We start from the raw sequence: 106,291 nt of genomic DNA, 5'->3' as shown, positions 1-106,291 counted from the left end.
AAAAGCATGGAACATAAAATACAGACAAAACAAAAATGGCATCTTTGTTTCCTTTATCTTTCCCCTCTCATCACACAAGTCACAGTTGCTGCAGCAAATTGTCTCCATATACGTGGAACAGTATGTGATGTTCTTGTATAAGTGGTGACTACTCATAGAGTCATAGAGATGTACAGCATGGAAACAGACCTTTCGGTCCAGCCCATCCATGCCGACCAGATATCCCAACCCAATCTAGTCCCACCTGCCAGCATCCGGCCCATATCCCTCCAAACCCTTCCTAATCATATACCAATCCAAATGCCTCTTTGTCTATTCACCCTATCCATATGCCTCATAATTTTGTAAACCTTTATAAGGTCACCCCTCAGCCTCCGATGCTCCAGGGAAAACAGCCTCAGCCTGTTCAGCCTCTCCCTATAGCTCAAATCCTCCAACCCTGGCAACATCCTTGTAAATCTTTTCTGAACCCTTTCAAGTTTCACAACATCTTTCTGATAGGAAGGAGACCAGAACTGCACGCAATATTCCAACAATGGCCTAACCAATGTCCTGTACAGCCACAACATAACCTTCCAACTCCTGTACTCAATACTCTGACCAATAAAGGAAAGCATACCAAACGCCTTCTTCACTATCCTATCTACCTGTGACTCCACTTTCAAGGAGCTATGAACCTGCACTCCAAGGTCTCTTTGTTCAGCAACTCCCTAGGACCTTACCATTTGCAGGGCTCAATTGTGCTGTGTTTTTAATAGTTTTTAAAAAAATTCTTGTTGTGAAAATTTGCAGGACACAAGTTTGCTGTGTTTTCGAACAGGTTTTTTAAAATTTCTTGTTGTGAACGCAAGTTTCTGACACTGTCATATTCAACTACAATGTTAACTCTAATACTGGTAAAAGTGTGAACTGTTTGTACAAGGTATTTTCAGAGAAATGGTTAAATAAATTATGCTGTTCATTATTCTTTTAAAGGGGGTACTAACAATCAAATTCACTCTCATCTGCTGTGCCATGCAGCTTGCTATAGTTTAAATTATTTTATTTAAACTCAGCATGGAATATTTTGCAAACTTCATGGACCAATATTGATTATTCCATAAAATCAAAATATGCAGACACTGGAAATTTGAAATATGGTAGTCTGGTGGAATCAGTGACTAAAAAGAATGAGAAAGTTTGGCAGCCTCTGTGGAAAGAAAGTGTTCCAGGTGATCAATGTGTATTTCCACCATTTATTGTTTTTTAAAAATTTTCAGTACTTGCAGCAATCTGTACTAGAGTCTCTGATGGGAATCTGTTTCTGAGTAAAGGTTGCTTCATTGTATCTCATTTAATAATGACCTAAATTCACCATGGAGCCGATGATTCAAATGTTCTCCTACCGCCACGATGTCCTCTCCTGCGCAGTCGTGGCAGAAACTAGTAAATGGAGCTGGGATTCATCCCTCAAAGTGGGTAAATCAACCAATATCAGTCTGGCATGCTTTATCAGTTAAATTGCACATAACAATTCCAAAGGTATCATTTTTGTAAAGAAATATACTTTACAAAAATGTATTTTGGATTAAAGATTTGCATAAATGTGAAATAAAGTAAATTAAACATCTGGATGAGCATATAAAATGCCAGGGCAAAGTATGCCATGCACCAAGTGCAGGCAAATGGGATTGGTGCGATTTGGTGTTTGTGGGTTGGCATAAACATGGCGGGCCGAAAGGCCTGCCTCTCAGCTCTATCAACTCAATCAAATCACATCCCGTAATGGCTGGATTGTAACAAAAATTACATATACTTCTGACTTTACTCTTCTCTCCCCGAAAAGTCTGTAGCTTATTTTTTCCCCCTGATGACAGCACCATTTCAATGAACAGAGTCAAAACCCACAGCATTTTGAACCGATGAATCATATTTGAGGAGCGTAATCGAGAAAAAGACAGAGGTGCAGTTCCTGGGCTCTCCGGAGGGTTTGGTTTCTCTTTAAATTTCGGTGAGAGGGAAGAGAGCAGATGCTGTCGCAACCAGGTAGTGGCAGCTCACAGGGAGCTGCAGACTCCCATTGACGTCAGGCTCTTTAAAGACAGGTCAGAACAACAGGGCAGTGTCGAGAGATGGAGTGAGTAAAGGAAAGATAGACAGACAGACAGAGAGAGAGAGAGAGAGAGCGAGGGGACGGAGTGAGTGTAAAGAAGAGAGAGGGGGACGGAGTGAGTGTGTAAAGGAGAGAGAGGACGGAGTGAGTGTGTAAAGGAGAGAGAGAGGACGGAGTGAGTGTGTAAAGGAGAGAGCGAGGGGACGGAGTGAGTGTGTAAAGGAGAGAGAGGACGGAGTGAGTGTACAAAGGAGAGAGAGGGGACGGAGTGGGTGTGTAAAGGGGGAGAGAGGGGGATGGAATGAGTGTGTAAAGGGGGATGGAATGAGTGTGTAAAGGAGAGAGAGAGAGAGAGAGGGGGACGGAGTGAGTGTATAAAGGAGAAAGAGGGGGACGGAGTGTGTGTGTAAAGGAGAGAGAGACGGAGTGAGTGTGTAAAGGGGAGAGGGGAGTAGGAGAGTGGGTGCAGTCCGGGGAGGCACTGACGGCCTGAGCATGTGGGCTGGTGCTGTCCCTGTTTAAACAGATTGACACTGAGCCAGGAGCAGCCTTGCCCGAGGACACGGTTTGAAGAGCGGACTGTCGCTGCCGGAATCTGGGACCGAGACGGAGACCGAGACGGTGTGTCAGAGCCTCCCCGGTACACACACACACACACCCGAGTGAGAGTGACTGCTCGGGCCGGGACCAGAGTTCCGGGGCCTCGCACAGTCGCCCGGGAAGTGGAGCAGCTAGTCCCCGTTGGGCAGGGGGCAGTGATCGCGGGGACGATGAGGCTGTGGGCTCCGGGCCTGTGTTTACCGCCGCTCCTGATCTTCCTGCTGCCGGTGTCGGCCCGCAGCGCCGAGTGGTACACGGCGTTCGTCAGCACCGCCTACCTGGACCCCATCAGCAACATGACCGTGTCCGGGAGCAGCGAGAGCGGCAGGTACTGGGGAGGAGGGGGGGCAGGTACTGGGGGGGGGGGGGGGGGGTCAGGTACTGGGGAGGAGGGGGGGCAGGTACTGGGGGGGGGGGGGGGGTCAGGTACTGGGGAGGAGGGGGGGCAGGTACTGGGGGGGGGGGGGGTCAGGTACTGGGGAGGGGTCATGTACAGGGGAGGAGGAGGGGAGTCAGGTACTGGGGGGGTCATGTACTGGAGAGGAGGAGGGGAGTCACGTACTGGGGGGGGGTCATGTACTGGAGAGGAGGGGGGTCAGGTACTGGGGGGGGTCATGTACTGGAGAGGAGGGGGGTCAGGTACTGGGGGGGGTCATGTACTGGAGAGGAGGGGGGTCAGGTACTGGGGGGGTCATGTACTGGAGAGGAGGGGGGTCAGGTACTGGGGGGGGTCATGTACTGGAGAGGAGGGGGGTCAGGTACTGGGGGGGGTCATGTACTGGAGAGGAGGGGGGTCAGGTACTGGGGGGGGTCATGTACTGGAGAGGAGGGGGGTCATGTACTGGAGAGGAGGGGGGTCAGGTACTGGGGGGGGGTCATGTACTGGAGAGGAGGGGGGTCAGGTACTGGGGGGGGGTCATGTACTGGAGAGGAGGGGGGTCAGGTACTGGGGGGGGGGTCATGTACTGGAGAGGAGGGGGGTCAGGTACTGGGGGGGGGTCATGTACTGGAGAGGAGGGGGGTCAGGTACTGGGGGGGGGTCATGTACTGGAGAGGAGGGGGGTCAGGTACTGGGGGGGGGTCATGTACTGGAGAGGAGGGGGGTCAGGTACTGGGGGGGGGGTCATGTACTGGAGAGGAGGGGGGTCAGGTACTGGGGGGGGGTCATGTACTGGAGAGGAGGGGGGTCAGGTACTGGGGGGGGGGTCATGTACTGGAGAGGAGGGGGGTCAGGTACTGGGGGGGGGTCATGTACTGGGGAGGAGGGGTGTCAGGTACTGGGGGGGTCATGTACTGGGGAGGTGGGGGGTCAGGTACTCGGGGGTGGAGGAAGGGGGGGGTCAGGTACTCGGGGGAGAAGGGAGGTGGGGTCAGGTACTGGAGGAAGGAGGAAGGGGGGGTCAGGAACTTGGGGGGGGGGGGAGGAGGAAGGGGGGGTCAGGAACTTGGGGGGGGGGGGGGGTCAGGAACTTGGGGGGGGGGGAGGAGGAAGGGGGGGTCAGGTACTTGGGGGGGGGGGGAGGAAGGGGGGGTCAGGTACTTGGGGGGGGGGGAGGAAGGGGGGGTCAGGTACTGAGGGAGGAGGAAGGGGGGGTCAGGTACTGAGGGAGGAGGAAGGGGGGGTCAGGTACTGAGGGAGGAGGAGGAAGGGGGGGGTCAGGTACTGAGGGAGGAGGAGGAAGGGGGGGGTCAGGTACTGGGGAGGAGGAGGAAGGGGGGGTCAGGTACTGGGGAGGAGGAGGAAGGGGGGTCAGGTACTGGGGGGGAGAAGGGAGGGGGTGTCAGGTATTGGGGGAAGGAGGAAGGGGGGGTCAGGTACTGTGGAGGAGGAGGAAGGGGGGTCAGGTACTGGGGGGGAGAAGGGAGGGGGTGTCAGGTACTGGGGGAAGGAGGAAGGGGAGTCAGGTACTCGGGGGGGGGGGGGGGGGGAGGAGGAGGAAGGGGGAGTCAGGTACTGGGGGAGGAGGAGGAAGGGGGAGTCAGGTACTGGGGGGGAGAAGGGAGGGGGGTCAGGTACTGGGGGGGAGAAGGGAGGGGGGTCAGGTACTGGGGGGGAGAAGGGAGGGGGGTCAGGTACTGGGGGGGAGAAGGGAGGGGGTGGAGGGACGGGGGCGTCGGGTACAGGGGGGGCGGAGGGACGGGAGGGGGGGTCAGGTACGGGGGGGCGGAGGGACGGGAGGGGGTGTCAGGTACTGGGGGGGAGGAGGGAGGGTGGTCAGGTACTGGGGGGTCATGTACTGTGGGGGGAGAAGGGAGTGGGGGGTCATGTACTGTGGGGGGAGAAGGGAGTGGGGGGTCATGTACTGTGGGGGGAGAAGGGAGTGGGGGGTCAGGTACTGTGGGGTTAGAAGGGAGTGGGGGGTCAGGTACTGTGGGGGGAGAAGGGAGTGGGGGGTCATGTACTGTGGGGGGAGAAGGGAGTGGGGGGTCATGTACTGTGGGGGGAGAAGGGAGTGGGGGGTCAGGTACTGTGGGGGGAGAAGGGAGTGGGGGGTCAGGTACTGTGGGGGGAGAAGGGAGTGGGGGGTCAGGTACTGTGGGGGAGAAGGGAGTGGGGGGTCAGGTACTGTGGGGGGAGAAGGGAGTGGGGGGTCAGGTACTGTGGGGGGAGAAGGGAGTGGGGGGTCAGGTACTGTGGGGGGAGAAGGGAGTGGGGGGTCAGGTACTGTGGGGTTAGAAGGGAGTGGGGGGTCAGGTACTGTGGGGTTAGAAGGGAGTGGGGGGTCAGGTACTGTGGGGTTAGAAGGGAGTGGGGGGTCAGGTACTGTGGGGGGAGAAGGGAGTGGGGGGTCAGGTACTGTGGGGGGAGAAGTGACTGGGGGGTCAGGTACTGGGGGGTCAGGTACTGGGGGGTCAGGTACTGTGGGGGGAGGAGGGAGTGGGGGGTCAGGTACTGGGGGGGTCAGGTACTGTGGGGGGAGAAGGGAGTGGGGGGTCAGGTACTGGGGGGAGAAGGGAGGGGGGGTCAGGTACTGTGGGGGGAGAAGGGAGGGGGGGTCAGGTACTGTGGGGGGAGAAGTGAGTGGGGGGTCAGGTACTGGGGGGTCAGGTACTGGGGGGTCAGGTACTGTGGGGGGAGGAGGGAGTGGGGGGTCAGGTACTGGGGGGGTCAGGTACTGGGGGGGGAGAAGGGAGGGGGGGGTCAGGTACTGGGGGGGGTCAGGTACTGGGGGGGGAGAAGGGAGGGGGGGGTCAGGTACTGTGGGGGGAGAAGGGAGGGGGGGTCAGGTACTGTGGGGGGAGAAGGGAGGGGGGGTCAGGTACTGGGGGGGGTCAGGTACTGGGGGGGGAGAAGGGAGGGGGGGGTCAGGTACTGTGGGGGGAGAAGGGAGGGGGGGGTCAGGTACTGTGGGGGGAGAAGGGAGGGGGGGGTCAGGTACTGTGGGGGGAGAAGGGGGGGGGTCAGGTACTGTGGGGGGAGAAGGGGGGGGTCAGGTACTGTGGGGGGAGAAGGGGGGGGGTCAGGTACTGGGGGGGAGAAGGGAGGGGGGGGTCAGGTACTGGGGGGGGAGAAGGGAGGGGGGGGTCAGGTACTGTGGGGGGAGAAGGGAGGGGGGGTCAGGTACTGTGGGGGGAGAAGGGAGGGGGGGTCAGGTACTGTGGGGGGAGAAGGGAGGGGGGGGTCAGGTACTGTGGGGGGAGAAGGGAGGGGGGGGTCAGGTACTGTGGGGGGAGAAGGGGGGGGGTCAGGTACTGTGGGGGGAGAAGGGGGGGGGTCAGGTACTGTGGGGGGAGAAGGGGGGGGTCAGGTACTGTGGGGGGAGAAGGGGGGGGTCAGGTACTGGGGGGGGAGAAGGGAGGGGGGGGTCAGGTACTGTGGGGGGAGAAGGGAGGTGGGGGGAGAAGGGAGGGGGGGGACAGGTACTGTGGGGGGAGAAGGGAGGGGGGGTCAGGTACTGTGGGGGGAGAAGGGGGGGGTCAGGTACTGTGGGGGGAGAAGGGGGGGGTCAGGTACTGTGGGGGGAGAAGGGGGGGGGTCAGGTACTGGGGGGGAGAAGGGAGGGGGGGGTCAGGTACTGGGGGGGGTCAGGTACTGGGGGGGGAGAAGGGAGGGGGGGGTCAGGTACTGGGGGGGAGAAGGGTGGGGGGGGTCAGGTACTGGGGGGGGTCAGGTACTGGGGGGGGAGAAGGGAGGGGGGGGTCAGGTACTGGGGGGGAGAAGGGTGGGGGGGGTCAGGTACTGGGGGGGGTCAGGTACTGGGGGGGGAGAAGGGAGGGGGGGGTCAGGTACTGGGGGGGGTCAGGTACTGGGGGGGGAGAAGGGAGGGGGGGGTCAGGTACTGGGGGGGAGAAGGGTGGGGGGGGTCAGGTACTGGGGGGGAGAAGGGAGGGGGGGGTCAGGTACTGGGGGGGAGAAGGGAGGGGGGGGTCAGGTACTGGGGGGGAGAAGGGAGGGGGGGGTCAGGTACTGGGGGGGAGAAGGGAGGGGGGGGTCAGGTACTGGGGGGGAGAAGGGAGGGGGGGGTCAGGTACTGGGGGGGAGAAGGGAGGGGGGGGTCAGGTACTGGGGGGGAGAAGGGAGGGGGGGGTCAGGTACTGGGGGGGAGAAGGGAGGGGGGGGTCAGGTACTGGGGGGGAGAAGGGAGGGGGGGGTCAGGTAGTGGGGGGGAGAAGGGAGGGGGGGGTCAGGTAGTGGGGGGGAGAAGGGAGGGGGGGGTCAGGTAGTGGGGGGGAGAAGGGAGGGGGGGTCAGGTAGTGGGGGGGAGAAGGGAGGGGGGGTCAGGTAGTGGGGGGGAGAAGGGAGGGGGGGTCAGGTAGTGGGGGGGAGAAGGGAGGGGGGGTCAGGTAGTGGGGGGGAGAAGGGAGGGGGGGTCAGGTAGTGGGGGGGAGAAGGGAGGGGGGGTCAGGTAGTGGGGGGGAGAAGGGAGGGGGGGTCAGGTAGTGGGGGGGGAGAAGGGAGGGGGGGTCAGGTAGTGGGGGGGAGAAGGGAGGGGGGGTCAGGTAGTGGGGGGGAGAAGGGAGGGGGGGTCAGGTAGTGGGGGGGAGAAGGGAGGGGGGGTCAGGTAGTGGGGGGGAGAAGGGAGGGGGGGTCAGGTAGTGGGGGGGAGAAGGGAGGGGGGGTCAGGTAGTGGGGGGGAGAAGGGAGGGGGGGTCAGGTAGTGGGGGGGAGAAGGGAGGGGGGGTCAGGTAGTGGGGGGGAGAAGGGAGGGGGGGTCAGGTAGTGGGGGGGAGAAGGGAGGGGGGGTCAGGTAGTGGGGGGGAGAAGGGAGGGGGGGTCAGGTAGTGGGGGGGAGAAGGGAGGGGGGGTCAGGTAGTGGGGGGGAGAAGGGAGGGGGGGTCAGGTACGGGGGGGTGGAGGGACGGGGGGGCTCAGGTACAGGGGGCTCAGGTACAGGGCGGCTCAGGTACAGGGGGGGTGGAGGGACGGGGGGGCTCAGGTACAGGGCGGCTCAGGTACAGGGGGGGTGGAGGGACGGGGGGGTCAGGTACAGGGGGGGTGGAGGGACGGGGGGTCAGGTACAGGGGGGGTGGAGGGACGGGGGGTCAGGTACTGGGGGGTGGAGGGATGGGGGGGTCAGGTACTGGGGGTCAGGTGCTGCGGGGGTGGCGGGAGGGGAGGTCAGGTACTGGGGGGAGGAGGGGGGGTCAGGTACTGGGGGGAGAAGGGAGGGGGGGGTCAGGTACTGGGGAGAGAAGGGAGGGGGGGTCAGGTACTGGGGGGAGAAGGGAGCGGGGGTCAGGTACTGGGGGGAGAAGGGAGCGGGGGTCAGGTACTGGGGGAGAAGGGAGCGGGGGTCAGGTACTGGGGGGTGGAGAGAGGGGGATTCAGGTACTGGGGGGGGTGGAGGGACGGGGGGTGTCAGGTACTGGGGGGGGTGGAGGGACGGGGGGTGTCAGGTACTGGGGGGGGTGGAGGGACAGGGGGTGTCAGGTACAGAGGGGGCTCAGGTACAGGGGGGGTGAAGGGACGGGGGGGGGCTCAGGTACAGGGGGGGTGGAGGGACGGGGGGGCTCAGGTACAGGGGTCTCAGGTACAGGGGGTGTGGAGGGACGGGGGGGCTCAGGTACAGGGGTCTCAGGTACAGGGGGGCTCAGGTACAGGGGGGGTGGAGGGACGGGGGTGCTCAGGTACAGGGGGGGTGGAGGGACGGGGGGGCTCAGGTACAGGGGGGGTGGAGGGACGAGGGGGCTCAGGTACAGGGGGGGTGGAGGGACGAGGGTGCTCAGGTACAGGGGGGGGTGGAGGGACGGGGGGGCTCAGGTACAGGGGGGGTGGAGGGACGGGGGGGGGGTCAGGTACAGGGGGGGTGGAGGGACGGGGGGGTCAGGTACAAGGGGGGGTGGAGGGACGGGGGGGGTCATGTACAAGGGGGGGTGGAGGGACGGGGGGGTCAGGTACAAGGGTGGAGGGAGGGGGGGGTCAGGTACAAGGGGGGTGGAGGGACGGGGGGGGTCAGGTACAAGGGGGGTGGAGGGACGGGGGGGGTCAGGTACAAGGGGGGGGTCAGGTACAAGGGGGGGGTCAGGTACAGGGGGGGAGTCAGGGACGGGGGGGTCAGGTACAGGGGGGTCAGGTACAGGGGGTCAGGTACAGAGGGGTGGAGGGAGGTGCGGGTCAGGTACTGGAGGGGAGGAGGGAGGGGCGGGTCAGGTACTGGGGGGGAGGAGGGAGGGCGGTCAGGTACTGGGGGGAGGAGGGGGGGTCAGGTACTGGGGGGTCAGGGACTGTGGGGGGGAGAAGGGAGTGGGGGGTCAGGTACTGTGGAGGGAGAAGGGAGGGGGGTCAGGTACTGGGGGGGAGAAGGGAGGGGGGGTCAGGTACTGGGGGGGAGAAGGGAGGGGGGGTCAGGTACTGGGGGGGAGAAGGGAGGGGGGGTCAGGTACTGGGGGGGAGAAGGGAGGAGGGGTCAGGTACTGGGAGGGAGAAGGGAGGGGGGGTCAGGTACTGGGGGGGAGAAGGGAGGGGGGGTCAGGTACTGGGGGGGAGAAGGGAGGGGGGTCAGGTACTGGGGGGGGAGAAGGGAGGGGGGGTCAGGTACTGGGGGGGGAGAAGGGAGGGGGGGTCAGGTACTGGGGGGGGAGAAGGGAGGGGGGGTCAGGTAGTGGGGGGGAGAAGGGAGAGGGGGGTCAGGTACTGGGGGGAGAAGGGAGGGGGGGTCAGGTACTGGGGGGAGAAGGGAGGGGGGGTCAGGTACTGGGGGGAGAAGGGAGGGGGGGTCAGGTACTGGGGGGAGAAGGGAGTGGGGGTCAGGTACTGGGGGGAGAAGGGAGTGGGGGTCAGGTACTGGGGGGAGAAGGGAGCGGGGGTCAGGTACTGGGGGGTGGAGAGAGGGGGATTCAGGTACTGGTGGGGGTGGAGGGACGGGTGGTGTCAGGTACTGGGGGGGGTGGAGGGACAGGGGGTGTCAGGTACAGAGGGGGCTCAGGTACAGGGGGGGGTGAAGGGACGGGGGGGGCTCAGGTACAGGGGGGCTCAGGTACAGGGGGGGTGGAGGGACGGGGGAGCTCAGGTACAGGGGTCTCAGGTACAGGGGGGGTGGAGGGACGGGGGGGCTCAGGTACAGGGGTCTCAGGTACAGGGGGGGTGGAGGGACGGGGGGGCTCAGGTACAGGGGGGGTGGAGGGACAGGGGGGCTCAGGTACAGGGGGGGTGGAGGGACGGGGGGGCTCAGGTACAGGGGGGGTGGAGGGACGGGGGGGCTCAGGTACAGGGGGGGTGGAGGGACGGGGGGGCTCAGGTACAGGGGGGGTGGAGGGACGGGGGGCTCAGGTACAGGGGGGGTGGAGGGACGAGGGGGCTCAGGTACAGGGGGGGTGGAGGGACGAGGGGGCTCAGGTACAGGGGGGGGTGGAGGGACGGGGGGGCTCAGGTACAGGGGGGGTGGAGGGACGGGGGGGTCAGGTACAGGGAGGGTGGAGGGACGGGGGGGGGTCAGGTACATGGGGGGTGGAGGGACGGGGAGTTCAGGTACTGGGGGGTGGAGGGACGGGGGGGTCAGGTACTGGGGGGGTGGAGGGAGGGGAGGTCAGGTACTGGGGGGAATAGAGGGGGTCAGGTACTGGGGGGGTCAGGTACACTGGGGGGAGAAGGGAGGGGGGTCAGGTACAGGGGGGGAGAAGAGGGGGGTCAGGTAAGGGGGGGAGAAGGGAGAGGCATCAGGTTCGGGGGGGGAGAAGGGAGGGGGGTCAGGTACGGGGGTGGTGGAGGGACGGGGGGTCAGGTACAGGGGGGTGAAGGGACAGGGGTGTCAGGTACAGGGGGGTGGAGGGACGGGGGTGTCAGGTACAGGGGGGTTGGAGGGACGGGGGTGTCAGGTACAGGGGGGGTGGAGGGACGAGGGGGCTCAGGTACAGGGGGGGTGGAGGGACGGGGGGTCAGGTACAGGGGGGTGGAGGGACGGGGGGTCAGGTACAGGGGGGTTGGAGGGACGGGGGGGTCAGGTACAGGGGGGGTGGAGGGACGGGGGGGTTAGGTACGGGGGGGTGGAGGGACGGGGGGGGTTAGGTACAGGGGGGTTGGAGGGACGGGGGGGTTAGGTACAGGGGGGGTGGAGGGACGGGGGGGGTTAGGTACAGGGGGGTTGGAGGGACGGGGGTGTCAGGTACAGGGGGGGTGGAGGGACGGGTGGGTCAGGTACAGGGAGGGTGGAGGGACGGGGGGGTCAGGTACAGGGAGGGTGGAGGGACGGGGGGGTCAGGTACAGGGAGGGTGGAGGGACGGGGGGGTCAGGTACATGGGGGGTGGAGGGACGGGGAGTTCAGGTACTGGGGGGTGGAGGGACGGGGGGTTCAGGTACTGGGGGGGGTGGAGGGAGGGCAGGTCAGGTACTGGGGGGAGGAGGGGGGGTCAGGTACTGGTGGGGTCAGGTACACTGGGGGGAGAAGGGAGGGGGGTCAGGTACAGGGGGGGGGAGAAGAGTGGGGTCAGGTAAGGGGGGGAGAAGGGAGAGGCATCAGGTTCGGGGGGGGAGAAGGGAGGGGGGTCAGGTACGGGGGTGGTGGAGGGACGGGGGGTCAGGTACGGGGGGCTGGAGGGACGAGGGGTCAGGTACAGGGGGGATGGGGGGTGGTCAGGTACTTGGGGGGGGTGGAGGGACGGGGGGTCAGGTACAGGGGGGGTGGAGGGACGGGGGGGTCAGGTACGGGGGGCTGGAGGGACGGGGGGGGTCAGGTACAGGGGGGATGGAGGGGGGGGGTCAGGTACTTGGGGGGGGTGGAGGATCGTGGGGGTCAGGTACAGGGGGCGTGGAGGGACGGGGGGTCAGGTACGGGGGGGTGGAGTGCCGGGGTGTCAGGTACAGGGGGGATGGAGGGACGGCGGGGTCAGGTACAGGGAGAGTGGAGGGACGGGGGGGGTCAGGTACAGGGAGAGTGGAGGGACGGGGGGGTCAGGTACAGGGAGGGTGGAGGGATGTGGGGTCAGGTACAGGGGGGTGGAGGGATGTGGGGTCAGGTACAGGGGGGTGGAGGGATGTGGGGTCAGGTACAGGGGGGTGGAGGGACGGGGAGTTCAGGTACTGGGGGGTGGAGGGACGGGGGGGTCAGGTACTGGGGGGGTGGAGGGAGGGGAGGTCAGGTACTGGGGGGAGGAGGGGGGGTCAGGTACTGAGGGGGGAGAAGGGAGGGGGGTCAGGTACATGGGTGGAGAAGAGGGGGGTCAGGTAAGGGGGAGGAGATGGGAGAGGCATCAGGTTCGTGGGGGGAGAAGGGAGGGGGGTCAGGTACGGGGGGCTGGAGGGACGGGGGGTCAGGTACAGGGGGGACGGGGGGAGGGTCAGGTACTTGGTGGGGTGGAGGGACGGGGGGCTCAGGTACAGGGGGGGTGGAGGGACGGGGGGGCTCAGGTACAGGGGGGGGTGGAGGGACGGGGGGCTCAGGTACAGGGGGGGTGGAGGGACGAGGGGGCTCAGGTACAGGGGGGGTGGAGGGACGAGGGGGCTCAGGTACAGGGGGGGTGGAGGGACGAGGGGGCTCAGGTACAGGGGGGGGTGGAGGGACGGGGGGGCTCAGGTACAGGGGGGGTGGAGGGACGGGGGGGTCAGGTACAGGGAGGGTGGAGGGACGGGGGGGGGTCAGGTACATGGGGGGTGGAGGGACGGGGAGTTCAGGTACTGGGGGGTGGAGGGACGGGGGGGTCAGGTACTGGGGGCGTGGAGGGAGGGGAGGTCAGGTACTGGGGGGAATAGAGGGGGTCAGGTACTGGGGGGGTCAGGTACACTGGGGGGAGAAGGGAGGGGGGTCAGGTACAGGGGGGGAGAAGAGGGGGGTCAGGTAAGGGGGGGAGAAGGGAGAGGCATCAGGTTCGGGGGGGGAGAAGGGAGGGGGGTCAGGTACGGGGGTGGTGGAGGGACGGGGGGTCAGGTACAGGGGGGTGAAGGGACAGGGGTGTCAGGTACAGGGGGGTGGAGGGACGGGGGTGTCAGGTACAGGGGGGTTGGAGGGACGGGGGTGTCAGGTACAGGGGGGTTGGAGGGACGAGGGGGCTCAGGTACAGGGTGGGTGGAGGGACGGGGGGTCAGGTACAGGGGGGTGGAGGGACGGGGGGTCAGGTACAGGGGGGTTGGAGGGACGGGGGGGTCAGGTACAGGGGGGGTGGAGGGACGGGGGGGTTAGGTACAGGGGGGGTGGAGGGACGGGGGGGGTTAGGTACAGGGGGGTTGGAGGGACGGGGGTGTCAGGTACAGGGGGGGTGGAGGGACGGGTGGGTCAGGTACAGGGAGGGTGGAGGGACGGGGGGGTCAGGTACAGGGAGGGTGGAGGGACGGGGGGGTCAGGTACAGGGAGGGTGGAGGGACGGGGGGGTCAGGTACATGGGGGGTGGAGGGACGGGGAGTTCAGGTACTGGGGGGTGGAGGGACGGGGGGTTCAGGTACTGGGGGGGGTGGAGGGAGGGCAGGTCAGGTACTGGGGGGAGGAGGGGGGGTCAGGTACTGGTGGGGTCAGGTACACTGGGGGGAGAAGGGAGGGGGGTCAGGTACAGGGGGGGGAGAAGAGTGGGGTCAGGTAAGGGGGGGAGAAGGGAGAGGCATCAGGTTCGGGGGGGAGAAGGGAGGGGGGTCAGGTACGGGGGTGGTGGAGGGACGGGGGGTCAGGTACGGGGGGCTGGAGGGACGAGGGGTCAGGTACAGGGGGGATGGGGGGTGGTCAGGTACTTGGGGGGGGTGGAGGGACGGGGGGTCAGGTACAGGGGGGGTGGAGGGACGGGGGGGTCAGGTACGGGGGGCTGGAGGGACGGGGGGGTCAGGTACAGGGGGGATGGAGGGGGGGGGGGGTCAGGTACTTGGGGGGGGTGGAGGATCGTGGGGGTCAGGTACAGGGGGCGTGGAGGGACGGGGGGTCAGGTACGGGGGGGTGGAGTGCCGGGGTGTCAGGTACAGGGGGGGTGGAGGGACGGCGGGGTCAGGTACAGGGGGGGTGGAGGGACGGGGGGGGTCAGGTACAGGGAGAGTGGAGGGACGGGGGGGTCAGGTACAGGGAGGGTGGAGGGATGTGGGGTCAGGTACAGGGGGGTGGAGGGATGTGGGGTCAGGTACAGGGGGGTGGAGGGATGTGGGGTCAGGTACAGGGGGGTGGAGGGACGGGGAGTTCAGGTACTGGGGGGTGGAGGGACGGGGGGGTCAGGTACTGGGGGGGTGGAGGGAGGGGAGGTCAGGTACTGGGGGGAGGAGGGGGGGTCAGGTACTGAGGGGGGAGAAGGGAGGGGGGTCAGGTACATGGGTGGAGAAGAGGGGGGTCAGGTAAGGGGGAGGAGATGGGAGAGGCATCAGGTTCGTGGGGGGAGAAGGGAGGGGGGTCAGGTACGGGGGGCTGGAGGGACGGGGGGTCAGGTACAGGGGGGACGGGGGGAGGGTCAGGTACTTGGTGGGGTGGAGGGACGGGGGGCTCAGGTACAGGGGGGGTGGAGGGACGGAGGGGGTCAGGTACAGGGGGGGTGGAGGGCCGGGGGGGGTCAGGTACAGGGGGGGTGGAGGGCCGGGGGGGGTCAGGTACAGGGGGGGTGGAGGGCCGGGGGGGGTCAGGTACAGGGGGGGTGGAGGGACGGGGGGGTCAGGTACAGGGGGGGTGGAGGGACGGGGGGGTCAGGTACAGGGGGGGTGGAGGGACGGGGGGGTCAGGTACAGGGGGGGTCAGGTACAGGGGGGGTGGAGGGACGGGGGGGTCAGGTACAGGGGGGGTCAGGTACAGGGGGGGTCAGGTACAGGGGGGGTGGAGGGACGGGGGGGTCAGGTACAGGGGGGGTGGAGGGACGGGGGGGTCAGGTACAGGGGGGGTGGAGGGACGGGGGGGGTCAGGTACAGGGAGGGTGGAGGGACGGGGGGGGTCAGGTACAGGGAGGGTGGAGGGACGGGGGGGGTCAGGTACAGTGAGGGTGGAGGGACGTGGGGTCAGGTACAGGGGTGGTGGAGGGACGGGGGGGTCAGGTACTGGGGGTGGAGGGAGGGGGGGTCAGGTACTGGGGGGAGGAGGGGGGTTCAGTTACTGGGGGGGGTCAGGTACTGTGGGGGGAGAAGGGAGGGGGGTCAGGTACAGGGGGGAGGGGGTCAGGTAAGGGGCGGGAGAAGGGAGAGGCATCAGGTTCGGTGGGGAGAAGGGAGGGGGGTCAGGTACAGGGGTGGTGGAGGGACAGGGGGTCAGGTACGGGGGGCTGGAGGGACGGGGGGGTCAGGTACAGGGAGGGTGGAGGGACGTGGGGTCAGGTACAGGGGGAGTGGAGGGACGGGGAGTTCAGGTACTGGGGGGTGGAGGGACGGGGAGTTCAGGTACTGGGGGGTGGAGGGACGGGGGGGTCAGGTACTGGGGGGTGGAGGGACGGGGGTGTCAGGTACTGGGGGGGTGGAGGGAGGGGAGGTCAGGTACTGGGGGGCGGAGGGGGGTTCAGGTACTGAGGTGGGTCAGGTACAGGGGGGGAGAAGAGAGGGGGTCAGGTAAGGGGGGGGAGAAGGGAGAGGCATCAGGTTCAGGGGGGAGAAGGGAGGGGGGTCAGGTACAAGGGTGGTGGAGGGACAGGGGGTCAGGTACGGGGGGCTGGAGGGACGGGGGGTCAGGTACTGGGGGGGTGGAGGGAGTGTGGTGGTCAGGTACTGGGGGGGTGGAGGGAGTGTGGTGGTCAGGTACTGGTGGGGTGGAGGGAGTGGGGGGTCAGGTACTGGGGGGAGGAGGGAGGGGGGGTCAGGTACTGGGGGGTGGAGGGAGGGGGTCAGGTACAGGGGGGGGACAAGGGGGGGAGAAGGGAGGGGGGTCAGGTACAGGGGGGGGGGGGGAGAAGGGAGGGGGGTCAGGTACAGGGGGGGGGGGAGAAGGGAGGGGGGTCAGGTACAGGGGGGGAGAAGGGAGGGGGGTCAGGTACAGGGGGGGTGGAGGGAGGGGAGGTCAGGTACTGGGGGGCGGAGGGGGGTTCAGGTACTGAGGTGGGTCAGGTACAGGGGGGGAGAAGAGAGGGGGTCAGGTAAGGGGGGGGAGAAGGGAGAGGCATCAGGTACAGGGGGGGAGAAGGGAGAGGCATCAGGTACAGGGGGGGAGAAGGGAGAGGCATCAGGTACAGGGGGGGAGAAGGGAGAGGCATCAGGTACAGGGGGGGAGAAGGGAGGGGGGTCAGGTACAGGGGGGGAGAAGGGAGGGGGGTCAGGTACAGGGGGGGGAGAAGGGAGGGGGGTCAGGTACAGGGGGGGGAGAAGGGAGGGGGGTCAGGTACAGGGGGGGGAGAAGGGAGGGGGGGTCAGGTACAGGGGGGGGAGAAGGGAGGGGGGGTCAGGTACAGGGGGGGGAGAAGGGAGGGGGGGTCAGGTACAGGGGGTGGGAGAAGGGAGGGGGGGTCAGGTACAGGGGGGGAGAAGGGAGGGGGGTCAGGTACAGGGGGGGGAGAAGGGAGGGGGGTCAGGTACAGGGGGGGGAGAAGGGAGGGGGGTCAGGTACAAGGGGGGGGAGAAGGGAGGGGGGTCAGGTACAAGGGGGGGGAGAAGGGAGGGGGGTCAGGTACAAGGGGGGGGAGAAGGGAGGGGGGTCAGGTACAGGGGGGGGTGAATGGAGGGGAGTCAGGTACAGGGGGGGGAGAAGGGAGGGGGGAGAAGGGAGGGGGGTCAGGTACAGGGGGGGGAGAAGGGAGGGGGGTCAGGTACAAGGGGGGGGAGAAGGGAGGGGGGGTCAGGTACAAGGGGGGGGAGAAGGGAGGGGGGTCAGGTACAAGGGGGGGGAGAAGGGAGGGGGGTCAGGTACAGGGGGGGGTGAATGGAGGGGAGTCAGGTACAGGGGGGGGAGAAGGGAGGGGGGAGAAGGGAGGGGGGTCAGGTACAGGGGGGGGAGAAGGGAGGGGGGTCAGGTACAGGGGGGGGAGAAGGGAGGGGCGTCAGGTACAGGGGGGGGGGAGAAGGGAGGGGGGTCAGGTACAGGGGGGGGAGAAGGGAGGGGCGTCAGGTACAGGGGGGGGAGAAGGGAGGGGGGGTCAGGTACAGGGGGGGGAGAAGGGAGGGGGGGTCAGGTACAGGGGGGGGGAGAAGGGAGGGGGGGTCAGGTACAGGGGGGGAGAAGGGAGGGGGGTCAGGTACAGGGGGGGGAGAAGGGAGGGGGGTCAGGTACAGGGGGGGGAGAAGGGAGGGGGGTCAGGTACAAGGGGGGGGAGAAGGGAGGGGGGTCAGGTACAAGGGGGGGGAGAAGGGAGGGGGGTCAGGTACAGGGGGGGGTGAATGGAGGGGAGTCAGGTACAGGGGGGGGAGAAGGGAGGGGGGAGAAGGGAGGGGGGTCAGGTACAGGGGGGGGAGAAGGGAGGGGGGTCAGGTACAAGGGGGGGGAGAAGGGAGGGGGGGTCAGGTACAAGGGGGGGGAGAAGGGAGGGGGGTCAGGTACAGGGGGGGGAGAAGGGAGGGGGGTCAGGTACTGTGGGGGGAGAAGGGAGGGGGGTCAGGTACAAGGGGGGGGAGAAGGGAGGGGGGTCAGGTACAAGGGGGGGGAGAAGGGAGGGGGGTCAGGTACAGGGGGGGGTGAATGGAGGGGAGTCAGGTACAGGGGGGGGAGAAGGGAGGGGGGAGAAGGGAGGGGGGTCAGGTACAGGGGGGGGAGAAGGGAGGGGGGTCAGGTACAGGGGGGGGAGAAGGGAGGGGCGTCAGGTACAGGGGGGGGGGAGAAGGGAGGGGGGTCAGGTACAGGGGGGGGAGAAGGGAGGGGCGTCAGGTACAGGGGGGGGGAGAAGGGAGGGCGGTCAGGTACAGGGGGGGGATAAGGGGGGGGAGAAGGGAGGGGGGTCAGGTACCGGGGGGGAGAAGGGAGGGGGGTCAGGTACAGGGGGGGGAGAAGGGAGGGGGGTCAGGTACAGGGGGGGAGAAGGGTGGGGGGTCAGGTACAGGGGGGGGAGAAGGGAGGGGGGTCAGGTACAGGGGGGGGAGAAGGGAGGGGGGTCAGGTACAGGGGGGGGAGAAGGGAGGGGGGTCAGGTACAGGGGGGGGAGAAGGGAGGGGGGTCAGGTACAGGGGGGGGAGAAGGGAGGGGGGTCAGGTACAGGGGGGGGAGAAGGGAGGGGGGTCAGGTACAGGGGGGGGAGAAGGGAGGGGGGTCAGGTACAGGGGGGGGAGAAGGGAGGGGGGTCAGGTACAGGGGGGGGAGAAGGGAGGGGGGTCAGGTACAGGGGGGGGAGAAGGGAGGGGGGTCAGGTACAGGGGGGGGAGAAGGGAAGGGGGTCAGGTACAGGGGGGGAGAAGGGAGGGGGGTCAGGTACAGGGGGGGGAGAAGGGAGGGGGGTCAGGTACAGGGGGGGGAGAAGGGAGGGGGGTCAGGTACAGGGGGGGGAGAAGGGAGGGGGGTCAGGTACAGGGGGGGGAGAAGGGAGGGGGGTCAGGTACATGGGGGGGGGAGAAGGGAGGGGGGTCAGGTACAGGGGGGGAGAAGGGAGGGGGGTCAGGTACAGGGGGGGGGAGAAGGGGGGGGAGAAGGGAGGGGGGTCAGGTACAGGGGGGGGAGAAGGGAGGGGGGTCAGGTACGGGGGGGAGAAGGGAGGGGGGTCAGGTACGGGGGGGGGTGAAGGGAGGGGGGTCAGGTACAGGGGGGGGAGAAGGGAGGGGGGTCAGGTACAGGGGGGGGAGAAGGGAGGGGGGTCAGGTACAGGGGGGGAGAAGGGAGGGGGGTCAGGTACAGGGGGGGGGAGAAGGGGGGGGAGAAGGGAGGGGGGTCAGGTACAGGGGGGGGAGAAGGGAGGGGGGTCAGGTACAGGGGGGGGAGAAGGGAGGGGGGTCAGGTACGGGGGGGGAGAAGGGAGGGGGGTCAGGTACGGGGGGGGAGAAGGGAGGGGGGTCAGGTACGGGGGGGGAGAAGGGAGGGGGGTCAGGTACAGGGGGGGGAGAAGGGAGGGGGGTCAGGTACAGGGGGGGGAGAAGGGAGGGGGGTCAGGTACGGGGGGGAGAAGGGAGGGGGGTCAGGTACGGGGGGGGGTGAAGGGAGGGGGGTCAGGTACAGGGGGGGGAGAAGGGAGGGGGGTCAGGTACAGGGGGGGGAGAAGGGAGGGGGGTCAGGTACAGGGGGGGAGAAGGGAGGGGGGTCAGGTACAGGGGGGGGGGAGAAGGGGGGGGAGAAGGGAGGGGGGTCAGGTACAGGGGGGGGAGAAGGGAGGGGGGTCAGGTACAGGGGGGGGAGAAGGGAGGGGGGTCAGGTACAGGGGGGGGAGAAGGGAGGGGGGTCAGGTACGGGGGGGGAGAAGGGGGGGGGGAGAAGGGAGGGGGGTCAGGTACGGGGGGGGAGAAGGGAGGGGGGTCAGGTACGGGGGGGGGAGAAGGGAGGGGGGTCAGGTACAGGGGGGGGAGAAGGGAGGGGGGTCAGGTACAGGGGGGGAGAAGGGAGGGGGGTCAGGTACAGGGGGGGGGGAGAAGGGGGGGGAGAAGGGGGGGGAGAAGGGAGGGGGGTCAGGTACAGGGGGGGGAGAAGGGAGGGGGGTCAGGTACAGGGGGGGGAGAAGGGAGGGGGGTCAGGTACAGGGGGGGGAGAAGGGAGGGGGGTCAGGTACAGGGGGGGAGGAGAAGGGGGGGGAGAAGGGAGGGGGGTCAGGTACAGGGGGGGGAGAAGGGAGGGGGGTCAGGTACAGGGGGGGGAGAAGGGAGGGGGGTCAGGTACAGGGGGGGGAGAAGGGAGGGGGGTCAGGTACAGGGGGGGGAGAAGGGAGGGGGGTCAGGTACAGGGGGGGGAGAAGGGAGGGGGGTCAGGTACATGGGGGGGGGAGAAGGGAGGGGGGTCAGGTACAGGGGGGGAGAAGGGAGGGGGGTCAGGTACAGGGGGGGGGAGAAGGGGGGGGAGAAGGGAGGGGGGTCAGGTACAGGGGGGGGAGAAGGGAGGGGGGTCAGGTACGGGGGGGGGGAGAAGGGAGGGGGGTCAGGTACGGGGGGGGGGTGAAGGGAGGGGGGTCAGGTACGGGGGGGGGTGAAGGGAGGGGGGTCAGGTACAGGGGGGGGGGTGAAGGGAGGGGGGTCAGGTACGGGGGGGGAGAAGGGAGGGGGGTCAGGTACAGGGGGGGGTGAAGGGAGGGGGGTCAGGTACAGGGGGGGGAGAAGGGAGGGGGGTCAGGTACAGGGGGGGAGAAGGGAGGGGGGTCAGGTACAGGGGGGGGGGTGAAGGGAGGGGGGTCAGGTACAGGGGGGGGAGAAGGGAGGGGGGTCAGGTACAGGGGGGGAGAAGGGAGGGGGGTCAGGTACAGGGGGGGGGGAGAAGGGGGGGGAGAAGGGAGGGGGGTCAGGTACAGGGGGGGGAGAAGGGAGGGGGGTCAGGTACAGGGGGGGGAGAAGGGAGGGGGGTCAGGTACGGGGGGGGGGAGAAGGGGGGGGGGAGAAGGGAGGGGGGTCAGGTACGGGGGGGGGAGAAGGGAGGGGGGTCAGGTACGGGGGGGGGAGAAGGGAGGGGGGTCAGGTACAGGGGGGGGAGAAGGGAGGGGGGTCAGGTACAGGGGGGGAGAAGGGAGGGGGGTCAGGTACAGGGGGGGGGAGAAGGGGGGGGAGAAGGGAGGGGGGTCAGGTACAGGGGGGGGAGAAGGGAGGGGGGTCAGGTACAGGGGGGGGAGAAGGGAGGGGGGTCAGGTACAGGGGGGGAGGAGAAGGGGGGGGAGAAGGGAGGGGGGTCAGGTACAGGGGGGGGAGAAGGGAGGGGGGTCAGGTACAGGGGGGGGAGAAGGGAGGGGGGTCAGGTACAGGGGGGGGGAGAAGGGAGGGGGGTCAGGTACGGGGGGGGGGAGAAGGGAGGGGGGTCAGGTACGGGGGGGGGAGAAGGGAGGGGGGAGAAGGGAGGGGGGTCAGGTACAGAGGGGGGAGAAGGGAGGGGGGTCAGGTACAGGGGGGGAGAAGGGAGAGGGGGAGAAGGGGGGGGAGAAGGGAGGGGGGTCAGGTACAGGGGGGGGGAGAAGGGGGGGAGAAGGGAGGGGGGTCAGGTACAGGGGGGGGGGAGAAGGGAGGGGGGTCAGTTACAGGGGGGGGAGAAGGGAGGTGGGTCAGGTACAAGGGGGGGGAGAAGGGAGGTGGGTCAGGTACAAGGGGGGGGAGAAGGGAGGGGGGTCAGGTACAAGGGGGGGGAGAAGGGAGGGGGGTCAGGTACAAGGGGGGGGAGAAGGGAGGGAGGTTAGGTACAGGGGGGGGAGAAGGGAGGGGGGTCAGGTACAGGGGGGGAGAAGGGAGAGGGGGAGAAGGGGGGGGAGAAGGGAGGGGGGTCAGGTACAGGGGGGGGGGGAGAAGGGGGGGAGAAGGGAGGGGGGTCAGGTACGGGGGGGGGAGAAGGGAGGGGGGTCAGTTACAGGGGGGGGGAGAAGGGAGGTGGGTCAGGTACAAGGGGGGGGAGAAGGGAGGGGGGTCAGGTACAAGGGGGGGAGAAGGGAGGGGGGTCAGGTACAAGGGGGGGGAGAAGGGAGGGGGGTCAGGTAGAAGGGGGGGGAGAAGGGAGGGAGGTCAGGTACAGCGGGGGGAGAAAGGAGGGGGGTCAGGTACAGGGGGGGGAGAAGGGAGGGGGGTCAGGTACAGGGGGGGGAGAAGGGAGGGGGGTCAGGTACAGGGGGGGGAGAAGGGAGGGGGGTCAGGTACGGGGGGGGAGAAGGGAGGGGGGTCAGGTACGGGGGGGGAGAAGGGAGGGGGGTCAGGTACAGGGGGGGGAGAAGGGAGGGGGGTCAGGTACAGGGGGGGGGAGAAGGGAGGGGGGTCAGGTACAGGGGGGGGAGAAGGGAGGGGGGCAGGTACAGGGGGGGGGAGAAGGGAGGGGGGAGAAGGGAGGGGGGTCAGGTACAGGGGGGGGAGAAGGGAGGGGGGTCAGGTACAGGGGGGGAGAAGGGAGAGGGGGAGAAGGGGGGGGAGAAGGGAGGGGGGTCAGGTACAGGGGGGGGGAGAAGGGGGGGAGAAGGGAGGGGGGTCAGGTACAGGGGGGGGAGAAGGGAGGGGGGTCAGGTACAGGGGGGGGGAGAAGGGAGGGGGGTCAGTTACAGGGGGGGGGGAGAAGGGAGGGGGGTCAGGTACAGGGGGGGGAGAAGGGAGGGGGGTCAGGTACAGGGGGGGGAGAAGGGAGGGGGGTCAGGTACAGGGGGGGGAGAAGGGGGGGGGGTCAGGTACATGGGGGGGGAGAAGGGAGGGGGGTCAGGTACAGGGGGGGAGAAGGGAGGGGGGTCAGGTACAGGGGGGGGGGAGAAGGGGGGGGAGAAGGGAGGGGGGTCAGGTACAGGGGGGGAGAAGGGAGGGGGGTCAGGTACAGGGGGGGGAGAAGGGAGGGGGGTCAGGTACGGGGGGGGGAGAAGGGAGGGGGGTCAGGTACAGGGGGGGGGTGAAGGGAGGGGGGTCAGGTACAGGGGGGGGTGAAGGGAGGGGGGTCAGGTACAGGGGGGGGAGAAGGGAGGGGGGTCAGGTACAGGGGGGGGAGAAGGGAGGGGGGTCAGGTACAGGGGGGGGAGAAGGGAGGGGGGTCAGGTACAGGGGGGGGAGAAGGGAGGGGGGTCAGGTACAGGGGGGGGAGAAGGGAGGGGAGTCAGGTACAGGGGGGGGAGAAGGGAGGGGGGTCAGGTACAGGAGGGGGAGAAGGGAGGGGGGTCAGGTACAGGGGGGGGGAGAAGGGAGGGGGGTCAGGTTCAGGGGGGGGAGAAGGGAGGGGGGTCAGGTACAGGGGGGGAGAAGGGAGGGGGGTCAGGTACAGGGGGGGGAGAAGGGAGGGGGGTCAGGTACAGGGGGGGAGAAGGGAGGGGGGTCAGGTACAGGGGGGGGAGAAGGGAGGGGGGTCAGGTACAGGGGGGGGAGAAGGGAGGGGGGTCAGGTACAGGGGGGGGGAGAAGGGAGGGGGGAGAAGGGAGGGGGGTCAGGTACAGGGGGGGGAAAAGGGAGGGGGGTCAGGTACAGGGGGGGGAGAAGGGAGAGGGGGAGAAGGGGGGGGAGAAGGGAGGGGGGTCAGGTACAGGGGGGGGGAGAAGGGGGGGAGAAGGGAGGGGGGTCAGGTACAGGGGGGGGGAGAAGGGAGGGGGGTCAGGTACAGGGGGGGGGAGAAGGGAGGGGGGTCAGGTACAGGGGGGGGGAGAAGGGAGGTGGGTCAGGTACAAGGGGGGGAGAAGGGAGGGGGGTCAGGTACGGGGGGGGGTGAATGGAGGGGGGTCAGGTACAGGGGGGGGAGAAGGGGGGGGGAGAAGGGAGGGGGGAGAAGGGAGGGGGGTCAGGTACAGGGGGGGAGAAGGGAGGGGGGTCAGGTACAGGGGGGGGGGAGAAGGGAGGGGGGTCAGGTACAGGAGGGGGAGAAGGGAGGGGGGTCAGGTACAGGGGGGGGAGAAGGGAGGGGGGTCAGGTTCAGGGGGGGGAGAAGGGGGGGGAGAAGGGAGGGGGGTCAGGTACAGGGGGGGGAGAAGGGAGGGGGGAGAAGGGAGGGGGGTCAGGTACAGGGGGGGGAGAAGGGAGGGGGGTCAGGTACAGGGGGGGAGAAGGGAGGGGGGTCAGGTACAGGGGGGGAGAAGGGAGGGGGGTCAGGTACGGGGTGGGGAGAAGGGAGGGGGGTCAGGTACGGGGGGGGGAGAAGGGAGGGGGGTCAGGTACGGGGGGGGGAGAAGGGAGGGGGGTCAGGTACGGGGGGGGGAGAAGGGAGGGGGGTCAGGTACGGGGGGGGGAGAAGGGAGGGGGGTCAGGTACGGGGGGGGGAGAAGGGAGGGGGGTCAGGTACGGGGGGGGGGAGAAGGGAGGGGGGTCAGGTACAGGGGGGGCGAGAAGGGAGGAGGGTCAGGTACAAGCGGGGGGAGAAGGGAGGGGGGTCAGGTACAAGGGGGGGGAGAAGGGAGGGGGGTCAGGTACAAGGGGGGGGAGAAGGGAGGGGGGTCAGGTACGGGGGGGTGAATGGAGGGGGGTCAGGTACAGGGGGGGGAGAAGGGGGGGGGAGAAGGGAGGGGGGAGAAGGGAGGGGGGTCAGGTACAGGGGGGGGGGGGAGAAGGGAGGGGGGTCAGGTACAGGAGGGGGAGAAGGGAGGGGGGTCAGGTACAGGGGGGGGAGAAGGGAGGGGGGTCAGGTTCAGGGGGGGGAGAAGGGGGGGGGAGAAGGGAGGGGGGTCAGGTACAGGGGGGGGAGAAGGGAGGGGGGAGAAGGGAGGGGCGTCAGGTACAGGGGGGGGAGAAGGGAGGGGGGTCAGGTACAGGGGGGGGAGAAGGGAGGGGGGTCAGGTACGGGGGGGGGGGGAGAAGGGAGGGGGGTCAGGTACAGGAGGGGGAGAAGGGAGGGGGGTCAGGTACAGGGGGGGGAGAAGGGAGGGGGGTCAGGTTCAGGGGGGGGAGAAGGGGGGGGGAGAAGGGAGGGGGGTCAGGTACAGGGTGGGGGAGAAGGGAGGGGGGAGAAGGGAGGGGCGTCAGGTACAGGGGGGGGAGAAGGGAGGGGGGTCAGGTACAGGGGGGGGGAAGGGAGGGGGGTCAGGTACAGGGGGGGGAGAAGGGAGGGGGGAGAAGGGAAGGGCGTCAGGTACAGGGGGGGGAGAAGGGAGGGGGGTCAGGTACAGGGGGGGGAGAAGGGAGGGGGGTCAGGTACAGGGGGGGGAGAAGGGAGGGGGGTCAGGTACAGGGGGGGGAGAAGGGAGGGGGGTCAGGTACAGGGGGGGGAGAAGGGAGGGGGGTCAGGTACAGGGGGGGGGAGAAGGGAGGGGGGTCAGGTACAGGGGGGGGAGAAGGGAGGAGGGTCAGGTACAGGGGGGGGAGAAGGGAGGAGGGTCAGGTACAGGGGGGGGGAGAAGGGAGGGGGGTCAGGTACAGGGGGGGGAGAAGGGAGGGGGTCAGGTACAGGGGGGGGAGAAGGGAGGGGGGTCAGGTACAGGGGGGGGGGTGAATGGAGGGGGGTCAGGTACAGGGGGGGGTGAATGGAGGGGGTCAGGTACGGGGGGGGAGAAGGGAGGGGGGAGAAGGGAGGGGGAGAAGGGAGGGGGGAGAAGGGAGGGGGGTCAGGTACAGGGGGGGGAGAAGGGAGGGGTGTCAGGTACAGGGGGGGGAGAAGGGAGGGGGGTCAGGTACAGGGGGGGGAGAAGGGAGGGGGGTCAGGTACAGGAGGGGGAGAAGGGAGGGGGGTCAGGTGCAGGAGGGGGAGAAGGGAGGGGGGTCAGGTACAGGAGGGGGAGAAGGGAGGGGGGTCAGGTACAGGGGGGGGAGAAGGGAGGGGGGTCAGGTACAGGGGGGGAGAAGGGAGGGGGGTCAGGTACAGGGGGGGAGAAGGCAGGGGGTCAGGTACAGGGGGGAAGAAGAGGGGGACAAGGGGGGGAGAAGGGAGGGGGGTCAGGTACAGGGGGGGAGAAGGGAGGGGGGTCAGGTACAGGGGGGGGTGAATGGAGGGGGTCAGGTACGGGGGGGGAGAAGGGGGGGGGAGAAGGGAGGGGGAGAAGGGAGGGGGGTCAGGTACAGGGGGGGAGAAGGGAGGGGGGTCAGGTACAGGGGGGGGAGAAGGGAGGGGGGTCAGGTACAGGAGGGGGAGAAGGGAGGGGGGTCAGGTGCAGGAGGGGGAGAAGGAGGGGGGTCAGGTGCAGGAGGGGGAGAAGGGAGGGGGGTCAGGTGCAGGAGGGGGAGAAGGGAGGGGGGTCAGGTACAGGAGGGGGAGAAGGGAGGGGGGTCAGGTACAGGGGGGGGAGAAGGGAGGGGGGTCAGGTACAGGGGGGGAGAAGGGAGGGGGGTCAGGTACAGGGGGGGGGAGAAGGCAGGGGGGTCAGGTACAGGGGGGAAGAAGAGGGGGACAAGGGGGGAGAAGGGAGGGGGGTCAGGTACAGGGGGGAGAAGGGAGGGGGGTCAGGTACAGGGGGGGAGAAGGGAGGGGGGTCAGGTACAGGGGGGGGAGAAGGGAGGGGGGTCAGGTACAGGGGGGGGAGAAGGGAGGGGGGTCAGGTACAGGGGGGGAGAAGGGAGGGGGGTCAGGTACAGGGGGGGGAGAAGGGAGGGGGGTCAGGTACAGGGGGGGAGAAGGGAGGGGGGTCAGGTACAGGGGGGGAGAAGGGAGGGGGGTCAGGTACAGGGTGGGGGGAGAAGGGAGGGGGGTCAGGTACAGGGTGGGGGGAGAAGGGAGGGGGGTCAGGTACAGGGTGGGGGGAGAAGGGAGGGGGGTCAGGTACAGGGGGGGGAGAAGGGAGGGGGGTCAGGTACAGGGGGGGGAGAAGGGAGGGGGGTCAGGTCCAGGGGGGGGAGAAGGGAGGGGGGTCAGGTACAGGGGGGGGAGAAGGGAGGGGGGTCAGGTACAGTGGAGGGGGGAGAAGGGGGGGGAGAAGGGAGGGGGGTCAGGTACAAGGGGGGGGAGAAGGGAGGGGGGTCAGGTACAGGGGGGGAGAAGGGGGGGAGAAGGGAGGGGGGTCAGGTACAAGGGGGGGGAGAAGGGAGGGGGGTCAGGTACAGGGGGGGGAGAAGGGGGGGGAGAAGGGAGGGGGGTCAGGTACAAGGGGGGGGAGAAGGGAGGGGGGTCAGGTACAAGGGGGGGGAGAAGGGAGGGGGGTCAGGTACAAGGGGGTGGAGAAGGGAGGGGGGTCAGGTACAAGGGGGGGGGAGAAGGGAGGGGGGTCAGGTACAAGGGGGGGGGAGAAGGGAGGGGGGTCAGGTACAAGGGGGGGGAGAAGGGAGGGGGGTCAGGTACAAGGGGGGGGAGAAGGGAGGGGGGTCAGGTACAAGGGGGGGGAGAAGGGAGGGGGGTCAGGTACAAGGGGGGGGGAGAAGGGAGGGGGGTCAGGTACAAGGGGGGGGGAGAAGGGAGGGGGGGTCAGGTACAAGGGGGGTGGAGGGAGTGGGGGGGTCAGGTACAAGGGGGGTGGAGGGAGTGGGGGGGGTCAGGTACAAGGGGGGTGGAGGGAGTGGGGGGGTCAGGTACAAGGGGGGTGGAGGGAGTGGGGGGGGGTCAGGTACAAGGGGGGTGGAGGGAGTGGGGGGGTCAGGTACAAGGGGGGTGGAGGGAGTGGGGGGGTCAGGTACAAGGGGGGTGGAGGGAGTGGGGGGGTCAGGTACAAGGGGGGTGGAGGGAGTGGGGGGGTCAGGTACTGGGGGGGTGGAGGGAGTGGGGGGGTCAGGTACTGGGGGGGTGGAGGGAGTGGGGGGGTCAGGTCCTGGGGGGGTGGAGGGAGTGGGGGGGTCAGGTACTGGGGGGGTGGAGGGTGTGGGGGGGTCAGGTACTGGGGGGGTGGAGGGTGTGGGGGGGTCAGGTACTGGGGGGGTGGAGGGTGTGGGGGGGGGTCAGGTACTGGGGGGGTGGAGGGTGTGGGGGGGGTCAGGTACTGGGGGGGTGGAGGGTGTGGGGGGGTCAGGTACTGGGGGGAGGAGGGAGGGGGGGTCAGGTACTGGGGGGGTGGAGGGTGTGGGGGGGTCAGGTACTGGGGGGAGGAGGGAGGGGGGGTCAGGTACTGGGGGGGTGGAGGGTGTGGGGGTGGTCAGGTACTGGGGGGGTGGAGGGTGTGGGGGGGTCAGGTACTGGGGGGGTGGAGGGTGTGGAGGGGTGGAGGGTGTGGGGGGGTCAGGTACTGGGGGGAGGAGGGAGGGGGGGTCAGGTACTGGGGGGGTGGAGGGTGTGGGGGGGTCAGGTACTGGGGGGGGAGAAGGGAGGGGGGTCAGGTACAGGCGGGGAGAAGAGGGGGACAAGGGGGGGAGAAGGGAGGGGGGTCAGTTACAGGGGGGAGAAGGGAGGGGTTCAGGTACGGAGGGGGGAGAAGGGAGGGGGATCAGGTACGGGGGGGGGACAAGCGAGGGGGGTCAGTTACGGGGGGGGAGAAGGGAGGGGTTCAGGTACGGGGGGGATGGGGGGGTCAGGTACGGGGGGGGAGAAGGGAGGGGGTCAGGTACAGGGGGGGGAGAAGGGACGGGGTCAGGTACAGGGGGGGAGAAGGGAGGGGGTTCAGGTACGGGGGGCGGGAGAAGGGAGGGGTCAGGTACTGGGGGGGTGGAGGGAGTGGGGGGGTCAGGTACTGGGGGGGTGGAGGGAGTGGGGGGGTCAGGTACTGGGGGGGTGGAGGGAGTGGGGGGGTCAGGTACTGGGGGGGTGGAGGGAGTGGGGGGGTCAGGTACTGGGGGGGTGGAGGGAGTGGGGGGGTCAGGTACTGGGGGGTTGGAGGGAGTGGGGGGGTCAGGTACTGGGGGGTTGGAGGGAGTGGGGGGGTCAGGTACTGGGGGTGTGGAGGGAGTGGGGTCAGGTACTGGGGGGGTGGAGGTAGTGGGGGGGTCAGGTACTGGGGGGGTGGAGGGAGTGGGGGGGTCAGGTACTGGGGGGGTGGAGGGTGTGGGGGGGTGGAGGGTGTGGGGGGGTCAGGTACTGGGGGGAGGAGGGAGGGGGGGTCAGGTACTGGGGGGGGTGGAGGGTGTGGGGGGGTCAGGTACTGGGGGGGGGAAAGGGGGGGAGAAGGGAGGGGGGTCAGGTACAGGCGGGGAGAAGAGGGGGACAAGGGGGGGAGAAGGGAGGGGGGTCAGTTACAGGGGGGAGAAGGGATGGGTTCAGGTACGGAGGGGGGAGAAGGGAGGGGGATCAGGTACGGGGGGGGACAAGCGAGGGGGGTCAGTTACGGGGGGGGAGAAGGGAGGGGTTCAGGTACGGGGGGGGAGAAGGGAGGGGGTCAGGTACAGGGGGGGAGAAGGGAGGGGGTCAGGTACAGGGGGGGAGAAGGGAGGGGGTCAGGTACAGGGGGGGAGAAGGGAGGGGGTTCAGGTACGGGGGACGGGAGAAGGGAGGGGTCAGGTACTGGGGGGGTGGAGGGAGTGGGGGGGTCAGGTACTGGGGGGGTGGAGGGAGTGGGGGGGTCAGGTACTGGGGGGGTGGAGGGAGTGGTGGGGTCAGGTACTGGGGGGGTGGAGGGAGTGGGGGGGTCAGGTACTGGGGGGGTGGAGGGAGTGGGGGGTCAGGTACTGGGGAGGTGGAGGGAGTGGGGGGGTGGAGGGAGTGGGGGGGTGGAGGGAGTGGGGGGGTGGAGGGTGTGGGGGGTGGAGGGAGTGGGGGGGTGGAGGGTGTGGGGGGGTCAGGTACTGGGGGGGTGGAGGGTGTGGGGGGGTCAGGTACTGGGGGGGTGGAGGGTGTGGGGGGGTCAGGTACTGGGGGGGTGGAGGGAGTGGGGGGGTCAGGTACTGGGGGGGTGGAGGGAGTGGGGGGTCAGGTACTGGGGAGGTGGAGGGAGTGGGGGGGTGAGGTACTGGGGGGGTGGAGGGAGTGGGGGGGTGGAGGGTGTGGGGGGGTCAGGTACTGGGGGGGTGGAGGGTGTGGGGGGGTCAGGTACTGGGGGGGTGGAGGGTGTGGGGGGGTCAGGTACTGGGGGGGTGGAGGGTGTGGGGGGGTCAGGTACTGGGGGGGTGGAGGGTGTGGGGGGGTCAGGTACTGGGGGGGTGGAGGGTGTGGGGGGGTCAGGTACTGGGGGGGTGGAGGGTGTGGGGGGGTCAGGTACTGGGGGGGTGGAGGGTGTGGGGGGGTCAGGTACTGGGGGGGTGGAGGATGTGGGGGGGTCAGGTACTGGGGGGGTGGAGGGTGTGGGGGGGTCAGGTACTGGGGGGGTGGAGGGTGTGGGGGGGTCAGGTACTGGGGGGGTGGAGGGTGTGGGGGGGTCAGGTACTGGGGGGGTGGAGGGTGTGGGGGGGTCAGGTACTGGGGGGGTGGAGGGTGTGGGGGGGTCAGGTACTGGGGGGGTGGAGGGTGTGGGGGGGTCAGGTACTGGGGGGGTGGAGGGTGTGGGGGGGTCAGGTACTGGGGGGGGTGGAGGGTGTGGGGGGGTCAGGTACTGGGGGGGTGGAGGGTGTGGGGGGGTCAGGTACTGGGGGGGTGGAGGGTGTGGGGGGGTCAGGTACTGGGGGGGTGGAGGGTGTGGGGGGGTCAGGTACTGGGGGGGTGGAGGGTGTGGGGGGGTCAGGTACTGGGGGGTGGAGGGTGTGGGGGGGTCAGGTACTGGGGGGGTGGAGGGTGTGGGGGGGTCAGGTACTGGGGGGGTGGAGGGTGTGGGGGGGTCAGGTACTGGGGGGGTGGAGGGTGTGGGGGGGTCAGGTACTGGGGGGGTGGAGGGTGTGGGGGGGTCAGGTACTGGGGGGGTGGAGGGTGTGGGGGGGTCAGGTACTGGGGGGGTGGAGGGTGTGGGGGGTTCAGGTACTGGGGGGGTGGAGGGTGTGGGGGGGTCAGGTACTGGGGGGAGGAGGGAGGGGGGGTCAGGTACTGGGGGGGTGGAGGGTGTGGGGGGTTCAGGTACTGGGGGGGTGGAGGGTGTGGGGGGGTCAGGTACTGGGGGGGGGAAAGGGGGGGAGAAGGGAGGGGGGTCAGGTACAGGCGGGGAGAAGAGGGGGACAAGGGGGGGAGAAGGGAGGGGGGTCAGTTACAGGGGGGAGAAGGGATGGGTTCAGGTACGGAGGGGGGAGAAGGGAGGGGGATCAGGTACGGGGGGGGACAAGCGAGGGGGGTCAGTTACGGGGGGGGAGAAGGGAGGGGTTCAGGTACGGGGGGGATAGGGGGGGTCAGGTACGGTGGGGGGAGAAGGGAGGGGGTCAGGTACAGGGGGGGAGAAGGGAGGGGGTCAGGTACAGGGGGGGAGAAGGGAGGGGGTTCAGGTACGGGGGGCGGGAGAAGGGAGGGGTTCAGGTACGGCGGGGGAGAAGGGAGGGGGTTCAGGTACGGGGGGCGGGAGAAGGGGGGGGGGTCAGGTACGGGGTGGGGAGAAGGGAGGGGTTCAGGTACGGCGGGGGAGAAGGGAGGGGGGTCAGGTACAGGGGGGGAGAAGGGAGGGGTGTCAGGTACAGGGGGGAGAAGGGAGGGGGTCAGGTACAGGGGGGAGAAGGGAGGGGGTCAGGTACAGGGGGAAGGGAGGGGGGTCAGGTACAGCGGGGAGAAGGGGGGGAGAAGGGAGGGGGGTCAGGTACTGTGGGGGGAGAAGGGAGGGGGGTCAGGTTCTGTGGGGGGGAGAAGGGAGGGGGGTCAGGTACTCTGGGGGGAGAAGGGAGGGGGGTCAGGTTCGGGGGGGGCAAGAAGGGAGAGGCGTCAGGTTCGGGGTGGAGAAGGGAGGGGGGTCAGGTACGGGGGGGTGGAGGGAGTGGAGGGGTCAGGCACTGGGGGGGGGTGGAGGGAGTGGGGGGGTCAGGTACTGGGGGGAGGAGGGTGGGGGGTCAGGTACTGGGGGGAGGAGGGAGGGGGGGGTCCGGTACTGGGGGGTGGAGGGAGTGGGGGGGTCCGGTACTGGGGGGTGGAGGGAGTGGGGGGGTCAGGTACTGGGGGGAGGAGGGAGGGGGGGTCAGGTACTGGGGGGAGGAGGGAGGGGGGGTCAGGTACTGGGGGGAGGAGGGAGGGGGGGTCAGGTACTGGGGGAGGAGGGAGGGGGGGTCAGGTACTGGGGGGGGAGGGAGGGCGGTCAGGTACTGGGGGGAGGAGGGAGGGCGGTCAGGTACTGGGGTGTCAGGTACTGGGGGAGAGGAGGGGGGGTCAGGTACTGGGGGTGTCAGGTACTGTGGGGGGAGAAGGGATGGGGGGTCAGGTACAGGGGGGGAGAAGAGAGGGGGGTTCAGGTAAGGGGGGGGAGAAGGGAGAGGCGTCAGGTACAAGGGGGGAGAAGCGGGGGAGAAGGGAGGGGGGTCAGGTACTGTGGGGGGAGAAGGGAGGGGGGTCAGGTACTGTGGGGGGAGAAGGGAGGGGGGTCAGGTTCTGTGGGGGGAGAAGGGAGGGGGGTCAGGTACTCTGGGGGGAGAAGGGAGAGGGGTCAGGTTTGGGTGGGGGGGAAGAAGGGAGAGGCGCCAGGTTCGGGGTGGAGAAGGGAGGGGGGTCAGGTACAGGGGGGGAGAAGGGAGAGGGGTCAGGTTTGGGTGGGGGGGAAGAAGGGAGAGGCGCCAGGTTCGGGGTGGAGAAGGGAGGGGGGTCAGGTACAGGGGGGGGGGGGGGGGAAGGGGGGGGTCAGGTACAGGGGGGGGGGGGGGGGGAAGGGGGGGGTCAGGTACAGGGGGGGGAGAAGGGTGGGGAGAAGGGAGGGGGGTCAGGTACAGGGGGGGGAGAAGGGAGCGGGGTCAGGTACAGGGGGGGGAGAAGGGAGGGGGGTCAGGTACAGGGGGGGGAGAAGGGAGGGGGGTCAGGTACAGGGGGGGGAGAGAAGGGAGGGGGGTCAGGTACGGGGGGGGGGAGAGAAGGGAGGGGGGTCAGGTACAGGGGGGGAGAAGGGGGGGAGAAGAGGGGGACAAGGGGGGGATAAGGAGGAGGGTCAGGTACAGGGGGGGGGAGAAGGGAGGGGGGTCAGGTACAGGGGGGGGATAGGGAGGGGGGTCAGGTACAGGGGGGGGATAGGGAGGGGGGTCAGGTACAGGGTGGGGGGGATAGGGAGGGGGGTCAGGTACAGGGTGGGGAGAAGGGAGGGGGGTCAGGTACAGGGGGGAGAAGGGAGGGGGGTCAGGTACAGGGGGGGGAGAAGGGAGGGGGGTCAGGTACGGGGGGGGGGAGAGAAGGGAGGGGGGTCAGGTACGGGGGGGGGAGAGAAGGGAGGGGGGTCAGGTACGGGAGGGGGGAGAGAAGGGAGGGGGGTCAGGTACGGGGGGGGGAGAAGGGGGGAGAAGAGGGGGACAAGGGGGAGATAAGGAGGGGGGTCAGGTACAGGGGGGGAGAAGGGAGGGGGGTCAGGTACGGGGGGGGGGGGAGAGAAGGGAGGGGGGTCAGGTACGGGGGGGGGGGGGAGAGAAGGGAGGGGGGTCAGGTACGGGGGGGGGGAGAGAAGGGAGGGGGGTCAGGTACGGGAGGGGGGAGAGAAGGGAGGGGGGGTCAGGTACGGGGGGGGGAGAAGGGGGGAGAAGAGGGGGACAAGGGGGGGATAAGGAGGGGGGTCAGGTACGGGGGGGGGAGAAGGGAGGGGGGTCAGGTACGGGGGGGGAGAGAAGGGAGGGGGGTCAGGTACGGGGGGGGGGGGAGAGAAGGGAGGGGGGCCAGGTACGGGGGGGGGAGAAGGGGGGGGAGAAGAGAGGGGACAAGGGGGGGATAAGGAGGGGGGTCAGGTACAAGGGGGGGATAAGGAGGGGGGTCAGGTACAGGGGGGGGATAAGGAGGGGGGTCAGGTACAGGGGGGGGATAAGGAGGGGGGTCAGGTACAGGGGGGGGGAGAAGGGAGGGGGGTCAGGTACAGGGGGGGGAGAAGGGAGGGGGGTCAGGTACAGGGGGGGGAGAAGGGAGGGGGGTCAGGTACAGGGGGGGGAGAAGGGAGGGGGGTCAGGTACAGGGGGGGGAGAAGGGAGGGGGGTCAGGTACGGGGGGGGAGAAGGGAGGGGGGTCAGGTACAGGGGGGGGAGAAGGGAGGGGGGTCAGGTACGGGGGGGGAGAAGGGAGGGGGGTCAGGTACAGGGGGGGGAGAAGAGAGGGGGGTCAGGTACGGGGGGGTGGGAGAGAAAGGAGGGGGGTCAGGTACGGGGGGGGGAGAAGGGAGGGGGGTCAGGTACGGGGGGGGGAGAAGGGAGGGGGGTCAGGTACGGGGGGGGGAGAGAAAGGAGGGGGGTCAGGTACGGGGGGGGGAGAAGGGAGGGGGGTCAGGTACGGGGGGGGGAGAAGGGAGGGGGGTCAGGTACAGGGGGGGGAGAAGGGAGGGGGGTCAGGTACAGGGGGGGGGAGAAGGGAGGGGGGTCAGGTACAGGGGGGGGAGAAGGGAGGGGGGTCAGGTACAGGGGGGGGAGAAGGGAGGGGGGTCAGGTACAGGGGGGGGAGAAGGGAGGGGGGTCAGGTACAGGGGGGGGAGAAGGGAGGGGGGTCAGGTACAGGGGGGGGAGAAGGGAGGGGGGTCAGGTACAGGGGGGGAGAAGGGAGGGGGGTCAGGTACAGGGGGGGAGAAGGGAGGGGGGGTCAGGTACGGGGGGGGGAGAGAAAGGAGGGGGGTCAGGTACGGGGGGGGGAGAAGGGGGGGAGAAGAGGGGGACAAGGGGGGGATAAGGAGGGGGGTCAGGTACAGGGGGGATAAGGGATGGGTTCAGGTACGGGGGGGTGAAGGGAGGGGGTCAGGTACAGGGGGGGAAAGGAGGGGAGAAGGGAGGGGGGTCAGGTACAGGGGGGGAGAAGGGGGGGACAAGTGGGGGAGAAGGAACGGGGGTCAGGTACAGGGGGGGAGAAGGGAGGGGGGTCAGGTACAGGGGGGGAGAAGGGAGGGGGGTCAGGTACAGGGGGGGAGAAGGGAGGGGGGTCAGGTACAGGGGGGGAGAAGGGAGGGGGGTCAGGTACAGGGGGGGAGAAGGGAGGGACAAGGGGGGGAGAAGGGAGGGGGGTCAGGTACGGCGGGGGAGAAGGTAGGGGGGGTCAGGTACAGGGGGGGTAGGGGGGGTCAGGTACGGGGGGGGAGAAGGGAGGGGGTTAGGTACGGGGGGGAGAAGGGAGGGGCTCAGGTACAGGGGGGGGAGAAGGGAGGGGCTCAGGTACGGGGTGGGGAGAAGGGAGGGGGGTCAGGTACGGGGTGGGGAGAAGGGAGGGGGGTCAGGTACGGGGGGGGGAGAAGGGAGGGGGGTCAGGTACAGGGCGGGGGAGAAGGGAGGGGGGTCAGGTACGGGGCGGGGGAGAAGGGAGGGGGGTCAGGTACGGGGGGGGGAGAAGGGAGGGGGATCAGGTGCAGGGCGGGGCGGAAGGGAGGGGGTCAAGTACGGGGCGGGGGAGAAGGGAGGGGTGTCAGGTACGGGGGGCGGAGAAGGGAGGGGGGTCAGGTACGGGGGGGGTGAGAAGGGAGGGGGGTCAGGTACGGGGGGGTGAGAAGGGTGGGACAAGGGGGGGGAGAAGGGGAGGGTGGTCAGGTACAGGGGGGAGGAGAAGGGAGGGGTTCAGGTACGGCGGGGGAGAAGGGAGGGGGGGGTCAGGTACAGGGGGGGTAGGGGGGGTCAGGTACGGGGGGGGAGAAGGGAGGGGGTCAGGTACAGGGGGGGGGAGAAGGGAGGGGCTCAGGTACGGGGGGGGAGAAGGGAGGGGCTCAGGTACGGTGGGGGAGAAGGGAGGGGGGTCAAGTACGGGGTGGGGAGAAGGGAGGGGGGTCAAGTACGGGGTGGGGAGAAGGGAGGGGTGTCAGGTACGGGGTGGGGAGAAGGGAGGGGTGTCAGGTATGGGGGAGGGAGAAGGGAGGGGGGTCAAGTACGGGGCGGGGGAGAAGGGAGGGGTGTCAGGTACGGGGGGGCGGAGAAGGGAGGGGGGTCAGGTACGGGGGGGGTGAGAAGGGAGGGGGGTCAGGTACGGGGGGGTGAGAAGGGTGGGACAAGGGGGGGGAGAAGGGAGGGTGGTCAGGTACAGGGGGGAGGAGAAGGGAGGGGTTCAGGTACGGCGGGGGAGAAGGGAGGGGGGGTCAGGTACAGGGGGGGTAGGGGGGGTCAGGTATGGGGGGGAGAAGGGAGGGGCTCAGGTACGGGGGGGGAGAAGGGAGGGGCTCAGGTACGGTGGGGGAGAAGGGAGGGGGGTCAAGTACGGGGTGGGGAGAAGGGAGGGGGGTCAAGTACGGGGTGGGGAGAAGGGAGGGGGGTCAGGTACGGGGTGGGGAGAAGGGAGGGGTGTCAGGTATGGGGGAGGGAGAAGGGAGGGGGGTCAGGTACAGGGCGGGGGAGAAGGGAGGGGGGTCAGGTACGGGGTAGGGAGAAGGGAGGGGTGTCAGGTACGGGGGGGAGAAGGGAGGGGATCAGGTACAGGGCGGGGGAGAAGGGAGGGGGGTCAGGTACGGGGTGGGGAGAAGGGAGGGGTGTCAGGTACGGGGGGGGGGGAGAAGGGAGGGGGGTCAGGTACAGGGGGGGAGAAGGGTGGGACAAGGGGGGGAGAAGGGAGGGGGGTCAGGTACAGGGGGGAGGAGAAGGGAGGGGTTCAGGTACGGCGGGGGAGAAGGGAGGGGGGGTCAGGTACAGGGGGGGAGAAGGGAGGGTCAGGTACGGGGGGGGAGAAGGGAGGGGGTCAGGTACGGGGGGGGAGAAGGGAGGGGGTCAGGTACGGGGGGGGAGAAGGGAGGGGCTCAGGTACGGGGGGGGAGAAGGGAGGGGCTCAGGTACGGTGGGGGAGAAGGGAGGGGGGTCAGGTACGGGGTGGGGAGAAGGGAGGGGGGTCAGGTACGGGGGGGGAGAAGGGAGGGGGATCAGGTACAGGGCGGGGGAGAAGGGAGGGGGGTCAGGTACGGGGCGGGGGAGAAGGGAGCGGGGTCAGGTACGGGGGGGGGAGAAGGGAGGGGGATCAGGTACGGGGCGGGGGAGAAGGGAGGGGGGTCAGGTACGGGGCGGGGGAGAAGGGAGGGGGTTCAGGTACAGGGCGGGGGAGAAGGGAGGGGGGTCAGGTACGGGGGGGTGAGAAGGGAGGGGGGTCAGGTACGGGGGGGTGAGAAGGGAGGGGGGTCAGGTACGGGGGGGTGAGAAGGGTGGGACAAGGGGGGGAGAAGGGAGGGTGGTCAGGTACAGGGGGGAGGAGAAGGGAGGGGTTCAGGTACGGCGGGGGAGAAGGGAGGGGGGGTCAGGTACAGGGGGGTAGGGGGGGTCAGGTACGGGGGGGGAGAAGGGAGGGGGTCAGGTACAGGGGGGGGAGAAGGGAGGGGCTCAGGTACGGTGGGGGAGAAGGGAGGGGGGTCAGGTACGGGGTGGGGAGAAGGGGAGGGGTGTCAGGTACGGGGTGGGGAGAAGGGAGGGGGGTCAGGTACGGGGTGGGGAGAAGGGGAGGGGTGTCAGGTACGGGGTGGGGAGAAGGGAGGGGGGTCAGGTACGGGGTGGGGAGAAGGGAGGGGTGTCAGGTATGGGGGAGGGAGAAGGGAGGGGGGTCAGGTACAGGGCGGGGGAGAAGGGAGGGGGGTCAGGTACGGGGTAGGGAGAAGGGAGGGGTGTCAGGTACGGGGGGGAGAAGGGAGGGGATCAGGTACAGGGCGGGGGAGAAGGGAGGGGTGTCAGGTACGGGGGGGAGAAGGGAGGGGATCAGGTACAGGGGCGGGGGAGAAGGGAGGGGGGTCAGGTACGGGGGGGGGGGAGAAGGGAGGGGGGTCAGGTACAGGGCGGGGGAGAAGGGAGGGGGGTCAGGTACGGGGGGGGGAGAAGGGAGGGGGGTCTGGTACAGGGCGGGGGAGAAGGGAGGGGGGTCTGGTACAGGGCGGGGGAGAAGGGAGGGGGGTCTGGTACAGGGCGGGGGAGAAGGGAGGGGGGTCTGGTACAGGGCGGGGGAGAAGGGAGGGGGGTCTGGTACAGGGCGGGGGAGAAGGGAGGGGGGTCTGGTACAGGGCGGGGGAGAAGGGAGGGGGGTCTGGTACAGGGCGGGGGAGAAGGGAGGGGGGTCTGGTACAGGGCGGGGGAGAAGGGAGGGGGGTCTGGTACAGGGCGGGGGAGAAGGGAGGGGGGTCTGGTACAGGGCGGGGGAGAAGGGAGTGGGGTCTGGTACAGGGCGGGGGAGAAGGGAGGGGGGTCTGGTACAGGGCGGGGGAGAAGGGAGGGGGGTCTGGTACAGGGCGGGGGAGAAGGGAGGGGGGTCAGGTACAGGGGGGAGAAGGGAGGGGGGTCAGGTACAGGGGGGGAGAAGGGTGGGACAAGGGGGGGAGAAGGGAGGGGGGTCAGGTACAGGGGGGAGGAGAAGGGAGGGGTTCAGGTACGGCGGGGGAGAAGGGAGGGGGGGTCAGGTACAGGGGGGGTAGGGGGGGTCAGGTACGGGGGGGGGAGAAGGGAGGGGGTCAGGTACGGGGGGAGAGTTGGGAGGGGGTTCAGGTACGGGGTGGGGAGAAGGGAGGGGGGTCAGGTACGGGGGGGAGAAGGGAGGGGGGTCAGGTACAGGGGGGGAGAAGGGTGGGACAAGGGGGGGAGAAGGGAGGGGGGTCAGGTACAGGGGGGAGGAGAAGGGAGGGGTTCAGGTACGGCGGGGGAGAAGGGAGGGGGGGTCAGGTACAGGGGGGGTAGGGGGGGTCAGGTACGGGGGGGGGAGAAGGGAGGGGGTCAGGTACGGGGGGAGAGTTGGGAGGGGGTTCAGGTACGGGGTGGGGAGAAGGGAGGGGGGTCAGGTACGGGGGGGGAGAAGGGAGGCGGATCAGGTACAGGGCGGGGGAGAAGGGAGGGGGGTCAGGTACGGGGCGGGGGAGAAGGGAGGGGGGTCAGGTACGGGGTGGGGAGAAGGGAGGGCGGTCAGGTACGGGGGGGTGAGAAGGGAGGGGGGTCAGGTACAGGGCGGGGGAGAAGGGAGGGGGTTCAGGTACAGGGCGGGGGAGAAGGGAGGGGGGTCAGGTACGGGGGGGTGAGAAGGGAGGGCGGTCAGGTACGGGGGGGTGAGAAGGGAGGGCGGTCAGGTACGGGGGGCGGGAGAAGGGAGGGGGGTCAGGTACGGGGGGCGGGAGAAGGGAAGGGGGTCAGGTACGGGGGGCGGGAGAAGGGAAGGGGGTCAGGTACGGTGGGGGGAGAAGGGAAGGGGGTCAGGTACGGTGGGGGGAGAAGGGAATAGGGTCAGGTACGGGGGGGGGGGAGAAGGGAGGGGGGTCAGGTACGGGGGGTGGGGAGAAGGGAGGGGGGTCAGGTACGGGGGGTGGGGAGAAGGGAGGGGGGTCAGGTACGGGGGGTGGGGAGAAGGGAGGGGGGTCAGGTACGGGGGGTGGGGAGAAGGGAGGGGGGTCAGGTACGGGGGGTGGGGAGAAGGGAGGGGGGTCAGGTACGGGGGGTGGGGAGAAGGGAGGGGGGTCAGGTACGGGGGGTGGGGAGAAGGGAGGGGGGTCAGGTACGGGGGGTGGGGAGAAGGGAGGGGGGTCAGGTACGGGGGGGGAGAAGGGAGGGGGGTCAGGTACGGGGGGGGGAGAAGGGAGGGGGGTCAGGTACGGGGGCGGGGAGAAGGGAGGGGGGTCAGGTACGGGGGGGGGAGAAGGGAGGGGGGTCAGGTACGGGGGGGGGAGAAGGGAGGGGGGTCAGGTACGGGGGGGGAGAAGGGAGGGGGTCAGGTACGGGAGGGGGGAGAAGGGAGGGGGGTCAGGTACGGGGGTGGGGGGGAGAAGGGAGGGGGGTCAGGTACGGGGTGGGAGAAGGGAGGGGGTTCAGGTACGGGGGGGGAAGAAGGGAGGGGGGTCAGGTACGGAGTGTGGAGGGAGGTGGAGTCAGGTACGGGGGTGGGGTGGAGGGAGGGGGAGTCAGGTACGGGGGGTTCAGGTACTGTGGGGAGGAGGGAGGGGGGTGTCAGGTACTGTGGGGAGGAGGGAGGGGGTCAGGTAGTGTGGGGAGGCGGGAGTCAGGTACCGGGGGGTTCAGGTACTGTGGGGAGGAGGGAGGGGGGTCAGGTACCGGGGGGGTCAGGTACTGTGGGGAGGAGGGAGGGGGGTGTCAGGTACTGTGGGGAGGAGGGAGGGGGTCAGGTAGTGTGGGGGAGGAGGGTGCGGGGTCAGGTACTCGGGGTGGGGGGTCAGGTACGGGGGAGAAAGGGGGGTCAGGTACGGGGGAGAGAGGGGTGGTCAGGTACTGGGGAGGTCAGGTACTGGGGGAGGGGGAAGGGGGTATCAGGAACTGGGTGAAGGGGGTCAGCCACTGGGGGGCGGAGGGTGCGGGGTCAGGTACTCAGGGTGGTGGGTCAGGTACGGGGGAGAGAGGCGGGGTCAGGTACTGGGGGAGAGGGGAGGTCAGGTACTGGGGAGGTCAGGTACTGGGGGGAGAGGGATGGTCAGGTACTGGGGAGGTCAGGTACTGGGGGAGGGGTGTCAGGTACTGGGGGGAGGGGTGTCAGGTATGGGAGGAATCAGGTACTGGGGGAGGAAGGGGGGTCAGGTACTTGGCGGGGGAGATGGTGGATCAGGTACTGGGGGGGGGAGGAGGGAGGGGGGGGTCAGGTACTGAGGGGGAGGAGGGGGAGTCAGGTACTGGGGGGATGGGGGGTGTCAGGTACTTGGGGGGAGGGTCCAGCTTCTGGGGGTGGAGGGAGGGGGGTCAGGTACTGGGTGGGGGAGGGGGGGGGAGTGGAGGGTCAGATACTGGGGGCGGTAAGGGGGAGGGAGATGGTCAGGTACAGGGGGGGGGGTCAGGTACTGGGGGGGGGGGGTGGAGGGACAGGGTCAAGTACTGGGGGTGTGGGGGTGGTAGGGTCAGGTACAGGGGGGGATGTTAGGTACCGGTGGGGAGGGAGTCAGGTACGGGTGGTGGTGTCAGTTATAGGGGTGGGAGCGAGACAGCTGTAGGTTACCTGGAGGGGAGGTACTAGGTGGGTGGGTGGGGAAAAGTTCTGGGGAGGGGTGCGCTGCAGGTAAAGGTGGAGAGGTGTGGCAGGAGGTGAAGAGATGGGGGTGGCAGGCACCTGGGACATGGGGGTGATAAGTACTCGGCACCTTGATGGGACAGGGCATATGCTGGGGGGAGGGCTTTGAAGAGGTAGATGCTTTGAGGGTATAGGGTTAGGTAATGGGGAAGAAGGTAATAGAGGGATAGGTGAGAGGATCAGGGAGAAGAGGATAGGGAGTGGAATTGTAGTAGGAGAAGTGGGGGTAGGTTGGAGTCAGGAGATTGGGGAGGGAGGTACTGGGTAGTTGGGGTAGGAGGTGAGGGGTTAATGGAGAGGAGGAAGTGGAGACTCGGGGAGAATATGGGGGTTTGGCAGAGAAGTGGTGAAGGAAGGAAAGTGGAGGTGTAGGAGGAAGGAATTTGGAGGACAGAGGGATTTGAAGAGAGGGTAGTGATTGTGGAGGAGGAGCAGGAGTAAGGGGAGGTTTAAATGAAGAATGGTAGATGCTAGGGATTAGGTTAGAAGGAAGGGCAAGAGAATGGTGTGGTTTTGTGGAAGAGTGTGAGGGTAGCAAAGGAAAGATGGCTCATCAGGTGTGAAAGAAGAGAGCAGGATATCAAGGATAGCATGGGGGAGGGTAGACAAGGGAAGCTTTTTTTTAAACAAAGGAGAATTTAAGTCATATGTTTGTTATGGGCTTTATTCTTTTTTTCTAGATACGGTGATAGTTCACCTAAAGAGAGTGTGCAGGGAGTAATAGGGATCCCTAGGTCCAACCGGGACCAATTGGGATGTGGCCCCAACACCGAATACTTCATACCTCGGTCAGGGGAACCATGGATAGCTCTGATTGCGAGAGGAAATTGTACTTTCAAGGAGAAAATTTTGAATGCTGCCAAAAAATTGGCATCTGCAGTTGTGATTTACAACTTTCTTGGTACTGGGAATGCAACAGTAACCATGAATCACATTGGTAAGTTTTAGTATATCACAGTTTGTAAAAACAGTTGACCATAACTGGTTAATCTTGTTTTTAAATTGTAATTTTGTCCTTTTGGGAAAACGTATGTGTTTCTTTGTTGTTAGTGCAATGGTGTGAATTGTTCTTATGTTGTTGCATAAGCAATTGTACATCACCCCCTGACGTCATCAATGCCTCCTGAACAGGTTGTTGTCTTTATTAAAAGATTACTGAAAGTTTAGTTACAGACATTAAAAATGTTTGAATTGTGAGTTCTGATTGCATAAAAATGAGATTGTGTCCAACAAAAAAAAACAGTTCTTCTAACTGATTAATAACCTTACTTTTTGAGCAAAGATAACTGATTCATAACATTGCGAACAGTTTTTATTTGCAGCAGAACAGTTTATGTATGCCGAAGTTACTGTGTATTTGTCCTTGTTTCTGAAATCACTTCTGTATTGAAGGAAGTGGGTGAGGAAATTGTGGAAGTGTTTGTATTTTGACCTGGTAAGGACAGGATTTCTTATTTTTCTTAACTTCCCATTTGTTTGATTGCAACTGGTTTTTGAACTTTAAAATAGCATGCTGTATTGCGAGTTCATATGTACTTGTCAGAATAAAGAAATTAGCCAGGCAAGTTTCTTAAATTAGATAAGGCAGTTACTTTTATTGCTAAAAGGCATTTAGATCTTAATTTGTATTCATTATATTTATAAAAATGTACAAGTATTTTGTAATGCATGGCCTCTCATTCACCTGCTGTCACTTGCCATCTATCCTGCCCTTACATGATCCTGGGTTTGGAAGGTGCTGTCTAAGGAACCTTGGTGCATTTATGCATTGCATCTTGTAGATGGTTCAACCCGCTGCTACTGAGCATTGGTGGTAGTGGAAGGAATGAATGTTTGAGGATATGTTGTCAGTCTGTTTTGACCTAAATGGTCTCATGTTTCTTGAGAATAGGGAGTATTCTTTCACACTCCTGACTTTTGCTGCCTTGGTGAACAAGTTTTGGAAAGTCAGTTGATGAGTTATTCATTGCAGAATTGCTAGGCTTTGTCCTGCTCTGGTAGGCCAGTTCAGTTTAATTTCTGGTTAGCGGTGACCACAGCACGTTGCTAATTTGGGAATTCAGTGATGGTCATAGCATTGCATGTTGAGAAGCCATGTTTAGGTTCATTCTGTTTGGAGATGGCATGAATGTTACTTGCTACGTGTCAACCTGAACCTAATATTGTCTAGGTCTTGCTGCATTTGGACATGAACTGCTTCAGTATCTGAGGACTCAAATAATGCTGAATGTTCTGCAAATCACCTGTGAGCATTCTCACCTCTGACCTTAAGATAGAGGAAACATCATTGATAAGACAGCTAAATTTGGTTGGATCTAGGGTACTACCCTGAGGAACTCCTGCTGAGATGTGTTGGAGCTAAGTTCACTGACCTCCAATGACCATAATCATCACCTTTTTTGTGCCGGATATGACTCCAATTAGCAGTGAGTTGCTAGAATATTGTAAGGGCCCAAAGCCTTTGCAACATCCAGTGCCATCACCATTTCTTTTCCTGTCACATGGAGCGTATTGAGTTAGCTGAAGATTGATATATGTTGAGGACGTTTAAAAGAGGCTGGGATGGAATATCCACTTGACACTTGTGGCCGAGGATGCTTATAAATGCTTTAACCTTATCTTTTGCACTGGTTTCCCAGACTCTCCCTTTTTTGAGGATGGGATATTTGTGGAGTCCCATGCTCCAGTGAGTTATTTAATTTATCCACAACTATTCACAACTGCAGACCTTGGATCTGAGTTCTTTAATTGTGAAATTGCTTAGCCCTATCTCCCACTTGCTCCCTATGTTATTTGGCACATAAGTAAACTTGGATTGTAGCTTCACCAGGTTGACGACTCATTTTCAGGCAATGCCTGGTGCTGCTCCTGGCATGCCCTTCTGCACTCTTCATTGAACTCCAGGTTGATCTCCTTGCTTTGTGGTAATGGTAGAATGAGGCATCCATGAGGACATAATGTTGTATATTGTGTTGGAGTACAATTTCATTTTCTGATTACTCACAGTGCTTCATGGATGCCCAGTCTTGAATTGCTTGATCTGTTCAAAAAATCTATACCGTTCACCACCTTGGAAATGGACACCAGTACAGGGTTTCCTCAATATGAAGATGGGTTTTAGTTTCTACAGAGACAGTGTAGGGTGGTCATTCCTATTGATACTCTCATGAACAGATTAACCTCTGGCAGGCAGATGAAGATGCTGCCAGATATATATTCTTTTCGTCACCATCTGCTGCAGATAGTCTAAAAGTTATGACCTTTACAATTCAACCAGCGTGGTCGGTAGTGGTACTGCTGAGCTACCCTTGGTAATGAATGTTGACATCCTCTATGCTTCCTCCAAATGCAGTGGTAGCATAGTGGCTCAGTGGTTAGCACTGATGCCTCTCAGTGCCACGGACCTGAGTTTGGTTCCACCCTCGGGCTACAAACTGTGTAGAGTTTGCACGTTCTCTCTGGGCCTGCCTGGGTTTCCTCAGGTGTTCCGATTTCCTCCCACAGTCCAAAGACATGCGGGCTGGATGGATTAGCCATGGGAAATGCAGGGTTACAGGGATAGGGTAGGAGGTGTGGGTCTGGGTAGGATGCATTTTAGAGGCTTGTAGTGGTTTTGATGGGCCTGCTTCCACATTGTAGGAATTCTGATTCAATGAAGTGGTATTCACCATGAAGGAGTACAGATCCATCAGCTGAGAGAGGGCTGGTGGTTTTCTTGTGTTCAGCCTGGTGCTGTGATACTTCATAGTCTGGAGTCAATGTTGAGGACTTCCAAGACAACTTCCTCCCTGCTAAATACCATTATGCCACTGCTTTTGGTCATACCCAGTGATGGTGTGACTGAGAGTAAGGTATGTTTCTGTGAATATGACTGACTGTTTCAAGCTCTTGTTTGATCAGTCAGCGAGACTGTTCTCCTAATTTTGGTACTAATGTTATAAAATGGTCTTTGTAGAGTTTATGGGGCTGAATTTGCCATTGTTGCTTCTAGTCCTGAGGTTTACGCCAAGCGACCACTAAGATTTAATTTCTCTTAGGCATTTTCAGTCGTTCATTACAACTCAATCATTTTCTGTGCCATTTCAGAGGACAATTAAGTGTCAACCACATTGCTGAATCACAGGTAGGCCATATGAGGTAAGGATGACCGTTCTCTCTTCGGTTAGTGAAGCAGAGATTTTTATGAAAATGCATGGTTATCATTCAATTTTAACTCCAGATAACGTTTTGAATTCAAATTTCACCATCCATCATGGTGGAATTGAACCCGGTTTCCCAGAGGCTCTGCATTACTTGTCTAGCAAGAATGTTGGCTCAACCACCAAGGCCTCAAACTCTAAAATTCAATCTCTAATCACTAGGAAGTCCACCTGCGCCATTGAGAGTGGAATCAATACTTTTAACTGGCCGTCCCCAGACTTACTTTCTGGCATCAGAGTGGCATTGAGCATCTTTGATTTTTTTACCAATCAGGGTGAGTTGCAACCAATGTTGCCTAAAAAGCCCACCCCTGATATGGGAAGGTGTTTGCTCTCATCAGTCCTCCTCTTCACTACTTCAAAAAACTCAATCAAGTTCGTGACACATAGCTTTATCCGTGGGAAACTTTGTTGACTATCCCTAATCAATCCTTGCCTTTCCAAATACGTGTAAATTGTGTCCCTCAGGATTCCCTCCAACTCCTTGCCCGTCACCAATCTCAGGCTCACCGGTCTACAGTTCCCTGGCTTGTCCTTACCACCTTTCTTAAATAGTGGCACCTCATAAACCAACCTCCAGTCTCTGGCACCTCACTTGTGACTTTTGATAATACAAATATTTCAGCAAAGAGCCCAGCAATCATTTCCCTAGCTTTTCACAAAGGTCTAGGGTACATCTGATTTAGGAATGTATCCACCTTTTATGCATATTTAAGACATTCAGTACCACCACCTCTGTAATATGGAAACTTTTCAAGGTTTCACTATTTATTTCCCCATGTTCTCTATCTTCCATACTCATTTAGTATCTCACCCATCTCCTGCAGTTCCATACATAGGCAGCCTTGCTGATCTTTAAGGGACCCTATTCTCTCTGTCTAGTTATCCTTGAATCCATAATGTATTTGTAGAATGCCTTTGGTTTTTCCTTAACCCTATTTGCCAAAGCTCTGTCCTGTCCCCTTTTTGCCCTCCTGATTTCCCTCTTAAGTATACTCTGACTGCCCTTTATACTGTTGTAAGGATTCATTCAATCTCTGCTTTCTATACCTGACATATGCTTCCTTCTTATTCTTAACCAAAACCTCAATTTCTCTCGTCATCCAGCATTGCCTACACCTACCAGCCTCTCCCTTGACCATAACAGGAAAATACTGTCTCTGGACTCTATCTCATTTTTGAAAGCTTCCCATTTTCCAGCCATCCCTTTACCTGCGAACCTGCCCCTCCCATTCAACTTTTGAAAGTTTCTGCCTTTTGCCATCCTCAATTTAGAACTTCAACTTTTAGATCTGGTCTCTCCTTTTCCATCACTATTTTAAAACTGATGGAATTATGGTCACTGGTGCCAAAGTGCCCCCACTGACACCTCATTCACCAGCCTTGCCTTATTTCCCAAGAGTCTGTCAAGTTTTGCACATTCTCTAGTGGGTACATCCACATTCTGAATCAGAAAATATTCTTGTACATACTTAACAAATTCCTCTCCATTCAAGCCCTTAAGACTATGGCAGTCCCAGTTTATGTTTGGAAAGTTAAAATCCCCTACCCTACCCACCTTATTATTCTTGCAGAGAACTGAGGTCTCTTTACACATTTGTTTCTCAATTTCCCACTGACTATTAGGGGGTCTATACTACAATCCCAACAAGTTGATCATCCCTTTCTTGTTTCTCAGTTCCACCCAAATAACTTCCTTGGATGTATTCCCAGGAATATCCTTCCTAAGTACAGCTGTAATGTTACACCTAATCAAAAATGCCACACCCCCTCCTCTCTTGCCCCCTTTACTATCCTTCCTGTAGTATTTGTATTCTGGAACATTAAGCTTCTAGTCCTGTCCATTCCTGAGCTGCATCTCTGTAATTGCTATGATATCCCAGTCCTGTGTTTCCAAACCTGTCCTGAGTCCATCTGCCTTGTTAGGCCTCTTGCATTGAAATAAATGCAGCTTAGTTTATCAGTCCTACCTTTGTTCTCTGCTTTGTTCCTGCCTATCCCATCTGTTTGACCTATTCCTTTCCCAATCTCCCTGCCAGTATATTAGTCCTCTTCCAATTCCGGTGCAATCGTCCTTCTTGTTCAGGTCACTTCTACCCCAGAAGAGATTCCAATGATCCAAAAATCTGAACCATTCTCCCCTGCACCAGCTCCACAGCCATTCATTCATCTGTTCTAACCTCCTATTCCTACTCTCACTAGTTTGTGGCACCAGGTGTAATCCAGGTATTGCTATCATTGAGGACCTACTTTTAACTTCCTGCCTAACTATGCTGTTCGTTCCAATGTGTAGCATGACCTCCTGCTGGTTCGTCTTCCCTTTAAGAATATTCTGCACTGTCTCTGAGCTATCCTTGATCTTGGCTCCAGGGAGGCAATATACCATTCTGATTTCTCACAGGCTGCAGAAACTTGTGCTTTTGACTAGACAGTCCCCTATCACAATTAATCGCTTCGAATCTGGCATACTCATTGTTACATTAGAGCCAGCCATAGTCCCAGAAACCTGGCTGTCAGTGCTACATTCCCTAAGAGTCCATCACCCCCTACGTTTTCAAAAACAGCATACTTGTTAGGGATGGGGATAGGCACAGCAGACTCCTGCAATACTTGCCTCCTTCTCCTACCTTTCCTGGATGTCACCCCTCTACCTGACTGTATCTTCAGTTTATCTCCCTCCCTGCAATTACCATCTATTGCACCTCATAACTCCTGTAAATTCCTTATTGCTTCTAATTGCTGCTCCAACTAATCCATGCGATCCAAGAAGGTTCACAGAAGGAAACCATAACATAGGGCATCATGCTATTGGTGTTTGATCACCAGACATTCCCCATTTCCATCCTTACTGTAATTGTGCAAGCACAGAGAAATGTTGGGTCATCTGTGTTTTCATCTTGCCTCTGCTCAAAGATTTTGGATGGTAGAAGTGCCCCATTCAATGAGGGCCATATTTGACCTTGTCGGCTGCTGGCTCGTGAAGGGGACTTGGGCAAGAAGTCCACATCTTTCTCAAATACAAAGAATTCAAAAGGGATAGAACCCACCCCTAATCTTTGCACATGTTGTACATACCCTTGTAATCTTTGTCTCTCCTCATTCTTCGAGCTGCAACCTGTAGGTTACTATCGTGTTGAATGGTTGACCTTTTAAAATTTTAATCATGGGATGTGGGTGTCACTGGTTAGGCCAGCAGTTGTTGTGCATCCCTAATTGCACTGACATTGTTGTCAGTTTGGAATCATGTGTAGGCAGCACTGGGTAGCGATGGCAGGTTTCCTTTCTTAAATACATTACTGAATTAGATGGATATTAACAACAACTGACAGTTTTATATAGTTGCTTTTAATTCCAGTTGTTTTTCTTGAATTCAAATTTGGCTATCTATCATGATGGTATTTGAACCCTTGTCCATCCAAATTAGCCTATAGTTCTGAATTACTAGTCTAGAGGCGACACCACTACGCCATCACCACCTCCTTGGCACACACAATGTATGTGACAGAGTCAACACAGGTATCTCAATCTTACACTGATGTTGTCTCTTCCATCTCATTTTTCAAGGTGCTCATAAGGGAATACCTTTTACTATCTCGTAATCAACTGCAGCCTTATGCAGGTTGGCTCCTGATATTTCCTTTCCACTCTGTCCTGGATTTCTTACTCTTTATCAGCAAATTGGTCATATATTGCTGATATCTGAATCCGAAAGCCTTGTGAGACAGCGGTTGGCATTTCAACCCATCCGGACTGAAACTACGTTTTACTACCAATCACAGGGCCTCAGTCTCTGCATTTGTGAGGTGCTGTCACAAGGTGAACAAGGTAACCTGGAAATAAGGACTATAGGGTCCAGCTATCCATTGCCCAATATTCTCAGAGACAGATTGCAGACTTTGTAGCAGGTTTGATGTTATTTGAATATTCATTTGATATAATCTCATTCTCTTAATTCCTCACCTGGGGCTAGTCTTATCTTCAGTCTGCATCGCAAAGCAGCTACATCCTCATCTTCTCCTCACTCTTGCAGGTCTCTTGCATGTAGTGAATCACCCAGTGGTACTAATAAATTTACATAAATAAGATAGCATCCAAAATGAATTTTCATAGTAGAGGGAAAGCTGTAAACCAGAGGTGGTTCCAGTAGGTTTGAGCTGACATACAGAGTCTTGCTTCAAGAGTTTCTATTGGTCCAATCCTACTACTTTCATTTCTTTATTATTAGCAGGAGAGATGTTTTGTCGTCTCCTCACCAGCACCAGTACTTCTGCATCACAATTTACTGTAATGGTTCAGCAGAAAAGGAGAGCACAAATTATAGAATAAATGAGCATATTCCATCTTGTAACTAAGGAGCCAGAGTATGGTTTGCTGTTTACAGGGTTGCCACAAAACCTACGTAGGTGTGTACCTAATAAGATACCAATTGGAATACGGCATCATTTTCACCATCATCTACATCCTCAGCAGAGATGTTGCCTACTGCTAATTGTTTGTGAACTGAGTTGGTTGCTACGCCATTTAGAGCATCACCATTACTGAACTTAACTTTTAATTCCAGATTTATGAATTAGTTGAATTTAAATTCCTGCAGTTACAGTGGTATGATTTGAACCCGTGTGCCCAAAGCACTAAATTGGGCATCTGGATGACTAGTCCAGTGATATTACTACTATGCCACCAGCTGCCCAATGTCACCTTGATCCCCTGCATTTCACAGGAATTATATGCAGTCTTCTCCTGTTGAAGATTAAGCAAATTAATGAAGGCTTGCATATGATGGATGCCTTGCAATGGATTCTCCTGAGAACTGTTATGATAATCTGCTGGTTTCACACTGTTCAAGCAGAAGGTGGAGTTCAAATTCTGCATCGCTGGTGGTTGTAGTTAGAGGAAGTGAGAACAGAAGTTGTGACATCCCAAAACAGTGACACATTTAACCACAGAATGATGTGAAGGATAACATTTTAATTTTAAAGGGCGAACACTATTGGTGCCAAAAAAATACAGAAATATTGGTCAATGTATTATCTTGATGTTTCTGTATTGTCGTTGAGCTTGATGTGGCTCTTGCTTCTTTTGTTGGGTGAAAAATGGCACTCCAGGTAGTTGCCATCTATCTTCATGTGGCATGCTTCCATTGACATTCAGTAATTCCCCCTCAAAAGACTGAAGGTCTGGTTTATTAAAATGTTGTTTGAACCTCTGTATAATGCCATGTCCTCTGTTCATGTACTTAATTCTGCTTCTCCATTTGAAGAGATGATTTTTGGGCAGTTTCATAGCGTGTGAGCCATCTGTTTATTCTGTCTGTTTTAAAAACTGATCAGTATTTTTGGCAACATCCCCAGCCACCTGTTTAAATTTTATTACATTCCAGATTTTTTTTTTTATTCACCTCAATTCCCACATAGCAGTATATTGTAGGCGCTTGTGCTCAGCCAATACCAACGGCCTTGCAAATGAGCTGCTTTTAATAAGTATTTACGATGGGAAGATAGCTAGAGAGGATCATTGGCAGAGGCTCAACTACAGTGTTGCAGCAATATTATAAACACTTCGAATATTTCAGCAAGAAGCATTGCAATGAAACTGATGTGGAGATGCTGGTATTGGACTGGGGTGGACAAAGTTTAAAAATCACGCGACACCAGGTTATAGTCTAACAGATTTATTTGCAAGTACAAGCTTTTGGAGCACTGCTCCTTTTAGGTAGCTAGTGGAGCAGGATCGTAGGACACAATTTATAGCAAAAGATCACAGTGCAATGCAACTGAAATAATATATTGAAAACACCTAGATTGCTGTTAAGTCTTTCATCTTTTAGAATGTGTTGCAGGTTTCAATTTATTAATATGTAAATCCCACAACTCATTTCAAGTCACATTCCTGAGATAGCTTAGCTTAGGTTTTGTCAAAAAGGTGACATCTCAGCTCAGGTGAGGTTAGAGTCTGTATGTATTCCAATCTTGAGTCAGGCTGGTTCTCTTTCCAAAGCAGGAATTTATAAAATGTCACATGGATTGACTGCCTGCAGATTCTGTGCTTTTTGAACAAAATAGAATGCTATACATTCAAACACAAGCACGCGTGCGCACACACACACACTCTCTTACTCTCACTAATGCAGACCCTCTCTTATACACACTCGTTCAGGCGTATACACACTCTCTTTCAGGTACACACACACATGCACCTCCCCCACACTCTCACCCATGCATGCACCCTCTCACAGGCATATACTCCATCACACTCATGCGTACACTCCTATCAAGCACATGCACACACTCACTCTCTTCCTCACATGCACGTCCACACACATAAGTCTATGGGGTGAATTTGCATTTGCAGATACATTCTATTTTGTTCAAAAAGCGCACAATCTGTAGGAAGTTAATCTATGTGACATTTTATAAATCCCTACTTTGGAAATAGAGCCCATCTGACTCAAGGTTGGAATACATACAGACTCTAACCTCACACCTTTTTAATGTATCATCTGAACTTTTTTTATAGAACCTTTTTTAAGTTATCTCGGGAGTGTGACTTGAAAGAAGTTCTGGGATTTACATATTAATGAATCGAAACCTGCACCCCATTCTAAAAGGTGAAAGACTGAACAGCAATCTAGGTTTGTTTAATATATTGCATCAGTTATATGACACTATGATCCTTTTGCTATAAATTGTGTTCTATGATCCTGCTCCACTATCTACTTGATGAAAGAGCAATGGTCTGAAAGCTTGTACTTCCAAATAAACTTGTTGGATTATAACCTGGTATTGTGTGATTTTTAACAATGAAACTGATGTCAATACAAAGAAATATGATCCTTGATGGAAGCTATGTTTAACCTTGATTCCTGCCATCTTTTTAATTTGAAATCTCTCAATGGAGTCACTTTCTTTTATTCCAGTTCTGCTTCATATTTGGATATGATCTTTTACTAACAGTTTACTCTCTTTATTCTCAGGGACCGGAAATACTGTTGCTATCATGATTGGCAATTCAAAGGGGATGGAAATTCTAGAGTTAGCTCGCCGAGGTATCCCAGTGATCATGTCCATAACTGTTGGTACCCGACATGTGCAGGAGTGGATGAGCTCTCAGTCAGTAGTATTTGTAATTATTGCTTTCATAACAATGATGATCATCTCCCTGGCGTGGCTCATTTTTTATTACATCCAGAGATTTCTATATGCAGGATCACAGTTTTCAAGTCAGGTAAATATTTATGAAGAAAATTTTAAAAATATTTTAAAATTTCCATCATATTTCTGAAATATTCAGTCAGACTTTCAGGTTCATATCTTTTAAATAAAGCATCACTTTGAATGTCAGTACACCGCTTAGATTTTTACTTAAATAGTTTATATAATAATCACAATGTGTGAAATGAATACTTTCTCTTTCTAAATTAGCATTTTACATTTTCCTCTTTTTTGATCTCTCACATTATAATCTTTTTACAAATAAGAATGTTCGTGCTGAATTACATCCATTTCTTTATATATGGCACATTCCTTCTAATTTTCCCTTTTTTTTAAAAAAAAAAATCCTGGTTTTAAAGTACCTTTTCTTTACACTCTCCTTCAGTTTGCTGTATTATTGTAGTACTTTGAATGTTGATAAGCCTTCAAATCTTTTCCAGTAAACTGTAGGTTAATGCTTTGTAGCAGTGACTTGAGCAGGATTTTATACTGAATTTTCTTTAATTATTATGTTCCATTGTCTTGGTAAAGGTGCAAAAGCAACATTTTTTTTGTTACTATTTACAGCAATAAGTAATAGTGTATTTTACTTTTATAGTTTGTTAATTACCTCTGTCCACTGAGGTAAATCTAGTTTGAGGTAATGTGCAACACTGCAACTTGAACCCTGTTTTCTGGCTGAGAACTGAGCGAACCATATTTGAGATGGAAAGATCTCAAATCTTGTTTAACAGAAAATGTCACTAAGAACAATCAGCTGGCCTGATGACACTTGATTTCTCGACTCACAAGTGAACCGTGTTTAGTGCTCAATTGCTCTGTGTCATTAAAGAAGTAAACAAGCCTTAGAAAGAACTGCAATTGCGTAAAGTGACTAGCAGATTATAGAGTCACAGAGACATATATTTCAGAAGCAGATCCTTCCATTCAACTCATCCATACAGACTAGATGTCCTAAATTAACTTGGCCCATATCTCTCAAAACTGTCCTATTTGTGTACCCATATAGATGTCTTTTAAATGTTGTAATTGCACCAGCCTCCACCACCACCCCTGGCAGCTGATTCCATACATGCACCACCCTCTGCGTGAAAAAGTTGCCCCTCATCTCCCTTTTAAATCTTTCCCCTCTCATCTTAAACCTAGCCCCTGTAGTCTTGGACACCCCTATCCATGTCCCACATGTTTTTATAAACTTCAGCAAAGTCATCCCTCAGTCTCAAATGCTCCAGGGACAGTAGTCCCAGCCTATTCAGGCTTTCCTTATCGTGCAAACCCTCCAAATCTGGCAACATGTTTATAAATCTTTTCTGAACCATTTGAAGTTTCATAACCTCTTTCCTATAGCAGGAAGGCCAGAATTGAATGTAGTATTTCAAAGGTGGCCTAACTAATGAATAAATTAGGATTTTCTTTTTCAAACAGAGGTTTCACTGATATTCCAGTTAGGCCAAACAGCAGTGGGAAGATGAAATGGGACGGTAGCAGCAGGCTGACAGTGGAATTTATGCCACTTTGGCCTCATGTAACTTGACTCATTGAGCTTTGGAGACCAGCAACAGGTCTCCTTTCGTTTTTTTTAAAAAAAAGGGAAGTTAAATTTCAGGCCATTTTGTTTTTGATTGCAGCCCTGAGGTTGCTCCTGCTCCTCTTAGCTGCATGTAGCTTTTTTTGGTGTTAGCCTCCAGTGATTCCTATATCCATTGTGAATTAGGCTACATGTAGATTGGGTTACCTTGATACAGCTGGATTAGTATCACTTGTAGTCTGGACAGCTTGCTTTTGGGAAGTAATCTTTGAAAAAGTATTTATGGTTTGGGTTTATGTGCAGGCTATGGACACTAATACTTCAGTGTTTACTCTTTATGGTGGTGGCACAATTTCAGTGAAGAATGCACACCTGCCAAATTGGATGATTTGGGATCCATTTTACTTCTTTCAAGTGAGCATAATATCAACCAGGTTCTTTGCCAAGGAATATAGAGGCAGTGCAACTTGTACAGCTGGATTTTGGAGCAGGTTCCACAAATTTAAAATTGGGTTAAACTTTAAATATTTAGGAGGCAAAAGTGAGGACTGCAGATGCTGGAAACCAGAGTCTAGATTAGAAGGGTGTTGGAAAAGCACAGCAGGTGCTCCTCAGATGCTGCCTGACCTGCTGTGCTTTTCCAGCACCACTCTAATCTAGACTTTAAATATTTAGGAGACTAGCTTAAAAGATATGAACATACTAGCTTTGAATATAATCATTTTTTTTTCATCTATCAGAACAAGAAAAACAAGAACAACAGGAGAGAAGCCAAGAAAGCTATTAGTAAACTTCAGCTGCATACTGTCAGGCATGGAGATAGGGTAAGGCACTATTGTTCTATATGTCTGTTGGCAGGATTTTGGTTTTAACTTTATTTTAGCAACAACTTGCAGGGAGTGAAATTTTGCCAGGGGTGGAAGGTCTTTCTTTGAACAGTTCATAAAGTTTGCTTCATATGAATCAAAAGGATACTTGGATTATTTTTCAGAAACTAAGACTGCTAATTGATTTTTTTTTTAGACATTTTAAATGTGTTGTGGTGTATTTTCTTGGTTTGCATGGACTACCTCTATATTTTGTACAATGCCACTTGTGCCGCACCACACACAGTCCTCTGCCCACACAGCCTGATTACAGGCTGATTGCTACACAAAAATAAATGGATTGTCCACTTTGAAAATTGTACTCTTCCCCACTGAGTTGGTGGTTGATTTTTGGATGACACTTTTCGTCGTAGGGCAGTGGATATTATGTGGCCCTTTTGTCATCTCCATAAGGTACTATGTCCAAATGTTGTAAATGGCCAATAGAAAGAAAAAGAAATGTATTTAAACAGCTTTTCACAATCTCCGCTTGCTTCCCAGCTATTGCAATGTAGAGAATGATACGATGTTGGAAAATACAGTAGTTTGCTGCTTACAACAAAGATCTACAACAAATAATACCACAATTAATCCGGTGATTGATTTGCTTTGGTCATGTTCATTAAAAAGATGAATATTTGCCAGGGTGTCAGGAACACCTCTCTGGGATTTTTTACATCCATCTGAGAGGGCCCTGTAATGTCTCATCTGAAAGATGCATCTCTTAATAGTCTGACATTCCAAAGAAGTATTAGTGTAGATTTATATAGTTGAGTCCTGGAACAGGACTTGATTAAACCTATAAACTTGTGATTTAGAGGCAGGAGAGCTAACAATCAGCCAAATATAATATTTAAAGTTCAATAATCTCTCTGAAGAATTGAATGGTCTCCGCATTGGACAAATATTTCAACTTGTCTAAAACTGATCCCCCACATCCACCTTTCAAGTGACCTATCTTGTGTCACTTTTCACTTTTTATCTTTGACAGATAATGAGTTTAATTCTTGTTCTGCAGTGCTGGAGAAGTTTGAGAGTACATTTTGGGAGGAAGAACAAGGATAAGAGTTTTTACTCAGTATGTAAAGACTCTGCAAAGTCTAAATAAATATAAAGATCTGGTGTTCAATTACATAATTCATTGAAAGTTCAAGAGTCACTCAATCCTCAAAAGTCCAACAGCTTTTATAAATAGGGAGAAGGAAATAATGCAAAATTAATGCGAAACATTCTTTACACTACCAAGTGTACTGTTTTGCATGAGAAGGGGCTTTAAACCTTTTGTGAGTGGGAAAGTACACTCTTGAGGTAGTTGAGATCTAGGGAATAAAGAGGGTCGAAAGGAATTTAATAGTTTTGAGACAATAGTTTTGAAACGAAGATTTTCTCATTTCTCCATTTGGGCATCAACCTAACTAGAGTTTTAAAAACCATGATGTTCTGTATGGGGCAGGCCTGAAAAGCCAACTGGTCTATTCCTGCTCATTAATGTTTCTTGTTTGAATTTTTGACTCTAAGCTGTCTTTAAATCTTATGTTCAACCCACCTTCAAAATTGTCTGTTTCCACCCTTCACTTTCTACACCTCAATTCATACCTCAACTTTTTTTACTGTTGAAAATAAGCCAATAATAAATTTAAATTTATAAAACCAAACTTCCACAGCTTAAATCAAAATGTGCATACTTATGTATCTTATTGTTTATCCAGTCCTATTCTTCATCTAACTTCAAACTTTTTTACTCTTGTTAGGAAGTAGATTTGGATATTGATGGCTGTGCTGTGTGTATTGAAGTATATAGATCCCGAGATGTTGTGCGAATTCTTCCTTGCAAGTATGTACCTTTTTGTTAATGTGATATATAATGCATTTGATTTCAATATTTTAACCTGAAGGAATATGTACAAGAAAATAATCTGAATAATCTTTAATTTATAAAGACCAACTTTTTGAAAACAAACTCGTGAATAAAATGAAATGGAGTTTTGGAATTTTTTGGTCTTTACTATAATAGCATTAATAAATTGAAGTGGAAAAATGGGCTACTGTAGAGCTGTAACGATCATCTTGATGCTACACAAGTCATCCAGCTCTGGGCAAGGGAAGGGTTCCTCCACAAGAAGAATTGGAAATAGAGTATAATTTACAAAAGCCATCTGTGCAAAAAAAGGGAGCTGAAAAAGGTCAGTCTTTTAAAAGTAAAACATCTTAAGATGGAGAGCAATTGACTTCCATCGAAACAATTAAACACTAATGTGAGACTGAATGACTATAATTCAGTTTGCTATTTTCCTTTGATTTCCCCATGTAGAGCACACTTTCTTTTGAAGGGAGAGAAGAGGAGAGATGTACAGTAAATCCAATAAGCGAATCATAGAATCCCTACAGTGTGGAAGCAGGCCATTCGGCCTATCGAGTCCAGACCAACCCTCTGAACAGCATCCCACCCAGACCCTATCCGTGTCACCCCACATTTCCCATGGCTAATCCACCTAACCTAGGAAAGATTATTGAGTAATGCAAGGTCTTATGCATTTCTGGTAGTGCAATCCAATTACAGTAAAGGATGAAGTGGATTGTCATCTGTATTTTTTATGCAGTTGTATTTGATTTTTGGAAGGTTTTCCTGTAACTATTATTCTCTAGTATTGGATTTAAAAAAAAACAATTGTCATTGTAAATGCAGACAGTGAGGTGTAGGTTTTAGCATTGGTATTGAATCTCTCATGTTAATTTCGATTAAAAACAAAAAACGGGACTGGGTTTAATGGTATTAATTTGAAGTGTAAAAACTAATTAAGTGTAAACTTAGCATTATAACTGAGTAAATGTCTTCCAATCCTTACACAATTAGGAGGATTCTCTAATTCAGAGGTTTCCGATAATTCACAATAGTATCCTAAAATTGTGTGCAATTATGTACACAGGTCACGTAACCAGTCAGATGGGGAGATTGTCGTATAAATCAAGTTCTATTTAAAGCATCAGCATTAATAACCATCCCTATTCCTAGAACCCTCAAATTTCTGTGGCCTCTAATTGAAAATGCAACCATATATGTCCAAAGATATGCAGGTTAGGTGTATTGGCTATGCTAAATTGCCCACAGTGTCCAGAGGTATGCAGATTAGGTGGATTAGCCATGGGAAGTGCAGGGTTACAGGGAAGGTTAGGACTTGATGGGTTGAATGGCATGGCTTGACACTGTAGGGATTCTGTGATTCTTTAAGAAAGTAACTGGAGAAGACCATTTTGCCCTTAGAACCTTCTCTGCTTTTCCAAAAGGTCTGGTGGAGCTTCTATCCTAATTGTACCTTTCCACCTGTCACCATATCCCTTAATTCCTTTAATATCCAGAAGTCTCTATCTCGAACATAATCAACAATTGAGCATCCACAGATCTCTGGGATAGAATACTATAAAGATTCAGAACACAGTGAAGAAATTTCTTGTCACTGTAGTTTTAAATGACTGATCCCCTCATCTTCTGTGTAGGTTCCTCAAACAATGGAAGTACCTGTCAAACAGAAGAATTTTAGATATGTGAATTAAATCACTATCGTTCTCCTAAACCTCAGGGAATATAGGTCTAGTCCACTCTGTTTTCCCTCATGGGACAATCCTTTAACTCCATGAACCACCCCTTGACTCTCCCTGTGGCAAGTATGTACTGACGTTAAGAACACCAAAATTGCATATGGTAATTATTTTTATACTAAATACTAGAATGAAAAGCAAGTTAATGCTTTTTTGAGCTGCTCAATTAACAATGGCAATTAAAATATTTTTGGATCTGATCTCTGTGCTTAGATTCATTTACCATTATAAGTTACATTCACTCTTTGAAAATTCATTGGAAACTATTATGTCTTAGCATTTGGTGCAAATATCAACATCGCTGCAACAGAAGTTGTACATTCTTAGATAGTCGTACATTCTTTGCCTCCAGCTTACAAGAATTTAATCGAGATTGAATTGAAACCATACTTCTAAACCAATCTCGGAAAACACGTCCAGCATGAAATAACCTGGCTAGCTATGGTTTGCAACTGGTTCATGTGGCTACAACAATTTTTGCTTATGATTTGTATTGTTCTTTAGGCATGTATTCCATAGAATATGTATTGATCCGTGGCTTCTTGAGCATCGAACCTGTCCAATGTGTAAACTTGATGTCATTAAAGCACTTGGCTTTATGGTAAGTGATGGAAGAAATAATTGGGTGAAATACTAAGTTATTTAATTGGTATAATGTTAAAAGAAGTGTGTAGTTAGCAGAATATATTAAATCTGTTTCAAAGGATGTTGCCTGTGTTGGAGGGTTTGAGCTATAGGGAGAGGCTGAATAGGCTGGGGCTACCTTCCCTGGAGCGTTGGAGGCTGAGGGGTGACCTCCATAGAGGTTTATAAAATCATGAGGGGCATGGATAGGATAAATAGACAAGGTCTTTTCCCTGGGGTGGGGGAGTCCAAAATTAGAGAGCATAGGTTTAGGGTGAGAGGGGCAACCCTTTCACACAGAGGGTGGTGCGTGTATGGAATGAGCTGCTAGAGGAAGTGCTGGAGGCTGGTATAATTACAGCATTTAAAAGTCATCTAGATGGGTATATGAATAGGAAGAGTTTAGTGGGATATGGGCCAGATGCTGGCAAATAGGTCTAGATTAGGTTAGGATATTAGGTTGGCGTGAACAAGTTGGATCGACTGATCTGTTTCCATGCTGTACATCTCTATGACTCTAAGTGTTGACCTTTGCTCTGTGTAAGACTCTTACCTCCCAGTCTTGTCACTATAGATTTAAGCTTCACTCCAGAAAGCTGAACACATTATCAGCTGATGATTCATATCATTTCTAAAGAAGTGCTGCATAAGTGGTGCTGTCTTTCAGATGAACTGTTAAGCATTGGCCTGCACAGGTGGTTTTAATAGATCCCTTGGCAGTATGAGAGAAGGAAGAACGGGGGAGTTTCCATTGTGTCCTGATAAACATTCATCACGCAACCACAACCAAAACAACTTATCTTTTCCATTTGCTGTTTATGAGACCTTGCTAACGAAGTTGTCCACATTACTGCAGTGACTATACTTCAGAAGTATGTACTGACTTTAAGTGCTTTATGTTGTCCTGATGATATAAAAGATGGGATATAAAAGTAAATTTTTTCCTCATTGAACATGCTGTTGTATATTATCAGTAAGTGCACTGCATAATTCCCAAAACAGTTGGGAGTATTTGTCAAATTTTATGAACAATTGTTTTTCTCTTGTCAGTTTTTGTTAATGTCATGGACATAATGTTAATGTATCCTGGACATTTTCTACTTATTAGGGTTAAGAATTCTTTGGGGCTCAAAAGGAATGTTGGCATGCCCTCCAATGTGCTTATCTATTTCCAGCAGAGACACTGGCTTGTGATCTGAAGGGGAGATTCTGACTGAATTTCTTTTCTCTAACCCAGAGGGCTGTAGCAACTTCTCTTCCTCTCTGTGAGGCTCAGCCACTCACTGGAAAATTTGTAGCGTCATGAAGACACAGATAATTCTGCTTGTACAGCATATTTAAATGAATGTAATGGGGAAGTTATCATCCGAGTTTAGTCAGGTTCTAGATGTCAGGCCCCAACTTCTGTGGAGCGCTTAGTCTTGATCACTGCCAGTAGACTGCAATAAGTTGGGAGAGTGCTGGGCAGCAGAGGAATTGCTCAGGTCCTGTGGGTCCTTTCTGGGGCAAGAAGAGGTGGCCTCAGCAGCTTGTGGGGCAGAGCCTGAGATCCTGAGTGCAGGATGGAGGAGGTACTGCTGTGAAAGACCCCAAAAGAGAGAGAGACTGAAGAAACTGGAGCCTTTTAAAGGTTAGCTGCAGTGTGGAAAAAATAAGAGTCGTGAATAGGACAATCCAAAGCTTCTGGTATATGGATAATTAACAATGGGAATGGGAGCAGGTGTACAACTACTGGAGTCTGACGGCATCCAAATTTGATTAGGCCACTTTTGGAATATTGTGTGCAATTCTGACCTCCTTCCTATCGGAAGGATGTTGTGAAACTTGAAAGGGTTCAGAAAAGATTTACAAGGATGTTGCCAGGGTTGGAGAATATGAAATACAGGGAGAGGCTGAATAGGCTGGGGCTAATTTCTCTCTAATGTCGGAGGCTGAGGGGTGACCTTTGTAGAGGAGAAGGTAAGGACTGCAGATGCTGGAGATCAGAGTCGAAGGTGTGGTGCTGGAAAAGCCTTGCATGTTATGCAGCATCCGAGGAGCAAGAGAATCAATATTTCGGCCATAAACCCTTCTTCGGGAATGATAAAGGGCTTATGCCTGAAACGTCGATTCTCTTGCTCCTCGGATGCTGCCTGACCTGCTGGGCTTTTCAAGCACCACACTCTCGAGGGTGACCTTTACAGAGGTTTATAAAATCATAGTTTAGGGTAAGAGGGGAAAAATTTAAAAGGGACCTAGGGGGCAACATTTTCACGCGGTGGGTGATGCGTGTATGGAATGAGCTGCCAGAGGAAGTAGTGAAGGTTGATCCAATTACAGCATGGGTTCAATCCCTATACTGACCAAGTTTGTAGCCGCAATTTGAAATTTGCGGATTCACAATTGAAAAGTGTGCGTCAGCATTTAAAAGGCATCTGGATGGGTATATGAATTGGAAGGGTTTAGAGAGATACGGGTCAAGTGCTTGCAAATGGGACAAGATTAAGTTGGGAAGTGGACGAGTTGGACCGAAGAGTCTGATTCCATGAAGTACATTTCTATGACTAAGTATGCCAGAAGCTAGATACATTGGGTGCAGTTCACCCTGGGAGCAAGCTGAGTCTTGGTAATAAGGCAGTGAGGCCTTGGGATGGAGATCCTGACATTTTCCTGATTCCCTAGTTAGGGTGCTAAGTGGAAAGGGTCAAGATCTGCCTTTGGCCAGCAACTTCTGGAAGTGGGATTTCCAAACCCAGGAACCCTAACACTGTCCACACACTATCCAGATAATTGCCTAATTGACTGTTAATTGTAGCAGTCCATACAGGAATAGGTATAGTGGTGTTGCCAGCCAGGATGGGCTCACTACAGTGGCCATTAAATCCAGCAGATCCAGGTGGATGCAAAATAACATGGTGTTTAAATGCATCTAATCATAAATATTTCATATAAGTAGGTACCTTTTGCAAACATTAGAGAATGGAGACTTTTCATCGTCTTAGTTGGATTCAAACTTGGATCATGACATAAAAAGACAGCAACCAGTCAACTTAACTTTACCTAACTGAAATAACTTCCAGATTTCTCTGACTATTTGAGGCTCTGTTTTTCTTCATCATTTCTGTGTATGTAGCCTGCTCACCTATAACTGCGCCAGAGAGAGATGGGGTCTGGGACCTCAAATAGAGCATAGGAGGATGAGAGGCAACCTTGTAGAAGTGTTATAAAATTGAGGGGTGTAGATAGAGTTAATGGTGGTTGTCTTTTCCCGAGGATGGGGGATTTCAAAACTCTGGGTACATTTTTAAGGTGAAGGGAGAGATATTTAGGAAAGACACGAGGAGCAAATTATTTACACAGGGTGGTTCATATCAGGAATGAACTTCCTGAGGAAGTGGTGGATGTATGTACAATTACAATGTTTAAAAGACATTTGGGTAAGTACATGAATAGGAAAGGTTTGGAGGGATATCCGCAAGGAGCAGGTAGGTGGGACAAGTTTAGTTTGGGATTATGTTTGGTATGGACTGGTTGGACCAAAGGGTCTGTTTTTGTGCTGCATGACTCTATGACTCCATAACTGTTGTGGAATCATTTTAATGGATACTATGGCATGCTGAACTTGTAAAAGATTGGGGGAGGGGTTGGTGTTGCTGACAGACCAGGACATGTGGCAACTGCCTCCACTGCAGGCAGGCCCTGTGGACAGTTGAACACACTGTGGGGGTTTGTGGTTTGAGTCCTTGGCACTGACTTCACTACATTTGACTGGAGCTAATGGTGCAATAATGATTTCAATGGGATTGGTATTATCTAGGGAATAAAGTTGCCACCTATCCAACCATCAAATCCTTCTGCCAGCCTTATGTGACAAGCTCATTAAATATGTAGTAGGACATCAATTATCATTTTTGATTACAACTGGTTGAAATAGATCAGTTCCATGGGTGATGTCATCAAAGAGGAACCTTGGAGGCACAGATCAAATAATTTTGTAGATCACAAAGGAACAGTTTCCACTGTGGCTTTCCTTGCTTTCTCTTCCTTGCGTTCGGTGCCCTTTTCTCTTCTCTAAAACGTTTTTTTTTTCACCCATATTCAGGAATATTCCCTTAATGTCTTTATATCTGCCTCTTTCTCCAACTGTTTTGATCATTGGAAGGTCTTCATTACCTACTTGTATCTGAATAAATTACTTTTTCAAAGGGTAAAAGGCATCTGCTGGAGAAGAAGCAGGAAAACATCCAGTGTGTTTGGTATAGGAAACAACTGTATATAGGGAACTGGGAATTATGTTTTGCTGAGAGAATTTAAGGAGTTACAGTCCAAACGAGAAAGCAAGGTTTCAAAGATTATAAGACCATAAGACATAGGAATGGAAGTAAGGCCATTCAGCCCATTGAATCCACTCCGCCATTTAATCATGGCTGATGGGCGTATTCCCCCTGTAGCCCTCAATTCCTTGCAAGATCAAGAATTTATCAATCTCTGCCTAGAATACATTTAATGTCCCGGCCTCCACTGCACTTTGTGGCAATGAATTCCACCACTTTCTGGCTGAAGAAATGTCTTCTCATTTCCATTCTAAATTGAGCCCCTCTAATTCTAAGGCCGTGCCCACAGGTCCTAGTCTCCCTGCCTAACGGAAACAACTACCCAGTGTCCACCCTTTCTAAGCGATGCATTATCTTGTAAGTTTCTATTAGATTGCCCCTCAACCTTCTATATTCTAATGAATACAATCCCAGGATCCTCAGCTGTTCATTGTATGTTAGGCCTACTATTCCAGGGATCATCTGTGTGAATCTCCTCTGGACACTGTCCAGTGGCAGTATGTCCTTCCTGAGGTGTGGGGCCCAAAATTAAACAGTATTCTAAAAGGGGCCTAACTAGAGTTTTATAAAGTCTCAGAAGCACATTGATGTTTTTATATTCCAACCTTCTTGAGATAAATAACAACATTACATTTGCTTTCTTAATCAAGGACTCAACCTGCAAGTTAACCTTTAGAGAATCCTGGACCAGCATTCCCAGATCCCTTTGTACTTTGGCTTTAGGAATCTTCTCACCGTTTAGAAAATAGTCCATGCCTGCATTTGTTTATACAAAGTACAAGACCTTGCATTTGCTCACGTTGAATTTCATCAGCCATTTTCTGGACCACTCTCCTAAACTGTCTAAATCTTTCTGCAGCTCCCCATCTCCTCAGAACTACCTGCCTGTCCATCTAACTTCGTATCATCGACAAACTTCGCCAGAATGCCCCAAGTCCCTTTATCCAGATCATTAATATATAAAGTGAAAAGCTGTTTCTTATGTATTGAAAGAAATGTTTAGAGTCATAGTCATAGAGATGTACAGCATGGAAACAGACCCTTCAGTCCAACTGGTCCATGCCAACCAGATATCCCAACCCAATCTAGTCCCATCTGCCAGTATCTGGTCCATATCCCTCCAAACCCTTCCTATTCATGCAAATGCATTTTAAATGTTGCAATCATGCAACCTCCACTACTTCCTCTGGCAGCTCATTCCATACACATAACACCCTCTGAGTGAAAAAGTTGCCCCTTAGGTCTCTTTTATATCTTTCCCCTCCTACCCTAAATCTATGCCTACTACATCTGGACTCCCCCTCACCAGGGAAAAGACTTTGTCTGTTTATCCTATCTATGCCCTTCATGATTTTATAAACCTCTATAAGGTCACCCCTCAGCCTCCAACGCTCTAAGGAAAACAGCCCTAGCCTATTCAACCTCTCCCTGTAGCTCAAATCCTCCAGCCCTGGCAGATCCTGATAAATTATTTTCTGAACCCTTTCAAGTTTCTGATAGGAAGGAGACCAGAATTATATGCAATATTCCAACAGTGGCCTAACCAATGTCCTGTACAGCTGCAACATGACCTCCCAGCTCCTGTGCTCAATACTCTGACCAATAAAGGAAAGCATACCAAACGCCTTCTTTACTATCCTATCTACCTGTGACTCTAATTTCAAGGAGCTGTGAACCTGCACTCCATGGTCTCTTTGTTCAGCAACACTCCCTAGGAACTTACCATTAAGTGTGTAAGTCCTGCTAAGATTTGTTTTCCCAAAATGCAGCACCTTTCATTTATCTGAATTAAACTCCATCTGATCAAGATCCCATTGTAATCTGAGGTAACCTTCTTTGCTGTCCACTGCACCTCCAATTTTGATGTCATTTTACTATCATTTCTAATATTACTGGCTAGTCTACCTTCATATTTGATCCTCTCCTTCCTTATTTCTCTCTTTGTTATCCTCTGTTTGTTTTTGTAGTCTTCCCAATCTTCTGATTTCCCGGTGCTCTTGGCTACTTTATAAGTCCTCTCTTTTTCTTTGATACATTTCCTGACTTGCTTTGTCAGCCATGGTTGTCTAAATCTGCCATGCCCCCCCCCCCCCCCCACCAATAATCTTTCCCTTTTCTTTGGGATGAACCTGTGCACTATGTCCTCAATTACACCCAGAAATTCCTGCCATTGTTGTTCTACTGTCTTCCCCACTAGGCTCTGCTTCCAGTCGATTTTCATCAGTTCCTCTCTCATGCCCCTGTAATTACCTTTTATTTAACTGTAACACCATTACATCTGAGTTTGCCTTCTCTCTTTCAAACTGTAGACTGAACTCTACCATATTATGATCGCTGCCTCCTAAGTGTTCCCTAACTTTAAGATCTTTTATAAAGTCTGGCTCATTACATAGTACTAAGTCCAGAACAGCCTGCTTCCTTGTGGGCTCCATCACAAGCTGTTTCAAAAAGCCATCCTGTAAACATTCCATGAATTCCCTTTCTTTGGATTCATCGGTAACATTATTCACCCAGTCCATCTGCATATTGAAGTCCCCCATGAACACCGTGACCTTGCCTTTCTGACATGCCCTATCTATTTCCTGGTACATCTCGCGCCCCTGGTCCTGACCACTGCTGGGAGATCTGTAGTAACTCCCATTATGGTTTTTCTGCCTTTGTGTTTCCTCAACTCCACCCACACAGACTCCACATTATCTGACCCAATGTCATTCAGTGCCATAGATTTAATTTCATTCTTTACTAACAAGGCAACCTCACCCCCTCTGCCCACCTCCCTGTCTTTTCAATAAGTTGTAAATCCTTGGATGTTCAACTGCTAGTTCTGAACCGCCTGCAACCACGTCTCTGTGATGCCGAACACATCATAATCATTCACGATGATTTGTGCTGTTAATTCATCTACTTTGTTACGAATACTACGAGCATTCAGGTAAAGTGCCTTAATGCTAGTTTTCTTATCCTCACGATTTCCAACATTTCTCGTAATATGTCCTAAGCTATACTTCCTTTTTGCTTCATTCCTAGTATGTCTTGAACTTAAGCCCTGCACACTGGCTAACCTGCTGCTTATCTTTCTACTTGACTCCATACTCCCTGTTGCTTTCCCTTTCCCTTCCCCCGACTCACAAATTTAAAGTCCTACTGACCACCTTATTTATCCTTTTCACCAGAACACTGGTTCCAGATCGGTTCAGGTGGAGACCGTCCCATCGGTACAGATCTCCCTGGTTCTAAAACTGATGCCAATGTCCCATGAAATGGAATCCCTCTTTCCCACACCAATCTCTTAGTCACATGTTTACTTCCCTAATTTTCTTATCCCTATGCCAATCAGCACCTGGCTCGGGCAGTAATCCTGAGATTATGACCCTCAAGGTCCTGGTCTTCAATTTCCCTCCTAGTGCTTGATCATCCCCAAACAGGTCCTCCTTCCTAGCCTTGCCTATGTTGTTAGTGCCAACGTGGACCATAACAACTGGATCTTCTCCCTCCCGCTCCAATATCCTTTCAAGCCAGTTGGAGATGTCCTGCACCCTGACATAGGGCAGGCAACACACCCTGTGGGACTCCCGATCCAGCTTACAAAGGATACCATCTGTCCCCTGAATTATAGAATCCCCTATAACAACTACTTGTCTTTTTGCTCCCTCCTCTTGAATAGTGCCGTGGTCAGCTGGCTTATCCTGTCCACAGCCCTTTCCTTCATCTGTACAGGGAGCAAGAATCTCATACCTGTTGGACAAGGTCAAGGGCTGAGGCTCCTCCACTCCTGAACTCAGAATCCCCCTACCTGTCTCACTTACAGACACACCCAATCGTCCCTGATCACTAACTGAATTTGAATTACTTAATCTACTGGGTGTGACTGCCTCCTGAATCAATGCATCCAGGTAACTCTTCCCCCTCCTGGATGTGCCACAGTGTTTGAAGCTCAGATTCTGAATCATCAATTCTGATCTGGAGTTCTTTTGGCAACCAACACTTGCTGCAGATGTGGTCATTGCCGTTCACAATGGGATCAGCCAGCTCCCATATACAGCTACAGCACATCACCTGTTCAGCCATCTTTACTTATTCAAATAATTTATACAAATTTTGAGTTAAATAATTTCTAGTACTTCTCCCTGGTCTTACTCCACTAACCAACTAACAGTAAACTTTTAATCAATCGCATGATACACAAATATCAATTGAAACACCTTACCTTAGCAACACACGTATAGTGTCTCGGGAGTCACCTGCTGTCCGAATATATATATCCGGCAGCCCTCTGCTCCTCGCTGTGGCCTCTCCCTCAGCTACGCCTTTAAAAGTGGTTCTCACACTCTCCCTTCCCGGCACCCCTCGGTTCTCTCTGCCCTCTCTCCTCGCCGCTCTGTAATGATTTCTGTTATGTTACTTGAGACGTGTGCCAGTGGCTTAGGGGAGGAGACAGATGAGAAAGTGAAGTGTGTCGTTGAAAAGGTGGTCCGAGAGGCAGGAATTTGGCTTCATGGGCCAGTAGCACTGAGAAAGAGGGAGCTCCATTGGCACAGGTTCCCTTTTAAACCTGCCTGGGACCAGTGTCATGGACAAGTTGAATAGCTGAGGCAGTAGACTGAGCTTTAACCGATTAAGGCTGTGGATGTATTTCCTTTGGGAGGGACAGGAAAGAATGGAAGAATTCAAAAGCACTTAAAAAAAAAACGTTAAGGCTGTAGAGCACATTTTGTTTTAATGGGTAAAGTAAGCAGAGTGGCCAAGAAAGCACAGAGATTAACAAAGTAAAAAGGGTATTAGTGAGTAAAGTTAGAGAAAATTAGAATAAAGTTAAAGCCAAAGGGACTAATTCTGTATGTACCAAAACAAAAGCTTTTTTTTTGGTTGACTTCCTCAGAACTGTTATGGCACACCTTCTATGGGGCAGGTGGGACTTGAACCCAGGTCTTCTGGCTACAAAAACCGTTTAACTATGAATACTCAAAACATTTTCAACAGGTTACTTGAATTAGTGGCACAGATGGGAAATCATTCGCTTTGGCCTAATGGCTGTTATGGAGACCTGGTTTCAAAGTTTTAAGAACTAGATATGAACGGATATATTTCAGAAGAGATGGGCAAAATGGAAAAGGAGTAGCAGCCTGATAGAGGGACGGAGATCAGAAATTCAAGACAATTCAGTTTGGGTGGAGCTGAAAAACAGCAAGACACAGAAAATATTGCTGTAAGTTATTTATAAGCATGCTGACAGTAATTGTGGTGTACGGCAGACAAGAAATCTGCAAACTAGAAATGTATGTAACTAAAGTAATACAAGTCATGGGAAACATTAATCGCCATGTAAACTAGGCAAATTAAGTTTATTATTAATGTGCAGAACAGATTACATGTGTTTGCAAGACCATGGCAGATAGAATACAACGTAACAAATTATTTACAAGGTAGGAAAAATAAAACAATTCTTTTTTTAATCATGATATTGATACAAAATCTGTGTTCAGAAGGACTTGGGGAGATGTATTGTGGAGTTTTAATATTCAGGTAAAATGGACTTCAGGTTAGGAGTGAAGACATTTCACCACAGTTGTGCAGGGCATTAGTGACACAACACCTATTCATCAGACCCCTAGGGTTGGGATGCAGGAGTTCCCATAAAACAGTGAAGGAAGACAGGGTGGAGTGTAGAAGTTGTCCTGTCGCTATGGCATTTAACCTGTGGGCTGATTATTCCAGATGGCTGCCAATGCATGGGACTGGTGATGTCAGCACTCTGTGACATGCTTTGAGATGAGGCCAAACACATGCTGCTGATGTCACAATTTTCTATTGGACATTGGTGCAAATGTATTTGTATACTGCCCCAACTTTACTTCATTAATTAGCTTTCAGAAGCAACCATCAATCCGCTGTGCTGTCTCAGCCTTTTGATAGCAAGGCTTTTGAAAGGCTGATGAAGGGCTTTTGCCTGAAACGTTGATTTTCCTACTGCTCGGATGCTGCCTGAACTGCTGTGCTTTTCCAGCACCACTCTATTCCAGTCATAGTCTTAATGTGGAGTTGTAATTCAGAAATATTCATTTTAACTCCGCAGTCTGAGAGATGTGGTCCACTGCAGGTGGAGAACAGAGGTAGCAGTGTGGACAGGGAGGCCTTAGACCCTGAATAAGCAACTATTGGTCTGGGTTTACCCTGAATGGGCAGCTGCTTCTGTCACATGTGAATGGTGCCTGCCTTTGTGTATGTGTGCTGCTGGTGCTCCATAAAGGCAGCATTTATATAAGTCATAGCCTTTTACTAGTGACAGAAGAGAGAGAGCGAGCATCTGGATCAGTGGACTAATTGAGCTATTTAGTTGACCAGTTAACAACATTTTCCTGTTACCACTAACCTTTTACTAGCTGCATACGACCATTAGAAATAGGAACAGGAATAGGCTGTTCCTGTTCCTATAGACACACCATTTAGTGTGTCCGCTTTTCTGCATTTTCATCCCATATCCCTTGACCCTGCACTAATCAAAAGTCTTAACTATAAAACATAGAACATTACAGCACAGTACAGTCCCTTCGGCCATCAATGATGCGCCGACCTGTGGAACCAATCTGCGGCCCATCTATCTTACACTATTCCATTTTCATCGATATGTTTATCCAACGGCTATTTAAATGCCATTAAAGTTGGCGAATCCTTACGACTCTGTGTAAAGAAACTACCTTTGACATCTGTTCAATATCTGTCACCCCTCCGTTTAAAGCTATGTCCCTTATGCTAGCCATCACCATCTGAGGTATATCTCCGCCTTTAATATATAGGAGGATTCTGCCCCTGCAGCTCTCTCTGGTAAGGAGCTCCAAAAATACTCATTCCTATGAGAGAAGGAAACCACCTCATCTGAGTCTTAAATTGGCATCCCTTAATTCTGAGACAGCCCTCTGGTCCTGGACTCTCCCATGAGGGCAAACATTCTCTCAGCATTTACCCTGTCAAGCTCCTTAGCATCCTGTATGCTTCAATAAGATCACCTTTCATTTATTTTAAATTCTAGTGAGTAGAGGCCCTATCTGCTTACCCTTTGATCAGAAGTCAATCCCTCCATACCTGGGTTCATCCTAGTAAGCCTTCTCTGAATTCCCTCCAATGAAATGATATCTTTCCTACCTTCCTGCTTAAATATTCCAACCTTCTTGAAATTAGGGTCAAAAGGTGTGGTGCTGGCAAAGCACAGCCAGTCAGGCAACATCTGAGGAGTAGGAGAGTTGATGTTTCGAGTATAAGCCCTTCATCAGGAATTCTTGACTCCTGCATCTGCAGTCCTCACTTTCTCCTCTTAAAATAAGGGCCAACCTTTCATTAGCTTTCCTAATTACCTGCTGCACCTGCGTCCTAGCCGCCTGTGTTTCATGCGCAAGTACCCCAAAGTCCTTCTGTGTTGCAGCATTCTGCAGTTTTTCTCCATTTAAAAAATACTCTGTTCTTTTGAACAACTTCATAGTTTTCCATATATTACTCTATTTGCCAAAATGTTGCCCAGTTAGGTGTGGATCCTCTGACATTTTAGGAGATCACTTGCTGAGGCTTGGAAGCCACTCTATTGTTTTATGGTAGGATAGGGTGGTTTGGGCCCTTCTAATCTGGTACAGTGTGCTTTCAGAGGGGCTACCAGTGGCAACAGCATCTCCATGGCAATCCTCTACATACCAGTCTCCTATGTCACATTAGGACCTGTCCAAACAGCCCAGGGATGCTAGGCCTCGCAGGTTGGGAGTTAGTCTGCTCTGATGGCATATTGTCAGCTAGTGAATGTTCAAGTTAGGTTCCTGATTAGAATATTTGCATGACTGTCCTCCAGAAAACTGGATACTCAGATGTTGAGTGTATTTAAGGTAAGAAATGGATAAATCTTTTGAGTACTGGAGTTTGGAGCATATGAGACTAATGTGGGGAGATGGTGTTGAGGTTGGAAATCAGTAATTATAAATGGCACAACAAGCTGGAAATACCTACTCTTCCCTATGTACTTATGTTTCTGCACCCTTAACTCTACTTCCACTAAACCGCTGGCCACATGTCTCTTGTGAACTGACATTTGAAATAGCTCGACCTACTTACTTGGAGCTTTCTGTATCAGCCATCCTTCAGACATCTTGTCTCTTCCTCCTCTCGAGCTACTGTCCTTTTGCCCAATGTTTTGAAGTCCTTGATTGTAATACTATTGCCATTGACTGCGTATTTTTCCTTCCAGCTCCCTATTTTAATCTCGTTCAACTCAGTTTCTGCCCTTCCAAAATTACCTTGCAATTTTGCATTGTCTGTAATAATGTGCACTATCCGCCCACCCAACATCTGGACTTCACTTTAGCCTTTTGGCCGAGTGATCCACACCAACTAACTCCAACGACTATACTATATTTTTCAGTCTGGTATGACCATTCTTGACTGTCTGATCGTTCTGCTATTTGAACATATTTACAGTATCTCTGGCATTGAGATCCAAGAGTCCCTAAACTTCTATCCTTGGCATCTTTATTTTCCTCACTTACGTGTTCCTCTCTGTGCTTCATCTTTGCACAATTAGTGATCACCCATATGTATCTTACTGTGTGGTTTCCTCCTTAAACCTCTTTTGTTTCTCCATTTTCTTTTTCTAACGATCTTCCTAAAAGTACACTTGGACCAAATATTTGTTTACCTGTCCTCAACTCTCCTCTTTTTAACTGTTTTGTTTTGGACCAAGCCTTTGAATTGCTGTGGGGTGATTTCCTTATATTAAATTTTTTGTTAATGTCTTTATTGTTTCCATTTGTGTCTTTGTTGTTTACGTAGGTAGATACTCATGAAAATGTTGAAGTAGTTATACCAGAAATTGTGCCTGACAGTATCCCAGTTGGTAATTCAAGTGGTGCTTTACAAGAAGGAGCAGGAGCTGAAACAAGTACCTTCCCAAACTCCTCAACCTTTGAGTCACTACAGCATGATGACAGACTAATGGAAGAGGATGAAGCTGCAGCTTTAATTGGTAAGGATAATTATTCAATGATATGGAGTCTAATAAAGTTGACTTTGAGGTGAGGCCAGTGTCTGGTGTTGAGATGTGAACGTTGACCTGGAAGATACTGTGCTGGTGGTTGCTGGAGGTAGCTGTAACCTGATGTCTTAGCTAGTGGCAGACCTAGACTTCATACCTTATACTCGCTCAGATCTACAGTCCAGATTTGTTTCCTCTTGTGTTTCCCAGCTAGGTGTACTGTTGGGGAAATACTGAATATGACTTACTTTTTCAGAATTCAGCAATTAAGTTCAACTTTGGGTACAGACATGTGATGACCTATCGTCTTGAATTACCCATTCAGAATGTGTTAAACATGTATCTTTTGCAGATTCTGGGTCTTTGATGTAATCCAGGAAATAATCAACTTAATGCACAGTTAATATTTACCCTTTGTGGTAATTTTGGAAACTCCCACTTCCGAATGTTATCTGTTTTACCCAAACGTCATGTGTATGTTGAAAGAAACTTGTTGATAAGCTCATAAAGGTGTGACGACATAGATAGCAATTAGGTTGAAAGGACAAAAGTGATGAGCTTGTAATTCAATATGAAGGAATGTCAGTAGAAAGATCAAAATTGGATCCATTACTTCTCTTTCTCCTTATTATATAATAGCAAACATAAAAATGAACTTAGTTAAAATTGGAGTCCTAATATAGTTTGAAGCAAACTCTGTCCAAACTTTAACCCACTATCACTGTGTCATTTTTTAAAGGGAAGTTTTTACATTGATATTTATCAATTTGAATAAAACAATATAATTAGGAAACAAAGGCAGGTGAACACATGACTTTTATGAATATAGGCAACATTAAAGTCCTCCTGAATACTGGGGGCATATTTTAAATTATGTTGATTGACTAAAAGGACAGGATTTTCACTCTGAAAAGGGTGTGAGGACAGCAGCAGGTGGTACAGTCAATGTTTGCTCCATCCATTCTGCTAGAGGCTGATTTACACCTGGAATGGTTACCTGCCCACAAGCATCAAGCAGTAAGTTAATTTAAAAGCCAGTTATCAGACACTACCTGGCCTTTACCATGGTGTCAGGAGCACAAAAACCTGAAAATTGTTGTCTGTCAGCTGTAAGTCAGTGAGATGAAGTATTTCACCTTTCAACCTCATATCACCATTTGAAACCCCTTTTTAAAAAGTTACACTTTGTTCATTAAGCTGTAACTGGGTTTCTAATAGTGATCTAAATAATAGAACTTGATGAACAACAGAACTGGCCCTGAAAATGAAGATTTAATATTCCTTGAGCATCATAGTATATTTTTAAGCTAAATTACTTTTAAAAACTTTTAAAAATGGTTTTCTTAGAATACCTTAACTACTACCTTCACCACAGATGTGTGTCTTAATCTTTAATTTGCTTTATGTAAACACTTTTTTTTAAAACTGCTTTTATTTTAGCTCTTTCAGCTTTTTGTTTGCATGTGCTTGAAAATCCTTTAATAGGATTGACTTTTGGGCATCCTGATGACATCACTGCTGCTCCATGCTCTAAATAATAAAGTACAGGAAACTGACTGCACTTTGCCACTGACTGCAGAATCTGAGCCAATATATGATTAGCTCTTTTTAAAAGTTTGAGGCCATATGACTTATTCAAGTTTTATGATTTCCCTTTTTTCTTCTTTTCTAGAAGCGAATTTAGAAATTCAGAGAAATAGTGATAGTTCGTCTTGTCCCATTGGATGTCCAGATGCCAGATGAATATTTTTGATAAAAATCAATTTTTGATTTAAAGCACAAGAGGGGCCATTTGTGGATTCTTCTGGAAAAACAATCGTTCAATGTGTGCAGCAAAATATGAAGTCATGCATTTTTAATTCATCTCATCACAGTTCTAACTGAATAAAATAACTTTGGTTGAAATTAAAAGTAACAGATACTGCTTTCTAGAGGATATGTTGATTTGAGAACACATGGGACTCCCACTTAGTCACAGCAAAATTCTTGTTCTTCCACTCTTTACAAAACGTACTTTGAACTTTATGTTTACTGAAACTGGAATTAGTAACTTTTAATCATTGTTTAGTTACAAGTGCATTGATTTTGGTTTCATCTTATTCTTTGTACTTTGCAGCCTATCCAATATGTTTGCAAATACCCTTATTTTCATTGAAAAAATAGTTAAGGATAAATTCAGATGTTTAGAGAGCTAGACTTACTTGTACTAGACCTAGTTGACCAGTATTGTCAATAATTTTAATGAAACTGGTAATCTATAAATGTTACATAGAAGCAGTAATGTATAGTTCTAGTTTGGTCCTCTATCTTTTTAATAGTGTTTTCATGCTAAGTAGGTTTGTCTATAAGTCATCATTCCTTTAAGGATATTGTGTAGTAACTTGATTTTTGCAACTGTATAGATAAATCTATAATAACAAAATTAATTCTCTATTGAAGTGCATTAAAAATATTGAAGAATAATAAAACTGTTGAACTTCTGATTATCACTGCTGTCGTAAAATATTCATCATATAATTAGATCAGAATATGTTTTAGAGGCCCAGTTTGTGATCTTGAATTATCCAAACTGCAGAAATGTACTGAAACAGGCGTTACAAATTAGTCAAGATTTCATGAAAAAGAATCATTCGAATAAGCTTAAGAATCTTTGTGTAACTATGAAGCAGTGATACAGCTTTCAGTTTATAGCTGATTCCAGTAGATGTTGCTGCATGACTGTGTCACCACATTATACAAAATGACAGGTCATAAAAGTAGCAATGTTTTCAATTCAGGCCAAAGAGGAAATGTTTGCACTGTATTTCATTGTGTGGTGGAAGAAAAGCAATAAAGCATTGAGCCTTATGCCAACAGTGTAAAATTTATACACCTTTTAATATTTATCATGTTCAATCATTTAATGATGCAATGAAAGAAAATTAACGTTTAAAAAAAACCTTCAGGAACTCTCCTGAAATCATTCTAAGTAATTTCAAAATTAGTGTGTTAACAGTTATTGAATATGAACTACATATAATTACATTAATGTTGCAAAATTATAGAATTGTAAGGAAATTCCAATCTGAAGACCAAGCTGTAAATCATTAGCTAGCACTTTACTTTTTAAATTGAGGCTCAGATCAAGTCAGTGAAATGCCAGGAGTTGAAAAGATACTAGGGTTTTTCTAATTGACAAATTAAATGACATCAATAAGTTATGATGGTAATATATTGTCAGGAAGTTTTAGCAAGAGTCTACATGTCTGCAATTTCTTTATTGGAATTTGCTTCAGTCTGTTGTTTTACTTGTGACTAGTCAAAAGCACAGCTTAAATGTGTCTGTAAAAGCTCTAGGATCAATTTATGATAACAGTTGCAAATAAGCATTGGTAATTATAAGAATTTTTAAGCACGGGTCTCTTAAATTTGTACATATGCAATAAGCATACTTTGAGTTATACATTATACTAGATTTGCACTTTTCAGTTAGTGTCTGTTGAAAACAAAAACAAATTGTTCAGTATAGATTAGAATTTGTACTTGTCCATGATCAATTCAAACCTCATGTCCATACATATCTTTTTACTACTGCAATATTCCTATTAATTTTTTGATTTTACCTTTCCCTCATAAGATATAATGTCCTCTTACTTTCCCCAGTTTCACTTTGTGTCTCTGCTAGAATTGTCATCATAATTAAGTCTATCCTTTCCTAATGTAAGTATTTCATTAAAAATCTCTCTCAACCCTGAATGTTCATTTGTAATTGTACTTCTGGGAAATGTGGATGACTGTGTTGCATCATCAGGATTGTTTATATACTGTGTTCCACTTTGGATCTTTAGTGTTTCATGTGGACCCTACTGCTCATTCTCTGTTTCTGCACTGACCAGCCCTGCCTTTTTCACCCATTTACTTCAATGAGAGTCACAAACTAGCAAAGTTTGGAAGGCGAAAAGTATGGTTTTAAATCCTAGAGCTTTATTCAAAGACGTGTGGGGAGTACATCTTGTTTCCTGCCTGTCCTTTCTCAACACCACAGAAAAAGGACAGAGCAATAGGTAGTTTTGTTTTAACATTGTTTGTAACATGTTGCTTTGCGAGGAATGCATTGTTCAGTTTTGAAATAAAAATACAAGTACAAAAATACTACTTGTAACTACATTAAATTAAACTTTTCTTTAAGTGACCTTTGCTTTGTTTTCATTACAGCAAAATCTTTAAATGTGACTCAACCTTTCTTTCGATAAAAACCAATCTGATCTCCATGCAACAGTTTTAATGTGTTATTCTTGGAATCTCTAAGATTACTCATGCATTTAGTGCTGTTACTTCAGAAACTCCGTGTTTCGCAATTCTCTCTCTCTTTAGTGAGAAATGCCCCATTTATGAAAATTGCTATATAAGAGAACAGCATGTATAACATGATATAAACTGATCTATCAAAGAAAAATGCCTTTTACTTCAATGGAATGAGAATTACTTTGATCCTGTGACTGGATTGTAAACACTGGAGGAGAAAAGACTCTTGCATTGACCAACCTTGGCGGATTGAATGAAGAGTAGAGTCATAGAATTTCACAGCACAGAAACAGACCCTTTGGTCTAACTTGTACTTAGCTTTGATTATATTTTTGTATTATGCCATTTTGTCAACCTGACTATATGTACCAGTGTGGATCAAATCCGGCTTGGCTGTCTGCCAATTTTCATTAATTATTCTGTTACCTCATTTACACTTTCTTACAACCTGCCTTCTCTGAGTTTCCCTGTCTCTAATGCAGCTGCTCTGATGAGGCAACCTTTTAGAACACCATTTTTCACGTCTTCTAAAGATTCCCAATACTCCTACACTGTTGTGTACAGTCCCCTTTTTCAAACCATTTCCTGCACTCCCAGCATTCTGATAGGGATTACTCTTGTCCCCACCAACTTACACATGCAAAAGGTCACCTTCGATTCTGCCACTTCCAACATAATGCCACCACAAAATGCATCTCCCCCACACCCTTCTTCACTATATGATGACTTTGTTCAATCTGCAATCAAAAGCAAATCTTGTCCCCTTTCCAAGTGTAGGCTTTGTAACATCTGCCCTTTTATCACCACTCTCCTTGCTTTCCAAGGCCCCCACACACCCGGAAGAAGTAATTTTCTTTTATACCTTCAATATAATCTATTTGCTGTTCACAATGTTGTGCCCTCTACACTAGTAAGACCAAATGCAGATTAGATGACTGCTTTGCTCCGTCTGTAAGCATTATGCTGAGTTTTCCAGTTTCTCGTCACTTTAATTTTTTTTTGCTGCATCTCACCTTCCAATTAGGCAATTTGTAGCCTTCTGAACTCTCATTAAGCTCAACAATTTCAGACAATAAACTGTCCATTTTGAGTCTTTTTTTGTCATGTGACAGTATAAAACTTTGTTTTTCACATTTCTGCATTTGAACTGAGCAGTTCTTCTGCAATGCACACTCATATTGGATAAATATTTTTTAAACTACAGCCATTACCACTCCCTTTTGTTTTTTGTTCCATGACATCTTTGTCACTTAATCTTATTGGCTTTGCACTCTAACAGTTACTATTACAATAATAATTGTTCTATTCCAGATTTAAAACCAGTAATTCACAAACTACCACAGTTATTGATCCAGGCCTTGACTAATAATTTAAACCACTAACTCAAGGACAGTGTCTGGGATCACAGAGTGTATCCTAGCAGTTCTTTTTGGAGTCTGTTAAATGTAGATAGAAAACTTGACAATTTGCTTAAATATGGATGTTTATTTAGTCATAATAATAGTAATAAAATGCAAAGCAAAGAAAAAAATGCAGTCAGTCAGTCTCTCACCCTTCCTACCTGTCAGGGACCCCTCAACTGACTGCTGGTCTGGAGGTTTAGGTTCATTCTTCGCATCGTTCGCGATACAGGTCCAAGGTAAAGTCCAACTCTCAAAATAAAAGTATCTCTCTCATACACTATAACAAACAGCCAGCACAGAAAAGCAGAAAACAGCTTGCTCATACAGAAAACAAGTTTGATTGTGCTGTCTGTGGCACAAACCAGAATGATCACAGGACTCTTTCAAGGTCATGCAGCTGTCAAATCTCAACTTTTTAGCCCTTCAGCCCGTCCTATACAGCCAGAAACATCAAATAACATTGCAACAATTTTTTCTTTTTCTTGGGGTTACAACTGCAACAATCCCTCTCCTGTGACCCTACTTAAAGTAGGTTTAACTACCAGGCAGAAAAACAAAGCAAGCATGAAGGCTAGTTCTTTTTTCAATTAGTGACCCATTGGAACTTTAACCTGCTGTCTTCAAACTGTCCTCCAATTGGGCTTTTGTTTCTTAATCCCCCCCCCCCCCCCACCAGAAGACAATATTGGGAAATTGGGGGTTGTGGCAGCCTGCATTTAAACCACAAATTCAAACACTTTTACATTGGTAGGATGAAAAAAAGCTGAGACATATTTCACTCACCTTATAATTTGGCAAAGAGCAGGAATAGAAAGCAGGAAAATTAATCCTGGAAATTTATCAAATACTGAATTGCAGAATACTACAGGAAAACTGAATTTATGCTTAAAAAGGTCCAACTCAGGAATTTGCAAAGAGGATCATGCAGAAGTCCTGCCTCTTCTTACAGCGTTAGCTGCCGTATACTAGGTTAAAGCCCCAGTCCAGTTTTTGAATGTTGGTGAATGGGTGGGTCGGTTGTACATGGATTGGCTATTGAATGTGTTGCTGGGTCAGCTTATCTTCAAGGGCTGTTTGGGTAGTCAGAAAGGTAGATGGTAGAGTTGGGAGGGCAACTGGTAGCGGTGAGAATAATTAGTCCAGGACCAGCACCTACTCAGAACAGACTGAAGTTTGGTCAGATCAAAGGGGTTGTTGGATAGTTAAGGGGGACATGTTGGGGAGTTGATCAGTTACAGAGTTGCCCAGCTGATAGACTAGATGTTAATCTGTCTAAAATTTTCTAGGTAACAATCTAAGTACCACATAATTGTTCAATATGCATAATTCTGAATTAGAGATATCATGCAGGTTCCTGGAAAGCGAGGAATTTTCCATCTAAATTTGAGGCTTCCTGGGTAATTCTCATTATTGGTCTAACAGCCTGAACCTTGTTGCACGTTTTCTGTCATATGAGAGAAATTAACTTTACAAATCTAAAATCAGCTTTTATCATGTTTCACACTCACATCTTTCTTGTCAAAGCTAAATTAAGTTTCATTGTAAAACTGTAATTGTAATGATTCAAGTGCTCAAATTGATATTTTAATATCTGAAATAACTGATCTATGGCATTGCATATGCTAGTTAGATATGTGAGCCTGCATTAGGTTGGGAAGTGGTACAGTTGATTTGGAAAATACATAGGTGGCACATTTAGATGAAATCTTGAGATGGAAAAAGATGTGGCCTTAAGAGCTAGAAGTTGGAATAGGCTATGGATTCTGCTCCACTGTTCAATAAATTCATGGTTGATGTGTAACCTCAACTTCACCATTCCATAAAATCTCCATATTCTCATCTCCATCTTGAATATGTACAACTGGAGCTCTTGGAGGTAGAAAATTACAAAAATTCAAAAATTCTTTGGTGTGAAGAAATTTCTCGCTTCAGTCCTAAATGGCTAACCTGGTGTTTTTGCAGCATCCGCATGGTCAACCTCTTATTTTTAAACATTAACTCCTTTAGATTCTCCTACAATAGGAAACATGCTTTCCACTTGCACAGTGAAACATACAAGATCCTGACAGGTCTTGACAACCAAGTTGCCTCTTTTACTTCTGAATCCCAACAGCTATAAATTGAGTCTGACCTAACTAGCCTAGGCTAGCTCATAAGACAACTCAACCATTCAAGATATTAGTCTAATAAACCATCGTTGAATTGCCAACTACACATTTGTATCCTTCTTAAAGTAGGAAAACCAATACTATCCAGATATAGTCTCTCCAATATCCTGTACAACTGAAGTAAATCTTCTACTTTTGTAGATAATTTCCCTTCCAATTCACAAGAACAGGGTTAATGCCACTGTTAAGATCTCTTGTCAGAAGGAGGGCTAAACTCAGAACAAGGAATGTTTCTCTAGGCTGTGTATGTGTTTAACCCAATAGTGGCCACACTCATAGTAAATATTTGCTATTCACCTCTTCAAAGCAATTTCAATAGGCACGAGCATGCAATGAACACCACCCTCCCTATTCCCATTTCAACCCACATCCTGGGACATATTGGAGGGTCATTACTATTGAAACTGGTGGCCGTAAATTTGCATAATCACTTTGTGGGAATTGTTTGCAGAAGGATTCCCTGCACCAATTTCAACTGTTAGGCCAGCACCACAAAATTTCCCTCAAATCTTAATTTAAGCGTCAGTAATCAAAAGTTTTGATTGCTTCATTTTTCAGCATTTTAATTAAAACAAAGACTTCATAATTAACATTCATGAACTTCAATCCAAACATGGTGCACAAATTCAGTTACTTTTGTATTTTACCTAATGCTGTCTGCTGATGTATTTAATAATATGAAGTATGTATAATACATAGGATAGAGAACAGAAATAAACTGGTTAACATAGTTTTCTCTTATAGAAAGCATACCTTAACACAAATTAAATAGGAGTCACTAAAGTGATGGTGCATTGCTGTGCAACAACACTACCTTGAAAAGTGACCAAGATGCTCATCAGAATTGGCTTGCACACTTGTATAACAAGAAAATAAGTAAGTCCGGTCCCATTTGGGCAAACTGAGTGGCTAAGAAAGGCTTACTGTTTTTAAACAAAACTAAATATCTTTCAATTATGCACTGAAATCACAGAAATGATTCCAACACACAACAAATGCCTTTCCAGTCTTTTGAAAGTTTAAATTCTGCCTTGTATTATTTTGATGATTTTGCTTCTGAAGGATTTTCTCCGGTATCCAGTGTTTTCAGTAATCGGAATAGGCCAGCCGCTTCTCGTATTCGGCTGAACTCAATGCAGAAGGCCTGCACTTCGATGAACAAGTCCTGGACGTTGATTATTTTGTTTCTGATTAAAGACTGGAGGAAGACACAAACAAGACGTACCAAACGGTTCTGGAAGATAACAGACAATGTTAGTTTACTGTACACTGTCACTCCCTAGTATCACAAGTAACAGGTTTATCATGTAGCTTACTTGCCACATCTTCTGAGCAATACAATGTCACAAATGTAATTGTTTAATTGGAAATAACTCAAATGACTGGAATTCACTTTCTCCTTGCATTTTTATCACCTCTCTAAATTGCAATGACTCCTAGAATCAGAATCTCTACAGTGCAGAAAGAGGCCATTTGAACTAAACAAACAATCTGCACTGATCCTCCAAACAGCATCCTACACCCCTACCCTATCTTCATAACCCCACATTTACCATGCCAATCCACATAGCCTACACATCCCTGGACACTACAGACAATTTTATGGCCAATCCATCTAACTTGCACGTCTTTGCACTGTGGGAGGAAACCCACGTGGAAACAGGACAACGTACTAGTTCCACATAGGCAGTCACCCAATCGAATCAAATCTAGGTCCTTGGTGCTGTGAGATAGCAGTGCCTAGGTACTTTAAATTCCTCAACATCAGCAGTTCTAATCAACCATTCTTCATAAGTCAGCCCCATTTTGACTATACAAATGTCACCCTGACCAGACTCCTACTTGCATCTTCCATAAACTTGAGCTCATCCAACATTCTGTTCGTCATCCCCTAACTCCTACCAAATTCCATTCAGCCATCAGCCCTTTATACGCTGGCCTACTAGCAATAGGTCCTGGTTTGGAAAATCCTCTTTTTAAATTCCTGATCCCCATTGTCAACCGCCTCAATGGTATCGGAGTCGAAAAGTGTTGCACTGGAAAAGCGCAGCATTTAAGGAGCTGGAGCATCAATATTTCAGTCTTATTGAAAGATTTTTCTTCATAACAGATGCCATCCAGAAATACAGGTTGTTATTGTTACTGACTGCAAATTTAGTGCTTTGATGCTTAACTTCTCCAGGATGATTCCCAAGAGGACAGGGGAAATGTTTTGGTGTTCTCCTCAAAGCATCCCCAAAAAAGCAAAAACATCACTGACTCTTAAGTCTCTGGCTTGCAATCAACCAAAATAGAGAATTTATCATTAAGACATTGGATAAGAAAGCATCAAGCAACCCAAGCAACCCTTCAAGTACCATCTGCCCCAGCTGTGCATTTGAACTCATCTCAGAACCCATTGAACAGATCGGAAGGAAGTCAATCCTGAAGGACTGCTGAAGAGAAGTAAAATTTTAGACTCAGCTTATAGGAGAAAAGAGGAAGGCTATTTCCTATTAAAGTAGTGGTAGATAGATGAAACAAAGAGATGAAGCATCTAGAAAGTCTTTGACTTCTGAAAACTAGAGACAAGGTTAATTTGTAGCTAACTACTAATAATCCAGAAGAGCATGAACAATGAAAGGCACCTTTAGGAATGGATATAGAATCGGACATAAGTCATGCCCTGTCCAACGTGTATAAAATTTGGTTGCTAAGACGGTGATGGACAGATTTTTAATATTAGGGAATCAAGGGTAATGGGGAAAAGGCATGAAAGTGGAATTGAGGATCATCAGATCAGCTATGATCTCACTGAATGGCCTACTTCTGCTTCTATGTCTTATGGTCTTAAAGCTCACATTAATATTGATTTCATACCTTCTGCCACACCTATGATCCTTCCCTCCAGAATACAACTATATACGATAAATACTACAGGGCAAGACATGCACACAGTTAGTTCTGCTGCTAAGTTAAACATGACTAAAGTATGGAATTGAGACCATAAAGATTTCTCTTGGAGCCAAGTATTTGTTCTTTTCACCCCATTACAAAGTTGGGATGTCAAAGTGTAGAGTAGACACTGCCTAATAGTTAGAGAAACGATGTGTCAAGAAATAATTTCAAGAAAATTGTCTCTCCTTTTGAGCAAGGTGAAGGCCATCAAATAAGAGATTAAACATACAAAATGAGATGAAAATGTATATTGGACATTTTTTGAGGGCCAGACTATGATAGAAAAATACAATTTCGATTCCTGCCAATTTGTTCCATAGAATCTAGAGTTCATGATTTAACAGAATGCTAGCAGAGTTGACCACTAGCTTACTTGTCTGGCACACTAATTGAAAAGGGGTAAAGAGAGATAAATAATTTGCACTGTGTTCTTCTTCCCTCCTGACATGCTTTTGGGAATTTGCAAACTTGGGTGGTTCATACATGGCAAAACTTTCTATTTTAAATTATGCCCAGAATATAGTTATAATTTGCAAGGTCACATATAATATTGCTCGTACAAATAAAGACTTATCAATTCAACTATCCGCAAGCAACACAATTACCTGCATGTATTTATCTTTGATCTGCTCACAAGTGGAGATACAATTTGAAATATAGAGGTGAATAAATTCTGGAGGAAGATCAACAGCAGTGGTTAACCTGAGAAAAAAAACAAAAGGAGCAATGAATTACAAACCAGAAGCTTGAACTATACAAAGACTAGGCCAATATTCATTTACAGAACATTTCTAAAACACCTAGTGACCCCTACTGGAAACAAATTTGCAGAGTTACTTATTGGATGAGGAAAGAATATTGTTCAACTATTTTGTTTCCTGCAACTGAACAGACTGCTAAGGCACACACAGAAATAGCCATCACTCTGATGAGCTACAGGAAGGTCTTGAATCCATGGATTTATACTCTGCAACAAGTTATTTCTACAATATCGGAGAACCAGAGAAAACAAATCCAAAATATTCAAAAGACATGAGAACAAAACATCTAGTATGAAAATAAATGAGCTTTCGCAGAACTGCAATACTATTCATGTTGGATTGTCAAATGTGAAGAAAAGGTTACATTTTGATGCACTTGTCTTTTAATACAACCAAAGTAAACTGTAGAGTGACTCCTTACTGTGGCTGTCAACTGAAGGCAAAAAAATTGTGCACAGCCAGTTGGATGACAACGAAGAGTATTGCGGTGAATAGCACCTGTTAAGACACTTTCCAGGTTCACACATGAAGCAGGAAGGCTGGGAAATTGCACTACTACCATTTATATGGAATATAGTCAGAACAGCAGCAGATATAGATGACAAATCAAATAAATGGGTGGGGGAAAAAAAACATACAACTCACCTATTTACAACTTCCATAGAATGAAGGGACATATCCATATTCACAAGTACAGAAAAATATTCTGTAATCTGGCTCGACTGCATTAGCTTCAGTAACATCTCTATGGCAACCAAAGGATTATTTTCTACCAGATCAGGCAGCTTGACAGGAGTCAGACCAATGTGGTAAACTAGCTTTGGATCTTTTTCTAATTCACCAAGGAGCTACCATGAAGAAAATAAAAGTAAAAACTCAATGTTACTCAGGTACAACACAGATGTGTGTCAATTTTCAGACACATCATCAGATGATTGCCCAGTATTTACTACTGGAGGGTTAAATTATTATTTTGAGCATTACACATGTATTTAAGAATTAACATAAAAGCAAACAGAAATGTTGTGAAGATGACTGTTACTACTGGAACACTATATTGTAAATAAATTTAACATTCAAGAATCTGAATAAATGTTAATTTTCTCTCCACCACCTCATTTCTCCCCATATAATGTTGTCATCAAAGTGAACCTTGGATCATCTTTCAAAAAATCTGCAATTAACTCTGAAAACTCAATGCATAATCTTAAAATGGGAGACTGTATCTGTTAAAAAGATCCATTGCCTTAAAAGAAAGATCAAAGAACACATACTACATAATCTTTACAGTGTATGCAGATTCAAAATGTTACACATTTATTGTATATATTTATGAATAACTTGGCGGTAAATTCACAATTGTAATTCCTCCATAGCTTTGCCATCCCTATCCACCTATCACCTGAGCTTCTTGTAGCCCTACAAACTTCCAAGATCCCTGTGCTCTTCTAATGAGAGAATCAGTCCTATCTTTGGTATCCATCCAAACCCAATTATCTCTGTGTGGATTGATGTCAGATTTTGTATCAAAATAGTCTTGTTAACACTTGAATGATTTCCTATAATGAAATGTGCCTTACAAATTCAAGATTTGGAGGTGCTGGTGTTGGACTGGGGTGGACAAAGTTAAAAATGACACAACACTAGGTTATAGTTCAACAGGTTTAATTGGAAGCGCTGCTCCTTCATCAGCCACAACCACCTGATAAAGAAGCAACACTCCAAAAGCTACTGCTTCCAAATAAACCTATTGGACTATAATCTAGTGTTGTGATTTTTAACTCTTTATACATTCAAGTTGTTTCATTTAGATCAATGCAATAATGTACAGAAATTGCTCAAGTTGGTGTAGGCCAAGTAAAAATAGTATTTTTCTCAATTTTCACTCATCCCTCATCCCACAATTCAGCAGTGATTACGTAAACACAGAACTTCACAAGCCAGTCTATCCAGATTGTAACAGTATTAGTGTTTAAGCTGCAGTCCAATCTCTGCTCATTTTCCAATCTCTCTAATATTCTTTTTTAGATTACATTACATTACAGCGTGGAAACAGGCCCTTCGGCCCAACAAGTCCACACCGACCCGCCGAAGCGCAACCCACCAATGCCCCTACATTTACACCTTACCTAACACTACGGGCAATTTAGCATGGCCAATTCACCTGACCTGCACATCTTTGGACTGTGGGAGGAAACCGGAGCACCCGGAGGAAACCCACGCAGACACAGGGAGAATGTGCAAACTCCACACAGTCAGTCACCTGAGGCGGGAATTGAACCCGGGTCTCAGGCGCTGTGAGGCAGCAGTGCTAACCACTGTGCCACCGTGCCGCCCATTCCTCCTTTTAAATCAAATAATCCCCTTTTAAACTGCTGAAACAGAATACAGTCAGTTCTGCTATAATGCAATTGAAGAATTTAGACCATTATTTATAGACCATGAGCTTTCCTTAGCTGTATTGGCTATAACGAGATTCTGGTCCCATTGCTTTAAATGGTGTGGCTATTACGCAATTTTCTTACAACGCAGGATTGCATAGGAACAGAACTATCGCATTATATCAGAACAGACTATATACAATTTAAAAAATGGCCTTTTGTTATCCTTTTGCAATCTATCATTTACCTTTGAATAATTATCAGCCACCTCTCAATGCCATTTCTAAAGTAGCCTCTTTGCTCTTTATATTCTATACCTCTAGGTTCAAACAACAAAGGATTCTATTGGCTTTTTTTATGGTCTTTTCTACTTTTACTGTCAGCTTTACATCAGGATCCTATAATTCCTTTACTAAAATGTTCACTTTCAGTAAACAAATTTACTGTCTAATTTCTATACTGGATCATGATTCCTTAGCACAGAACATGACAAGACAGTTCCAAATTCATGTCTAAAAGACTTGGCTCTAATCTTTAGGCTATGTCACCTATTCCCAGATTTCCAGAACAGTATAAAGTATTTCTATTTACCTATCTGCCTATTAACTCAAATTTTGATCAAATCATCCCTTAACCTTCTAAATCTTAGATTAGGTAATAAAAGCAAAGTATTACAGATGCTAGAGATGTAAAATAAAAGCAAAGAGAAACTCAGTCAGTATGGCAGCATCTGTGGAGAAAGAAACTAAGTTAACATTTTGAGTTCAAATGACTCTTTGTAATCTCTTGTTATAATTTAATACTATACGAGTCAAGGTACTATTGGGTAAATTTATACTGTATTCCCTCCAAGATCTTAAGATGTGTGTTCAGAACTGAAAACTGTATACCAGGTGTGGTCAAATTCAGGCTTTGTATAGCTCTAGCATAACGTCTACCCACTTTTATCAGCTGGATAGAGACCAGCATTCTAACATTTAAAATTATTTTCAGCATTTGACCACAACACTTTAACAATCTATGTACATCGATCCCAAGCCAGGTTTCGCTGAATATCCATTACTTCCAGCTTTTCACCATTAAAGAGGAGGCTTGTTCTATCAGCCTTAGGTCCAAAGTGGATGACTTCACGTTTGACTATAATGAAATTCAAAACTTAAACTATTAATATCTCTCAGCAATTTTGCTTTCATCTACGATACTAATAAGTTGTTCTATCTTTGGATCATCAGTAAACAGGAATAGGCAGCTCTCTCCAATCATTCATGGCGAACCGTTGAGACCTCAACACATACCTATCTATGGGATACACTTCGTCACAGTCTACTAATTAAAGTACTGCTAAGAATCTTAATTTGCTTTTACTTCTATGGACTTTGGTTTTATCTAAATCTACTAGGGACTTTATCAAGTGCCTCCTGGAAGTTAATTTGATAACGCCCACAGACATTGATGTGTTCAATAGTTTAGCCACCTCTTAAAAAGAAATTCAATTCAGTCAAATCCATGCTGACTGTCACTGATCAGCTGAAAAATTTCAATCCATTTAGTCAATCTAAAAATGTCTGTCAACTGTCAATAACAGATTGCAACAGCAATGTTCAGCTAACTGGTCTATAAATCCGTGGGTTTTTTAAAAATCTATTCACAGGATATGGAACCACACCCAGACCAAGCCAGTGAAGGATGGTAGATTTCTTTCCCCACAGGAAATTAGAGAACTGGTTGGGTTTTTACAACAATTACAAAGCCATTATGCTAGTCATTTATTCAAGATTTTTATTTTCTCTCACTTACCTTTCTTATATAAAGTAGAATGCAATTTTCTAATCTAACTGGAGTGGTTCCTGAATTGGGAGAACTTTGGAAGATTATAGTCAGGACATGTGCAATGTTCTTTGCTATTTCCTTGTAAGCACTGATCCATGCGGTCTGTCCCTCATTAGTGAGGAAATAATGATACTCTCTCTATTTTACTTACGTTAATGTTGCTAGGTTCCCAAACCGGATTTAACATCAAATTTCCTTGGCATGTCTGCATTTTATTCTCCTCTTCTACCCCCATATATTGAAACAAGGTATTTATTCAACATGTGCCATTTCCCTATCTTTTCACTATCACAATTATCAGTTTTCAAAGGGTCCACATTGCTTCTAATAAGGCTCTAACAAGACAATGTTAACCTTGAGAGCTCTTGAGGCAATGCCCCTTCCTCTGAACCAAGTGGTCCAGGTTCAAGTCTGCTCCAGAGGTGTGTCACAGGTTGATTAGAAAATACTAGAATGTTAACCTTATGGTCCTTGTGACACAGTGGTAGTGCTACCTCTGAGCCAGGAGGTCTGAGTTCAATCCTCACCTACACTGGAAGTGTCATAAAACATCTGAACAGGTTGATTATAAAACGATAAAGAATGTTAATCATAATTATATTATAACTACATATAGTTCGATTTTCTCTCACAGTTATGCTGTTAAGTAAATCTATCTTATTACAAATTTCAATATAACTTGCCCTCTGAAGAAATCATATCAGAATGAAAACATTACCTGTGTGTGTGTCTGTGTGTGTCTCTCTCTCTTGCTCTCCCCACACACACTGTCAAGACCTGCTGGGTCTCTCCATAATTTTATTTCAGAAATTGAGATCTGCAGATTTTGCTCATGTATGACCTACCCGATTGGCTTTAGGTTATATCGTTACTCAAACTATAATAAACATTTATTACCTTTCAAGTCAGTTCTCTTTTTCAATTTACGTGAAAATTAAAATCTTCCATTTCAATCACTCTGCCTGTCTCTCATTTATTATCAGATTTATTTATCATCAAGCACAGCATTTTTTTAAATTTCAGAAGGTGATACAGCGATAAACAGGATAGGCGCATTTCCATAATATTAAACATTAGTGATGCAACTCAGTTATATTCCAAATGAATCTTATTTGCAATTACCTGTGTTTGCTGCTGTGCAGATAATGGACTCTTGAAAGCCTTTGCCATGATGCGTTTGATTTCCACCCCTGTGCTGTTTTTAACACACATGGTTTTATCCCACTGGATTGTATGGTCAGGTTCCGTTGGGTTCAGCCAAGCTAGTTCATCCTCACACACATGAAGTGGAGGAGCAGGCCGAATGAACTCTGGCCGAAAATGACCTTAATGGGATAAAAAGAAAACCATCGACCAATCAGCTTTCTAGAAAGAATGGACAGGAAAAATATATTGGACGTCAAATAATTGCTTTGCCTTCATGATGCTCAGGGTGTTGTAGAAGAATGCATATGGATGGATATGTTTTTGTATCTTTGGTCAAGGTAAAAAAAAAAATGACCCCATGTTTTAAGGAGATGAAGAAATTCCCAGCAACTGTATTTATCGAGCAACTGAGGACCAAAATGTATGAACATTTCTACAAACCTCAAAGACAACCATAAAATGTAAGAGCAGAAGCAGATAATTTAATCCATCAAGTCTGTTCCATCATTCAATGAAATTGTGACTCATCTGATAACCCTCAACTTCACTTTCCAGCCTTTTGCCCATAATCATGAATTGCCTTACTAAAAATTTGTCACAGCCTTGAATATACTTAATCACACAAACCCTACAACTTTTTGCTGTAAAAGAATAACTATACATTCAATACCACATAAGAAATTCCTCCCCAAATTTGTCTTAAATGGACATCACCATACCAGCTTGGTAACAACATCAGTTTATATTCTCTAGTCTCTCCCATTCAAAGAAATAACCTCTCCACATTTCCCCTGTCCAGTCCTCTGAGAATCTTGTATGCTTCAAAAGGGTCATTGCTCATTCTTCTAAACTCCAATGAGTACAGACCCATTATCTATTATGTCATCTCAGTTACAGCTTGATAACAATAAACCTGATTAGATTACTTACAGTATGGAAACAGGCCCCTCGGCCCAACAGGTCCACACCGACCCTCCGAACAGCAACCCACCCAGACCCATTCCCCTACATTTATCCCTTCTCCAAACACAACGGGCAATTTAGCATGGCCAGTTCACTTAACTTGCACATTTTTGGATTGTGGGAGGAAACCGGAGCTCCCGGAGGAAACCCATGCAGACACGGGGAGAATGTGCAAACTCCACACAGACAGTTGCTTGAGGTGGGAATTGAACCCGGGTCTCTGGCGCAGTGAGGCAGTGCTAACCTGTTGAGTTGGTATATTTTTGTTGCAGCTAATCCATAATACCCAACCTTCCTCCCATACCCTGGATTACATTCATGAATCTTCTCTGGACTGCTCCAAAGCCAGTATATCTTTCCTCACATAAGGGGACCAAAACTGTTCACAATATTCTGTGTGTGGTCTGTGGCCTTGAATTAGTTTAGCAAGACTTCCCTATTTTTATTCTTCATTCCTTTTGAACACAAGATACTATATCACAATTATACCAGGGCTCCCACATTTCATGTGCTCTCTTCTTACTTTGCTTTAAAACAATATATTTTTGAGTTTATTTTTAGAAACATCAATCCCTTTATTTAGCTTTATGGATTAAGTGCATCAACAAATACATACCAACTCAACAAGTTTATGATTAGAGCAGTAACTGAGATGACAAAATGGACCACGACATGGAAGCTTAACATGCTACATCTTTAAACATGGTACACCTTAAAACATGGCAGAGTGTGCAGGAAAGCCAGTTGGGTTAAGCATATGGATGGTTGAATTCTTCTCCCTGCACCACCCCTTTCATCCTTGGCTCAAATTAATGGAGTCCAAATTCTCATCAAGTACCTAAATGAGTTAGAAAATCTATCCAATCAAGTTTAAAATACTGTATGCAACAGGATGATGGTGCTTTGCATCCATTTTAGATGTACTGCATGGGAAAGTGGCCATTAAGAGGTGAATATAGCCAGCCTACCCTATATATCTACTATTACTACACATCTTTTATTAGCAAGAAAGTGTGGACATTCTTGACTAATATTAAAAGGTACCAATTTCTGAGACTAACGCTACGACAATTAAGCCTCACAGCACTGCTTGTTATTCTGACATTTAATAATTTATCAATTATATCAAAAGATAGCAAAATGCAAAATTAATTGGATGAGCACATTTGAATCTGGGTTCTGGGACTGAGAAAATTCTAGATTAGCATCCCTTTTTCTAATATCATCAACATCAATTTAAAACTGCTTACTTTCTATTGGTGGCCTTGGTCCACTCACTAAAGCCTCTATAATCTGAGTAGCGACAGAACTGTCAAATCCAGAGTTGGAAGAGTCAGGATCAGGATCAGGGAGTATGCTTGGAAAACTGGCTTTGCTTTGAGTTGGTAATTCAGACTGGCGCTCTGCAGAATAAATAAAAGATTATGCATAAAATGTACAAACATATGTAAGCAATCCATATATAAAGGACAATTGCAGATCAACTAAAGACTGACTCCTTTCATGCTACATGACTTCCTATCATAGAGGCAATTTTGCTGACTACCTTGAAGGTGTTCACTTGCGTATAAATCCAGATAGCAAAGGGCAAAAAGGAAAAAAATTGCTAATTTTCTTTTTCAGAATCCTTACTATTGTTCATCTCACTAGTACACAAGGCAAATTTTAAAAAAAGTCTCTTTGTAATATATAAGATTTACCTAATTTGTGGAGAAGATCACTGAGAAATGACATTACATATTGCCTAAAACTAAACTCTCATTCACAAACTTCTATGCTATGCCAAGCAATTTGAAAGGGCATACTGAAATGATACATCCTACAAAGTTCACAACTGTCTCAGGGTAAACTTAAGGGCTCAAGGAACTATTTACAAACTTGTGCATTAACTTCTGAAAAAAATCTTTCCCAAAAGTAATGGATTTCTTGCACCATTGACAATATATCTAATACTGGATACTCACAGGGGGTCAGTTAGCATCACTAAAGAAAAAGACTAGATATAACGTATCACATCCAATTGAATCCTTCAGCAGATGAACTTTTCATACTGATTTGCACAGTTGCATCAATTCAGCTGATTTCCTCCAGCATGATTTCCAGACAGAGAGAGTGCAACAGGCAGAACCAGATGTAAATGATTCAGGGTGAACTCTGAGCACATCCTAAACTACTTATACCACCCTGTTCATCTCTGTGCTCATGTTTTACATTAAATTTGTGGCACTGCTAGACAGGGAGATAAAGTTCTACATCTCGTTTTCAAATTCATTTTGCCTAACCTCTGCAACCAACTGCTGTTCTTCAATTCTCTGCATTTCTCCAATTTTAGCTTGTTATACACCCTTCATTTTTCTTGCTCCAATGTTGTAACCATGCCTTTAGCTGCCTTTAGTTTAGCTCATTAATCCCCTCTGTAAGCTTGTCCACCTCGCTTAACAACTTATCTTTCAAGAGGCTCCTTAACAGAAAAATATTGCTGACCCCAACCAAGGATCCTTATGATTATTGTTTCTACAAAAGATCAGCTGACTATCCTAGAACAAGGAGTAGATATTCTGCATAGTAGGGCAAGAGGGGCTAATTGCAATAGGTGCATGATCCCATTTTGGAAACAAAATATTGGATATTTATCATAAATTAACAATAACATGTTACTTATTAATTTCTAATTAAAAGTTTAAATAATATGTATATAATCCTTGGTATTTGTGCCATAAGAAATAGGAGTGGAAGTAAGGCCATTCAGCCCATCAAGTCCAGTCCGCCATTCAATAATGGCTGATGGGCATTTCAACGCCACTTATCCGCACTCTCCCGTATCCCTTAATTCCTTGCGAGATTAAGAGTTTATCAATCTCTGCCTTGAAGACATTTAACGTCCCAGCCTCCTCTGCGCTCTGTGGCAATGAATTCCACAGACCCACCATTCTCTGGCTGAAGAAATGTCTCATTTCCGTTCTAAATTGACCCCCTCTAATTTTAAGGCTGTACCCACAAGTCCTAGTATTCTCGCCTGACGGAAACAATTTCCCAGCATCCACCCTTTCTAAGCCATGCATTATCTTGTAAGTTTCTATTAGATCTCGTCTCAACCTTCTGAACTCTAACGAATACAATCCCAGGATCTTGAGCCGTTCATTATATGTTCGACCTACCATTCCAGGGATCATCCGTGTGAATCTCTGCTGGACACGCTGCAGTGCCAGTATGTCCTTCCTGAGGTGTGGGGCCCAAAGCCGGACACAATATTCTAAATGGGGCCTAACCATAGCTTTATAAAGTTTTAGTATCACCTCACTGTTTTTACATTTCAACCCTCTTGAAATAAATGATATTACATTTGTGGGCGGCACGGTGGCCCAGTGGTTAGCACTGCTGCCTCACAGCGCCTGTAGACCCGGGTTCAATTCCCGACTCAGGCGACTGACTGTGTGGAGTTTGCACATTCTCCCCGTGTCTGCGTGGGTTTCCTCCGGGTGCTCCGGTTTCCTCCCATAGTCCAAAGATGTGCGGGTCAGGTGAATTGGCCATGCTAAGTTGCCCGTAGTGTTAGGTTAAAGGGGCAAATGTAGGGGTATGGGTGGGTTGCGCTTCGGCGGGTCGGTGTGGACTTGTTGGGCCGAAGGGCCTGTTTCCACACTGTAAGTAATCTAATCTAATCTAATCTAATCTAATTTGCTTTCTTAACCACGGACTCAACCTGCAAGTCAACCTTCAGAGAATCCTGTACTAGCACTCTCAGATCACCGTTTATAAAATAGTCCCTGCCTGTGTACTTTTTACCAAAGTGCAAGACCTCGCATTTGCTCACATTGAATTTCATCAGCCATTTCTTGGACCATTCCCTAAACTATCTAAATCTTTCTGTAGCCTCCCCATCACCTCAGAACTACCTGCCTGTCCACCTAACTTCGTATAATCAGTGAACTTCACCAGAATGCCCCCAAGCCTCTTCATCCAGATCATTTATATATAAAGTGAACAGCTGGGGACCCAACACTGAACCATGCGGGACACCATTTGTCACCAGCTGCCATTCCAAAAAAAGAACCTTTTATCCGAACTCTCTGCCTTCTGTCAGACAGCCAATCCTCAATCCATGCCAGGAGTTCACGTTGAACACCATGGCCCTCACCTTACTCAGCAGCCTCCCATGAGGCACTTTATCAAAGGCCTTTTGGAAGTCTAGGTAGATAACATCCACTGGGTTTCCCTGATCTAACCTACTTGTTACCTCTTCAAATGATTTCTAACAGGTTTGTCAGGCATGACCTCTCCTTACTAAATCCATGTTGACTTGTTCTAATTCAACCCTGCACTTCCAAGAATTCAGAAATCTCATCCTTAATGATGGATTCTAGAATTTTTACCTATAACTGAGGTTAGGCTAATAGGCCTATAATTTTCCATCTTTTGTCTTGACCCTTTCTTGAACAAGAGGGTTACAACAGTGATTTTCCAATCATCTGGGACTTTCCTTGACTCCAGTGATTTTTGAAAGATTACAACCAATGCCTTCTCTATTTCTTCAACCACCTCCCTCAGAACTCTAGGATGTAGCCCATCCGGGCCAGGAAATTTTGTCAGTTTTTAGCCCTTTTAGCTTATCAAGTACTTGCTCCTTTGTAATGGCCACCATATTCAACTCTACCCCTTGACGCTCCTTAATTGTTGGGATATTACTCATGTCTTCCACTGTGAAGACTGACAAAGTATTTATTAAGTTCTTCAGCTATTTCCTTATCTCCCATCACTAGCCTTCCTGCATCAATTTGGAGCGGCCCAATCTCTACTTTTGCCTCTCATTTGTTTCTTCTGTTGAAAGAAAAGAAAACCCCAAAAAGATTGAATACTAATCAAAATGTAAGCTTAAAGAATACCTAACAAAAGGCCTTCAGGAAAAAACAAATTCTGATGCGTTTGTCAGCCTTTGTACATTTCATTTATTCTTCATCGTATACTAGGAGTCTCTTCACCAAACCCTGAAACTTCTTAAAATTTCCCAATTTCTTCGTAGTTGAAATCTTTTCTACCATTGTCCTTAACATTTAAATATAAGATCAAGAATAGTCTAATCTGTTTTTCAGCCTCAACCTGCCAGACCTTTCTAAAAACTGAACAGTTGCAAGGCCTTTGTATATAAAATACCAGTTTGAGGTACAGTGGTTTGTTGCATAAAATTCTGTTACATCCCAAACTTTAATCAAACACAAATAGTGTGTTAAAACAGAATAGCTATTTTGCTGCAATAATTACACCATCTAACTGAATTCTGCATTTTGCCAATTGTAGAAAGTGCGCATGAGCTTGAAGCTAAATTACAATTTGACAAATTTAGTTTTACGGATCCTTGGCTGAACTTATCTAACTTTTTTTTTGAAGAGTGCATAACAACATTACTCACCAGCCAAGGCCAACTGCAGGCCACTAATATCTACAGACTGAGGCATGTTACCCACATCCATACATGCAATCTGACGAGGAGTTTTCTTAAACAGCTCTCTTGGAGGAGCCAACATCAACTGAGAAAGAAAAAATTTCTCAGGTGGAGTAATTGGTGGCAAGAATCCTGTTAAATAGAAAAAAAAACACAAAAGTTCAGTATGGAGCTTAAATAATTTTTAATTACAATAAATAAAAAGAAACATTAGCTACAAAACATGAAAAGTCTAAGCAGTACTGTAAAAAAAACTTTGAAAATTGTGTATGTGTTGAGAAATATATTTGTGAAATATTATTTTCCTATATTTGTATGGGATCTAATTTCCTATGAACTTTTCTCAGAACAAAACATGTCAAAAAGTAAATATCGCAATTTAACAACTATTTTAAAAGAGTTGTGTGCATTTCTCCACAATTACATCACAAAGTCATAGAATTGTTACAACATCGAAGGGGGCCATCCAGCCCATCATGCATGCACTGGCTTTCCTAATGAGTATCATGGCTTAATGCTATTCTCTTGCATTTCCTCCTACCTTGCACATTGTTTCCATCTAAAACATTTAATGCCTCAAGTAACTGTATCCACACACATCCAAATAATGCATTCCAAACCTTGGTGAAAGTTTTTTTGCCCCCATATCACATTTTCTTCTTTTGTAAATTCTTGTCCTCTTGTTTTTGATCCTATTACGAATGTGAACAGTCGCTCTAAATATTCTATCCAGACCTTTCAAAATCGTGAAAATCCCAGATCTGCTCTAGCTTTCTTTCCTCCCATCATTCCCTCCCTAAAAGAAAGGAAAACTCCACAAGACACCAATTTATCCTCAAAATTGAAGTTTCTCATCCCTCGAATTATTCTTGTAAATCTACTCGGCACTCACATCCTTCCTACAGTTTGGCATCCTGAACTGTATTCAATACTCAGATCTAACAGCACAGAGGCAGCACAGCTCAGTGGTGAGCACTATTGCCTCACAGCACCAGGGATGCAGGTTTGATTCCACCCCTGGGGGACTGTCTATGTACAGTTTGCACATTCTCCCTGTGTCTGCATGGGTTTCCTCTAGGTGCTTCAGTTTCCTCCCACAGTCCAAAGATGTGCAGGTTACATGGATCGGCCATACTAAATTGCCCATAGTATCCAGGGACATGCAGGATTGATGGATTAGCCATGGGAGTTGCAGGGTTACAGGGACAGGTGATAGGTGGGTCTGTGTGGGATGCTCTTCAGAGGGTCATAGCGTCATGGAGATGTACAGCATGGAAACAGACCCTTCGGTCCAACTTGTCCATGCCGACCAGATATCCCAACCCAATCTAGCCTCATCTGCCAGCACCCAGCCCATATCCCTCCAAACCCTTCCTATTCATATACCAATCCAGATGCCTTTTAAATGCTGCAATCGTACTATTTCCTCTGGCAGCTCATTTCATACACGTACCACCCTCTGAGTAAAAAGGTTGCCCCTTAGGTCTCTTTTATATCTTTTCCCTCTCACCCTAAATCTATGCCTTCTAATTCTGGACTCACCCACCCCAGGGAAAAGACTTTGTCTATTTATCCTGTCCTCATGATTTTATAAACCTCTATAAGGTTACCCCTCAGCCTCCGATGCTCCAGGGAAAACAGCCCCAGCCTATTCAACCTTTCACTATAGCTCAAATCCTCCAACCCTGGCAACATCCTTGTAAATCTTTTCTGTACCCTTTCAAGTTTCACAACATCCTTCCAACAGAAGAAGACAAGAATTGCACACAATATACCAACACTGGCCTAACCAATGTCCTGTACAGCTGCAACATGACTTCCCAACTCCTGTACTCAATACTCTGACCAATAAAGGAAAGCATACTAAATGTCTTCTTCACTATCTTATCTACCTGCGACTCCACTTTCAAAGAACTATGAACCTGCACTCCAATGTGTCTTTGTTCAGCAACATGCCCTAGGACCTTACCATTAAGTGTACAAGTCCTGCTAAGATTTGCTTTCCCAAAATTAAACTCCATCTGCCACTTCTCAGCCCATTGGCCCATCTGGTCAAGATCCTGTTGTAATCTGAGGTAACCCTCTTCGCTGTCCATTACACCTCCAATTTTGGTGTCATCTCCAAACTTACTATCTATACCTCTTATGCTCACATCCAAATCATTTACATAAATGACGAAAAGCGTTGGACCCAGCACCAATCCTTGTGGCACTCCACTGGTCACAGGCTGCCAGTCTGAAAAAACCTCCACCACCACCCTGTCTTCTACCTTTGAGCCAGTTCTGTATCCAAATGGTTAGTTCTCCCTGTATTCCATGAGATCTAACCTTGCTAACCATCTCACATGGGGAACTTCGTCGAACGCCTTACTGAAGTCCATATAGATAACGTCTACCACTTTGCCCTCATCACTCCTCTTTGTTACTTCTTCAAAAAACGCAGTCAAGTTTGTGAGACCTGATTTCCCACGCATAAAGCCATGTTGACTATCCCTAATCAGTCCATGCCTTTCCAAATACATGTACATCCTGTCCCTCAAGATTCCTACCATCGATGTCAGGCTCAATGGTCTATAGTTCCCTGGCTCGTCCTTACCACTCTTCTTAAATAGTCACCCGGAGTCTACTCAGCTCCAAGGGAAGCAGTCTATTAATCTCTCTTCGTAACTAAGACTCTTTAGCCCAGGCAACGTCCTGATGAATCACCTCTGTACTCTGTGTTATCACATACCTCCTATCATGTGAATTTCAGAACTCTCGCTGCGGCCAAACTAGTTTTTGTAAAGTTCCAGCATAACTTGCTCCTCCTAAATTCTGTGCTTTGCTAATTAAGGCAGATATGCCATCTTCCTGGCCTGCTACCTTGAGGGACCAGTGCATATACACATCAAAGTCCCTCTATTCCTTTGTGTTACTGTTTATTGCATTTTCCCTTGTCATGTTTGTCCTGCCTAAGTACGTCATCTCATGCCTTTCAGAATATGTATTAATGATCTCGTTTTTGGTATGCAGTTGACATTTTCAAAGTTTGCAGATGATGTGAAACTTAGAATCAGTGTAACTGTGAGGAGGACAGTGAACAATTTCAAAAGTTTTGGTGATTGGCAGATGGATAGCAGTGGATGTTCCTTGCAAAAAGTATGATGCCATACATTTTGATAGAACATTGTCAAACAAATAAAATAAGGGAATCAATTCTAAAGGGGGTGCAGGAGTCAAGGCACCTGTGCACAGAGCATTGAAGGTAAGACAATCGTAGAGAGTAGTTAATGAAGCATTGTCTCCTAGGCTTTATTAAGAGTGGCATAAAGTACAAGAGCAAGGTGATTATGCTGAAATTGTACAAGACAATTCAGAGAATCATAGAATCACAGCTCGGAAGCAGGCTAGTCAAGAAGGACGGACTGCACCTAAATTGGAAGGGGATTAATATACTGACAGGGAGATTTGCTAGAGCTGCTAGGGAGGATTTAAACTAAGAAGGTGGGGAGTGGGACCCAGGGAGATAGTGGAGAAAGATTTCAATCTTGAGACTGGTACAGTTGAGAATAAAGGTGCAGCAAATAGTCAGGGCAGGCAGGGACAAAGCAGAGAACAAGATAAGACTGATAAATTAAACTGTATTTTTTTTTCAATGCAAGAGGCCTAACAGGGAAGGCAGATGAACTCAGGGCATGGTTAGGAGCATGCGACTGGGATAGCATAGTAATTACAGAAACATGGCTCAGGGATGGACAGGACTGGCAGCTTAATGTTCCAGGATACAAATGCTACAGGAAGGACAGAAAGGGAAGCAAGAGAGTAGGGGGAGTGGCGTTTTTGATAAGGGATAGCATTACAGCTGTACTGAGGGAGGATATTCCCGGAAATACATCCAGGAAAATTATTTGGGTGGAACTGAGAAATAAGAAAGGGCTGATCACCTTATTGGGATTGTATTATACACCCCCTAATAGTCAGAGGGAAATTGAGAAACAAATTTATAAGGAGATCTCAACTATCTGTAAGAATAATAGGGTGGTTAAGGTAGGGGATTTTAACTTTCCAAGCATAGACTGGGACTACCATAGTGTTAAGTGTTTAGATGAAGAGGAATTTAAGTGTGTACAAGAAAATTTTCTGATTCAATATGTGGATGTACCTACGAGAGAAGGTGCAAAACTTGACCTACTCTTGGGAAATGAGGCAGGGTAGGTGACTGAGGTGTCAGTGGGGGAGCACTTTTAAGCCAGCGACCATAATTCTATTAGTTTTAAAGTAGTGATGGAAAAGAATAGATCAGATCTAAAAGTTGAAGTTCTAAATTGGAGGAAGGCCAACTTTGACGATATTAGGCAAGAACTTTCAAAAGCTGACTGGGCGCAGATGTTTGCAGATAAGGGGACGGCTGGAAAATGGGAAGCCTTCAGAAATGAGATAATGAGAGTCCAGAGAAAGTATATTCCTGTTAGGGTGAAAGGAACGGCTGATAGGCGTAGGGAATGCTGGATGACTAAAGAAATTGAGGGTTTATTTAAGAAAAAAGAAGGAAGCATTTGTCAGGTACAAATAGGATAGATCAAGTGAATCCTTAGAAGAATATAAATGCAGTAGGAGTATATGTATGAGGGAAATCAGGAAGGCAAAAAGGGGACAAGAGAAAGCTTTGGCAAAAAGAGTTAAGGAGAATCCAAAGGGTTCATTAAGGACAAAAGGGTAACTAGGGAGAGATTAGGTCCCCTCAAAGATCAGCAAGGCAGCCTTTGTGTGGAGCCACAGGAGATGGGGCTGATACTAAACGAGTATTTTGCATCATAAAAGCAAATTACTGCAGATGCTGGAATCTGAAACCAAAAGAGAAAATGCTGGAAAATCTGAGCAGGTCTGGCAGCATCTGTAAGGAGAGCAAAGAGCTGACGTTTCGAGCAGATGGGATTTATATCAGATAAATGCGAGGGATTTTGGGAAAGCAAATCTTAGCAGGACTTATGCACTTAATTGTAATGTCCTGGGGAGTGTTGATGAACAAAGAGATCTTGGAGTGCAGGTTCATAGCTCCTTGAAAGTGGAGTCGCAGGTAGATAAGATAGTGAAGAAGACATTTAGTATGCTTTCCTTTATTGGTCAGAGTATTGAGTACAGGAGTTGGGAAGTCATGTTGCAGCTGTACAGGACATTGGTTAGGACACAGTTAGAATATTGCATGCAATCCTGGTCTCCTTCCTATTGGAAAGATACTGTGAAATCTGGGAGGATTCAGAAAAGATTTACAAGGATGTTTCCAGGGTTGGAGGATTTGAGCTATAGGGAGAGGTTGAATAGGCTGGGGCTGTTTTCCCTGGAGCATCGGAGGCTGAGGGGGGACCTTACAGAGGTTTAAAAAATCATGAGGGGCATGGATAGGATAAATTGACAAAGTCTTGTCCTTGGAGTGGTGCAGTCCAGAATTAGAGGGCATAGGTTTAGGTGAGAGCGGAAAGATAGAGGGTGGTACATCTTTTGATTAGATTAGATTAGATTCCCTACATTGTGGAAACAGGCCCTTCGGCCCAACAAGTCCACACCGACCCTCTGAAGAGTAACCCACCCAGACTCATTTCCCTCTGACGAATGCACCGAATACTATGGGCAATTTAGCACAGCCTATTCACCTGACCTGCACATCTTTGGACTGTGGGAGGAAACAGGAGCACTCGGAGGAAACTCACACAGACACTGGGAGAATGTGCAAACTCCACACAGACAGTTGCCCATGGCTGGAATCGAACCTGGGATTCTGGTGCTATGAGACAGCACTGCTAACCACTGAGCCACCATGCCGTCCTGTATGGAATGAGCTGCTAAAGGAAGTGGTGGAGGTTAGTACAATTGCAACATTTAAAAGGCATCTGGATGGGTACATGAATAGGAAGGGTTTGGAGGGTTATGAAGCAGGTGGGACTAGATTGGATTGGGATATCTGGTCGGCATGGACAAGTTGGACTGAAGGGTCTGTTTCCATGCTGTACATCTCTATGACTCTATGACATGACTGAGATGCATTAATTATGTGAGGGATAGGCAGAAGGAACATTTCCCCTTCGTGGAGAGGATCAATGACCAAGAGAGCACTCGAAATGAATTTTTTCTTCGCTGAAGAGCGGCAGAAATCTGGAACTCATTGCCTCTAAGAGTGGTCGAAGCAGAACTCTCTATTTTTGAGCAGTATTTAAATGTACACTTGTAATGCTAAGGCATACGAGGCCATGGGGCAAGTGCTGGAAAACAATATTAGAATTATTAGGTGGTTATTTTTGACTGGTGCCGACTCCATAGGGTAGAATTCTATGCTGTAGACCGCTGCAAATATCAAGAAAACAATGTGTAATCCCAATTCCTGGAGAACTGCATTGCAAATGTTTCTCCAGTCTAAAAGATATTCATTGACCATTCCCTGTAACCTATCACTCAGCCAATTTTGCATCCATTTTGCTATTCTCCCTTTTATTCCATAAGCTACACCTTTCTCACAAGTTTGTTGTGTGGCACTTTATTTAATGCCTTTTGAAAAACCATGTACCCCACATCAAAACACTATCTGCATTGATCCTTCCAATTAATGTTTCAAAAAAAAAACTTCCAGCAAGTAAGTTAAAAAGTTTCCTCTTTAAAAATTTACTCAGAATTTTCACAATCAAGCCACTTTTTACCATGTGACAACTAATTCTATCCTGAATAACTATTGCTAGAAACTTCTCCAATGAAGTATAATTGGTCTGTAAATGCTAGGCTTTTACTGAACACGGGCATGACGTTTGTAATTCTTCAGTCCTCCAGCAGCTCTCCCAAGTCTAAGGAAGACTGAAAGATGATGACCATTGACCCAGCAATTACCACTCTCATCTCTTTCAATATCCTTAGATGCAACTCATCTGGTCATAAGTACCAACTATCTATTTCCCACTTCTTTTGAATTTTGAACCTTCTAGTGAAAGAATTTCTTCCTATGTCACTCTTGTCTGCATAGCATCTGCCTTCTTGGTATACACAAAGGTAATGGAAATTAGTCAAGCAGCTTGCTGCTCAGATACTGTTGTTTTTAAACAAGTTGCCAGGTGAGTGAAGCAGGTTCACTTAATAATAAGACCCATCTCACTTTATACTGTCTCACCAGACTTTTCGAAAGCCATCCTGGTTTTTCCAAAAAAAATGCAAGTGTCAACTTAATACATTTGGCCTGATTATATGGTTTGTTGCTAGACTTACAAGCAACATGAGTAAGAGGGCTCAAAAAAACATTAGCACATTATCTTTGACAGCTATGTCAATAAGGCAGGGCAGGTGACTGAGGGGGAGCACTTTGGGGCCAGCAACCATAATTCTATTCGTTTTAAAATAGTGATGGAAAAGGATAGACCAGATCTAAAAGTTGAAGTTCTAAATTGGAGAAAGGCCAATTTTGACGGTATTAGGCAAGAACTTTCAAAAGCTGATTGGAGGCAGATGTTCGCAGGTAAAGGGACGGCTGGAAAATGGGAAGCCTTCAGAAATGAGATAGCAAGAATCCAGAGAAAATATATTCCTGAAAGGGAAGGCTAGTAGGTATAGGGAATGCTGGATGTCTAAAGAAATTGAGGGTTTGGTTAAGAAAAAGAAGGAAGCATATGTCAGGTGTAGACAGGATAGATTGAATGAATCCTTAAAAGAGTATAAAGAAAGTAGGAGTATATTTAAGAGGGAAATCAGGAGGGCGAAACAGGGACATGAGGTAGCTTTAGCAAATAGAATTAAGGAGAATCCAAAGGGTTTTTACAAATATATTAAGGACAAAAGGATAACTAGAGAGAGAATAGGGCCCCTCAAAGATCAGCAAGGCAGCCTTTGTGCGGAGCCACAGAAAATGGGGCAGAAACTAAATGAATATTTTGCATCAGTATTTACTGTGGAAAAGGATATGGAAGATATAGACTGTATGGAAATAGTTGGTGACATCTTGCAAAATGTCCAGATTACAGAGGAGGAAGTGCTGGATATCTTAAAACGGTTAAAGGTGGATAAATCCCCAGGACCTGATCAGGTGTACCCGAGACCTCTGTGGGAAGCTAGGGAAGTGATTGCTGGGCCTCTTGCTGAGATATTTGTATCATCGATAGTCACAGGTGAGGTGCCAGAAGACTGGAGGTTGGCAAACGTGGTGCCACTGTTTAAGAAGGGCGGTAAAGACAAGCCAGGGAACTATAGACCGGTGAGCCTGACCTCGGTTGTGGGCAAGTTGTTGGAGGGAATCCTGAGGGACAGGATGTACATGTATTTGGAAAGGCAAGGACTGATTCAGGATAGTCAACATGGTTTTGTGCGTGGGAAATCATGTCTCACAAACTTGAGTGAGTTTTTTTGATGAAGTAACAAAGAAGATTGATGAGGGCAGAGCAGTAGATGTGATCTATATGGACTTCAGTAAGGCGTTCGACAAGGTTCCCCATGGGAGACTGATTAGCAAGGTTAGATCTCATGGAATACAGGGAGAACTAGCCATTTGGATACAGAACTGGCTCAAAGGTAGAAGACAGAGGGTGGTGGTGGAGGATTGTTTTTCAGACTGGAGGCCTGTGACCAATGGAGTGCCACAAGAATCGATGCTGGGCCCTCTACTTTTTGTCATTTACATAAATGATTTGGATGCGAGCATAAGAGGTACAGTTAGTAAGTTTGCAGATGACACCAAAATTGGAGGTGTAGTGGACAGTGAAGGGGGTTACTTCAGATTACAACAGGATGTTGACCAGATGGGACAATGGGCTGAGAAGTGGCAGATGGAGTTTAATTCAGATAAATGCGAGGTGCTGCATTTTGGGAAAGCAAATCTTAGCAGGACTTATACACTTAATGGTAAAGTCCTTGGGAGTGTTGCTGATCAAAGAGACCTTGGAGTGCAGGTTCATAGCTCCTTGAAAGTGGAGTCACAGGTAGATAGGATAGTGAAGGCGGCGCTTGGTATACCTTCCTTTATTGATCAGAGTATTGAGTACAGGAGTTGGGAGGTCATGTTGCGGCTGTACAGGACATTGGTTAGGCCACTGTTGGAATATTGCGTGCAATTCTGGTCTACTTCCTATTGGAAAGATGTTGTGAAACTTGAAAGGGTTCAGAAAAGATTTACAAGGATGTTACCAAGGTTGGAAGATTTGAGATGTAGGGAGAAGCTGAACAGGCTAGGGTTGTTTTCCCTGGAGCGCCGGAGGCTGAGGGGTGATCTTATAGTGGTTTACAAAATTATGAGGGGCATGGATAGGATAAATAGATAAAGTCTTTTCTCTGGGGTTGGGGAGTCCAGAACTAGAGGGCATAGGTTTAGGGTGAGAGGGGAAAGATATAAGAGAGACCTAAGGGGCAACTTTTTCACGCAGAGGGTGGTACGTGTATGGAATGAGCTGTCAAAGGATGTGGTGGAGGCTGGTACAATTGCAACATTTAAGAGGCATTTGGATGGGTACATGAATAGGAAGGGTTTGGAGGGATATGGGCCAGGTGCTGGCAGGTGGGACTAGATTGGGTTGGGATATCTGGTTGGCATGGACGGGTTGGACGGAAGGGTCTGTTTCCATGCTGTACATCTCTATGACTCTATTTACATTCCAGCACACAATGAATTGGCAGCTCTAAAAAATGCACAAAGTTGATCAATTAACTTCTGCGATCAGGTTAGAGTTAATGTGTACAAAGTTATATATTTTCATACAAATCTTACACAGCATTTTTAAAGCTCACCTGCATCCTACAATTTCTATGCTGGCAAAAGAAAAATCAATACTGAAATTATTTCCAATAATCAATTACTCAAACTTCATTTACAAATAACAGAATTTAAATGGAAACAGTTAGCTGGCCTGTGTGAATTAGAACAATCATTTGGTTCCACCACAATGGATAATTTTGAGGACGTTAAAACATAAAATAATTCACATTCCCTGTGAACTCCCGAAACTGAGCTGTGAAACAGGTGAAGCGGAATTTGAACTGACTTCGAAAGAACAAAGGTTCTAACATGCCTCTAAGTTCCCGGGTGGACGTTTTCATCTCATGTTACAGATAAAGCTCCATAGCAGAAATTACATTAAAGGCCACATGCGTTTGTTGGGCACCTCATTCAATCTCGCAAAGTCTTTTGAGACGTTGCACATTCAGAACTCCCCTCCGAAAGTCATGATTTGGAGATGCCGGTGATGGACTGGGATGTACAAAGTTAAAAATCACACAACACCAGGTTATAGTCCAACAGGTTTAATTGGAAGGAGCGACGCTCCGAAAGCTAGTATGCTTTCAATTAAACCTGTTGGACTATAACCTGGTGTTGTTTGATTTTTAACTCCCCTCTGAAAGTACACTGACTATTCTGGTGTGGAGACAGGAAATCTAACAGAATTCCCTGTGTAAGTGTGAGATGTTTCACACTCAACACCTGGAAGATTTTACATCGATGGGGAGCAGCGCCGCCGATAATGTAAGCTCTGAATGAATTTTCCGTGCGAAATGAAAAAATTATTTTTAAAAAGGAGGTAAAAGATGGTAAACCCCGGCCACGCATGCTTTCGGTCACCGTGAGCCACAGAGCCCCCGCCCCGCTGGGGAAGGGGACGGTGTGTCTCCGAGCACCGTCCACGGGCTTACCCAGCAGCTGTTTCTCCTGCTCCTCGGCCACCGGCGCGGCGTTAAGGAGATGGGCGAAGACAGCGGCGAAGGGGTTGGCGGCGAGCGGCTCGGTGCGGTACATCTCCCAGAGCAGGTAGAGGGCGGTGAGCCGCTGCTGGGGGCTGGGCAGCAGGTCGGCTTGTTGCAGCAACATGACGAGCGTGGAGCCGACTCGGAAATGGTCATGCTTGGCGAAGTAGTGATGGAAGGCGGTGGAGAGGCCCTCGAAGGTGTTACTGGTCGCTTCCTCACAGATGATGCCGATCAGGCTGCTCAGCTCCTTCGGAGCCAGAGTCATGGTGCCCGGGCCCGGGAGGCCGAACGCTGCCGCCGACTCCACCACAACAACTACAACACGCGTCCCCTTGGGGTGGGGAAAAACAAACAAACATATAATTCTTCGCTCTTTTCTTTAAAAAAAAACTCAAGATTTTAACGCGGCAGCACCGCGTTGGGCCAAGCCGCAGGCCGCCAACACCTACCGCAAAGCCAACAGTTTGGCGCCGCCGTTTCACAGCACTGTCGCAAAACCTGTCCTCTGGGCGAGGGCTGTCCGTCAGGAACAACATGGAGAGACACTGTATTCAGGAATATGTCTGACTGTCAGGAAATGTGGATAGACACTATACAGGAATGTGTCTGACTGTCAGGAAATGTGGAGAGACACTATACAGGAATGTGTCTGATTGTATTCAGGAAATGTGGAGAGACACTGTATTCAGGAATGTGTCTGACTGTATTCAGGAATGTGTCTGACCGTATTCAGGAAATGTAGACAGACACTATTC

At 50.8% G+C, this 106,291-nt stretch overlaps 2 protein-coding genes across 2 annotated transcripts; one reads left to right on the top strand and one right to left on the bottom strand.

Moving 5' to 3' along the window:
• Window positions 1–2,513: 2,513 nt before the first annotated feature.
• LOC122551053 (E3 ubiquitin-protein ligase RNF149-like) lies at window positions 2,514–75,715 on the top strand. The gene is made up of 8 exons (XM_087988111.1): window positions 2,514–3,020; window positions 40,879–41,135; window positions 51,371–51,621; window positions 53,877–53,960; window positions 55,754–55,836; window positions 58,104–58,200; window positions 71,342–71,534; window positions 73,216–75,715. The coding sequence occupies exons 1-8, from the start codon at window positions 2,863–2,865 to the stop codon at window positions 73,284–73,286; spliced, it is 1,194 nt and encodes a 397-aa protein (XP_087844237.1). The 5' UTR covers window positions 2,514–2,862; the 3' UTR covers window positions 73,287–75,715.
• Window positions 75,716–77,292: 1,577 nt separating this feature from the next.
• Window positions 77,293–105,986, bottom strand: cnot11 (CCR4-NOT transcription complex, subunit 11). The gene is made up of 7 exons (XM_087988110.1): window positions 105,483–105,986; window positions 94,824–94,988; window positions 90,667–90,819; window positions 88,430–88,632; window positions 83,742–83,944; window positions 82,941–83,037; window positions 77,293–80,632 (listed from the first exon to the last, which is right to left on the bottom strand). The coding sequence occupies exons 1-7, from the start codon at window positions 105,799–105,801 to the stop codon at window positions 80,435–80,437; spliced, it is 1,338 nt and encodes a 445-aa protein (XP_087844236.1). The 5' UTR covers window positions 105,802–105,986; the 3' UTR covers window positions 77,293–80,434.
• Window positions 105,987–106,291: the final 305 nt, after the last annotated feature.

Source organism: Chiloscyllium plagiosum, unplaced genomic scaffold (assembly GCF_037043375.1).
Source record: "Chiloscyllium plagiosum isolate Xiang-an unplaced genomic scaffold, Cpla_swu_hap1 HiC_scaffold_6, whole genome shotgun sequence".
Lineage (NCBI taxonomy): Eukaryota > Metazoa > Chordata > Chondrichthyes > Orectolobiformes > Hemiscylliidae > Chiloscyllium > Chiloscyllium plagiosum.
The sequence above is the reverse complement of the archived record's forward strand: the minus strand, read 5'-3'. Positions and strand labels throughout refer to the sequence as shown.

What these genes read in the sequence shown, in the direction of transcription:
- LOC122551053 (XM_087988111.1), top strand. Translation starts at nt 2,863, where the DNA reads ATGAGGCTGTGGGCTCCGGGCCTGTGTTTACCGCCGCTCCTGATCTTC. An exon ending in CTGTCAGGCATGGAGATAGG is followed by an intron (nt 53,961 to 55,753) that starts GTAAGGCACTAT and finishes TACTCTTGTTAG; the next exon opens with GAAGTAGATTTGGATATTGA. An exon ending in TTAAAGCACTTGGCTTTATG is followed by an intron (nt 58,201 to 71,341) that starts GTAAGTGATGGA and finishes TTGTTTACGTAG; the next exon opens with GTAGATACTCATGAAAATGT.
- cnot11 (XM_087988110.1), bottom strand. Translation starts at nt 105,801, where the DNA reads ATGACTCTGGCTCCGAAGGAGCTGAGCAGCCTGATCGGCATCATCTGT. An exon ending in TCTATGGAAGTTGTAAATAG is followed by an intron (nt 83,038 to 83,741) that starts GTGAGTTGTATG and finishes TTTTTTTCTCAG; the next exon opens with GTTAACCACTGCTGTTGATC. An exon ending in TCAAAGATAAATACATGCAG is followed by an intron (nt 80,633 to 82,940) that starts GTAATTGTGTTG and finishes GTTATCTTCCAG; the next exon opens with AACCGTTTGGTACGTCTTGT.